This window comes from Chroicocephalus ridibundus, chromosome Z (assembly GCF_963924245.1).
Source record: "Chroicocephalus ridibundus chromosome Z, bChrRid1.1, whole genome shotgun sequence".
Classification (NCBI taxonomy): Eukaryota; Metazoa; Chordata; class Aves; order Charadriiformes; family Laridae; genus Chroicocephalus; species Chroicocephalus ridibundus.
Window position 1 is genome coordinate 31,678,624 of NC_086316.1, and position 144,179 is coordinate 31,822,802.

At 41.6% G+C, this 144,179-nt stretch overlaps 2 protein-coding genes across 4 annotated transcripts in view; both read right to left on the reverse strand.

The window, feature by feature from the left end:
* Nucleotides 1-2,169, reverse strand: part of LOC134508687 (uncharacterized) — a 3,023-nt gene extending 854 nt beyond the window's left edge. The window contains exons 1-3 of the mRNA XM_063320605.1: nucleotides 2,018-2,169; nucleotides 1,591-1,612; nucleotides 1,146-1,248 (exon numbers count right to left, since the gene is read on the reverse strand). Of these exons, the coding sequence (XP_063176675.1) occupies nucleotides 1,146-1,248; nucleotides 1,591-1,612; nucleotides 2,018-2,169 (277 nt within the window). The remainder of the gene's footprint in view (nucleotides 1-1,145; nucleotides 1,249-1,590; nucleotides 1,613-2,017) is intronic.
* An 8,999-nt stretch (nucleotides 2,170-11,168) lies between these two features.
* SLC44A1 (solute carrier family 44 member 1) lies at nucleotides 11,169-79,733 on the reverse strand. 3 transcript variants are annotated; one of them, XM_063319938.1, is made up of 16 exons: nucleotides 79,498-79,733; nucleotides 59,200-59,289; nucleotides 56,588-56,730; nucleotides 48,872-49,008; nucleotides 37,228-37,321; nucleotides 32,752-32,921; nucleotides 30,779-30,868; nucleotides 28,666-28,793; nucleotides 27,583-27,769; nucleotides 25,241-25,406; nucleotides 22,063-22,219; nucleotides 21,727-21,810; nucleotides 20,539-20,676; nucleotides 19,001-19,237; nucleotides 17,389-17,469; nucleotides 11,169-12,221 (listed from the first exon to the last, which is right to left on the reverse strand). In XM_063319938.1, the coding sequence occupies exons 1-16, from the start codon at nucleotides 79,522-79,524 to the stop codon at nucleotides 12,174-12,176; spliced, it is 1,977 nt and encodes a 658-aa protein (XP_063176008.1). In that variant the 5' UTR covers nucleotides 79,525-79,733; the 3' UTR covers nucleotides 11,169-12,173. The 3 variants fall into 3 exon arrangements, with proteins under 3 accessions (XP_063176008.1, XP_063176009.1, XP_063176007.1); XM_063319939.1 differs by having other exon boundaries at nucleotides 11,169-15,132; XM_063319937.1 differs by lacking the exon at nucleotides 11,169-12,221 and having other exon boundaries at nucleotides 15,139-17,469.
* Between the last annotated feature and the right edge of the window lie 64,446 nt (nucleotides 79,734-144,179).

Sequence of the window (144,179 nt, forward strand, 5' to 3'; positions counted from 1 at the left end):
CAAGCGGCATTATCCCAGGGCTTGCACTGCATCTCCACAGGCACTCCCAGAGCTGGGTATCAGCAGCACCCATCGCTGCACTCCCTGTTCCCTCCTGCGTCCCAGGCTCCCCCAGTCTCCACAGCCCTCACCCACCAGGGGATGCCAGGGGTCTGTGCAGAAGAGGACACCATGAGACTGCTGCAGGGACACACCTGACATTAGAAGAGCTTGCATGTGTGTTGGTCTGTGTGCCTGGGACCATGGGGGTCTGCCAGCCACCAGCTGCGATCTCTTGGAGGAGAGGTGGGTTACAACACGTGGCACCACGCTCTGCTAATGTCACTAGCTGGAGGAAGTTTCAATTTAAAAATTAAAAATTTAAAAAATGCCAGGTTCTGAAAACACTAGTCACTTAAGGGCGCTCTCGGGTGTCAGTTGAAAAGTGCAGTGAAATCCTGCAGAAATCAATGAGAGTCTCTCCGCGTTACCTGAACTGGAGCCGGTGTGGAGTGCCTGACTTACTCCTGGCTTCTCAAAGGGAGCACTTGAAATAAATTACAGTATTTAGCTTATAACTGGACCTAAGGCAAAACACACTTTAAAACAAAGCTTTAGGGTTGTTTAGATCTGAGTCCAGGCTCTATTTCTGATAAAATGTAAACAGATTACCGCTTGCATTTATGGTTGTGTTGCCATGTGCCGAGTGCTGTGCTAATGAGGGACCCTGCACCTAGCACTTTCCCTTAAATGCTACTTGAAGAATGAAGTTGAAAACCACCACGCGTAAGGCCTTTGGGTCCTTGTTCAAACCATTTCAGGGCGAGATGTTTAAAAGCACTTGAACGTGCATTTCTGTTCTCCACTCTGCTTGTACTGCAATTAAGAGGAGGCAGAGTCAAGTGCAGTTGAAATTCTACCACTAATATTTTGTATTGGAGTGGGACCCCTGGTTTACCAAGCGCTACACAATGACCGACCTGCACAGAGACAGGAATTGTAGCATGGACGTCCAAGGATGTAGCGACACATCCCTGTTCTGTGTTGCCAGCATTTAGCTACAAAGCAAGGAGATTAAAGCTTAAAATAGTAGCAGAACTGCATGGTCATCAACTGATCTCGTAAAAGGCAGGGCAGAGATTTGAAGCTGTTGTCCGTCTGCCTACCTTCACTGAAGTTACCGGGGCAAGCCAGAGTTGCAGAATGGCGACAGCTTCCATTTTCTTTCCCTGAGGGATGCTGAAACTCTGAGACAGACAAATTTGATACCTAGCTTGCCAAACGACAGAGATAGCAAGGGAAAGACGAGAAACGTTGCAGGAGCAAGAGTGGGGGTGAGCAGCCATGGCAGTGGGACACCTCAGATGTGAGCTGGAAGAGCTGAGAGGTGTCGTGGAGGGAAGGTCTGTGTGGAGGAGTGGTGGGGATGACACATGGTGTTCAAGGCTGGGGCCAAGGGCTGGATCTGGGAAAAGCACAGAGGACAGCAGAGAACAAGACGGAGGCACGATGCCCGGGTGAGAGTGTGGGGGAAGCAAAGCAGCATAAGGCAGATGGGGAGAAAGAAAGTGGCTGAGCATACGGACAGCAGGAGCACAGACTGAGTTTTACCTGTGGCATGAAGATCTCCTGGCTGTCCAAAGAAAAGAAAAAAATAGGGCTGCAGCAATTGAGGTGAGGTAAAAGAGGTGATTCAGGGGGTGTGAACCTCAAGGACAAGAAGAGAATTATAAAAGGGTTGAAAGTTACATTTCTGCACCTCTGTGGAGGCAGTGTTGCATTTGTTTGTGCACCCCCTTAGCAGAGCAGCAATGAATGATGGATCTGACCCCTTAAGTTCCCATATCTTGCAGGGAAGTATGGCTGCACAGCAAAAGAAGATTGGCAGCAACAAAAAAAAACAAAACCCACAGTACGGTTGGGCATGATGAGCCATAACTCTCCTTAAGAACAAGAAACTGGCGAGCGTGAAACGGGTGTTCTGACGCTGTCCTACATTTACCGTAACTGCAGCACAAAGGGGGCGGATCACCTTCACCCTGAAGGGTAATTTCCTGCTGCCTCTTGGAGAGCAATAACCTCTGGCGCATCGCCTTGGGTGGCACTCTGATAAGCTAGCTGGAGGAGGCAAGGACGGGAGCCGGGGGTGGAGGTCAGGTACCGGGACAACGCCAGTGCCTTGTGCACCATCTCCTGACTCTGGGCTGGGCCAGTGGAGAGGCCAGCTTCTTATCTGTCCACGCGCCTCGCGCCGCTCATAGGCCGGCCGCCGCCGGCACGGAAGTCACGCCAGGCGCTTGGACCGCAGGCTGCGGGTCAACCCCGCCTCAGAGGAGGGGGAGGGAGGTGGGACACACACCGGTAACCGCCAGAAGGTCATCGAGCTGGCAACAGCCAAGAGGGTAGCAAACCCCACAGCAGCGCTGGCACAGCCCGGAGCCCACCCTGGGGGCAGGCTCAGGAGGCAGAGGGGGCACCGAGATAAGGGGTGGCAGGAAAGGGCCCTTTGAAGCCAGGCCAGACGGCTGCAGGACCTCAGCCCAGCTCACAACAGGGCGGTCCCCAAATGCGAGCTGCTCTGGGAGCTGCTCCAGGAGCTGCCTTTGAAGACTGGAGACTTCCTTGCTGCCGGATTATTTTTGTGGTGAAAGATTCCATGCCAGGGGCTCTCAGGAGGCGAGCTGCCCTTTGCTGGCTTGTTAGAGGCCAAGAATAGATACAGAAACGGAGCAGTTTGCTCTTACAGGAGAAAGTAGAGGAGAAATAAAGAATTGCGGTTTCCTTTTAGAGTGCTGCACTCCATCAGGACAGTGAAAGCACCGCTGCTGGGGGGCTTCCAAGCCCAGGGAGCACCGTGCATCCATGCGCGCTGTGGGAAGCGGTTGCATATTGCCAGGGCATTAAATCAGATTCCCTAATGAGCTCTGAGCTGCTAGCGAGATCCGGCAGCCCCAGCAACCTCCATTTTCTGGGAGCTCGCTGAAATGGCCTGCAGTGAAGCCAGCACGGCCGGTGTGGTTTCCTGACCCTCATGCCCGGGGGAAAAAGCAGGCCTGTGCCGCCCCGGAGGAGTAAAGAGGGCTCAGTGCCCACCGAGTTGAACCAGACGGGGTTATTTACGGAGGACATTGCCGAGCCGAGCGTGCGGCCGGGCGGCCGCGGCCCCTCGCTCCCAGCTGTGGCCCGTGAGGGGGAGCTGTGGGCAGCCAAACACCCGGGGCAGGGAGCGTGGTGTGCAATGACCACCCTCTCGTCCCGGGCTGTGCCCGGGGGAAGGGGAGGGCACAGAAAATTCGCTGGTCAGCACGGGCCCGGGCACAGCCTTTGGCAGGAAAAACCTCCTCCCGCATGAAAATCACTTGCTGGCTTCTCTGTAACGCCATTTAATTGAACACAGGAGGAGTTTCAGGGGATGTGCATTTCCTGCGATGCTATTTTGGTGTCAAAATTACTCTATCAGCAGCAAAATGGGGTTATGATGAAGCACCGATCTTATTAGCTAATTGTGCTTGCTCGTCTATGGTTGTTTATTTCATGGCCAAAATACAATGGTTGGCTGATGGGCTCTGGAGCCAGAATGCTTTTAATTCCCGCTGGATTTCATTATTGTGACTGCAAAGGAAGGAACAGAATAGCAGATGAAGCTGTTACTGTTTGGGCTCATGATCCTGCCTATGCCTTGTACTGAGCTGTGCCCTCAGGCTCGGCAAGTTGGCAGGACTCATCTGGAAGAGCAAAACCGCAACTTTTCTATTTGTCTCAGCTTTTTTAATACCAAAAAAAAAAAAAAAAAAATTAACCCCTTGGCTCAGGAGCAGCTGCTCTTTTTTTCTAAAGAGTAGCCTAGTTCAGTGTGAAGTGCTTATCACGTATAACAGTTTCTACTGGGTAAACTGCACTAGCACACCACAGGTGTATCTTCATATAGACATGCTCAGCACCACTTGCCTGCTGTGTTACTGCTACCACAGCGAGATGCTGTGTGTTCTGGCCTGCAGTGGTGCATTGTTTCTTACCAGACCTTCTTCACAGGCTTTTCTCCCACAAGGACAGCTTTGCCTCCATGCAAAAGTAAGACACTCAAGGGAGGGTTTCTCCAGAAGCCCTTCTGCTGCAAATCCAATGATCCTCAGACTACAGGGACTCATCTGTCTTCATAGAGTTTTCCCAGATGCCTCCATGCAAATACTTAATTCTAGCCAAAGATGACCTAATTCTTTTTAATTGCCAGCAGCAGCGGTTGTATTCACCCAGGGTAGCTGTAATTGATAGAGGGAGCACAAATACGCACCCTGCAGAGAAACGCACTGCTGCCATCTCCCCAGTAAGTGAGCCAGGGGTAATGCTCTTGGATCCCCTCTGAGCTTTCCTGCAGCCCACTCCTGAGGAGGGTCTCCGTACTTTGGCATCTTATTTACTGCTTACTGCCTTTTCCATATTTATTGTCCTTTTCCCTACTTACTGCCATTCTAACCTGATCCTTCCAGAAGTGAAACATCAGCAAGAGCTCAGCAGGGGAGGACGTAGCTACAAGGTGCAAATGCAAGGTGCTCTGCAGCCTGGACACTGTGCAAGGCTTTGCCACTGCTGGCACTTAACTATCCTTCTTGACTTCCCGCCTCTGGCTCGGCAGGTCACCAGTCTGCTCCCTCCTTCCCACTTTCTTCACCATGTCATGGGTGGGGCCCTTGTGGAGCCCAAGCAGTTTGTGACCACATACCAAATGTTCACCTTGCTTTGAACAACAGTTTCCTCACCCCCATGTCTCAGAAACTTGATGGGCAAATTTTACTTGTCTTGTTATGTGCTATTCTTAAAGGAAATCCAAATGATTACGGGAAGGTTGGGGGCCCTGGCCTAAGAATACAATGATGTGGACATAAATGTCAGGTTTGTGTATAGTTCTCCTACATCCTTTATTCAAGCTTTGCTTTCTTATTATTTCTTTCTGAAGCTTAAAAGCTTTTCAAGCTGTGCATCTTCTGGGAAATTCAGACCTGCACACTTGCGTGCTAGGTTTTTTGGGGAGCAAATTCTTTTTTGATAAAGCTCTCAAGCTTCCTCTTCATCATAGGCAGCATGAACCTCAGATGCTCTTCTGGCGGGCTGGTCTCCTGTGGGGATGCAACATATGCCCTTCTGAGGTTTCTTGTTCTCGTGTTATCTCACGATGAATGGATGCAGCACCAGAGATCTTTCAAAAGCAAGCTGTGGAGCTTCTCACCTGGAGGCAGCAGGACTTCTGTGCTTCAGGCTTTATGAAACAGGCAGCAAACTCATGCTTTGAAATCCCTTTACCTCCTCTAGCAATGTTCCAGTATTAGGTATTCAGGTCAAGTTTTGCTGTTGTCATTAGGGGTAGTGTAATTTGGGGAAGTTTGGAAGGGACCCAGCGGTGCCTTCCAACATGTGAATTTTCCTTCTTTCAGGCTCCTCCAGTGGTGTTCCTGGCCTGGGATTTGAGACATCTCGTTTCAGTCAGTTCTGTCACAGAGTGACTGGTGCGTGGTTCGCTTTCAGTTATCAGAGGCTTAAAAAACAAAGACCCTGGGTTCTCTCAAGATATTCTTCTGAGCCCTTCCCCTCCTCCCTCCCTGGGGTTGACATTGTTACTGTTCTTCCCGCTCCATCCTTCTGTTGAAGAGAAGTCAGGGCAATGAAGCCCAACACAGAAAAACAGGGGCTATTGAATAACAGCCTGTGCCAGGAAAGCTTTCACTGAAACCAGAAATGTCGGAAACAAATCAGAAGACGACCTGTACTGAAAGGAAGTCAGGATGACTTCATGCATCTAACAAGCTACCAAGGCCCACTAAAGGACTGGAAGGGGTTTGCTAGTGGAGGATTGAGATATTTAAGCATCAGAAGAGGGATGAGTCTCGGCTGTCCGTATCTGTATCATTTCCCTGATCTGTCACAACCTGCTGGTCACCCTCCTGCAGGCTGCAGATCCCCAGAATTCCCTCTTCAGGAGCATGCTCAAGCGTTGCATTTACTGAATTATTTTTTTTTGCCCACGGTTTGTATTTTTGTATTCCGCCGGGACTTAATATTTAAAGCTAGAATACAGCTAAGAGCTGTCAGAAAAGTAATTAAAATCAAGGGACATCTTATCAGTGTTTCTGGGACTGTGGCAGACTCTCACTCTTTTTTTTTTTGGTTGGGCAGGGCACAGGGTTCAGGCCTGTGATTTCTTCTTCAAAGCACTGCAGTGTGAAATACCTGCTCGCCCATTTATTTGTCCCCCACTCCATTACTGTCAGCTGAGGCGGCTAGATAAAACAACTCGGTAGCTTCTGTCATAGGCTTTATTCCCAGCTTTGACTGCTCTCGCGAGGGTCTCAGAAAATCTGCCCTGGCGCTGGATTTTCTTCCGCTTTATTTTTAGTGTATCCAAAGTAAACAAGGACTGAGCAGTAGCTGGAGAGTATGGCAGTAGCTGTCAGAAAAACAGCTTTTTTAGGTGCTCTGTGTGCGGGAATGCAAGCTCCATGCATTTCACACATTAATAATTTAAATAGTAATTAGAAATTCTAAATAATCTCTCCCTGGGCACTAGCTAATCTTCATTAAACATCTAAATACCAGCGACTGAAAGTGGGTCAGCTCCTCAGTGGCCCCGGGTGGGAGGAAGGAGCCGTGCCAGACTTCAGGAGGGCAGGATCTGGCCCTGCTGGCTCTGAGCGGGCTTGCTGCATGCTGAGGGCTGCGTGCCCAGGTCCCCATCCCCTGCGTGAGGCAGGAGGCAGGGACCGGTGCTTGTCCTGCAAGCAAGGAGACTGGTCCTTCAGCTGTGGTGGGGGAGCAGGGATCTGAAGCTAGCCTCCAGAGGCACTGCTCACTGCCTGCAGCATCGGGGCAGCGGGGACCACTGTGTGGCCGAAGGACAAATCCTGCTTTTTCAGCTCCAAGTCCTTCCTGTCTTTGCCTCTGTCTCCACTCCTCTCTCCTCTCCTTTGCAGCTCCAGGTCCCTGCTCTCCTGTCCGCTAATAGCTTCCTGGGTTTTCTTGCCCACTCCCCTCCAGTGCCCTCAGGTTCTCCCCTTCCACTTAAAGTCCCATGTCCTGTTCTGTTCTCCCTGCCTATCCTTCCCTCACCTAGCCCTTCCTGACTCACCTTCAGCCCCTTCCTTTTTTTAATATTTTCCCTGGAAGCCACAAAACCCTTAGAGCTGGGGGCATCATCGTTGCTCTCCCCAAGACAGTGCTTCAGCCCCTTATCGCTGGGGAGGCTCAGGAGAGCCAAAGAGCTCCTGTTCTGCAGTTCTGTCACAGGCAAAACCCAGTGGAAACCAGAGGGTGTTTTCATAAGCTGTATGCGACGTGCCTCCTGCCCCTTACACCTCTACTGATGAAGAGGGGCATCTCTGGAGTCTCTTTTGCTCCATGCTACTAAAGCTACCTAGGCAAGCAGCTTCACCCTTAATAAACCATGAAAAAGACATTTGGAGCCATGGGGATGCGCTTTCAGAGGAACTGCAGAACACCGAGACAGGCAGCAAAACACTTGGGACGCCAGCACGGGACCCTGCCTGTGGGCAGAGGTTCTGTCTGATGGGCTGGCTGGTCCTTTTCATCCTGACTATATATAGTGATTTGACACACTGGCTTCAGTCTCGGGTTCAGAAGGGGCAGTGGTTCCCAGATAAAGTAAACCATCTTATACAAATGCAGTGCTGAAGCAAGCAAAAAAGACATTGTTCAGCTTGGCTTATTAGTACCTTAAAAAATTGTCAGTAAAGAAAGCAGGGAGAGGAAAAGGGAAGGAATCTTTGAGATTGAACTTGCCTCTGCTAGTACAATTATACAGATGCTGTTATCAATTGCTTCTATTCACCATCCATCTTCAGCTATCCAGGCTTTTTAGAACATGTCTGCCAAACAGGGATCCTGCTTTGGGGACGAGGAGCACGAACAGGACCTTGCAGAGCAAGGAGGTGGCCGCACAGGAGGTGCTGCATTGGGATGTGCAGGTTGCATAGCTCTCATAATACATAACGAGATTTCCTTCATCCCTCCCTACTCTGCATTTCCCCTAAGCTGTCTGTATAAGGGACCACCTTTGTTCTAAAAGCCCCATTCACCCCAACCAGCTCAACAAAGCACTCACATCACACCACTCCTCTTGGCACCAGGACAGCAAGAGAGCCAAGAACGCATGCCCTGCACTGCTGCAGCTACTCTGCTGAAGGGCAGTCACAGAGTGAAGCAAAGCTTGAGCAAGGATCTGGATGGACTCTGCATGCTTTCAGGGCTGTGAGACAGTATTCCTAAGAGAAAAAGCAGGGCTTAGCACCCCACAGGGAAGACACAGAAACATCCTTCTTACTTAAAAAGAAAAACTTTATTTCGATACATTAAAAAATCTATACATTTCTTAGACTAAAATACAGTTTTGCATCAGTATTCTGGCACAATGTCAGTTTACACAGAAAATCTAAGATTAGATCAGCACTGTTAATGTCCCTTCTCTTCCTGCATTCACAGCTTGCAGTATAAAACATTTCAAGTTCTCAAGACAACAATAAACAGTGTCACATTTACTTTTCCCATTCCCAAAGGAGGTGGCATTCCACTGGAAAAAGGAGCACTTTTTAGTTGATCTTGATTCAATGTAGATCACTAAACCAGTTCAGGGGTTTGACTGCCCCGTTAGAAGTATGAGTGAAAGAGGATGAAAAATTTGTTACCAGATGAAGCTCTGATGGACTATGACAATGCAAGTACTGTCAAGCCTTTAAAATCCGTTCAGAAGATTTTCCTTTTTCCTTAGGGTAGTTGCTATAATCAGCAACACAATCCACCATATAGAAATGAATAATTCCTTTCTATAGGTATACAGGATTCCACCTTCTTTCTTGCTCTGAAGAGCTCCAGAGCAAAATAAAAGCAGGGCACAGGGGATGTTGCTGTGAGATGTCTGTGAATGGGAATGTTAAATTTGTTTAACGACTGTAAAGATCCTGCAGAATATTTTCTACCTGTGAAACCCTGCTCTCCATGGCTCCACCTAACCTCTGGCAGCTGCTTTCTGGCCCACATTAGAAACAAAACCACCTTTCTGTTTTCTCCTGCCTCACTCCCCCAGGAGACACTACCCCACTGACAGTAGCACTGTTTTTCTAACGAGAGATATTCTCCCTTTCCAGTTTGAGCAGAGAGCAAGACCCAACCAATACTAACGCTGGAGCAGATGCAGTATTTATTTGAGAGTTAAAAGTCATGAGTTTCGTGGGAACTCCAAGTCAGCGCCCAACTTCTGATGGGTTTCAGGAGTAACCAGCTTCCTAATCTCACAAAACCTTTCCGATATACTCCCTAGCTGCCCCTATTTCACTCAAGCCGGAGGGGAGCGGTGGTGCACTTGAGGAACTGGTAGCCAGCTATGCTGCCAGCATCTTCCATCACATATTTAGAGACACCAGAGCTGTCTTTAAAGTTACTGAAAAATTTGGCTAGTTCTGCTAAAGTCAGCTGGTACTTTTGCTCTGAAGTCTTGCAACTTTGGTTCTAAGGAGAGTGCCATGTTTCTATAGATGTTTCTACGTTTCTACAAATGCTTAAAACACCAAATTCTGCTCATCATATTCACACATCACTTGACCACTTCAGTGAGCAGGGGAGTCGATTCTGATGGTGTTTGCTGGTTTTCTGCTAGTTCTGTTTTAACTGATCTCTGTCACATGAATGCCAGGTAGTTTAGCCTCCAAATGGGTATTTTTAGATGAATTCATGCTACCTATTTTCCCTAGAAATATTTTCATAATCCTAATGTCTCTGAAGAGCTTTGGCTTGATTGCATCAGCTTGCAAAACACTGCAAGACACATCACAGCTCCATCCCAGACCAGAAATTCTGCCTTTTATACATGACCCACATCACAAGAGACAAGTTTCATCTCTTCTCTCATCTCTCTAAATATAAAAGAAAAAAAATACCTTGAGAACAGTATTTGCTACAGAACACAAGAAATACGAATTTACTAGTCTCCATAGTCTCTTGTTATGTGATGAAATAACAGCAGAGATGAAATAGGTGAAAGAGTATTTAAAAATGAAGTATAATTTAGAGTAAACTTCCATCATCCCAACAAACAAGCTGAGTGCAAGGAATGCTTCGAGTAAGTCTGTTGGGTTTTGTTTTGGGAAACACGAAGGTTTTTTTCCACAAAGATGAAATAGGATTTCTGTGGTGATGTGACACACAAACTGTTCAAGAAACAACGGACTTGTGATGTTTAGATTTAGTAAACAGTATCTGCACAGGCAAAGCCATGATTTAAAAAACAGGAATGCTCTTAGGTATCTACTTTTAAATCTCAAGAGCGTTTCTTAAAATGACAGTGCCATGTTCAATACAGCATGTAATATGCACTCATAACCAAATGTTCACTGGATGGTGCTGATGACTATATGTCTGCTACATGCATATAATTCTGACTCTATAACATACATTCATAGAATACATCATAACCACTCAGAGCAAACCACTAAAGTGCATGCCCTGAGGGCACATTAAGTATGTTGTCTCCAACACTGGCTGCTCAATTGCCAGAACACTGATACAGAAAGGGCTCATTTCTGCTTTATATCCCCATTTTGTGCTGAAAGAGTAAGAGCTAGCATCCCCTGCTCCCTCCATGAAAGGGAGCACTGTGGAGCAGGCTAATGGCCCGCTGCTGAAAAAGCCCTTTCAGAAAGAAGTAACCACCCTGAGAAGGTGCTGTACAGAAACGCAGGGAGCGAGTCTTGGATTAACTCTTGGGTAGGCGGACCTGTGTCCTGGGTTAGGCTGGGATGGAGTTAATTTTCTTCACAGCAGCCCGTATGGTGCCGTTTTTTAGATCTGTGACCGAAACAGTGTTGATAACACAACAGCGTTTTACCTGTTGCTGAGCAGTGCTTGTACAGGGTCAAGGCCTTCTCTGCTTCTCACTCTGCCACCCCAGCAGCGTAGGCGGGGGTTGGGCAAGAGGGTGGGAGGGCACACAGCCAGGACAGCTGACCTGAACAGACTGAAGAAATATTTCATACCATATAACATCATGCTTCGCAATAAAATTGGAAGGCGGGGGGGAGGAAGGAAGTTGAAGTTTTCCAAAGCAGCCACTGTGCAGAGACTGGCTGGGCATTGGCCTGCTGGTGGGAGGTGGTGAGTGATTGCCTTTGCATCACTTGGGTTTCTTTTCCTTTTTTTTTTTTTTTTCCCCCCTTTACTTAACGAACTAATGCGTCTTCATCTTGACACATGAGTTTTCTTGCCTTTGCCTTTCAAATGCTTTCTCCCATCCCGCTGCTGGGGAAAGTGAGCAAGCAACAGAGTAGGGGCTTACCTGCTAGCCAGGGTCAATCCTGACCACAACTTCAAACTGGGTCTTGCACTTAAGTTCTCCCTTCCAGGACATGCTTTCCTAATGCAGAAAGTCCTTGGGTTACCGTGCCAAGCTAAGGCCACAGGTAAAACCCAGTCCTGGTTTTGGCGGCTGGCAGTGTGAACACAAGCTACTGGAAGGCTGAAGATGCAATTCTAAACTTGCCATACCACATATTTACTCTAGCTGTGGAGCAGCACTGAAACTGTAGAAATGATGGGCTACACTCCTAACCACAGCAAGCACAGTGATGGAGTGGTATCACACGAAAAAACCCACCTCAGAACTTCAGCTCAGCACCTACTCACCCTCCCATTCAGTCCAGGTGATATCCTGAATCATTGCCTCGGGAAAGTGAGAAGGCGTGTGCTAAGATCGGTGGGACAAAGGGGAGCTAACACTCTGCCACTTGGCACTCCTTTGCTGAAAGAGCAATACAAAAATGAGAGCTAAAAGAACCAAAAAAATTCCCTAGGGCTGGAAGAAGCCAAAAAGACAACGCACTGCTGCTCAGCTTCCAAACAGAACAGAGAGTAAAATGATGTGGAAAAAATTTAAACAATCTGAAGTATAGCATGCTTTTTTTTCCTTTGAAACCTAGCTGATCAAAGGCTATGATGCAGACCGTCTGCAGAAACCAAATGCTGGGAACCAGTAATCCCACTGGCTTGGTTTTTAAACCCCATGTGTCCAACCTGAATCTCCACTCCTCAGGAGCACTGCTTGGTTCAGTGGACTTTCCATGAGGATGATTTCTCTATCCCAGCTGTCTCACCTGCTCCTCCTGCAGTGTTATTCCCAGTGCAGCATCACTCTAGTTAGTCTAGACTGCTTCCCACAAAGCAGTCCATATACTAGCTTTAATAACCATCTGGCAAAAAATAAAAAAAAAATTAATCCATCACAACTGGCAGACCCCAGCACCCCTACTACCAACTGGGGATTTACATGTCAAGTGTTCTCTTACTCTACTATCCCCACTAGGGAAGAAAAGCAGAGCCTAAATTTGTCCTGAAAAGTTCGTCTCTTCAGATGTTAGTCTTCTGCTTATCTCCTTGCACAAGACAGGGCTGGAAGAGGGCAGCTTGTAGTCTGATTGCAAATGAACTTCAAAGGACATTCAAAATGGCCACTGGAAAGCCTGCAGGTGGATGGAATGCCTCTTTGGCATGACTGAAAAAGCTTTGCATGCCAGATATACACTCAAGAATGGTGCACACAATTTTATTAAGAACTTTATAATGATATAGATTTGTCACTTAAACATTACAGCTACCCATAGAAAAGTGTTGCCTGTATCTTTTAAACACCATGTAAATAAAACAAATTTCTTTTTAAAACAGGATAAACTGCTATAAAAATGGTGCACAGTCAAGTCATACAAAAATACAAAATTTGTTTCCAACTGCAGTCCTAGTTGCAATTGCAGAGAAAAGCCCCCACCCAGGACTTCCAGTGAGCAGAGAACACAAACTTGTGGAACTGGTCATGGCAGAAATTTGTTGTCAAAGTGTGGAGAATCCACGTCTTCAATCAAAGCACCTTCAGTAATTTCCAGACAAGATGGAAATTAATTTCTCTGGAAGCAACTGTGTACGTGGTAAGTCTCTCAGCCTTGGAACCCAGTTTCTAGCATTCATCTGAGCCAGTTTTTACATTTCTGTTGCTAAACCCCACTGATCTACACAAATATTGGTGTTCAGCGCTACTGCTGTCTTAGCCACTGGTACATCAGGAATGCCTCCTCTCCACAAACGCAAGGCTGCCCCAGTAGTTCTTCTAGATAGTCTAACTTGCACTAGGAGGCCTCGCCAGCGCTCCAGTTGGGATCCCTAGGTTGAAGCTCTAGTGCAGTTAGCACTTACACCAATGTGTAACTTACAGCTTCCATAGAGAGCCCCCCTGATGTCAGTGGAGCTACTGATATGGTTCCCTTAAATGAGCGTCTAAGTGCTTGCAGGATTGGGTAGTCCTGTCTCCCTGCCTCCCCAGCAGCTATAATTTCTAAATGTATTTTTACTTTCACACGTTTCATACAGTTTGGGTTCTGTGGTATGAAAAGAGTAAATCCTTTTAATTTGCTTTCGAAAGAAAACTAAACAAATTCAAGTTATCAAATTACTTCTAGAAGCAAAAGTGAAGTATTTCACTATTGCCAAAAGGTAAGGGCACTGGTTAGCTACATGATACTACTTTATTTATTTATTTATTTATAAGACTTTTGTCAGCAATTTAAAAGCCCGATCCTCTGAAAGGAAGCACAGAGAACTGCTTACTTATTAAACCTTGATAACACGAGTTGTGCATGTCTTTACCTAGACATACCTCTCCGCTCGATCGCAAAGCTTCTATAGAAGGACTTTTCTCTTTCAAAAGATTTTCTTGAATGGAGTGATCGAACAATTGAGGCATTACTTATTTGTACAGAGCTTGTATTTAGTGCAATAAGTTTAAAAATTCTGCTCTGAAATATTAACTTTACATTAACAAAAATAGTTTTCTTAAAAAAATTGTAACAAAAGGAGTTTATAGCATAGACATATCATGAATTCTTAGCAAATACACTTTTAAGCATTTACGATTACAATATACTGAAGAATTGAGTATTAGTATTCATATCTGGTGAACCTCCAGACTGAAAAGAAATGTAAATATCTAACAATAAAAACGCACGTTTCTTGTTGTTATTTGATAACTTTAGATAACTATCCTGGCAGTTACACTTCCAAAGAAATGTTTCTCTGCCCTTTCCTGTTTTAGCCACCCGCTACAGTACATACAAATATGGATGAAACAACAAGCAAGGAATGGTCCCTTCCACCTCCCAAAGCTCTCCAGCATTAAATAAAATTAAGCATACAGTACTTTTTTTTGTACGCCAGTACAGTTCATTTCTCTTCCCACCCTCAGCATCGTTACATCTAGTCATGAATTAATCATGAGTATGGCTAAGACTGAGCTTTAACAATCTGTTATTTCAATTGTTCACATGGAGCCTTCAAAGAAGCACTGCTGAAGTGTGAAGGAGGCTGCTGAACTCAAGGGGAGGATTGTGGGCAATGGGTAAGAGGGGTAAAACAGGAAGTTAATTGCATATAAAAATTATTTGTCCCCATTTTCTAGTTTCTGTTTAATAGGAGATGCAAGGGCTCCCACACACCTGAATACCTGAGGAGTTGGTTATTGTGATATCTGATACTGATAAACAAAACGGTGCCCCACCAGGGCTGTAAAGTAAAATGGCTGCTTATAAACCCATTCAAACTGAATGAACTCTCACTGAAACCACCTTTTGAAAAACTAAATTTGAAAAACTAAATTTGAAACTTTTCTTGATTTGAAGGTTTTCCTCACATGTAACTGTCCTGAATTTAATGCAAATTTAAACACACTAAGCAAGTAAAACTCTCAGCAGACTAGCAGTGTCATGGGAAATCTGTCTCTAAACCCAGTCATCATTTCAGATTATCTTTACAATGATACCTCCTCCAGATTTAAAATATCAAGCAGATAAGAATCAACTTTTCCATGACCACAATGAATAATTTAAAAAATGGAACAATGATAAAGCTGCTTGTAAAAGCCACCCGTATGAAAAGAGTACATGTTTCACAAAAATAATTGTTAAAAAAAGTATTAAATCCCTGTTCCTTTTCTCTGATTTTGGCTGTTTATTTATATATATATATATATGTATGTATATATGTATATATATACTGTTTTGGAATGTCAATGGGTTCCAATATGGCTGGCTAGTTTCAAGATGAACTTGCTCCAGAGGCCTAGAAAACAAAGTCATACAGCACAGTCTTAGACAAATGCCAAAAGACAAGGAGAAACTGAGTCAAAGGGGTCGCTGGAAACCATAAAGAAAGAAGTGTGAAAAGGTGTTGGGCTTTCTTCTTGTGCTTTGATACAAGAACAGGTGGTCCTAAATGTTTCCTCATCTCTGCTATTAATACCTATTTAAATTACAACGGCACTTAGGGCATTTCACTTTTAGAACCAATTGTCATGTCTAAGAAATATCCACATTTCAAGGCAACTGAAACAAAACAGTAAAGTCTCTATTTTTTAAAAAAGAAGGAAAAAATAAAGCAAAATTAATTTAATTTTCAAATACCCAATTTTGGGACTACAGGTGCCACTAGTACAGAATAGACTTATGAATGATCCTATTCCAGATGTAACTGAAGCCTTTATGAACGTTTTGGGGGAAGATACCAGAAATTTCACAGAAGGAACTGCTGTGTCCTGTCCTTGTCAAGAAGTGAGACCCTAATATTTCAGAACCTATTCAACTGGAGCTGAACGCCCCAAAACAAAAGACCACTTGAGAAAACAAGGCCCAGTCAGTTCCAAACAAGACTATCACATGAGCAGCAGAACTGGGAGTAATTCAGCAGGTGACACTCAGGCTGAGCCCCAGGTGCTCAGCATCTTCTGCAGCAGTCCTAGGAGGACTTTCAGACAGTTCTAGGCTCAAGTGCCTAGAGTCCAGTTGCTAAAAGAACAAGACCACCCTTGACTTGCAAGTACTTGGTTTGCCCTTTTACGAGGGGGAATGAATAAAGGTTTTAACATCCAAGCTGCAGGCAGTCAAGTACAAAAGCCTGAGTAGCGGTCTGTGCTAGCACTGATGAGAGCATAAGTGGAAAACCACTTAACGTAAAACAGTTGTTCGAATTAGAAAGTAACATAATGCATTTTTGGACTGAGATTTCTTGTGCGTGTGACTATAGGGTTTGCAAACCCAATTCTCAATCATTTTAAGCACAGCTTTACATTTACAGTGTTTAGACCACTCTGAAAACCCCAACAGTAGTGTCTATTTGAACAGCTAGAATTACTCCCAGAAGAAAACAGTAAATGAGCATAGAATTAGTTTTTTAGATGTGTAAACATAGAAGCATTTAGGCATAAGCAAATCTAGAAACCAGTATGCTATAATGAAATAGCAAAACACTCAAGCTACACATCTATCCATTCTACAGCACGAACCCATTCCAGCTAGGTCAAAAAGTGCTCATGCAACATGGCTTCACATACATCATTAAATAAAAAAAAAATTCTACTGTTAGCATACACTCATTTAGGTTCCATTAGGTTAAAAAATTGTCCTCATGGTAAGGAACTGCGTCAGGCCCCAGATACTCTTAAGAACTTTCAAAAATGCAAAAATATGTATTTCACAAAGTCATATTGCACGATGACAAGTCATACCTTGCCCAGCCTGGGTCTCCATCATACGCTCTCAGTTCTCCACCTTCCAAACTCATCCTCCTATCTGTTATCTGTACCATGTATAGCTGTTCCTTATTCCAGGCTACTCAGACATGCAATGCCTTCCTAACTGGCACACCATAAGTAAAACAGGCTGCAGAAGCATAAATGATGCATTGTTCACTGTCTGTATATCTGACAGTGTGAGATGGAAAGAGCACACAAGAGACAAGCAACATAAGTAGTTGGCAATAAAAACAAACAACTGGGAGAAATGTCATTTGAGCAGGTTGAAAGGAATCACTGTATTCAATTCTTTGGCACTATATAAAATAATTTGTTGAGAGCTTTAAATGCCTGGTCCTACTTTGCAACAATGGATGCGCTCAGTAGTGTTCTTCAGGCTTTTACCGTGAATGTAAGATGAACAAAAATTGTCCAGTTCAGGACTGAAAAGAGAATTTAAGTCAGAATAGCCCAATGAATTCCAATGTCATCTTACTTTGGGAGTACTCAGCAGCTGGGGCTGTCTGTGTATATCACATGGCATGCATACTCATCCTAATGAAACGATACTGCATTTTTTTCATATGACACAGTTCCTTTCATCTTACTTTTACAGGAGATGGTCTCAGCTGTGACAAAAACTCTGCCATCCAGGTGATAGGCAAGCTCACAAACAGAAAAAGCAGAACATCTTGAGTGATACAGAGAACAAAAACTTCTCCTGAAGAAGTGCAGTCAGTAAAGACAAAGAGGGAGAAGAAGTAAAAGTGAAACTCTTGGAGGATCGCCACCTCCTCATCTGCACCTACCATTGGTTTTAGCTCTCTGCCCTCAGCTCCACCTCCCCGGCCAGCTTCTTTCATAGATTTCCTACTATTCTCGACAAATTCCTAAAAAACAGTAACAAAGTGAAAAGTGCTTTCTTAGAGTAGACCCCAAACAATGAATTTCAATACAAAGCTTTAAGATGTAACTGCTCAAAATGTCAACACAACTTGCTCCTCCCACTGGTCTGGGTCAGACTCATCCACAAAGCACCAAAAAAGCCTGCCAAATAGCCTCATTTGGATCTCCCTCATTTAATTCTGGAAGTCAGACAGGTATTTGCCTTGTGTGTTGTTACAACTTTCACATTTACCACACAATGCTCTCCTTTACAGGGAAGGAAGGTAGGAGGATGGCTGTCAAAAAAACCCCAGAGATCCTAGTTGTTAACTCCTATCCCGTGTACTGTGTGTAACGTTAGAACTCCATCCAACAGAGGCACTTGGAGATAATTACTTGCGAGGTCTTGTTGATTTCCCTAAATTCTCTCAATTCAAATTCTTAAATTTTCCACTGGATCAGAATCACCTACTCACAAAGATTAGCAAAGGTGCTAATTCAATTTTATGTAATTGTTTCTCTTGAAGGCAAACATCCTGTAGTAAATTTCAGTAAACTTTAGCTGCTAGTGTTTTCTGATATTGACTGTTCACTGAAGAAACCACAACGCTTTTATGATTCATCTCTGCTGTCTTCTGAGACAGCATGCTGCATTTTACTCTTATTCTGTCCTAAAAAGCAACTCATCAGCTACTGTTTTATTTATTATATACTCTAGATTCCGTAGTATTTTACGAAGAATTTAGCATTAAAATCTTGACATGTTTTTCCAACAAGTAATCAGGAAAAAAAATTATGCTAAGAAATTATGAGAGTCTTCCCCTAGCCAGCCGTGGGGGTACATTTTACAGGGACATCTCCTACACTTAAAAACATTATCAAGAAAATTACCTACTCAACAACAAACTGAATGGCTTGAGGAGCAGAATTTTTACATCTTGGTCTCTAGCTAGAGTGAACAGGGAATGAGATGGGACAAATAAGAACTGAACTATGTAAAGGGCCTTGATCTAGACTCCAGGACAGAACGTAATTTCTGTTGTTTCTGTGCATGACAGGCTGAGAAGCAAATTCTGGTTCCTGTCTATCTGAAGGAAGAGAGGGACCACACTGGAGTTTTTCTACGTGTGGGGTAAAATACTCCGATATTTTTTCTCTTCCATGGCCCAGGAGAGGTCCTTCTTAAGAAAGTACAAAAACCAAGCTTTTACCCCTTGTTTTGCTTCTTTCCACCCTGCAAGAGTATCATTTACAAGAAACGAAATCCAAAGGTATGATTCTGCAAGACAACTGGTCACCTCACAGCCAGCATACAGAAGCCAATACCAATTCCCTGCCTCAAGGGAGGGAAGAAGCATTACTTATCTGATGCTCATCAGATCACACTGTTTGCTGATCAAGCCACGAACAAGACAGTAAGGTAACGCAGGTAAAAAAAATTACAGTATTAAGCTCAGCTAGTGAGTTAACTCCACTCTCAAAATACCCATCTTATGAAACCATATCCTTAGCCTTAGAGACCAAGGGGAAACTTACCATGAGAACTTTATCCATGTAGAATTCCTTCCCAGGGCTCCCATCATTGTATTTTGTATCGATGGCAAAACATAAGAAAAGGACATCAACAACCATTTCATAAATGGAAAGGAAGCAGTGAGCAACCAGGAATGCAAAGAGGCAGACAATGATGAGTGGCAGCACCCAGATGGTGTAATCTCGTTGGTAATTCAGCAACATAATCCCGGCCAAACCTGTACTGCAGACAATCAGAACCTGAGGGAGAAAACAGAAGACAACTCTCAGGGCAGAAGCCTTTTAATTTTTTTGTTTTGTTTCATTTTTTAACCTATGTGCTCCTTGCTCTGCCAGGGCTAGAACTAGGAGCTACAGATGCTAGTGGTAATCACATCTTTAACTCCTGGATTCCCCACATCCCTGAGTGTAAATGACATAAGGAAAGGGAGGAGGGAAGGCAGGTCTTGAGGGGATGGTACGCTTTTCATTTTGCTGGCGGAAACAACTTCAAAGCTTGTCTTATCTCTGTCCCATCTCCATACAGGAAAAGTAGATGAGTATTCATGTAAGGCGTTTCCTGTAACACTGTCCACAGAACTACACTATGCGTGAGGCCCTAAAGATGTTTCACTGGGTACCAGTTTGGTCTTTGGGAATAACAAGCGGACTAAAATAATTTTTGTGGCCACTCAACATTTTAAACATTTCCGAATCTATTATTAGGAACTGTGGCTAAACATGAAATTGTAAAATAGGTCAGCTTTACACTATTATGAAAATACCAGGTTGCACTGATAGAGGAGACAGGATGGCAGCCCAGCAGTGTTTCAGCTGATAATATTTTTTTTATACGCTGCACTGTTCATTTCAACATTTCTGTCACCTGTGCATTTCTCTAATAATTTGAAAAACATCTTTTTAGGGAAATGTTTCCTAACACCTTTCAGACACCTCCATAAAGCCCATTATGTAATTTCATAGTCTCCCAAGCACCTATATCTTCATTATGTGTTTATTTCTTCTTACATCTTATTGACTTAATTTACTAGACTGAAAGTCCAGCCCGCTGTACTCTGACTTAATAAAAGTACAGGAATGTAATAAGCTGTCAGTTCCTCATAGCAGGCTCCTATACTACCTTCCAGTACAATTTTGTCATAAATGGTGAGCAATAATGTGCCAATTTTCAACAGAAACCTGGAGAGCCCTTATTAAAAATAATCTAGAGCAAATGCTTCCTTTCCCTAAAATTCTAGGTTTTAACCACAAAAACAATCAAAAAGCCAGAACTTCTAATAATCACTTTTCTCTTTACTCCCTAAAAATAAATTCATGCAATAGGTGTCCTTATCTTCAGCTACTCCTTTCTGATCATTTTTACTTAAGTGCGTCATCTGTTTGTCTTTGCTATCCTGGACAGTCCCTAGATGTAGCTAGATGTAATAAACTGCATTATAAGAAACAGGAATTCGAAGGCATTTTGTATCTGGGGTGCAAGCCATTGCTAGCAAAAGCTTGTTACTACATAGGTCAGTAACAACTGTATACAGCAGACATACCTTTCCTAGAAACAGCATAAAATCCCCAACTGTGTTTATGGCAGCCACTCGCAAAGCGTTTTCCACTAGAATAACAAAGGCATCCTTTGCTGAGGTGCAGAAGTTGGTGCTGTTGATAGCTGTGGCTGTATATGCGTTCTGGGAAAAGGAGGTTGAAAATTTACTCATGGAATGATTAGATATTCAGATGAAGGGGGGGAAGAACAGGGAGAAGATGCGGGTTCTGAATAAGTCACAGAAGTCATATGATGTTAAGGAACAAAGATTCCCTTGAGAGTTGTTGAATCAAGCAGTGTGCACCAGCTGACAAAAGACTATATGAGGTAGAGAATCACTATTCTTCTCCTCCCTTGCTCATCGTTTATGCACTAACAAGTTTATTCCAAAAAACTAATTAAACAGAATTTGCAATTTCTCTGCAGGAGGAGGTGAGCAGCGGCATAACTACAGCAATTAAGTAGTTAGATAAAATATTCTGGAAATACAACGGAGTTTGAGAGTCATACAAGTCCACCATGATAATTTCTAGATACATCACTAGACTGCATTTAAAGTGAGCCATGATAATTTTCAAGGATTATACTGGTGGGTTTTTTTAAATCCTGCCTTCTGCTTTTGTTTCTGTATTTTCACAAGCGAAAACATGAACAACAGTGAAAGGGATACTAGAGAGATACGTAGAGAGGTACTTAACAGAGATGGAACCATGGGCCAATAAAATCTCTTTTACAAACAGGTCTGACCAGCCAGTGTGTCGCAACTTACAACTCTTTTTCCACTTTGTAGATGATGATGACAATTTGATGTTATGTACAGTTTTTTCAATTGTGTGAACCTTAAATATTACACTTAGAAGAGCTTCATCTTTTTGCAACAAACATATTTTGAAACTCAGATGTAGTTTGATAGAGTGGACATACAGAGGAACACCTCCAACAACCACATTCTCATAAAGTTGAGATACCATGTTCAGAAAGATGAACACCAGCTATTTTTCACCTTTACAAGGTAAACAAAGACTAATGTAGTGATTTGTAGTGTAATTTCAGTAATGGAGAAAAGACCGAAGTACCTTCATTGAAGTTCAGTTCCAAAGTATGATACCTTATGCGTCAGCCTCAGAGTGCATTCTGGGAACCACATATATTATCAGCCCTTACATAAAACTTGAATATTGAAAAATCTTACCTGATTTAAGTAGGTCAGGCACTTTTCTAGACACCAAAGGCAGCAGATGCAGGCTTTGAGCATACAGCGAGCACAAGCATTTTCCTAGGAAAGCACAGAATGTAGGAAAACAAAGGTAAAGATTAAAACCAACGGATTTAAGAAAACAATATTCCTTTGTATTTCAGTAGCTGATACTTAGCTTGGTAACTTAAGCAGTCCCTCTCAGTCCCATGGTCCTTTAAAGACTAAATATTCCAAAACAAGGCTTCTAGCCCCCACACAGATTAAATTAAATTAGCTGTAAACACATCAGGCATTGGGTTTCGGTAAGAGAATGGAATCTATTTCTCTTACTTTTCCTTTGAGTTGTGTATGAATATACATAAGAATCATTCGTGGTATCTTCACTAGTGTGATAATGAAAGACCCCTTTGCCACTGTTCCTAGGTGGTAACAAACAAGGCGATTAACAGATGCCAGAATAGGAGTAAATGGCAGATTCCTTTTCTCCCTGTTGAAAAGAAAAAAATAATAAAGTAGAATGATCAATATGTATTTAGTATCATCTAGAAGTACTACAAATTCTTAATGAACTAATGTGCAAAAGGAACGTATTATCCTTATACTAGCTTTCAGGGTGTGTTTTTCACTCCACACTGACAGTCTGTGCAAGTCACAGTTTTGGCTCTAACGCTGTAACAGGAAAAGGATAAGGAATCAGTATGTCTTAAGGGCAGTCTCACCAGCAGTTGGCTGCATTACTGCTATCACCAACTGGAAGTTTCTACAAAACTAGATTTGATGGTGTGCAATTCAAAACCTTCCAAAAGACGCGACAAACAAAGCTAACATTTTTTCAGTTGGACTGTGATAAACTTGCTTTCCCATCTTTTGTGGAGGTCTTTGTGGACACTTTGGAGAGGATATCACTATCATTATTTATTCGGTAAATTCTTTTCTCAGATGTTTTGCATTTCTGATTTAGCTATTATATCCTCAAGGAACCCAATATTAAGCCTTAAAACAAGCTATTTTATTGCAACATAGCTAGAATATTTTTAAACTATGAGATGAATACTCAATTTCACAGTTTTGAAGCAATTCCCTCAAAGTTTTTATTTCCATTTCCTACCAATGAAGCCATTTCTATTTCTCTCTCAAGGAATAGCTTTATTCAACATTTAAAGAATGGCTCTTCTTCTTTATTAGAGTTATAATACTAAGCATATTAAAGGAACAAGTGCTAACATTCCAAACATAAAATATCTCCTCAGCTTGGGAGGAAGTTATTTTCATGTGACTTGCATTCAAAAGGATAAAAAAGTAGAGTCTTCATTCCATGAAACTAACATCTGTGTAACTTAATCCTGAGATGTCAATGATTAAGATAGGTTTACCCTGTATTTTCTTACGATTAACCTTTAGAGCTCAGGTGGGGGAAGCCAAATTCTATTCCATTTTGGGCACAACCACATAAAAGGCCTGAGCCTTACACCCAGGCAACCCAATAACTTCCTCCTTTTGAGGTAAATGCAACAGAGGGCAGAGGCTGTAATGCAGAACACCTTGAGGTCTGTTATCGCCCAAGTTGAAAGGAATCCAGCTGGCTAAGGTGAATGAAGAGTGAATATATATAAAACATTTCTCCATAGATAGTTTCACCTCATTTGCTTTGGAAAGCTGCTAATATGCAAAATAATGGGTAAGTCCAAATTAATTCACTTTCCTTTCTTACTAAGTCGCTTTTCAGACTAGAATTGTACCTTAAAATGCAGAAAAGAAGAACAGTAGGGAGACATAGATACTTACTAACTGGGGTACAGTTAAAAGAAAAATCATTCACCCTCAGGTGATAGAAAATACATCAAGTTACAGATGAAGCATACACATTGCTAAGTGATCTATTTACATGCAAAGATACCCTCTCTCCTCCGTGTTTTCCTAGTTCGTTACTCAACCTAGTTTAATTATTCACAAGATTACATCCCTGTAACATCTTGTAATAACTTCACAGATGTATTTCGCTGGTATATTGGAGGACTTCATCATTAATAAAGTAACAGAATTTCTGTCAGCATAGTAAATTAATTCCCTGCCTTTGATATTGCTTTAAAGACTAGGGCAGATAAGGAGTCCAATATAATTCAGATAACAGTCTCAATTAAAAAGACAAACCAATTAAACATTTGTGATCTGAATCATGCACTTGAAAAATTTCTGCATGCATTATTTAAAAACTGATTTTTAAAAAAAACAGACTCTTAAAAGCACATGGCAGGAACAGAGTGCGGCTTCTGGATATCATTCGAAATTTTTATATAGAATAGCCCTCACATGAAAGGCTAAAATCACATACTAAAACCCAATGGCTGAACTACATGTGTATTTAGGATACTTCTTGGGGATAGCATCACTCCAACATCTTGGTTTTCCTTTCCTAAGTAAACCAACATTGCTAAGTATCTTGTCGACGTCCTCTACTCATTCTGCTCTTTACCCAAAGGAGTTGTATTTATATTGTTTGGAATAGACTTTGAGAATATCTGAAGTAAAATTACTCATCTAGTTCTTGAACAATGATGTGGTGGGTTTGGGGTTTGTTGGTTTGGGGTTTTTTTTTGGGGGGGGGTATGGAGGGGTGGGGTGGGGTGTGTGAAAAAATTTATTATGAACTACTAGATCTAGGACGACATGTAGAGAAGCTTCATTAAACTATACTTTTATAAAACAGGTATTAGTGTACTTGCTTCTTCTCCTTATCAAAAATACTGCCATAGTTCCGTTCTACATACCAAAAATGTAATGCTTCAGACCACTGAAGTACCATTTATTCTCATGAAATACTAACAAAGCACCTGATACCATTTTTTTAATTAAAAACCTGGGTCCTAAATTCTTGTGCTTGAAGGTTGGTAAAACCATTGCTTAATAATTAGTATTGCCTTCTTGAATAGCTAGCAGATACACGCGGAACAGCCAGCATAAAGCATGCCACAACTTAGTACACAAATTAAATATGGAACCTTAACGCACACATATCACCTTGTATTTGAACATGATTTGTTCAGGATCTGTGTGCAAAGGATGACTCTAATAACATCTTAAGTAATCGTGTGTAAGAAAGATTAATGAAGCACTGTTAGTAAATTGAATGGGACTGATTTGTAGTTAAAATAATAATCAAATGCTTTCAATATTTTTTTATCTCTACCGAGCTTATCAGCATTAATTATTAGCATTATAGATGATCTTCCAGGTGCACTCTGCTTTATAAACAGTCATCCGCATCTGTACAATGCACACAGGTTACAAGGCAAACAAGACTTCAAGTCCAAAATATCAAGAATACCACCTACAATCAGCAAAACAGATTATTTTAGGACTTGACGTGATTTAAAGAGTCAATACAATTCAACTGCTCTCCAACTTTTAGGACGGAAGCAAGTATTCTCCTCAAAAGCTGTGTCCCTTATTACTTCTGTTAATTCCATTTCTAGGCTGCTCAAAGCAGAGCTGTTAAAGCTGTCCTTACCTTGTAAAATAGTATGTCACAACAGCCCCTGCTACCGTCATCTGCTGACAGGCTAGGATAAACTCGCTGATCCAGATCAGTCCCACTACGTGGTACCACCACATGTATTTCAAGGGGCCTGCCATCCGAAATTCAACAAATCCTTCTTCATTCGGGACAGGACTACCTAGAAATAAATGAAGGTAAAAAAGGAAATGGTGCTTAAATCAAGTCAGAAAGATGGAAGCACACAGTCTACAGCAGAACTCCTCTAGCTTCTACTAACACTACTGCATGTCCTGTTTAGGAAGATTGTTCATAAGGAAGATACAGCTTTTGAGACAATCAGTACAACGGCATTTGAAAAAAGCACTAAAGAAATATTCTGAGTGCACTCAAAATCCTGCAACACTTCTTTTATTTTATAGCCACATGCTGAAAATTTCCCAAACTAACCACCAGCAAGTAGCAAAAATTCTGATAATTAAACATAATTAGAAGCCTGACTCAGTCATTCTTAATTTCAGCCTGCTGCTCTGTTGGTATTATTCGTAGAATCAGCATCAATATTAAACTTCATAGCTCCTTACATCTGGATGTCAACATTAAAAACCACTTTTTTCTTCCTTATGGTAAGCCTTTGTACATGTACTTGTCAGTTTTTGTCGTTTTACAGTTATTTGTCGTTTTAAAGTTATTTACAGACATAAGGAAGAGCTTTAGAGTTTCTAACCATGATTTCATACATTCAGAAATCCATTGACTCTGTGTCTCATCTGAACAGCAGTATCACGGGTTGAGACTGACAGTACATGTCAGAACCCCCCTAGGATAACCTCTTTTCCAGTGTGTCAACCCACATGGAGATGGTTCATCTTATACAACAGTTAGGTGAACGTCTGATGAGATTCAGAAAAATACTGAAAATGACATCACGTGTATAAAATACTTACCTTGAAAACCACCCTTCAGACTTAGCATTGATAGCAGCTTCTCAGCTACACTTTTATGCTTACATAAAAAAAAAATCAGTATTTTCTTGTGAATAAATTGAACTATTGAAATAATTTTGGTTTTAGTGAACAAGCTCTTCATAAGCGTAGGCTTCTTCTCATACACAGATAACGTAGACTTTTATTGAAAAGATCTGCCCCTCTTTGCACAAAGATTTTGTTTATCCGATATCAGTTAAGATAGTGAGTGCATATAAAGTTAAAAGCATAAATTAGTCTTTGCAGAATCAAGGCCAATGAAAGAGTTCTGTCAGAAAAATAAAACATCAGTCTAAATTCTGATACAAATCCAGTCTCTGTGCAGTGGTCTTAACTCGCAGTGAAGCATGCGACTGAGACTTAACTCACTTTCAGAGGTGAACGCTTTCTGCACATAGCGCATCATGCCACACACACTAAAAATTCAACAGTGATGAGAACTAGAACAGGTGAATTCTATTACCTCCATCCCTTGCTAAGAATTCAGGCTATGAAATAAAAAATATTTATCTTGTATTATTGTGAAATAGCCCTGTGATCTGAAACACTGCTACTTTTCAATCAGTAGTAAAACAATAAATTTCAAAATTCTAAGGTTTTAATAATGAATGATTGTCTCTATTGTCTACAACTTACTGCAAAATAACACAGACATTTCCTATTTCAAAAAGCAGTTGCTAGGATTCTCCGCTGAGGTAACTAAGATTTGAACCTATAGGATCAACTAATTCTAGAAGCGCTTGTCAGACCCTGAACACAAAGCAAGCTCTCCTTCTACGCACTTCACAGCAGGCAGAAATCGAGAGCATGCTGGCTGCTCTCAGAATCTGATGTATAAACAGCAGAAAAATCCCCCTAATAATCCTGGAAAATGCTGAAGCAATATTGGACACCTAAGTTATGAACAACTGAACACTACTTTGAGTATATTTACATTTTGGGAGACGGTAGATGTGTGGAACAGCCCTTTCATTACTATGTCTGCATCTGTGCAAGTGCTGGCTGTACAACAGTTTGTGAGATTAGCTGTAAGATTGGCTGGTTTTGACCTGTTTATGTAAAATTAGAGGTAATTATTGGAAAATTTGCTATAGCAGCCTTACTAATGGAGTCTTGTAGTTTCCAACATGCCAACTTGCATCAAATCAAAAGGCCTGCCTAAGGCACAAAATAACATACTGGGAATGCAGACTCAAATGCACAACAACTTGCTTGAAACAAGTGTTTTGAAGTCACTGAAGCAGACAACAACAGAAGCATAGCACGTGGGGTTTTGCTGCAGAGGTTCCCACATGCTTTTTAACCAATGCTGCCTGAAATCATATAAAAATGAAGCGGAATTTATTTAAAATAAGCCTGATAGCTGCTTACCTGTAGTACCAAGGAAAAGCAGGACTGTGATCCAGTATGTCCAGAAGAGGATAAGCACAAAGAATGTCCAAAATGGCTGGAAGACTAGCAGCGGCAAGTGAATGAAGACCTTGCCGGCCACATGGAACAAGGCAATGGTGAGAGCTACTCGTTTGCGCATAATTAACATTATCAAGAACAAGATAACCTAGAGGAAGAAGTTTCCAAATGGCATTTTAGAGAATGGAAAAATAAGCAAGCTATCGTCTTGCACAGCTAGGATATTCAAACACAGCAAATTAACACATGCTCTATTTAGAAGATCACAAGATCAAAATGAAAAAACCTCTATTAGCTGCTTCTAGTAACAAATTATTTTACAAATTATACTTTTGTGGAATTCCAGTATCATAATTATGTATTTGGAATCATCACCAGCCTCAGGCTTATGAAATTAGACCAGATTCTATCCTCAATTATGTTTCACAAACCAGTGAAATCAGCCAGATTTAACAAAGAATACAATTTAACATCTACACTTGGGCATGGTGTCGTGAACTTGGCATTTAAGTTAGTCAAACATTGTCAATTTTTAGTAGTAAAGTCAGTAACTGAAACAAACAGCAAGGCCTGAAGAAGATAAATTGGTTCAGTAATAATTTTTAGTATTTTTTTTTCCACAATGATCCTTCTGTAGATGGAAAAATTTGGGGAACAACCAATTTTGGAAGCAGAAATAGTCTAAGGGCCTTCAAATAAACTGAAATTATGAAGTATCTCTGAAACAGGAACCTAAGAAAAATCTCGTAAGTGAAACTGGATTGGGAGTCCAATATTGTACCAATTCATGGAAGTCCCTGTGGACATTTTACAGTACAGGGAAGTAGCTGCAGGGTCAGGAACTCTCTTCTGACTGAAAAATAGGTATTACAGAACAACGCGTAGAAGTAAAAATAAAAAAAAAACCAAAACACTGCAACAGAACTTGCAGTAGAAACAAACTCTTCCAAAATGTGTGCAATATAGAACTTTCACCTGAATAAAAAAATTGAGACAACCAGGAAGATAGAACAAGAAAATAATACAATCATTAGCAAAACATACCGTGAAGACTGTAGCTGAAATAGCATAGATCAGAAGAGCCTGAAGATTGTCTTTGGCTATTTGAGTCTCAACAGCACTGGCAGATATTCGTTGTTTAGCATACAGCCACCACAGGACTCCTGTACCACCTACGTTTTAGAGAGAAAAAAAAAAAGGCTGAGAGATGCTCCTATGTGACGCAGCTGTACTACCTAGTACCAAAGAAACTAAAGAGTTTCTTCTTTTAAGTCTAGTCTGGTACAGAAGGCTCAAAGGCACTGATGGCTAAACCAACAGAAATTTCTGAGGACAGAGAAGCGTACTCTTCTCAAGTGGATTTTCACAGTCTCACCCCACTATGACAACTTAAGAGCTGTGCAGCTCTTCGACTTCGTGTTTTAGGGTGAAGTGCATGAGAGGACTAGTTCATGGGGAACCCTAACAACAAAGATCACAGCTCCCATTAGACAGGCAATACAGTAACAAAAAGAATAAAGAGTTATATGGTAGAATGGATAGATATGTGTGTATAATATGTTAGGGAGAAAGAATTTAGGAGGGGGAACAGACAGGGACCTTTGGATTACGATGCAAAATAACAAGAGGAACAAAAGAAGGAGCCTGCAATTTCTGGGAAGACTAACCAACATAAGAAGGAACAGCCCTGATACTGAAAACAGCACCTCAGGCTAATGACATACAGCTACCCCTGCATCAGAAAATGTCTTTTGGGCACTGGAAAAAACATCATTGAAAGGCTCAGGAGACCAATATACTCTGAAGTACTTTCTTCTAACGCCTGTTACAAAACCCTAGCCTTAAGGCCAGAATTTTGTTCTCATACTCTATCTACCTTTCCAAGGTAGAACTTCATTTAAATACAAGACTCCAGCCCCTCAGGGAGGGTTTTGAGTATCTCCTTTGAGTATACTTCTCTGTTCTGTTGTTATTTCTGAATCATCTGCACAAGTCACAAGTCTTGGCTGAAGGTACTTTCAGGTCTAAAATGGAGGATGCTCTTTTGGTGTACCCTGAACAACGAATTCTGAATAAGCAGTATGTCTCACAAACGACATGTTCATGTAATGGATAGGACTTTTTTAGAGCATTATAACAGATGGCAGTAAGTCATTCAACTCTCCCACTCAACATAGTTGCTCAGTTTCTTAAGGGAATATAAATGAAAAAAAAAAACCAAATTCCCTTTACTGTGGTCAGAGATCTTGTGAACAGTAAGCAGAAAAAACAAGTGATCCTGAAAAGACGTAGATGGACTGCTGATTTTTTTTTCCATCCCTTGCAGTCATGCATTGCAAGAACCTCATGCATTGCTAGTACCTCCTAATTTAATTATCTGTTCTTCTTCCTCCCCTACAGTCATCTGCCCATATATTTTGGTTTTGCTCCCGAGTATCAGTAATAGAAAACTTTACTTTTACAAACATAAAAGTTAATGTGATAAAGCAAGGCTATCTTTATGCAAGCGAAATAATTTTGCATGAGACAATCTTTGGCCATTCCCAAGATGGCATGGCTGGTTGCATTTCATACACGACCTAGGTCATGCAGGACTTTGAGTCATATGGAAATACAAGGATTTGATTAGAAATGCCAGAAAAGCACCTTGGCCTCGTCTCCTCAAGAACAGATCTTAGATAAACCTACAGAGCTACTCAGAGGACTGAAGGCATCAATGAACCTGTCAGGGTTGTATGGATGTATCTACACCCTAAGGGTCCCCTGAGGCTGCATAAACAATAGCTGCCCTTTGATTCCTGCATGCTTGTTCACATGTTTGGAAAGCAGGTTAAGAAAGCAGGAAACGTTTAGGGCTGTGCTACAAGTGCTGTGAGGAATATCCCATATTGCCTATGTGGGGTCTAGTGAGACAGGCTGAGAGGAAGCTGGCTAGCCAACCAGGGAGTGCATCAGATCTCTAAGGAGCAACGTAATCGCTGTGAGAGGACTGCAATTGCAAAGGTGGCATTTTTGACAATTGTCTTGCAAGAGACTCAAAGGAAAGCTGAAGGGAAATGCATGGTCCAAGATCTGTGCAGGATGTAGCTGACCTGAGGCCATGGAGCACAAATATTAGAACTGGACAGTCAGAAGCTGGGAGACAAGCAAGACTTACCGAGTGATCCCAGAATGACAAGAATTGTTAAAATCCAGACAAGTACTCTTGAAATGTACCTGATTATAACCATCAAAATCATGGACAACACTGCAAAAGAAGACAAATAAAATATGTAGAGCAATTATTTCAAGTAGAAATAGCCTTTCTAATTTTCCCACAGCACTTAAGCTAACTGCCTTCTAACAGAAATTTTAGACAGATTTATTTTCTGAGGCTTAGAAATTCACTGCACAGATAGTTAAGGTAATTAGGCGCCTCTACACCTTCTGCTTTGATACTGTTGATTAAAACAAAGACAGCATAAATACATTTACATGGTACATTAAATACAAGACATAATGCATACATACAGACAGAGATGCATTTAGACAATGACAAAACAGACAGCAAGACATGATAGTAGTCCTAGTCTGGTAACAAAAGCACACCTCCTGAACAGCAGAGCAGAATTTGCACTCAAATACACTTGTCAAACAAGTGCAGATAATGTGACACCTGTGTATTCCAAAATGTCATGCCAGTAAAAAGTAAAAAAAAATTTCTACTTTATTTTCAGTATTCAAAATTAGTTCTTTATGAAGCTTTGTTCATATGGTTCCACTGCCATTCAGGAACTGGGTGTTAAAAAACCCTCTACAATCTCAGCCAACTAAGATTTAGTGTGTGTAAGCGCATGCACGTATTTTTACATATACTTCTTTGTGTACAGCAAATTACAGGAAAACCACTGGAACTTGGCTTTCTGAATCACACAGTCTTACCCATTGTTTAAAAATAAATAAATTCTGTTTAACTTTGGAGGTATGAAAAATATTTTTAATTAACTTTATGTAAAACTCTGTACTAATTTCTGACTCTAACCCAAAAGTAGCACTGCTAATTAGCCACTAGCTTTCAGATTCAGAACAGTCTTTCTACCACTACAATGAAATACTGCAGCTGTCAATACTGAGGAACAAACAGCTTTCCAGTTATAGCTGAGAAGATACTCAATGGTCCTTCGTGTTTTGTGCTTTTTTTTTATGGTATCTAACATTCTCCTTTTCTTTTTTTTTAAATTACAAAGGCAGACTGAAGACAAAGGAATTCTTTATCTTGTATAACTGCACAGTGTTTCTTTCTAAACTACACACTGCTCATATACATGCATAGTACCTGGAGCTTCCCATTTTAGGATTTCAGATTTTATACTTGGAAAAAGTAAAATAAATTCATTATTAAAGTAATTTACGTGGGTGAGTAGCATTCTATCTTAATTCACAAGAATTCACTGAAAAAGCACTTCAGCCTAGTGTAATGTGTCACTCTATAGGCCACAGGAATCTCACAACTGTGGAAACAGTTCAGCACCTCTATGCTGCTGGCAATTTCCAGCTCTTCAGACAAGGCTAACTTTTTCAAAGGCCTGAAGTTTTTAACTTTAGGCTAAGGGGAAGAACAGGATAACACACAATACAACAAAAGGGCACCTAACTCTCTTGCTTTCCCTCTGAAATTTCTCATATCCCTGCACAAATATGTTAAATGAAGCAAACTAAACCCCCTACATTTTAGAGGAGTGTGCTATTGTGCACTTCTCACCCAGCCCTTTTTACTTGGAAAGGGTTTATTTGGAGTTGCGTTAGCAGAAGGTGAATATTAGAAAAGGGAAAGGTGAAGATTATAATAAATTTGAGGATAATGGGGACGCTCTGTTAACTACACCAAAACTCATGTGGGCTAATCAACTGCCACACATCCTCTGTATCTCATAATCTGTGGAAGAGGAGGAAAAAAAAACAGGAATACGTATGTATATTGCTTCTGAATAAGTTATTCAGCTGTCAAATAACATTTAAAAAAAGCATTCTGAACCATTTTCTAAGGGCTCATTGCTATCATACATTTTTTTGCTCATATTGTGGTTAGAGGGTGTTAACAATCTCCTAATGCAGTACTAAGAAATAGCTAGTAATGAGAAAAACAATTACCTAGTGATAACAAGCAAAGTCCCATTATAATCTCTTTGCTGGTCATAACTCCACTAATCAGCCTGTGTAAGACACTACTGTCACTGACAAAGGTGATCAGGGCCTCTGCAAACTTGGCATAGCAGGAAATGTTCACAGGAGCACAGCGATGGAAGAATGGAATAGGTGCACTGGTGACACAAGAAAAAAAAAATCAGAAAAAAAAATTACTCCTACTTAATATAAATGCCACATCAACACACAAATGAAAGGTGAATAGATGCAACCACTCCACCCTCATAACATCATAACCAGAAACCATGTGTTGAATGCACAAGTGCTGCTGGAATGAGGATGATCGTAATGGGAAGTGATGCAGTTCTTACAAGTAACTCTGTGAGGCTGGAATGCACAGTCCAATAGGAAATTATTACCTTCCCCCGCCCTCCCTTTAAACAGCAAGGCTCAGAAAATACACGTTCCTATTTCCACTGAAACGTCTCTTATTCAAGTGTCAGGTGGTGAACCAGCAGCTGAAACAATGCCTTTCACTCGTGTTAGAATGGAATACTGGCCCACATTTGCAGCAAATGACATCCCAGCATGACAATACTCTTCTTGCAAGCATACATGTTACGCTAAAAGACATCAGCACTTAAAACTGCTGCAACGCAAAACCAATGTATTTGCTCCTAGTCCTTCCCCCTACTAAGCTTGCTCTCATATTGAAGATTGCAATCACAGTGTTTACTTTCATTAACTTTCTTAAAATTATACGCTACATTCTTTGCAAAATATGCAATGATGTCTCTATTGTTTCATTATTCCCGAACTGTTTTGGAAGCATCCTCCCCCAAAATACTGATGCCATACATTAAACTTTTCCGAATGCTCAGCAGAACCTGTTATCAAGTCCATCAGAAGAAGATGCAAGAGAGCAGAAACTTCACTTTAAAGTGGGTAATTTTGTTTTCCAAACGTTTCCCATTCAGTACCTGCCTTTCTTGCTCATAAACTATGTCAGACCTCAAAGTGGCCTATTACATCTTTTGATCGGTCTTCCCAATTACATCTCAGACACACGTTCCATGAATTACATGTTCCTTCCTATAACTGATGCAATGAAAGAAATGTCTTTGTTATTAAGTCCGTCTTTTCTTCTAGCCTCTTCAATTTGTTTCACCCTCCCCGATCTTCCTTACTTAAAAAGATTTCAGTGGACTGTAGCAGCAATGCACATAATCTTTTGCAGTTTCCCCATTTCAGTAATGACCTACAAACCAGCAATTTTCTGTTCTCAATAACTATTTGTTAAGCCCAAGCATTTCCAAAATTCTGTCATTTTAAACACATAGGGAGTAAACCAGCTGCCTCAGGCATATCCTTTCTACGCATTGTTTTTTTGTGAAAAAAAGACGAGATGCTGAAAACCATTAGTGTGTAATTATTCTCTACAGAATTCAGGAGAAATTATGATCACCTGCCACATCTAGGTAATTAATAGATGCTAGGTTTTTGTTTGAAGTGACTGACCATTGTAAATTACATGGTTTTAAACTTACTGTGCTGAGTAGGTAAATGCATTTAGAGATGCTCATATTGATGGTCTACTTTTAGGTAGTGATGAAGACAACAGTTATGCATAGCAAAGTAATTGTGAATTAGTCACAGTTATTAAAAACCATACTAAAACCATAATGATGGCTGCCCTATTTAAAAGCCAGCCCATGTACCTCCCAGCCTCTTTCAACATAGCCTATTTTGGAATATGCAGCATACTGCGGTTCATTATGTGCAGTAATACTGGGAAATACTGAAATCTGAGAGGTTTACTTAATTGTTAACTGCCACAACTTTGCAGGAAGCCTAGAGCATTTAGAAGTTGTCAATATAAATAATAAAAAATGCAAAATCTGAGTTGGGAATAGGCAAAAGACTGTCATTCCTGCATCCAAATATGAAAAATACCCATTATGAGAAGGGAAGCTAATGGGATTAAAATACTCTTTCAAAATACATCCCAACAGAGGAAAAAATGCTTTTTGCATACCAGAGTTTATATTACCCATCTAACGTCCCTTAAGCTATAGCAATTTCACTACACATTTTAAGTTAGCTATTTTTGTGTGCAATAATTAATTTCTAACTTTGTGGTAATTAATTAAAAAAAAAAAAAAAGGTTAGTGGTTCTTACAAGCTTTCTTGAGTAAATAGGACTCCTGAGAATCTACCTGTTGAGATATGCCACTAATTCAGTGGTTCTGACTGAATGAGTGGGTGAGGTAAGGTATTTTGTCTAATAAAAAAAATAATACAGTAATAGATCTATTCTCAGTACCCTGTGCTATTTTATATGGCCTTTTGGTTATAACTTGGTATGTTACATACCAAAATGGAATTACACGTTTCTGAGAATACCATGATATTTAATCATGAACAAGAGCAGATGATGTTAGAAGTTGTGTTTTCAAAGCAATATTCAAATGAAGAGACCCATCTGATGAACATGTTCAAGTACTAGATTTCAGAGGAGAGCTTCTTCCTCTCACTACTACGCCGGGGCATATATAGCAGCCGGTGTGTGGGGAGCCTGGTTGGAGTGCCACTGCTTCCTGCTCCTTGTAACGTCTAGAGAGCAGCCCCTTGGCACAGGTCAGCACAACTGTTTGATAAACGCCGCAGGGAAAAGCTGGATAGGTTTTCCTCTAGGGCCCCCTGTTTCAAAACTACACAGCAAAGTCATGCTCTACTGAGGCTGAGATGTGCTATGCACAGTTTCTGGAAGACACACGTTTTGCTGGCTGCATTGCTAGATTGCTCTGCTGTGTCAAAGTTGGACATAGTGCCTTGAAGCTGGAGGATCAGAGTCCATTAAGAGGTAGAGCCGCAACTAAGGGCATGAAGAAGCCTAGTCCTCAAACAGAAAACATCAAGGGACAGTCCTCACAACATATGCTGTCTCCATCCCATGGACCTAATGGGAGTCAGATGATGGTTCATACCTCTGACAGATCAAATCTGAAAACAGAAGTGTTAGGTAAGCTCTCCCTGAATGCCTCAGCCTACACCGTGTTGGGTTTTCATTTGTTTGTCTCCACAGGATTCCATTTACCCTCCAAATTACACTAATTTACTCAAATAATTTAACTATAAAAGTCTGAAAAACATAGTGGTTTACAGATACAATATTGGCCTTTTTTGCTTTAGGACATTAAGTTCAGACTTTTCAATCTCAGAAAATATTCAATCATATTGAGCATTTTATTCATATCAAATAAAAAAGGGGAAATACTCCACCTACACAATAGCTTTTCAAAAATAACTTGAGGTAGTTTTTGTGAGGAATTTACATAGTGTCATTACAGCTCTGACACACTGTTCTTATCCTCCTGTTTTCTTATTAAGCTATATTCATTCAGACTGAATGACATGGGAACACACAGTGAGAAAAGTCAATATAATTCTGGCAAAAATTAAGACTGACAAGCCTTTTCAGTATGCAAGCTGGCACTGAAGTTTTCATTTGTTTTTGTATTACAGCTATAACAGCTGGTTAGCTGCATGGAATATTAATCTGCTGTGGGGAAAAGTAAAAAAAAAAGTTAATATTCCAGCTGCTACTTATTGTCACTACAACATAAAAAAAAATTATTCACTGGATAGGCTACCATGCTGACAAGAGAGACTTAAAATCCAGGTTTTCAGAACTGACACAATTGTAACTTTTAAAAAAACCATAACAGAAAACTATGCGTAGGGCAAGACTGCAGTTACAACCCACTACTGAATATGTTTGAGAAGCTAAATTTTGAGAAAACACAACATGATTCTTCTTGAGTGGAATTACTGGCAGAAGGGTGTGCACACAGTAATGCTGATCTCCACAGTTCCAGCCAGCATAGCTAGCAGAGTTTCTGGAGCTACAAACTTTCCTTTCCTACTTCATGAAAAGCAGTCTAGTAAAATATTTTAAACAATAAAATTCAAATTGATCTGTTTATAAAATATAGCCCTCCTTTTGGTACTTGACCATCCTCATATTGGTCGTTTGGGGACCGAAAGAATAAAAAATGAAGCAATTTACTAAATCTGACTGCCTGAGGTCAGGTGTAAGAAGTGAACACCGCAGAGAGCTGTGTGTGAATATATCCTTTTTCCTCCCAAAGATCAAAGTGCTCCATAATTGCCTCTGATCGGCACTGCTGACAGGCAACTGGCTATAGGGTGAAAGGCAGTAAAACAGGTAATACTCAGCACAGCATCAGTTACATGAGACAAGAGAACTTGAAGATACCAGTTCAGTATTGTCAGTAACACATGCGTGAATAGTTTGCGTTTTTCTTTTAAGAGTTGCTTTCAAAATGTCTTTTAAAAACAGTGGCAATAATACACTAAAAAAGACAGAATAAATTTGTGCTGCATATTTTCTAAAGAACTGTCATGAACAAAACAATCTCTGCTCCCTCCACCCCCAATCAAACAAGATGTTAATATTACCTCTCTGGAACAGGATATTTAGGACATAACTTGGCGGCCCTTGGGTCTGTAGTGTATTCTGATGGCTGTAGTTCATAGCTACACAGACTGGATCCTGTTGAGAGGAAAAGAAAAAGACTGATGGGGAAAAAATAAAAAACAAATATTCCTATTATTTCCAAATGGTACTAAAATTGATAAAGGTCCTGATTCTGCAGCTCCTCATGTTATTACTACAAAGTTATGCTACAGTTCCTCCTGTAATGGAACAGTGAATCAAGCCCAACGCAGGCTTCAGTGTAACAGAATGACACTCTTCATCTAACTTTGAGTCTTCCAACATTTGTGTATTTAATTCGAAAAGGCTAATTCACAATGCAGTGTAAAAGACAAGGACAAAAAGCACTTTGAAGTGACCCTCCCCTGCTACTCCACCATGCTTTTTCTTGATCATTTTTAGTGCATGAATATTGCATAAGACAACATTCATTATAGAAAGAAACCATTCAAGCGGGTTTTTCAGGGATTGTTTTGGTGTTTTCAAAATACAACACAAGCTCTGACCACATTAGATGTCCAAAGCTTTTAACAAAGCTGAACTCTCTCTATAAACAAATTGGTACAGCACAATAAAGATCAAGTTGCCTACAACCAAATTCAAATATAATTTAAGCTTTCCTTAGTACCTGACACTTGCCTAATGGAAGTACATTACCCAGACAGATCTCTTCCCATTTGTCTACAATCAAGATACTGAATATCTGAGCCAATGCTTCTAGGAATATAGCAACTGCCAAATCAGATTGGAGCAGTGGTCTCTCAGAAACTGGAAGAAGAGGTAAGGAAGCCTCCAACAGTATAAGCTGCCTACACAAAGACGAGTTCCTTCCCAAGTTTGTTTGCTAACAGATTGCTTACTCCCCAGTGCAAGGGCTCTGGATACCTAGCCTTTAGTGTTGTTTTTTTCTACATAATAAACTAAGGACATACTGATCATCCCTAAAATATTCAGTTCTTTCCATTATGAAAGTCTCCTCTTCAGAAATACTTTGTAGCAGAGAGTTCTACAAACTGGATCTGGACAATACATGCACACTTTTACCCGAATTAAACCAAGACTTCTGACAGACAGCCTTATCTTGCTCTGCATGACACCAAACAGAAGTATTATTTGTAGAAATTGTAGAATATTACTGGCAGACATCTTGTTTACCATTGCCACATTGCTACCTCTATGAAGGGACATCTTCTATTTACAGACTGGAAGAGAAGACAGAGAGCAGCTGAGCCGGCTATCCCATGCAGTCTCTGGAACACTACTTAAATACCACTTTACAAATTAGTTTTCTTGGGGCAGGTCAAAAATACTAAATACACCATTGAAGACAGTTAGATTTCCTGCAAAGAGAAGGTATCTGGTAAAATATCTGAACTCCATTTGCAATTATAATGTTTATATGAATCCCTATGCCTCTGCTTGCTGATGTGGTAAACGTGGCATCAGATAAACAGACAACAAACAAAACTACCTACCTTACATCACAGTTGTAAATATAATATCTAAAAATAATCATTATTCTTTTTGGACAAAAAGGCTCTATACTGCTGCAAATTTTTTTAATCTATTCTTGTAGATGTGAAAACTTTGCGATCAAGTGTGTTTATAAACAATTCCAGAATTTGATGGAGGGGCAGCAGTAGAGAGAGTCACATGTTTATCTTAAAAACAGAAGGAAAAAGAAGATTGCATTTACATTTATTTTATTTTGAATACAGGCCAAAAGCTAAGTTATAAAGATGTCTAGAAAAAGAAGTCTTATAGAAAGAAGTGAGGGGGCTGTGTAAGAACAACTGTATACAGATTCATGATACAGAATGTTCGGTGCCAGCTTGGTAATTTTGCCATTCAACACTAACAAGTGTTGAACAGTTTAAGTATCTTATGCAGAGGCCTCCATACCTAAAAAATTCTGAGGCACACAGCTGATCTGTGGATGCCCATGCCTGCCTCCTTGTGACTTGTAGCAGTTCATGCAGAAGTGAAAAAGGGCAGGATTTGCTATGGTCAGGGAAGGAGGATCTAGGTTCTTTGCACAAACATGCATGTGAAGACCTTCTGTTTGTACCACAAATGTAAGCCAAGCAAAATCGAATGCCGGGTCCTGATCTGCAACACAGGTCACAAGCCATTCAAGTAGGACTTGTAGATCAGGGTAGCCCAATAAACCCCTGGCTGTAAAGCAAACTGGAGGCACCTTGACAAAGGCATGTTTCCTCCTGTCATCCAATGGAGCAGTGGACAACTCTGGCTGCTACTATCACCTCTTGCCTATGAACCACTCTTTGGATCTCCTCCCTTCAGCTGTCCACCTCACGTAGCATGCTTCTTTAGACTCACAGCCAAGCAGAAAAATATTTTCGTGGAGCTTGTCAGACAAGGGACCTAAACAAACTACTAGTCCAATAGCTGAAATAATGCCCATGAGATTTATTTGTTCTTTTTTCCTGTATAATTAGGCAGAATAAATTTTTACTATTCCCATAAATATTTATTTCTTTGTATTTTGAAAACTTTCTGACTTCTCTAGTACCACATTGTTTGAGGAGTGTTCTACCTCAAACAAACTGATTTCTTAACAAGAGTCCCTGTGCATCAACAAATAAAAGTTTGAATTTTGTGTGAAAGTGGGAGGAATGGACTGCTTTGACAAACCTTCAACCCCATACTAGTTATTCTGGGTTAGTAGAGACTGTCTTAGCACATCCAGTCATATTGTTGCTGTTTGAGTTTGCAAGGCCTGCAAAAGCTTAAAGAAGAATGAGAATCATCTACTTTGCTGAGATAATTAGTTTACCAAAGACACTACTATTACTGCTAAATTATCATCACTCGTAAATGTTTCCAAAACATTATGGGTAAAATTCAGAGAACAAACTAAAAAATCATTAAAGCAATACATCCTTTTCTTCCTACAGCAGTGCACGTATTTCTTCTGGAGAAATCATTAGGCAAACAACATCAAACTGTCCTACAGGGACTGGATTTGAGATCCCAACATGTTGTAACCTTAAAGAAAAATGCTACTAAACTATGCACACCAACAGTTGCCAGGCTACTGGAAAGCACACAGAGTTTACTGGTCCCACAGAGCTGTATTTGGTGCTTTCACCTACAAAGTGATATTCTGGAGACACAACACAGGTCCTGTTCCATGGTTTCTTTTCCATGAATAGAGTTGCTCCAACCATTAGAATATTTTGGGGCCGTGACTGGAGCAAAGTATCGTAAAAGACAAACTTCCCTATGAACACTAACCAAGCCATAGAAGCGAAAGCCACCACTTCCTTTAAAAAGCCTTCTTTCTGTTTTGGCTAGTCTGAAATTAGTAGGGAGCTGAACAGCCATTACCTCTGGCATTCTTAGGAACAACGACAATTAGCGCAAATTATGCAAAGGTGCTGTAGAAAGCCAGGAAAGATGGGGGAACTAAACAGTTATTTCAAAGATTCTTCCCAACTGAGAAGACAAATTATTAAAGGTCTTGTGTGCTCAGAGGACACAGTATGGAACTTCCCACAGTAAAAGGGAAGTTCCATACTAAGCTGAGGTAGTCAGATAAAACTAGTTTTAGCGACCAGAGCTCCAGTACAGCTTTCCTTCCTGTATTTGCTGTGCCGTAAACAAACACGCAAAACCTCTAGCTACATCAGCATCACTATCTACATAAAAGTTTACAGCTTGAGAAATGGTACAACCTCTAAAGTTATCTCAGCTTCTGAAGCTATATCCTAAGAGTACCCGCCCACAGAAGAAACCGCTGACATTAATACTGCCTAAATGATAGTGATGGAAAGCACACCAGGGGCTCTGGATCCCATTCAGAGCTGCTCAGCAGTGCCTATCCATCTCTGAACAGTGTTAGCAGAAACTAAAACAAGGACTTCCAGATCTAAAAACACGGACTCATATTCAGAGTCAAGGATTTAAGCAGAAAAACACAGAACTATATAGAAATACTTGGGATAGGTTCAGCACCAGGAGCAGCACAGTCACCTTAGAAGTATTTTCTGCTGAAGTCAGACACAGCTCCAAGCAGCTCCACATTCCCCTTTTCACATGCACGTTGCAAAGCAAGTCTGAGACACTAGGAACCACATGTTTGGTAAGGTAATTTATATGGTCTTCCATGTATGGTCTCCTGTTCTGACTCTCACTGACATTATGCATGTATTGTGCACATATGTGACATAACTGACTTCTAAAAGATCACACGATGAAGCAGAGATTGTAGTTAAAAACCTCAACATCTTACTCCATTTTAAGCATTCTCGCTCTTTCTCAAGCAACTCTCTATTAGTCTATCAGTAACGCAAGCCTCTAACACAGGAATCAAACTCCAGGTGACCACAGATACAGAAATGTGCAAAAATGTTAGCAGGAGTGAGACTGTTTAAATCACAACTATTAGCCTCTGTACTTTCAGCCCAGTGCTAAGTCCTCTTGGGTTCCGCATGTTTTACGAGCAAGTGTCACCAATTAAAACATAGCTAATGTTGTGAACACATGACTCACAGATGATTATGCTTGACCAACCCACACAATACAAGCTATGAGGTATTGACAGGGGTGGAGTTGACAAGGCTCCCAGACTCTCACAAGCATGAAATTCTTAACGCTTCTCTACTTTCCTCACTCCAGAGCTTGACTCAAATCTACCTGTCAAACTCTATCAACTCTAAGCTGTTAATCTGAACAACACTGCCAGTCCAAAGCTTCACACAATAAGACAACTTGTTACAGCACCAATAATTGCCTATTATCTTACCGTATTATGGACTAGCAACATGGCATAGAAAAGTAGAAGCTTAAGACACTGGCTCATGTATCTGCAGGGAATTTTGCTGCAAGTTCCACAGCCAAAAGCCACAGAAGAGGTAGGATGCCAAGTGATACTTTTGCAGAAGGTAGGAAGTTCCTATCCATTGCTGACTTCTGCCAGTAAGAGAAGATAATGTTGCATGACCTCAGAAAAAGCTTGCCTACGGGAAGTAATAAGACCCTCTCTTCACTAACTCCTGCCAAATGGAAAAAGGCTCAGGCCATCATGAAAGAAAATACACCGATGCTGACCAGACTTTCTTCATTCTTTCTCTGCTAGGCCTGACAATGGTAGTTGCACCCTGCCTACAGCTACAAGAAATAATTCTGCTGAGAACACAAGCACTAAGAATACATAAAGTTTAGGCTTGCATAAGTTTCCTAGTTGCTTACAGGTTTTTAGAACAAAAATACTGCCTAAGCAGACAAGTTCACATTTGATGCTTCATTTAGGAATGAAGTAGCATTGATCTGTGCACAGATTAGCACTAGAGGTGGAAATGCACAAAAAACCCAAGAACTCTGCTTCTTGACCATTCTTTGAATATGGTCTGAAGTAGCACTTAATGTGGAAGCACCAGAAGACAGCACAGACACACCTAAACATTGCAGCTACCCCTTTTGCAAATGGTGCAGGAATAGAGGCAGAAGGTCAAACATGGATGGAACTGCGCCTTAACACCTAAACCTGATTTCTGGGACCTAGTGGAGTATAGAAAAATAGTCATGCCTTGAGATGACCAAGATGGCATAGGACAGACGAATTTGTAGTCAGGACTTTTCAGATTAATGTGACAGATTCGTTCTCAGCAAAGAAAGCAAGCTTCTTCTCTAGATCTACCCACTGATGCCTTCCAGAAGCACAGAGAGTGTTTTAGAGGAAGGAAAGCAAGGGTGGTCTATATCTAAACTTCAAGTTGTTGCAGAGAGTTGTTCTTCTTTACCAGAATGAGAATTAGAGGGCAGGAGAAATTACAACATGCTTTTACGAACAAATATAGGATTCAAGTGAAAATAAGTATCCTGCAGTGCATGAAAGAATGTTTTGAGAAAAATCCAACACAAGTAGCAAACCTGCTACTTAGATCTTCAAATGTCTCCAGAATTTAAGCTCATAAAGAGAACTACTAAGATAGCTAAGTGCAGTTACTGCTCTAACTATACATAAAAATAAAAAAAAATAAAATCTTAGAATCAGAACTCATTATAGATGCATTTTCAGTTGGAGTTAAAAAGCCCAGACTTTCCTCTTCTCTATCCCCCCAATTCTTATCAACAGTACAGAAAGCTGAAAACAATTATTAATTTACTCATTCTGCCATCCATATTTCTTCCAGTGCTAAATAAAATCAGCTATTCTGGAATGAAATTAAAAATCCATCTAGTCCAGTAGCAGATGTTTCCCCTACTGCATCTTTAGCTCTCCATCACTTATAGCTCAAGAATATCCTTGAGTACTAACCTATTAAATATTTACACACTATTATTCTAACAGTTTACCCTTTGGTATCTAAAATACCCTCATACCAATAAGTTTCATGAATTAACTGTAACTTGCGTGGAAAAAAATGTGTCCCTTTTTATGCCTAGTGATTTCTTTTCTGACCTCTAGTTTCATATTACTCAAGTTATGAGATCAAGGAATATAAAGTCTTTAACCTTCTCTAAGCTATTCCCGCTTATAAAGACCTTATTCTTCCTGATTGATAGTTTTCTGATTTCCAGGCAAAAGAGTCATTGGTCTTTTCTTCTGATCATCCTTGTTTGCCTTCTCACTATGTGTACACATAATATGAAAAACAGTTAAGAAAACACTTTGCCAAGGAAGGACCAGAACAGCCTTTATCACGCCAACACAGCTTGAGTTGACACAAAATACAGTGCTTATTTTTTTCTCTTCACAATTGATAAACATTACACTTTCACACAGTGCTGTGCCTTCACCTAATCTTCTCACTATCCTCAGCAGCTTCACAATCACTTTGCCAACTAGCAATAACTGTTTTAAAATAAAAAGCTAAATGCACAACAATAGGGTTTTTTCCCCCACCCCTTCATTCTGCAGGCATTCCTTTGCATTTGACATTTTGTTCCACTGTAACCAATATCAGATTTTTTTCATGTATTTCTAAATAATTCAGTAGCTGCAGCAAGATTTATTACCTCACCGTTCCTCCCCCTTTCCAAATGGTTTATTAATGTAATCAATAACACAATATTACTGGAGGACTCCACGTGCAGTCGCTTTCTGTTGTGAAAATGACTTCTTTCTGACTAAAGCGTTTGTTTCCAACACAAGACAACCCTGACAGGCAGTTCTGGTAACAAGGCAGACTAGCAGTGGATGGCTCTGTATCTCAGAAAGAGTCACACTGTAGTTTTATTCCAGCCATTCAAAAAAATGACACTCACAGAAGAAACATGTCCAGGTTCCCACAGACCTAGTGGTGCAGAATCTCTTTAACCATAATATGCCTATAACTAATACGGTACACCAGGGTTCAGGAAAACCACGAGCAAAGGATTAAGCTTTAACCAGCACGCTTCCACTGAAAACAAAGTCAAGGGGGGAGAGGAACACACAATACTGCAGCAGAAGAGAAACCTCAGAAGCTGGCAGCAACTGATATAACAAGTATGTGTTTCTAAGGCAAGCACCAACAGTATACTGCAAAGATGTACTTTGATTACTACATATGAAGATGCCATTTTCTTCAGACAAAGGAAAAATCCTTTTAGTTTCCCCTATGGTTCCTTCCCATAGCTCAGAGAGGTGACCTGCTCTGACTTAGCCAGCTTGATTGCCTTTATTGATTTCTTTCAGGTCAGTCTCCGTCGCAGACTTAATGTATCTTTACCTCCGGCTCTAAGTCCACCCAGGCCTCAACTAGCCTGGCCTAGCTACAGAATTCTGACAACCAAGATGCCTACCAACGTGTTGTAAAATAGAAATTTAATTTTTGGTTCCTAAATTTGCATGCACTCATTTAGACAACAGATATTTAGAATATTAGGAATACAGGAATATTACTTTCCACAATGACCAGTCAGCACAGCTATCACTGAACTAAACGTGAAAGAAATTGTGGCCACCTGTTTAGTCTTTCTTTTTAATAATGACATTTCATTATTTATTTGGCACAGTCATTTACGAATGATATTTTCAAGGATATTTCAAAATACTTTGGCAAGACCTTGAAAAGAGCACTGCACTATTTCCTGGACATTATGTTTTGAAGCAACCATCAGCTTTCTGAAAAAAAAACAAAAACAAACAAAAAAACCACCAGCTTTCAGTCACACTATTCAAAATACATCCTTTTTATCAGCCAAGACCAACAAAAACAATGAATCCCAAGTACTCCCTGTCTAAGGTGTTCTGCTGGGTGAGAAAATCCTGGGGACACTAGCAGCAGCCAGTTCACAATAGACAACATTCTCAGTTGTGTCCAACCCATAGCTCTACAAACACAAGTATCAGCATGGCTGTGTGAGAACAGCATTAGAAAATGTTCTCAGCCAGCACTGCATGTTTCTGCATCACCTCCAGGAGTTGCTCCAGAGCATTCCCATGCTTTACAACTTGCACCTTTGTACAGACTGAAGATCTGAGCAGTCAATTGCCCAGCTTTTTCCTTCCTTTTCTTCTCCTGTAGAAGGTGCCAACCAGTTCCCAGTGTTCTGGGTGTCAGTCATTCTGAACAGATTAAAGGCACGCACTTTCTTGTTTCCTAAAATCAGACAGGCTTTGCATGGGGCAGACCTCTCCTTGTCTTAGATGGAAAGATACTGCAAATGCAAGACCTGACTGGGGCAGGGGGGAGCATGTGGGGTGAGGCTGGGAGTGGAGTTACTGTCCTGAAATGGTGCAGCATTATTCACCAAATCAGCTCCTTTTCCCAAATTACAGCAGAATAGCAAGTGCGTCATTACTGATTCAGGAAGCCAAAAGGCTGCTTTGTTATGAAATGATCTTCAAGCCTCAAGCAAGCATTTTCCCTGCCCCAAATGTTTATTTATAATCTTGCTTACAGAAAAATACAAGCTGTACTGCACAATAAGTATGAGCTCTGCCATAATTGCTCTGAACCTTATGGGTTGGCAGTTCTGTCATTTTGTGTGCAGGTAATCAAGTGCTTGTCCCACTTTGGGGAAGATACCATAAATGCTAAGCTAGCTGGAAGACTATACCCGGTATTGATAAAATCATTAATAATATAAGGATGTTGTAGTTTGTTTTATTATGTTACATCTTTTGACAAAGACATTTAGATAAAAAAATACTTAATTTGAACTTACCATACCACCTCTTGAGAGGCTGAGGCACAACAGATGATTTCTTTGGGATGGGAGGGTGCTTAAACAGTAATTCATGAAAGAATCCCAAGGTGCATGGACAAGTAAGGTGATTTCAGGGATGGCATGCAAGACAGCTAGTAATGGCTAACTTTTTGAATGCACATGCAACAACCTACACAGAGCCTATCTCCAGCACAAATGCTATTATCAGATTGCAAGAAGGGTTAAAGCTTTCACAAAAGGTCAGCAGAGCAAAATTAAGTGTTGCCTGCATTCTCTACCCATATATTTGAAATATTAAGGTGGTTTTCTTGTTGAGCAAGCCTAGAAAATTCAGCATTGAAACTAAACACGTACATCTTGCCCTCCTTCTTCAGAACTTGACAGCTGAACTCTAAATTCTAACTAGGTATCATCACAAACATAGAAATTGCAATTAAGCTCTGAGCAGTCATGTTCAAAGTCCTCAGATTTCCTTATTATCCTTTTTACAGTGGCGTATAATCACTTGAAACAGACTGCCAAACATAATCCTAGTATTAATTAATTTAAACCCACTATCATAGTTACAAAGTGGCTCTCAGAAAAATTATTCTGTTTACTGAGGAGTATAGTTTTGGTATTAATTCACTGTTATTTGTCTATAGTAAGACTGAATCATGCTTTAATTTTTACTATACCTATGCAATATTTAAGGCGATCAATACTTAAGCTGTTCATTTGCTGCAAACCATCGCTTTTTGGAACCTGCACAGGTTTAGTGAACATTTAAACAGAAACATAACCATGATGATGACAATATTTCTCAGAACTGCGCGATTCCAGTCTTGCACAGTTTTCATCTACAAAAGGAAAGGTCAGTTTAGTACCTGTTTTTGACAAGCCCAATATCATATAATGAAAATTAGGACTTGAACTCATTAATGAGTCTGTTCTGCTGTAATACTAGGTTTCATACTTTTCACCAAGGTTCCTGTAAACTGAAATATTAATTTAAAAAAAACCCTGAAAGATGTATTTTAAAACCTAAAACAGTGAGGGAAATAAAAATAGAATGGAGAATCATGAGGACAAGGCATAGCTTGTTGTAGGAAGTGTGGGTTTTGGTGTACTTTAAAAGATGGGTTATGCTGAACATATTTCAGGCACAGATAATAACAGACTTGACTTATAAACATAGAAACAATATTTGTGGTAAAACAAGGCATGGCTGCATTGCATTATTTCAAGAGGTACTTAGGAAACTCCACTACTGATGACCTTGACTTCACAACAACAAATAACTGGCCTGTATTAGTTAAGAAAAACTCAGTATGCTTGGTTAAAGGGTTAACCCTAAAGAGTAAAACCGTATTATGAGACTGGCTCGCTTCATTGTGGGCTTGTAGTTGAGAGCAGAGCACAGATTGCAGGGGAAAGCTCCCATCCTCAGACCAGCCGCTGCACCGTGCTGGCACAGCTACTTGTGAAGCTCCATGCATGGTGTAACACCACAGGATAGTTCAGCTCCCTCCTTCAGACACCCAGACGTTGCAGGAATAGTGCAGTGGAAGAACTAAGGGTCCTAACAGCACCCTAGGGCCACATCAGTTCACTCTGCTGTCAGACAAGAAGTACTCACATAACCTGTACCAGACTAGAAATCAACATTTCATTTCCTTTGAGGAAAAGTAATCTGCTTTGAACTTGGTCACCCAGACTGACTCATCATTGGCCAAGTATCTTGCAAAGAAATCTTACTGCAGCATTTTAAACGATTAAGTGGGAAAGTTTAGGACAAAACGTTCCCACTTGAATAGCTGAAAAAACCTGAAATTTGGACAAATTGTTTTAACTTCACTTTCTTTGGGAAGGTCCAAATGTTCGTTACCTCTGGTGCATTTTATTCCATACAGTGTCAAAACATGGACTGAGCAAATAATACCAGTATTATTAGTACATTGAAAAAGTACTGCCCTTGGGGGGGTGGGGTACAACATTTCATTTGTTAATACAGTTAGTTTCCTGCATATTTTTTTTAAAAAGAAAAGTGTAAGAAAACAAAACCCCCAGGAATTGCACTGTTGCACTGAATGAAAGCAGCAATATTTTCACATCCACAGCCATACTCCACATTGCAAGCACAGTTCAATAGCAGCATTGCTCTCACTAGCCCCATATACATGAGGACATTCAACAGCATTACTGTTTAGCAGCAACGTCAGAACGTTTCCAGAGGAGCTAGGAACGTACTCTACAGTTAGACATTCCTTCAAATTCTCATTACTCTTTGTACTCCTGATTTAACAATGACCTTTCAAAACTGACCAAGACATGACAGAACAGAAGCATATTAATAAGATTTAGTAAAGTTTTAGCTTAATAAAAATATCACATTATTTCTATCGATATTTCTTAACACATATGCCATTTTTAGTTCAGCTAATGCACAAGTCTGCTATGAAAATATCTAGTACATGAACAGAAACAGACATGCTTTTTGCATACCATTAGTTTCTGCAAATTTCTGAATATCAGCCAGAGTTTTTAGTTCTTTCCTGGGGCAAGCTGATACACACAAAGCAAGGGACTTGATCCTCTGATGTACTAGATCAATGTTGCATGGATCCAAGAAGAACACATACCTAGGAAAGAAAAGAGGTAAATTACTTCTATTATAGTTTAAAATTACACTGAACAAAAAGTTGTGAGTTGGACTTGATGATCCTTATGGGTCCCTTCTGACTTGAGATATTCTATGACTTTCATTTCAAACTAAAGGATTCAGCCAAAATTAACCTTCAGTTTACCCAGAAACACAAGAAATTTGATATTATCATAATTGTGTGGGTCAAAAGAATTCAGGTACTCATATGCATGGTAAAATAAATGTTTTTTTATATATTTCTGGATCACACAGAAAGGATGTTTAACTCAACCAGATTCAAGTCCATTCAAATGGTACTGTTCATACAAATCGCAGAACTTCAACCTTGCCTATTCACAGATACAGGTCTAAACATTCACAATGAAAGCTGCACTCTGACCTTAAACTTCACTTCAAGATTTACAACTTTTTCCAAAAAGACCCAACAAATCCCATAAGGTTATACTTACGCTACAAGAAGGACAAAGTCCATGGCTATTTTAATGAATACACATAATACCAGTAATTAAGTGTTTTGGTTAAGATTGATCTTACCACAACAGGTCCATATGAATGAGCAGATTACTGTACTATTTATTTTGAAATAAAAAATTGTTCAGCTATTTCAAGTGCAAGTACCTAATGTTCAAGTGCAGTATTTTAAAGAGATTCTATATGCTAACTTTCCATGATGAGTCACTAGCATTTAAAAACCCAATTTGTGAAGTATGTATTATAGCTTTGCAGCCAACATCTTCTCCTGGCTATACACATTTCATCACAAACGTTAACCATATAATATTGTGCATTCATGCTATAACAGAGATGCAGAATGTTTTTCTATTCTGAAGTTAGACAAGTCTTTCAAATTCCTACAATTCTGGTGATATGATAAGCATTGAAATACTCTCTTCATATTATCTAACATCATCATAGAAAAACAACACCAAACTGCCTTATAACATGCCATTTCTATTTTTGTAAACCTCACGATAGGAATTCTTTTTGTTATCAAAATCCCTTCTGCTCCAGAAAGCATTTAGGTGCCACCTGAATGCTTTTAGTCTACACACCAATTGCTGACTAACTTTCCCCCGTACAAAGACAGTTTTACTATCCAGTCTCAGTATAGAAGAATTATTACTACTTTGTAGTTTTTTAGTCCTTCAAGGCCTCCTGTCCTACTTCCTGCAAGTCATAGAATCATAGAACCATAGGGTTGGAAGGGACCTCTGGAGATCATCTAGTCCAACCCCCCTGCCAGAGCAAGGTCACCTAGAGCAGGTTGCACAGGAACGCGCCCAGGCGGGTTTTGAATGTCTCCAGAGATGGAGACTCCACCACCTCTCTGGGCAGCCTGTTCCAGGGCTCTGCCTCCCTCAAAGTAAAGAAGTTCCTCCTCACGTTTAGGTGGAACTTCCTATGCTCAAGTTTGTGCCCATTACCTCTTGTCCTGTCGCTGGGCACCCCTGAAAAGAGCCTGGCCACATCCTCCCGACACCCACCCTTGAAGTATTTATAAGTGTTGATAAGATCCCCCCTCAGCCGTCTTTTTTCCAGACTGAAGAGACCCAAATCCCCCAGTCTTTCTTCATAAGAGAGGTGTTCCAGTCCCCTCATCATCTTGGTAGTTCTTTGCTGCACCCTCTCCAGCAGTTCCCTGTCCTTCTTGAACCGGGGAGCCCAGAACTGGACACAGTACTCCAGGTGCGGCCTGGAGTCCATGTCATCTGTATCAACTGTAATGTGGCAATAGACTCCTTGCATTCTTTAAACATTCCCCTTCTTTGTCCACACCTCTAAGAAAATCATCCAGCACTATTGCTGTTTTTTTTACTTAAGACATACTACACACCTCAGGACTCCACAGATCATGAAAGTCTAAGAAGCACATGCAAACATGAAAACTTCTGTCCCCCACACACAGTGGACATGTGCAGGGTGTGCACGTGTAACTCACCAGCATACTACAAGCTGTACCAGCTGGTGCGTGGGAGGCTCTGGGTCCAGGCAGTGGTGTCAAGTGGGTGGAAGGTCTGTGCTGGGAGGACCTGTGGGATGAGTATGTTCATGCTTGCCAGCAAGCACCAGCTGATGAGTAGAGGGGACCCATGGCAGGGCTAAGGGGGCCTGGGATTCGGGCAGGGGTGGTGGGTGGGCAGAGGCGCTGTGCTGGTACTTAGCACATCCTCAAACGTGCATGTGCCTGTGAACCTGTGAGTGTCATGTGCGTGCCTGCACAGCGACCTTCTGTCTCTGCCAGCCCATGAGGAGGTGGGGACATGGCTGTCTGGGCTTGTGTTTTATGTGTGTCCTGCATGTGGGCACTGTTGAAGGCCAGTCCATGTAACCCGCCATGTCAATGTCCTGTGTGTGTCTGTCCATCCACGTCCCTCGGCGTGGGCAGAGACCCTGGGTCCTGGCGTGGACCAGGCTCGAAGCCAATGGCCGGGCAAGAGGTTCCTCCAAACATCCCTTAACACATATAACTAGAGAAGCCCAAGGAAACCACATCAGGAACATCGGCATTAACAAGCTAGAATCCAGCCCACTCCTTTAGTCATTCTAAGTCAAGGACCAAGCTATAATTTTAATGGACAGAAGAAATTAGAGTATTTTGTAAAATAAATACAACAAGTTTTAACTCAAGCCTGGAAATTTAGAGACACAATGCAACTCTATTGCCATATGCAGTTTTGACAGAAGTGTGCTGTGTTGGCATACCCTTAAACAGACACATGTAACTCAAACACAGCATTGCACGGTTCAGAGACAGTTCTGACAGCAATGAGGCAGCTGCAAAGCAAACTCCAAGCTATCAAATCTGTGCCTTCAATCCATAGTCTAGGAAGACAGAAGTAAGATTATTTTTTGTTTAATTTCTAGGAGCTAAAACAAGAATCAAAATGGTAGGCAACAGTATTACAGGGGAAAAGGTATTTTGGTTTTTGTTTTCAAAGCTACGATTTATTGAAAGTAAGTTATTTTACTGCAGAAAATTCCATACTGTGTCACCACAACAGGTTTTGTTTCTCACTAAAAGAATGTACTTAGATGCTTTCTGCTGCAATTTCAGTTATTCAGAATCAACAATAGACTAATTTGTTCATAAGAGAGTAACTTAGATCAGCAATACAAAGACAAAGTAATCATAGTAAACAAAGTAATCATATTGTTAGAGATGCTTCAACGCTGCAGATGAAAATGTGTTTGCTACTGGAAATTCAGTATAACAGATTTACAACCTAGGAAACATCTTTAGTCATCTTTATAAAGTATCAGTCCTGCCAAGAAGGACTTCGGGTAGTGGTGGACGAAAAGCTTAACATGAGCTGACAATGTGCGCTTGCAGCCCGGAAGGCCAACAGCATCCTGGGCTGCATCAAAAGAAGTGTGGCCAGCAGGCCGAGGGAGGTGATTCTCCCCCTCTACCCTTCTCTGGTGAGACCCCACCTGGAGTACTGTGTCCAGCTCTGGAGCCCCCAGCACAAAAAGGCCATGGACCTGTTGTAGTGGGTCCAGAGGATGGCCACAAAGATGATCAGAGGGCTGGAGCACCTCTGCTGTGAAGACAGGCTGAGAGAGTTGGGGTTGTTCAGCCTGGAGAAGAGAAGGCTCCAGAGAGACCTTATAGCGGCCTTCCAGTACTGATAGGGGGCTTATAAAAAATATGTAGACATCCTTTCTACAAGGGCCTGTAGTGACAGGACAAGGGGTAATGGTTTTGAACTAAAAGGGCGTAGATTCAGACTAGATATAAGCAAGAAAGTCTTTCCTGTGAGGGTGGTGAGACACTGGAACAGGTTGCCCAGGGAGGCTGTGGATGCCCCATCCCTGGAAGTGTTCAAGGCCAGGCTGGATGGGGCTTTGAGCAGCCTGGTCTAGTGAAAGATGTTGGGGTTGGACTAGATCATCTTCAAGGGTGTCTTGAAACCCAAACCCATTCTATGCTTCTGAGATGCTTCTGTGACTCTTTGATCTTAACAGTCCACTTTTCTGAAAATATCAAAATTTGTTAAAAGAAACTCTGAAATATGGAATGATGAAAAAGTTCCTTCAGTAAAAATAACTGCATGTAATTTTTCATATGTCTACCTTCTGTGGCCATAATAAAAATTGGAAATTTTAAGCTCATTTTTAATTTTAAGCTTATTCCTATACATAAATCAACTCTTTTGTTAGTTTCCTTTAACTTTTCAAGAGCCACAGTGTCTGAAAATAAGGTCAGTAGCAAGTTGTCCATCCTGAGGCATGTAATTCAAAATGAACTTCATCTTTTCAAAATGCATCATAATTTTTTTTTTATGGATCTATAGGATAACCTTCCTTATGCTTATACCATTTTGAGCTTTTATTTCCATGTGTCTCTATTTTCACTTCTGAAAGAAAAATCCACATTTCTAGGCAAGTAATTCAAAATATAATTTCAAAATGACAGGAGGTTAAAAAAACGCATCAACAATTTTGGCATCTAACTGGTAGCTTACTAGAAAAATGTCCTATTACCTATATAGGCCCATGAGAAATACAGCAGTCTCCTCTTCCTTTGCAAAACCAGGAAGACCAAGCATCATTTCATATACTACACCTTGATTCTGGACGCGCGGTGGCAGACCATTTGAACAAGTATATCTTACCTTCAAGTATTTCGTACACTCTCACATTTGCCAGTGTCATTGATTTTCTGTCAGCCCTCAATGCATCTCTTTATAGGCAAATGTTCTGTTTCACAGAACAACCGTTTGCTGTGATCTACAAGCATCTTATCACAATAACGGAGATGTGAAGTAAGTGATGACATGCATTCTAAACAAATTATGGGTAGGGCATATACAGTTTCACTCAACCAAATTCTTCATATGCACGCCGCAAACTTTCCCTGGGTTTTCCCAAAACCTAAAACCCAAGCATCTTCCTGAGTCAAAGGTATTTATAAGGTGGAATGCCACCCTAACTCTTCCCTATAGCACCACATACATATCTTCTTATACTTGAGTAAACAGTACGAACTGAATTCGGTCCAAGCAGCAAAGTATTGGTGATTAAAAAAAAAAATCAGACTGAACTAGCATTTCAGGGACTTATATTTGGCTGCCATAGTCATCATTTATCTGCAATTAAAAGATCATTTTTTTAATCCACTTATAACTGCCAAAACTTGAAAAGGAAGGACCATATTTGATAGGTTTAATTAGAGTTCAGTGCCAAGACTAGACTATAATCTCATGTCTGACTTTACAGCCTATTAAAGCTATACTGTGTCTTATTTGTAAAAATAAAAAGGTGCCTGATTCACTCCTTGTTGACGAGACCAGGCTGTAAAATCTACCTTTCCAACACTACACCTCACTGGTTTCAGCATAACTGATGCACACAGACCAAATCATACCCTGTGAGGACTCTGCTCTTCACCTTTACCACTTAGATTTCCATATCCGCACAGACCACATCCATTTCACCTCCTCATTACAGTGTCTACGGGTTGCTGTCATTTACATGGAAGAAAATGTTATTTTTACAGATGATTTAGCTTTTCTGCCTTGGACTGGGAAATGAAGACAGAATTACCCTGTAAGCAGAATGAAATGAGAATAACTTCATGTTTCCAGAACCATATTTGTGGAGCTTAAAGCCCTTTCTTTCTCTACACAAACTGAAATGTACAGGCAGTATGAAGAGTTTATTTTTACAGTCTGTCTGAAATGTACTCCTATAAAATAGCATGAAGTACTCCTATGAACTGCACCTCAGACACTGCAGAAACTCCATCTGCTAGAGACAGATGCAAAGCAGATAGTTTCTTCTGAAAAACTGCCAAACAAATTTAAAAAGCCAGAGGGTGTGAGAGTGGGAAGGATCACTTCCTTATATAAGAACTGGCCTCTTCCAAAGCTGGGTACCCTGGACTGTACTTCACTGTGAACAGTTGTAGGATAATCTGCCTTCCTAGAAGGTTTTTGCTCCATCTCAACCAAATAGAGATCATGATATCCCATGTGACTTCATCCATTCATTTGTTTAGCTCATGGCTCAAGTCAGAATACCTGTATTAGAAAAAACATAATCCTATTGAACCTTATTAAAACTTTGACAAGCAACAGGCTCTGTCTATCAACTGTGTTAAAAATAGTCTCTATTTTTATTTGCTGTCTTTCAATCTTGCCTTTATGAAAGGAAATCACTTAGCAGTGGTAGATGTTTCTCCTAATGATGACACAATTTCTGTCACATGTAGAAGACCATTACACTATTAATTGTTACATTTTAATAAAGTGTCTTGAGTTTTTTTGCCTTCATACAAACTCAGATCCATTTCTTTCTAAAGGTGAGCAAGTATAAAATTATAATTTTAAATATTGTATTTTCTCTCACAACACTAAAAGACAATTTTGTATTTGAATACAAACAATTTTAGAAAGCGCTAAAATATTTATATAAAAAACTAGGAGAATTATGCTGCATAAGTTTTAAGCCCTTCAACTCTCCCGGGAGCTGTAATTAGATTAAAAAATTATTCTTTTGACAGAAGAAAAAGACAGGCTATTTTATTTAAGTCAAATTCTTCTGATAATGCACCAGTTACCTAGCCATGTTAAATCTTAAATCAGATATTTAGAAATCTTTACCATAGCAACTCAAAATAAGCAGATCTTAGGAAAGCATCCTTCCAAAATATTTCATGCAAATTATGGATTTCCTGTTTTAGTTTGAAAGTAAACTGTGAAGTAAAAAACTATCATGGTCAGAAATTACAGACTTTTTAGTTCTTTGAAGCAATCAACGGTGCAAGGATCATCTTTTCTATTAATTAATATCACTGTTCTAAGGTTAGACTAAGTACTTTACTTTCTAAACTCACCCAAGTTGTACAGATGCACTCTGAGCATTGACTGGCAGACAGACCTAAACAGATGTTCACAGGTTTTCAATCCTTCAGTCCAGAATTCTTGTTATTCGTTTCCAGTACCACTACTGCAATGTGATTTTTTTTCCTGCATGACAGGAAATACCTGTGCTGGTTCTGACCTGTGAGTATGTGTTTTCACATGACACTGCTTAGTGAGAGCAGCGTGATGCTTAAAGGTTTTGTGCATTTTCTCTGCAAGCCACTTCTATATATTCTGCTTACAGTTTAAATTTCAAAGTCTCATGTTAATATGTTGCATACATCATATCTCCCCCTAAACTCAGTAGCAGAAACTAAGCATATAACAACAAAAGCAAACCATTTCCACATAGATATCAAAAGCTGGCTCCCAAATCTGAGAATACTTGTCATACCTGAAATTCTAACAAGATTCTTCAATGGCCTGACAATCTCCTACGCGAAGTGGATGCTAAGAAAGGGAAATTCCTCAATGACTTAGCTGGTACTCATGTTGCACATCTGGTAACATATACTCTCCAAGTACTGTTGCTGGTTGTTACAAAAGGTTGTTGTTATACAGAAGAGTAAAGAACAAGTTAAGAGTGAGTTAGCAAATCCCTTTTCCCATTTTATTGAAAACCACTCTCAAAAGATGAAAGGTTTTGCCTTTCCTGGTTTACAGAATGAAGCATTTGAATCACATACTCACTTCTTGTGTGTGAGGTCCAGACCACTGTTGATTATTCCCTCCACCTTGACATTTTTCTGTCCACAAATATTGCCATAACTGTCATATCCTGAGAGCAGTCTTGCAGCTGCTCCTGTAGCTATTGAAAAGCCACAGATAAAACCCTGGAGGAGAAAAATACTCACAGTTTAGTAACACTCTGTTTGGCAGCTGGTAAAAGTCAGTTTAATTCATTTGTTTCTAAGCAGAGTTTTGTGGGGTTGTTTTAATTTTTTCAGACTGAGGAAGGAGAGACAAGGACCCTCCACAGAGAACCATTGTGCAATTATAAAATTAAGTGCAAGACAAAAAGAGGCTTCAGACATCCGACACTGCATATTACACAAGCAGTGTTAAGAATATTGTAGGTGGGGTTTTTGAGTGTCATACTGTCAGCAAGTTGTGGGTGAAGCCAAAGGGAGGCCAAAGACAGGCAGTAAAGGAGAGCTACAAGCAGAGCTGGAGTTGTCAGGGGTTAGTATGCATCTTAGAAGATTCCAGACAGCCCAGATTTTCTTGCTTTAAGATTTTATTTTCTTCCTTCAAATTATGTGCTTTCAAAGATAAGCTAGAATGAAGAGGCCTAGCTGACATTTTTAAGGAAATCCTCTGAAGCAAGTGACCAGGTCAAGATCGCTATGGCTCCAGATGCTGGTTCAAACGTGGGTAAGGAACAAATACAGAGCACAAGAATACAAAATGGCTCAGAGTAATGCAGAAAATATCCAACATCAGGCAGGTCTTGCTGTGAACTTTCAGAGATACTTCACTAGCAAAGCCAAGATCAAGGTGGTGATGGTATGAATAGGCGACTGGCCCAAAAGAATCATTAGCTCTCCAGCAACACCACTGACAGGGAGAAGCCACCCATCAGCTCACTCAGCTACCATCAATGAACTGCTCTTACAGATGAGGCAAGCTAAGATTTGAGAAGGGGAAGCAGAGTAAACAGCTGAGACAAATGCGTGGTGCAACAGATGGCAGTGACAGATGAGATGATAACAGGTAACGAATTCAGCATGAACAGCTAAAATGTGGGTGGTTTCAAAGGACCAAAGATACAGGAGATTGACCTTCTCTGACAGGCTATCACTGCAGAGAAATTCGAGACAGCAAGCTGGTCATTATCTTTCTCTGCACAATGCACTAATGCACTTACAGACTTAATACTTAAAGTGAAAAACAAGGACAAAGTGAGCAAAAGGCTATCACAAGCAATAATTAAAGCTAATTTCAGCACTCACTTTCCATTTCTCGTATCCCTTAATATTCTGTAAAGGACATGCTAGCATGCATTTTACATACAATAGTACTCAGGTTCTTGGCTGGTTCAATAATTTTTTCCCTACACATGGGTAAGGGAAATCATATAATTTCTCCCCCATCTAATCTAATTTAATTTACAACAGTGCAGGGATGCCCTCCTGACCCATCATGGTACTTCAAGTGAAGTCCCCTAGAACAGTAAGTAACAGAGTATTTGACCCAACAGGATAATTGCTCTGTATATTATACAGCTTAGATAGAAAAATCTGTGACACCAACCCCACAGCAGACTAACTTATAATTGGGGGAACAGGTAGGCATAGACTGAGTAACTAGGGAACATCAAAAAAGGCAGGAAAAAAATAACCACAAAAAAAGACCTGCTTGTTTCAGGAAGTACTGTGCTTTTTAAGATTTTAAGATATTCACATGTTACAGTAAGAATGTAATTTGTATGTTTTAGACAAAAAATTTTCGTCTTTGCATTTGAAGTGCAGCCAGTGACAAACACTTCAGGGAAAGAAAAAGAAATTTTTCAATGGAATAATTCCAAAGACCAGAGACCAAGGAACAGTAGAAAAGAAAGCTAACAGAACAGAACTCCCAAACTCCAAGTGCTACTGCTTGCAACACAGCAGTACAAGACAGTGACAGACATTCTCTGTTCAGGAAGAACATCATACATAAATCCACAAAACAACACAAGATGAAAAGATGCATATTGCTAGTTTTCACTCATCTGCAGGTCTTGGAAGTTTGTTTGTTTCTTAATATAAAGTGCACAGTGTTGTGAGGTTGTCTTGAGCAAGGTGATGCTTTCATCAAGCAGGACAAACCTGGTGTAACTTGAAGAGAAAGATCTTAACCATTAGTAATATGGTTGTTAATAGTTGGTGCTTCTACTAAGCATCCAAGAAGAAAACAGTCAACTGTTTCATATTGAGAATCTTTGTTTCTCAGCAAAATGTTGACTGTGATTCACAGAACTGTTTACTAGACTCAACGCTATAATTTCTGGGACTTCCACAGTCCAAGGAACATGAATCTAGCGATACCTCACCATGATGAAAATCACTCACAAATGAAACCAGAGTTTCAGGGAAAGAGGAGCTGGAGCAAGAACTGGCACAAACAAGGAATTATGGATCCCTACCAAAGGCCTTTGATGTGTACATACTAGCCATTTCTGTTCCACAGCTGAGAGATCACATACCAGTATACCCAGGATACCCAGTGATTAAGTGAATGAAGAGTTGTAAAACTTTTTTCTAATAAATGCGAACTCTTCAACAATATAACATTCACAGAATCCTTTGAGTTTTACTCACCATTCCTATGCAGAAGAGGATGAATAAGAGCAGCCATGGTACATCTGTGCAGCTGTGGTCCTCCAGAGGCTTCCACTCTCGCTTGGAGCTCTTGTGTGAGAAGAGAGAGATGAGGTTAAACAATACTTATTTAACTGTCTCCTCCTTATAATAGAAAAAGGCAGAAAACTATTCTCCAGGGCATTAACATACAGCAAGAATTATCTTTAAACTCTCATATAGCTAAAGGAACTTTGTCAAAAAACTTAAAGAGTAAGGTTCATGAAAGACACTTCAAAAGTGCTACCACTGGAAGCTAGATCAACAGTTTATCTAGGAATTTACACTTATTCATCCACGAAACAAGGTATTATTTTTCTGTTAACAGAAAAGAGAAGATAATGGCACAGAATCAACAGTATCTGCTATTGCCGTCTTCCACAGCTACCTTCCAGTAATCTGCTTTCCAAGAAGGATAAAAGGTTAAACTTTTCAAAAGCTCCTAAATTTTAAAACACCATTGGCAAGTTTAACAAATACAGTGGAGGTAGAAAGGAGGTGATAAATTGCTGTTACAGGAACAGTTCTCTACCTGCCAAGAGGCAGCTGAGGTTAACATTTCAGCAAAATAATTCCTAGTCAGTATCGCCCAGGTGCCAGAGAGGAAAACCTAGTACTTAGAGGCTGAAACACTCAATGATGGAGGCTCTACGGCAAAGTATAAAGAGGCAGTTGTAAGCAATTCAAATAGTTTGCTGCTCATAAGGTAAAATTTCTCAAGTGTGTATACACTGCTAAGATAATTGAAGTCTGTTAAAAACAGCCATTTTGCTTAAAAAGTATTTTGCTAGATGGCAAAGAATGATTTTAAGAAAAGAATGAACATTGGCTGTAAGCACAAAACTAACCACCCTACCAGAATTTGGTTATTATAACAAAAATATTGAATATAGCTATTTCTAAAAATACACAGTTGCACAGACAAGTTTTTTCAATTAGTTCCCAAGTAGTAACTGTTCACATATGCTTACTAAGACCCAAAAAATGCACACACTGTTTTCATACTTGAGAAAGAAAAGGAGACTGATACAGGGAGAGTACGGAACAGCTCTCTTCAAAGACAAAGCAGAAGGGGTAAACTATTCAAATTTTTAATTTCTTTTTCCTTTCAAGACTTTGAGGCATCTTCTGTTGACAAGGTAGCAAATATCAGTACTGAATTAAAACAGAATGGTTAGGAAAGTGTCAACAGCTTTTGTCTCCAGCATGTATTTCTGCAGACTTTTATCAAAAAAGCTACAGCATGTAACTCATGTGATACTAGAAAGGTAGTTTTTTGGTATTAGTGACATCGTTTTTTGCTAATTCACATGCAAAAAGGAACCTTTACAAATAATAGCATTAGAAAACTACAAAATGTACGTAATATAAATGAAATCCTGCATGTACCTTGCTTCAAAAAGCAGTCTTCTAAGTAGTCTATCTTTGCATTACGGAATCCTGTGCTATTTTTGCAATCTTGTATTAAGGAAGTTCCACTTGAAGATGTTACATTTATATTGTTAATTCAAACCGTGCAAATTCACTCTGAGTTCTGAAAAGTCAAACTTCTTTTTATTTTACTCAATAATCAGTAGTGAGTGGTGCTAAAAGGTCACATTATACACTCTACTACACTCATTCAACAAACCTGTTTGCTGATTCTGGCAGTTCACAGTTAAAACTAACATACTATTCAAACTTAACATTTACAACAAGATTGTAAGATTTATATTGTTATAATAAGCATAACTCATAAAATATGTAAAGCTTCACGCTTCCTATACCTAAATTCACTCCAAGAACTCTTGACTCTGTAGATATTTACTTTCATTTACAAATAGCAGAGATAAATTTCAGCTATAGCTGCACCTTAAGAGTAAGCTGCCCTTGACTAAAGAGGCGGCAGTAAGATACACCATGTGGTATGGTTTTTTTGTTTTGTTGGGATTTTTATCCTCTCTGTACCATCTGCAAATAAAATCTTTTAATAGGATTTTTAAAAGCCACTGGACAGCCTCTGTAAGAGCTCCAGCAAAGATTTAGGTTGTCTGACTAGTCACAGTTCCTGTAAGTAATCCATTTTATTTACTAAGTGGACTGCAATTTATATGTCAAAAAGAAACCTGAGATGCCATGGTGTAACGCATAGAGGAATTCATTCTGTGTCCACAGTCTTTACTTTGCTCCAAAACATAATAAAAAATTTAAAAATAAAAAATAAAAGAGGAGGGTATTTTAAACAAAAGGTACCCTTGGAGGCAATTCAAAAGGCACTAGGTACTTACCAAACCTCAATTTAACCACTCAGGATACTAACACGTTATGAAGTTATACATCTGTAGAACAACACCCTTCTCTAGAAGGCCGTCCAATCTTTCTTCTCTCCAGATCTTGGTACAACCCAAGATAGCTGCCAGTTATCTATCTGCTATTTTCTTCTCAGTTGCTCCCTTGCACTCACAACTCCCAGTGTATCTTCTTCCATAGCTTCACAGCCCTTCATCCTCATCTTTGATATTGGTGTTCATACATCTCTAGTGACCACTCCCCACCCAACCCTTAGATGTTTACTGAGACCTTGATACTCACGCTTGGGCAACACAAATTGCTAATCTATGGTCAACATAAGGTGTAACAAATGTTGTTTGTTCTGCAGTCTGGAAACTATACTTTGTTTCCATTGTAACTAAAATACCCTAAAATTTTAGCACACGTGCTTTGCCTGCAGTCCTAGATCAGCACTTCTACTGATTTCAGCTTTTCCTCCAGACAGATTAAGAGCCTTCAATATTTGCTGATGAAAGAAAGCTAGATAAGCTAGAGGAAAAATAAAAATTTTGGAAACAACTTGATTTATTTTAAGTTTTTTCGTAAAACAGGGCTTTTATGCTATGCCACCTATGGATATTCTTGCCATTAACAAAGCATAGGATTACCTGTGAAGCATTATGAGAGCATAGAGAATTAGGACCTCTATCAGTTAGAGTGGAAAGCAGGCAAAAAACCCCTGCATCTCCAAGAAAAACGTGCAGGTTGGGAACACATCTCCTGCCTGTTACAGCTATTCTGTGCTGATCATAAGAGTTAAGAGTTCTGGCTCCTGCGCTTGGGTCACAACAATCCCATGCAGAACTACAGGCTTGGGGAAGAGTGGCTGTAGAGCTGCCTGGCAGAAAAGGATCTGAGGGGCGTTGGTTGACTGCTGGCTGAGTATGAGCCAGCAGGGTGCCCAGGTGGCCAAGAAGGCCACCAGCATCCTGGCCTGTATCAGGAACAGTGTGGTGAGTAGGACTAGGGAAGTGATCATCCCCCTGTACTCGGCACTGGCGAGGCCCCACCTCGAGTACTGTGTCCAGTTTTGGGCTCCTCACTACAGGAAAGAGATTGCGATTCTGGAGCGAGTCCAGAGAAGGGCAACGAAGCTGGTGAAGGCTCTTGAGTACAGGCCTTAAGAGGAGCAGCTGAGGGAACTGGGGTTGTTTAGCCCAGAGAAAAGGAAGCTGAGGGGAGACCTTATCACCCTCTACAGCTACCTGAAAGGAGGCTGTAGAGAGGTGGAGGTCAGTTTCTCCTCCCAAGTAACAAGCAATAGGACAAGAAAAACTGGCCTCAAGTTGCACCAGGGGAGGTTTAGATTAGATATTAGGAAAAAATTTTTACACTGAAAGGGTTATCAAGCATTGGAACAGGCTGCCCAGGGAAGTGGTGAAATCACCATCCGTGGAAATACTTAAAAGATGCATAGACGTGGTGCTTAGCAACATGGTCTAATGATGTTTTTTGTCAGAGTTAGGTTGATGGTTGGACTTGATCTGAAAGGTCCCTTCTAACCTAGTCAATTCTATGATTCTAAGAATTATTTACTCAAGAACCCGAATGTGTGTGTTCAGAAGTCTACATCTGTCTATTTCCAAAAAACTTGTCAAACTCAATGCTTCTCAAAAAAAATCAGAACTGCTGAGTGCAGCACAAATTTACAATTGGGTCTTAATTCCACACCTACAGAGTTGGACGTCTAGAGTTAGGCTTTTTCTTGCAGAAGCAAAGTGTGAGGAATGCCAGCACATTAGCTGTTGGTTTTTGTAGTTGAATTCAGAGCTAGGTGGTCTCAAGAAATTAAGCACTTGTCTGCAAATACAAAATAAAAAGGGACTATTTTCTTGGTATTCATTGCATCCAGTCACCTCAAAACAAACACAGAACCCCACCGTCCAGATTTCTTTCTCCCTGCCACTTCCAAAATGTACCTTTGCAGCACCACGTAGCAGGTCTGAATTTACATGTCTCCTGCATACTGTAATATACTTTACAGATATGTAAAGCCAATGGCTTACCACTTTCACTGCTAACTGTAACAGCTGTACTGGATGCTACCATACTTGCCGTCCCCAGCCAGAGTGCAACAAACACATAAGCAGACAAAAAAGTAAAAATATGGCCCGTCAGCAGAAAACTACAGATGCAAGGAATTACAGAGAATTTTTTTAAATACAGAATGTCTTAGGCAATGTACAATTCGGGAGTGATGTGACAAGAAGCCAAGTAAAGGACATCTGCAGTATTATATATATGGATAATCAAGTTGTGGGTAAGTAGTAAAGATGTGAACAAGATCAGGATAAAGATGGAATTTGCCATCAACAGAGGATGTTGCAGCACCATGAAAAAGGCACCAGAAAGAAATCCTAAAGTCTTGTGGTGATCAGATCATGTACTTCAGGAAGACAAAAATGAAGCTGCTGCTGAGACAGATGGGCTGAATTAAGGACAACCCAGTGAATAACTGGCCTGAGTAACATCCACTGGATGAAAAGGAGATGCAGTGAGAGGTTATACTCCAAGCTTTACTTTGGCTAGTGAGTTTAAACTAGCAGCTGAAGAGTATAGGACCATCCCGATTTGCATATGAACACACGGGTTGTAAGAATACAGACATAAACAGAACAACAAATACAGCCCTCACATTTCTCAGCCCAAAACAAGTCTTAAAAGAGACCCAGCATTGGAGGATGTCCCATCAAAACGCCATAGGAAGATTTACTAGTCATGAGGAAGAGCATCTTCCAGACTACTAATCTAACTCCAGGACTACCACACACAGTGTTAACAAAGCCAAGAGGAGTCAAACTTTTAAGGCAAGGTCCACAGCCAGCAAAGCCAAACTGAGTTAAAACTTCATGAGATACCAGTTACATGAACTACGCTGTTCTGTCTCAAGAGAAGGCTTCCAAGTGCAGCTGCTCCAAACTCCTGGAAGGTCCACAGGCAGGACAAATTGTTCATTACCCCTACTTGTAAGTAACACTAGATGAAACCTTACATGCAGATGAAACACAGTAATCCAATATTCTTCTACTTCAGCATTTGGTTTAAATCAGTTACACTTCAACTCAAAAATAAGAGAAAATCAGACAGAAAAGTTGAAATAGTTTTTATACAGAGATCCACACAAAAAATTTTGACATTTCCTCTTAAAAAGCAATCAATTCTTTTGTTTTAGTTTCCTTTTTTTTTCAACCTGGTTCTAACACAAGATGCTGCTGCAGAACATCCAGTTTCCCATTTGCAGGCATGAAGAATAAGCTTTCATAATTTCCATGCTTAGAACTGCCCACTTTTTTTTCTGTTGAATACTGAATACAAGACACAGCATTTTGATTTATCAATCTAAACAATCAGGCGTAGTTTTACAAAGTTTTTTCAGATCCTAGCATCCTCAGGCACTTTAACATTTGGCCCACTCCCCCCTTAACGGCTCATACCATACTTTAAGGATGTGACTTTTCAGACAACTTACACTTTCTGACACTTCTGTCGCTTCAGCTGGTGGGCTACTGTACTGCCACACATGGACCTAGTGCATGGGAACTTCCCCACTGCCTTCAGCATTTACATTCATTAATTATTTAACCTTTCCTTAAAGATTGGATAAGTTCACAAAATAAATCCATCCACTGCTTTCCCCTCATGGACATACACTGAAATTTTTTACCTCTTCTAACCCTTAGTCTCCCTTCTATATTATATCCACCTTCCAAGTTTTTAATATCTCAATCACCACAGCAACTGCATGCCCCTTATGAAGATTTCCTCCCTATGAGCAGTTACAAAATTTAAGAAAATTTAAGATGCATCTTCCTTCCACAAAACTGTTGCATTAGGCTGCCAATTATGAACACTGGTCTGCATGAATATCTGAACTCCAGCTTGTTCCTCTAAATGGTGTCTATAACCATTCTTTTCAGTGGGACATATGTTTAATTTGTTTTTTAAGCACAAAACCCAGCTAAAAAAAAAAATCAATAGTTCTAGAAGCCATGGAACTAGTTAAGATTGATTTCCTTTGGACTTTCTGCACAGTACAATCAGATCCTCTGATACTTAACAAAGGGAAAGTTCTGGTCACAGTTCTTTGTCCAATGGAAACAATTCCTTATCTTTTCTTTTTTTTTTTTTCCCCCCCTTCTCATTTAGGTTCTCTGACATTTGAGAATAAGTCAGCTTTTGTTATGGCCCCTTTCTCTGCAGAAACAGTTTGGCTCAGTCTTTCATTAAACTCATAGGAAGGCAATAGCTTTGCATCAACTATCACTGCTGAATTAGCTATCACTGCCAAGTTAGCTCAAGTCAGATCAATGATATTTGGGGGAGAATGAGTAGTTTCCTGAAGGAATAAGATGTGTGTAACCTGCATAAAAGATTTATTTTTTTTAAAACATAAGTTACCAGTAGTTTAAATTAGTACAAAAAGATTGCATAAATGAATTTTTCAAATAGCTTTTTTTTTTTTTTGCTCTGCTAAGAGTCACTATAGAAAAACTTGGAATATCCATTGTAATCATTTGTAATCAGTTTCAATAATGAAGGTATGGAGAAATTTGGTATACAAGTATTTCAGGGTGTTGCTTTTTTAAATGAAATGATAGATTTACTGTACTTTTAAAATTCATCAGGGATATTATTACTGATGTGGCAGTTTAAGATCATTTGTTATAAAACCTCATCCTAAGAACCACATTCATCTAACTACAACTCCTTTACATTCTCTGCTCTTTTATCACCTCGATGTAACACCTGGATCCAGAGTATATGCAACTGTAGCTCATTGCAGGAGAGTAAATAGAAATGACTGCTGTTCGTATGAGTAAATCAAGGAGCTAAATTACTCTGTAGCTATCTATCTACATAGGAGATAAAAGAGCCACAGTGTATGCATAGCATTAATGAACAGCGTTCAGAGGCAAAAAAGGGTACTCATCCTGACCGGGTTCTTTAGGGGGAAGCTGCCATTGCGTCCTGCAGACTATAGCTTTCTGAGAAGGAAGGCTGGTTCTGATAACGTACCAGAGATTCAACTGACTGTATGATTAGCATTTAGTTCATTCCAATGGCACCATGAGTACACAATACATTTTACACCTGCAATGCAAGTTCAGTGCTTCAGAATTGGTGGGTTGATTGCAACACTGTGCACACCACAAAATGATATGTAAGGCATGGTCTGCTCCTGAGTTCTCTTTGGGAAACAGGCAATCCAGGTTAAAGAGGTTGCTACCGAGAAGTCACCCAGGCCAGAAGCTGTTCTGTTGAACTCAAAACTCCAGCTTCACATGCTACTGATACCTCCCTACACTGCCAAAAAGCCAGTTCTTGAACCATTTGTCAGTATTTCCTAACGATCGTTTAAGGAGCTGATTCTTTACTTGCTTCATGTATTTTTACAAGCTAAAGAACAGCCCCAATCACATGCTGGCCTTCACTATGAAGCATGGCACCTTTACTAGTTTACCAAAATGCTTCTACTACAAGAATGTAATTCTCCAGTTTACCAAAGAGAATGGCATTTTTCTGTCCAAGACATGGCACACCTTTTTACACTATTCAGCTGTTTAAAAGAAGAACTAGCAGCAACTGTATGTTGTCCTAATGAAAATTCTTCCACCTCTGAACAGGTCCTAATTCAAGCGCATAAAGAGGAATAGGAGATGAGTCCTGACCCTGAGCATTAATAGTTTAGGATATTTCCAGATCACTCTAACCTGAAGCCTAAAATCAAGAATCAACTTCCCCATTCCATACGCAGCTGCAGCCATTTTGACATAAAATGAATTAACCAGCCACTTCTCTCCTTTCATTATGAATGTTAAACTGCAGTGAGTAAGATGACTAGCACAGTGCATTAGCACTACATTTTGCCCACAAAGTGGTTAAAACATACATGATACCAATTACAGGTATAGACTGCGTGTGTCTCACTATAAACATGAGTCAGTAATTATTTCATGAAAAACAGAGCATTTGTCTGCATACACAACCAACTTAGTAGATAATTACTGATCTGAGTGTAAAACATGAGAACATTAAAAAAAAAAAGTAACAACTCGGGTATACTAGCTCTCTATATAAAATCTTCGAGTGAAGAATGCACTCTGTTGAAGTGCCCAAAGTCTTTAAGTGTTAAAACTATCTTCAATTCATGACTTCATCAACTACCTAACAATTTCTTTAAAGAAAACCCTTAGTTTATTGCACCTTGAAGCCTAGGAACACTGTGAGAAGCTGCCCTAGTTAAAATGCTCACAAGTATCTACAGACTTCCTGAGCATGACCTATAGATGTTCACATAGAACACCAAGCAGTAGCTTGCTGCAGTTTACCACAAATTCAGGTGATTCTCTCAAGTTCACAATAAACCTCATCTATTATACAGCAAGTTATTGGTATGCCTCCATTACTAGAGGAGGAACATGCACCAACAAACTCATACTTTTACTGTATACCAGTTCCCTGAAAGAATGAACCATGCTGTATCAATATCTCCATAAACATACCAAAAAAATTCTTAGTGTAGACCTCTGGGGAAGAACGGTATTGCTCCTACTGTGAAGAGCCTGCTGAATATAGCACTCTCCTGGGAGGCAGAGGCTTGAATTCCCCAAGACTTACAAAACTGAAGCTAGATCTCCCACTTATAGGGGCAAGTGAGCTGTCACCATAATACTATTACAGCTACTAGTGGCAGTTGTCTCTAAAAACAATGGAAAACCATACACGGTATTTCCCATAAGTGCCCTCCAGGATGACACCATCCTCTGGATAACAAGACAGATGCCTCTGGGCCATTCCAAAAGGGATTGCATTACAGAACATGCAAATCACGGCGGTGTTAAATGTCCGTTTTTGTGGAATTTCTGCTTCAATTTAATTCCAAAATGTTTTATTTTTCAATTTTCTGTAAAGCAGACGTTAGTCATGCTTTTGGATGTTACTCAGAGCCACATGCCAGTACTTCACATATAAGCACCCATGTCCTCATTTGCCTAATTACTTCACATCACCAATTGTTCTCTAAGGCCTTGTCCACTGAAAAGATGCATCTGCTCTTTATTAGTATGAAACTTAGGGTTCCTGTTAGGAGGTGTTTTCTGGAGGTGTAATACTGCTTTAAAGTCATCCATCAAAAGGTAATGAATTTATACTTTGCTTCCCTTCAGAGACTAAGCATACCACCAATTCAATGAGTCCACACCTCCTACTTCACTAGTGTTCTAATACTCCCCAAACAGTATTTATGAGTTTTCAACATAATGTAAACAAAATTGAGAGCATGTAAGACAGGACTTACAACATTATTGATGGTGTAATATAAAGATACTTACCCTGAAAACTCATACTGGAAGACTTCACTTATGAATCTGACATATGCTGTGTTGTATATCATCTTCCACTCATCTTTTCAGTCAACTCATATTAAACATTGCTTCTAAAACTCCTTTATTACATGGTTCCACCTCAGTCTACAACTTAAATATTTATCTTGAAACATAACACAGCTGATTAAATAAAGAGCTAACATGATCAGCACACCCGCTGAGATTTTAAAGTTTAGGAAGAAGGCCATCTGCAGACAAAAGCCCACTTTTTAAACACCTAAATTATTTAGTTCTTGTTTCTTTTCTTCATCACATGTTGTTCAGTACTCATTTAAAAGCAGCAATAAGTAAGGACACTTTACAAATATCACAGTAATATTTTTCAGGGGATTAGAGCATCCATTTCAAAGCTTGTTTGGTACTGCGATGGTTTTTAATCATTAATAAAAAGCAGTCATGCAAAAAAAAACCAACCCAAAATCAAAAAAAACCCAAACAGTTCACCTTTGAAGATATTTTGCACCTACCAAGTTACTTCATCACATTGAATTTTCTACTTGTACATCAACCTGTTTAACTTGTACATTAACCTGATTCTCAGATTTTCTTACTATGAGACTGCAAGTCCCAAAATACAAAATATTTTCAAACTTTGGACTAGTAAAACATTGTCCAACTACTACACACAGTTTTCTTCCAAACGTGTTAGCTTTATCACAACATGACATTAGTAGAAGAAAAAAACAACACAGCAGAACTCCCCTGTTAACGGTCAACACAGAAGATGAAGGACATTCCACAGAAAACACTGCCCCTGTTCTCTGCACCGTCTTTGTCTGTGATGAGCAATTTCCCCTAAAAGAATTTTTTCACCCTTCTAAAGTGTCTAAAGCCAGAATTCAAGACAAAAACATCACCACTGTTTAAAAGCTCGTGACCTGTACAAGTACTGCTGTGAAAAATGACGATGTTGCCACTTACTAGACATTCACAGCAGTTTGCTAAGTATGCTTTAAAATTGCATACTACATTCAAACGGGTGTGTCAATTGAAAATCATAAAATCATTTACAGTCCTTGCAGAAGAGCTTCCTACCTTTCAAAGCTGAAGGCCTACTTGGAGGAGGATTCTGTGAGGTTAGAGGCTTGTATTTGCATATGTCAACACATCCAAGGTCCTTGTGGCACTACACTGAACACTATCAGCTAACTGTTGCATACGTTGGCCATGTGCATCCTTCCATATCACTGCATATGAAACCCAAATTCCCCAAATCTTCCAAAGCGTTGGAAATTGAGAAGCCAATAGCCATATTCAGTTACATTTAAAGGATGACATCAGCACAATAAAAGCTCCTCAGAGCCCTTTTTTCCCTCATTTCCTCCAATGACGATCAGAAAAACTTTAAGCTTACTTTTTTTTTTTTGGAGGGGGGGGCGGGGGAGGAAGCTTACATAGCTTCTTAAATACAAAATTCTGATTTACAGGTCCAAAATTCTGGAATAACAAGAAAGAAACCTACTCAGGATTACAGTAAGAGGGCAGTGCTTGAGGACATTGAAGGCGTATTAGGTTAATAGGAACCAACACTAAGAAGGCTCTATCTGATTTAAAGAAAGGGTGGGAGGAGAATGGAAAGGGAAATAATGTGTCAAGTCCTTAGCTTATTACATAAGCATACTTCCTTATAAGTAGGCAATTATTCTGCACTTTTTCATAGCAAACTAGGGAGAGTCTGACAACGCATTCCCGGGACGTGGCTATCATGACCTTGAACAACATACTTTAATGGGTTTCCTGTTTTGTTTCTATGAATCTGAATACAGCATTCAGAGGTCTCTTCCTCAGTCAAATAATGTACCTGGAGAGCAGCAAGAATGGTTTCAATTTAAAAACAAACACACAAAACAACAAAAGATGATGGAACAGCTTATTCTGGGTGTCATCTCAAGGCATGTGGAGGAAAAGAAAGCTATCAGAAGTACTCAACATGGATTCACCAAGGGGAAATCATGTCTGACTAATCTGATAGCCTTCTATGATGGCATGACTGGATGGACAGATGAGGGGAGGGTGGTAGCTGTGGTCTACCTTGACTTCAGCAAGGTGTTCGACATGGTCTCCCACAGCATCCTCATAGGGAAGCTTAGGAAGTGTGGGTTAGATGAATGGACAGTAAGGTGGATAGATAACTGGTTGAAAGACAGAGCTCAGAGGGTACTGATTAGGGGCACAGAGCCTACTTGGAGGTCAGTGATGAGTGGTGTTCCCCAGGGCTCAGTACTGGGTCCAGTCCTCTTCAGTGTATTCATCAACGACCTGGACGAGGGGATAGAGTGCACCCTCAGCAAGTTTGCTGATGACACAAAGCTGGTTGGGATGCCTGACACACCGGAAGGTTGTGCCGCCATACAGAGAGACCTGGACAGGTTGGAGATTTGGGCAGAGAGGAACCTTATGAAATTCAACAAGGGCAAGTGTAGGGTGCTGCACCTGGGGAGGAATAACCCCATGCACCAGTACAGGTTGGGAGCTGACCTGCTGGAGAGCAGCTCTGTGGAAAGAGACCTGGGAGTCCCGGTGGACAACAGGATGACCATGAGGCAGCAATGTGCCCTTGTGGCCAAGAAGGCCAACGGCATCCTGGGGTGCATCAAGAAGAGTGTGGCCAGCAGGTCGAGGGAGGTCATCCTCCCCCTCTACTCTGCCCTGGTGAGGCCACATCTGGAGTACCGTGTCCAGTTCTGGGCTCCCCGGTTCAAGAAGGACAGGGAACTGCTGGAGAGGGGGCAGCAAAGGGCTACCAAGATGATGAGGGGACTGGAACACCTCTCTTATGAGGAAAGGCTGAGGGACTTGGGTCTCTTCAGTCTGGAAAAAAGACAGCTGAGGGGGGACCTTATCAACACTTATAAATACTTCAAGGGTGGGTGTCAGGAGGATGGGGCCAGGCTCTTTTCAGCGGTGCCCAGCGACAGGACAAGAGGTAATGGGCACAAACTTGAGCATAGGAAGTTCCACCTAAACATGAGGAGGAACTTCTTTACTTTGAGGGAGGCAGAGCCCTGGAACAGGCTGCCCAGAGAGGTGGTGGAGTCTCCAACTCTGGAGACATTCAAAACCCGCCTGGACGTGTTCCTGTGCAACCTGTTTTAGGTGACCCTGCTCTGGCAGGGGGGTTGGACTAGATGATCTCCAGAGGTCCCTTCCAACCCTATGATTCTATGATTCTAGGAAATGAAACAGGTCAGAGTTCATTTCTGCTGTAAACAGCTCCTTAACTACATTATATTTATTAAGAAAGGGTATCAGACACAAGTCACCGTGTTCTGCTTGCCGTGACTCTCCACCATACTTTAGCACTACTAGTGGTTAAAATAGCGACAGCTAGAAACTGGCATGTAAAATGCAGTATGGAATCTCAACTTTCCTATGCATTGCACACTGGCTGTTGAAATCATATTAAAGCAGAGAAAATTAACTTTAGGACTGTAAAGCTGAACTTCAAAATGAAGTTGGCTCTTCTCTCTTCTTAAATATGCATACAGATTTTCTCGAGGCTGTTGTCATACAATTGTACACTTTTATTACACATTAGATATTTGCTTACCTAGAAGATTAAAAAAAAAAGAGGGGGCCTAGAGACAGGAGGACAACCAATAAAATTGAATTTATTTACTTCATAAATCTGTGAAACTTTAAAGTGTCCGCAAGACCTAAAAGAACCCTATTATATATTCACCAACATAGACTTGGTTTCTAAAATTTATACACAAAAAAGCTCTCAGTACAGTTTCACCAAATAAAAGTAAAAATTAGCAATCAGTTTTGTCAGCAGGCAGAAATCACCTGCTAACACTCTGCATGACTGTCTTTTAGAAGCAAAGCATAAGACTTACACAATTTTCCAACAGCTCCTTCAAGCAAGAAAGATTCAAATGCCAAATGACAAAGACACAGTTTCTGTTAGGTTAGTTTGCAAGTTTTGATTTTCATAAAATAAACCACCAAGGTAAGTTCAAAGGAACAAAAATTACAGTCAGCACAACAGAGAAAAAGGCATGCACAGTTAGTGCCTTTAGAGTAAATAGCATAAAGACAGTTGACATCTTCACTATGTAACAAAAAAGTGGTCAGTTGAATAATACTGACTATACCCTTACAATTACTAACCTAAAAGTCTGATGGCTGACAGCATTCTAGATGCCAATTAGGTTACAGTATTTAGCATTCACTATTAACAATGAAAGTTAATCAATCTTTTCCAAAACTGTTCTCACTTTACAGAAAATTTGTCTTGTAAGGGTATGTCCCATGCTTGTTCTTAATCCAAACTATAATTTCTTGAAGTGCTACAAAAATAAATAAATAAATAGATAAATAAATAAATAAATCTTTGAGTTATCTTACAAAGTAAAGAAAATAATGTGTGCCATTTGAAACTTTTAAGATGCGACAAAACTGAAAGACAGTCTGAACTTCAGAGGAAGCTAGTCCTCACTGGAAAAAACTCAATGAATTTGAGAAAGTACTTACAAGTAGCTACATAATTGAAATACTTTCTAGGCTAAGATCAAAAGGAATTATTTGTACAGGTTGTGCAGTTGCTTGTGACAGCATTTGTAAACAGAGACCTGTGAGGCTTCACATGAACTGAATAGAGCTCACAGACCAGAAACACAGAAAAGTAGTCAACACTTCTTGAGAAATCTCACTCGTTAGCACTGTTCTTGGATCCTGCTTACACCCTTCATACTGTATCTACTCGACAGAGATGAGAACAGAAGCTTCAGCTACTGTCAGTGTGTTGAAAAGGAAATCTAGCTTTCTAGTGCCTGAAAGTAGAATTCACAAGGCATTCTATTTCTGCCGCCCATCAGTGCTATTATTCGGCTGGTATTCTTCCGTGATACTACCCATGCCCACAATCAAATGGATTTGGTTTGATGTCCACTATATTCACATATTTGACTGCAAGAATCTCTGACAACTGAAGATATGGCTGAAATACAATTAATGATATGTATTGTCCACACTAGCTCAGAAGAGACATTTCATCAAACTATGACATTTTTTTAAAAGTTAGGAACTCCAGGTTTATTCTGTGTTGTTTTGACAACAGGTGCTTATCGGAAAGTTAATGGATAATCTGTCTTCATCTCGTCTTATAATGGGAGCTTCTTTTAATCTTGTAAAAACCAAGGCCACCACTAAAACCACCAAGAATAACACATGCTTTGTTTATCCCAGTCATGCCTCCAATTTCCAGCAAGATTTCGATGTCCTCTCACACATATCTTTGATTAAGCCAGTAGCACACAAAGCTGTGCCACTGCCATTCTGCCAATGACAGAATAAACAAACACACACAGTATTTCCCAGACCCAACACAAACACTAAGACCTCAATACCTTGTCTTGTTTCCTGTAACATCATGCTAAAGTAAATGCCTTTTAACTACAATCAGCCACTTCAACTGCAGAAGAGCAGGAAGGGAGAATGGATTCTCTATCACAACTACCCCAATTGAAAGCAGTTTAAGATCCACTTCTACCCACAGATTGTTCCCTTTCATGAACTATGAACTTCTGTCCCCCCAGATATAACAATGCAAACTTTGTGGAGCTGTGCTATAAACCAGATTGGTGGAGCAATCTGAGCTACCCTATGAAGTAAGTTTGCTTGCTCAAAAAAACCCACACCAAAAAACCCAAAAACCTCTATGGATTACTTAAATCAAACAGACTCTACAGCACAGCCTAATAGTTATGGTGACATGGGAGCTATGAACTCCAACAGTATCTCCTGGAAATCCAGTTTTACAATGGACTAATAACTGTGAGACAGCAGAATATACCACTGATGAAGGAGAAGAATGAAAAGAAAGGGAAGAGAGTATTGCTGCTCAACTGCAAAATCCATTTTTCTTCTTTAATGAAACTAAAGATCTGGAAGAAATTTGATTATTGTATCAACTCGGAGCTTCAGCACCATTTGTTCGAAAGATCTCAACATTTCGGAAGAGAAGATCACTTCCAAAACAGCACAAGAAAATTATCTGTATCAAAAAAGAGCAAAAACTTCAAGCTGTGTTGCACAGCAGATCCATGATGAAAGAGATGCAACCAGACAGAAGCGCCCATCTTGAGAAGCTCATGATAAAACTATGGCAAGGGAAGACAGTGGGCTGAAACCACGTGAAGGTACTGACAACCAGCAGCACTGCAAGACAGTAGATAAGCAGGGTTGGTTTGGGTTTTTTCCCTCATATCCTTTATGAGGTTTTCACCTTGCCTGATGAGATGTCACCACACTTTGGCCAAATATCTGCAGTTCAAAGAAGTGTTAGGCGGATCTGGTTATGATAATTAATGAAGAGGACATTGACTGCTCTAAGACAACTGTAAAATCTAGCTTACGTTTTACAAGGCTTGCCCAACAAGTTCAAGATGGTGACAGTCAAGAGACAGCAAGCACAAAAAAAAAAATACCGCAAAGTCCACCTAAGTAAGTACAGAACAGCATATTCACCTAAACAAACAAAGAGGATGACTTGGTTATAACACTGAAAAGGAACAACAGGTAAACAAGAACTCTGGTTGTTACAATAAAGAACAAGCGCAGATCACAGAAGATACCACACCAGGGGAAGTGAAAGAACTTCATGTGAGCATAGAATAAGACTGAATTAAAAAAAAAAAAAAACAATAAACAAAGCTGGAAAGAAGTATTCCAGATTAAAGCACCTCAACAGGCAAAACAGCAGTGGAACAACAGGAAAGAATGAGCACACCTGGAAGAAAGCCTGGTATGGCTGTATTAAATTTACCTTAACATTACTCACAGCAGTTCAAGTTGAAAAATTTAGTAGAACGGGAGGTAAGTTAATAAAAGGGGGGAAAAAATGTGGAACTACAAGCACAGACAGCAGTAGAGAAGAAGAAATAATAATCGGAGAGTAGAAGGCAGTGAAGAATAACAAGAGGACAGTATTACAGAAGCCCAGAGAGAATAAGACATCAAGCTGTAGAGGATTACAGTCAGTATTGAAAGCAGCAGAGGTCAAGGAGGGTAAGAAAGGAGGGGAATCCTTGCAACTTGGCCAGAAGGAGCCTGTAGAGATCTTAATGAAGGCAATTTCAGCAGAGCACAGAAACTGGACTGGAAGGAATTTAGTACAAAGAAATAGGAGAGAATGTACGACAACAAGTGTAAATTTTTCTGTTCCAGGAATTTGGAAGAGAAGGTAAGCAGACTAGAGTTGACTGTCAGTCTTAAGTATGGAGAACAGTAACTCAGAAAAAAATCAGGAAGGGCTTAAGATGGCAGCAAGAGGTAAAAAACAGAAATATGGAGTTGAAGCAGAAAAATTGAATGAATGGGGCTTTGGGGTCAGGCTAAGCAGTTAAAGGCAGAAAAAACAGAGAGCAAACACAAGACTCCATCACTGTAAGCAGCAGGCAGGAGTGCTGAGGAAAGGTAAACATGCCAATTCTAATCAGTTTTTCTCTGGAAACCTTTAGATTCTGCAGCGTAAGAGATACAGGAAAAAGCCTAAGGCAGAGCTCTATACAGCCTGCAAAGCAAAAGGATCTGGGAAATGCATTGGGGGGTGGGGTGGGGGGAGCGAGGTAATTGAGTATGAAATAATAGTTAGGAAGAAAACGTCAAAGAAATCTGCCTGGTTCAACAACCAGTCAGAGGTAGGTGCATTATCATAAATGAGATGAGGAGGTGGCAGTCATGAGAAAGGGACTTGGAGATGCAGTAATCAGATAAGATGGCTGGCAAAATCAAAACAGAAGTAATCACTTCTCCCAGAAACAGAAATGACGATTAGCAGATGAAGATCAAATAGGCTAGAGAGCTGAAGAATAAACTTGATGAGAAATCAACTTGAAAAACAAAGTCATATGGAATGAGGGTGAGGAGTCATGATAAGAGGACAGACTGTATGTCAAATACTAAGATGAAGCTACACACAGGGAGAAACAAGAAATGAGGCAACATGAAGGAATGTCTGAGGGACTCCTGCTCAGGAAAGCTTAAGAGGAAATAACAGAGGGGGGAGTATAAAGACAATGGTAGATGAGGAATACAAATTTATTGTTAATGATAAAAGAGAGGATAAGACAGACATGAGGCATTAATGTAATGCTGTATTGTTGGCAGCAAGGTTTCTGCAATCGATATACCAGACAAAACTGTTGCTGATAAAATATTCAGCAAGTACCCTTTGATTTGGATTTCCTGAGAAGACGCACAATTGCTCATGGCTAAGGAATTAAGTAAACAACCATTTTTTATACTTCAGTTACATGTATGGGATACAAAGCTCAATTATTGTACCACATCTTGGTACACATAAGGAAAGCAAATGAAATGTTCAGTAGCGTACTATTAGCATCACACGCCCTGACAGTGGGACACAAAATTTCACTGAAAATCAAAATCAGTTAGTTGAAACATATGAACAAGCCAGATATTTAAACCATCTGATACTCTATTTCTTCTGCTTTTGGTCTCATGTTACCCACAAATAAGCCTGCATTTTCATTTAAGAAAAGAACGTAACAGCAAAGAAAAGAACGTTAACAGCGAACAGCGATTCAAATTCATAAAGAAGAGCTAGAAAGGGCCTATTAAACACTTAAGCAATTTGGATAGGAAGCACGGAAAATAAGGTTGGAAAAGACTTCAAAACACCAACTTCATTCTCAGTGCTCCAAGTCTCTATCAGCTTTCCCTAAGTCACTCCTGACAGATGTTTATCTAACATGTTTTTTAGCAAACCTCAAACAATACAGGCTCCACAACCTCCTCTGGCAGTCTACTGCAGTGACCGAACAATTTAAAAATCTTCCACTAACATTTGGCATATATTTCCCTCTCTGAAATTCAAACCATTTCTTCATGCACCATAAAGCTGATTGGCTTCCTCTTTGCAGCAAAATTTGCTGTACGGAAAGGATGTTCCCTATTGCAACTGGACAGCTCTCTGCAGTGTTTTGCATTGGAAGGACAGAGCCCTTATTAAAAAAAAAAAAAAAATTCTGCCTGAACGGATAAGCTACAAAAACTCATCTCTGTGATGAGTCATCTGGGACAGCAGAGACGGACTTTCCCACATAAGCAGTCTGCTGGAAGCTGGATTCAGCCACCGCAAGTGACACAGCCAAAGGAAACTAACATTTACAAGCAGGCAAGGCACAGCCATAGCATTAGTCATGATCACTCGTCCTACAGCCGTCAGAAAGGAGCCAAGCGAAATACAGCATAACTGTGGTCGTGTTGTTCAAAGGGAAAGTTAAAATGGGAAGCAGAGCCGCAAACTGGAGCGCTGGGTGGAGCTCCCGATTGTGCCTTGCTTGGCAGCACCACTCTGGGGGAAAAAAAAGGAGTCAGTAAGGGCAAAGCAGGGCGGGGGGGGGAGGGGCAAGGAAGAAAAACCGAGCTACGAATAAGAGATGTGCATGGGGCCCGTCACACACAGGAAACAGGATGCAGGGAGGCACCTGAACCCTGGGCCATGGAATAGGGAAGGGGCTGGGATCAGGACCGTGTCTCTTTCCAGAGGCAGTGGACCTGGGGGAGGCCTTAGACAAGTTTCCTCACACGAGATGGCTCCTCTCCCCGGGGTGGGGCACCACGGACCCCACGGAAAAGTGGCAGGGAAGGGGAGGCAGTGCAGAGCTATTTGGGGGGGGGCGCATCGAGGCACTGAAGAGGGTAGGAGGGAGTGCAGAGCCATAGGACAGGGGTGCAAGGTAGTATGAGGATGGCAGGGCAGAGCTGGAGGCATGCAGCATGACCCCCCACGGGTCCCCATGCAGCCGTGGCAGGGGACTGGAGCAGGGTAAGGCAAAGATTGCAAAGTGATAGCGGGGTTGGAGGAATAAGGGGCAAGATGATGCTCATCCACACAGAACAGTGTGCAGAGCAGTGCAGAGGTAGAATTCCATAGAAGGGTGGGAGCAGGGCTATGGGGGTGAAGAAGAGGGTGCACAGCCGTAAGGGGGAAGAACAGAGCTATAGCAGGGAGCAAAACAACGCAGTTATGTGCATCAAGGCTAGAGGCGTGCTTGGGGGGTGGGAGGGGGGTGAAAAGGGGTTCATAGCCATGAAGAAACAGGACTATGGGAGGGGAGAGCAACGCGCTGACAGCCATGGGAGTGCAGAGCTGCTGGTGGGGCGACAGGGAGGGAGGGAAAGCAAGGTGTTCACAGTCATGGGAAATTCTGTTGATGGGGGATGCCAGTGCGTGTTCAGCCACGGGAGAGTGGGGCTACAGGTGTAGCGAGGGGAGGCACAGCCATAGGGGAGTGAGGCTACGGTGGCGGGAGGGAGCAAAGTGGTGCGCAGCCATGGGAGAGCTGGGCTATGAGGCGCTAAAGGGGACGCACAGCCACCGGAGAGCGCGGCTTGGGGCGGGGGGGGTGGTAACCGGGTGCAGAGCCATGCGACAGCCTGGGGGGCAGAGCTGGGGAGGGGTCCCACAGCCACGGGGGCCAGTGGGCCCGCAGGCGGAGGGACGGGGCCCGGCAGGGGAGGCAGGAGGGCCAGGGGGGAGCCGAGGAGGGAGAAGAGGGACAGCAGGGCCCGGCGGCGGGCGCGGGCCGCTCACCTGCGCGGCGGAGCTGCAGCAGCCCATGGCGTCCGCGGGTCCCTGCCCTGACGCTGCCCGCTAGGCGCCAGGCAGGCGCTGGGCATCCACCCGCCGCGACGGCCCGCCCCGGGGCGGCGGCGAGGCGGAGCGGAGGACCGCCGGGGAACCGCCGGGCCCGATCAGGCGAGCGCGGCTGCAGCACCAGCCCCACCGCGGCGCCCCCTCATCCTCCCCCCGCGGCGGCGGCGGCCGCGGCTGAGGGGAAGGGGCGGGGCCTGCGGCGGGCGGGGCCGGCGGGGCGGGGCCAGGGTGCTGCAGCGAGGGGGGTACCTGCCTGCGCGGGTGGCTCCGCCCCCGCTTCCGCCCGGCGCGCCGCTTCCACTGGCGTCAATGGCTTTTGCCCGGTCGCCAAGGCGACGGCAGGGCTGGTGGCGGGCGGCAGGCTCGGCCCTCGGGCCCTGGCTGTCGCCGTTCCGGGGCTGGGCATGGTCAGACGATCCTCCCTCTTTTTTCCCCCTCGACCCCCGGGAAGAGGGAGCGCTGCCCCGTGCGGGGGCAGCATGGGGGGGCAGCTGCGTTGGGAATCCGTGCTCTGGGCAGGGTGGCTTCCAAGTGGCGGGTGCTCCCTGAGAGGGAGAAGGGACCTGCTTGCGTAGGCCTGTAGTACGTGTTCTTGCAGGCACGAGAGGGGCTTGAGTTGCCTCTGCTTGATGGGGTGAGATGCTTGAGAAATCCAGTCTGGCAGGCCTGTGTCTTGTACTCCCTTCAGCGTGGCTTATCCCACTCTCCAGACCAGCTCTTACCGTTGGCACAACGTGGGGAGCACCCAGTCATCTGAAATGGTAGCCTTGAGTGATTGCAAAAGATGTGAGTGTATCCCCTGGAGTCACAGTTGATTGCCATGTTTTCGCAGCTGATGTTGGCAAGCTTTGTAGCCTTCCCAGAGGTGCAGATGCAGGTGTTATTCTTTTGAGGTGTATGCCTCGGTAACTGAAAAGAGATGATTTTGTGAACTACATCAGGATGACATTTGCTGCATAGTTAGCTGATCAGAAGTTCAGTCTCTGAACAGTACGCTGGACCATGTTCCTAAGCCATGCAGGCAGCAACAGATGCCTCACAGCTTCTGAACCAGTGAAGTAAATACATGGCTGCATCTTGTAGTTGTTAATGGTAGCAAAGGCGCCAGCTTTTCTCAGAGTGAAAGAAACTCACAGTCCCTCTTAGCATAAACTTACCGTCCCAGCAGTTTTATTTGGACATGGCCTAAACATATTAAGTGATACTCTAAGTGAAATTATTTTTTGCTGAATCTAAAGCAAGTTTAATTCAATCAATGTGATAGAATATCCATGATTGGAAATAACACTGCAGTGACTTCAGTTTAAAATGATCCTTTGACAGGCAGAATGAGGCAAAGGAGGCCTTGTGACTAGGGAAGGAGTCTTGTTAGGCTTCCAAAATAGAACAAAAACTGGCATGTGGGTGAATTGTGAATCATACTTTCTTTTTTTTTTTTAGCTCTTCTCAGTTTATCAGCAAGTAAAATCACTTCTCAAAATTTCCATATTTTCTAATATCTGGTTAAAATACCTTTTTACCACTTATATGTACATTGCCCTTTTTACTCATTGTTCCACCCCATTCTGTCTTATTCAAAGGTGTGACCATCAAAGAACTGTTTTGCAGGAACACTCTCCAGGAGGTATGTTTCTTTTGTGATAGACACAAGAATGGATAACAAGAAATCGGTAGTCAATTCTTGTGTAACTTTCGACATGCCCCTTCAGTTCCTCTGTCCCTGTTTTGCCATTTATAAAATTGCCTTTTGTCCCCGTGTTTGTCTTTTTCATTTGCTTGGGTAACAAGAGCATGATGTCTTTACCGGAGATGTTATTTAGTCAGTCTGTTAAATAGACCAAATTAATTTTTTTTCAATAGTTCTTATGTTTCATTTAGGACCTCAAAGTGTTGTCATGGTAATTAAATACTGTCTCCTACTTTTTGCATGTAGACTAAACACGTTCAGCACTGTTATCAGCAGATAGCGATGGATTAAAGCACAGTCTCTGCCCCCCGCCCCCCCAGATTTGTGGACTCTTCAAAATAAAAAAAGGGCATTCTAGCCAATATTCAAAAGCTTTGTGCAGCTGCGTAGGGGGAATGGTAGCTTTACAGTGATTCAAAAATGCCAGTCCTTCATTGTCTGGGAGAGCCTTAATGGAAAAGCTTGTAAAGACATACCGGCTGTAGCATAGGTAACAGGTTTATTGTAAGTATGTGACAACTATTGAAAGAAATTGGACAAATCTGAGTGTTAGAAATAGTCACCAGAGTAATTGTCCTTATCTCTGCTCCTGGCCCAAGGAAATTAGTTGCATTTTTGACAGGGATGCGGTAATAGCAGCAGGGGTAGATGTCTGACTTTCATTAATTTAACAGTGCTTTGTTTGGCCAGTCACACAAAGGAGAGGAAAAGTTAAAAGGTTCTTGCTTATTCGTGATTTCACTTGCTTTTATATTTATTCAGATTAGGTGTTGGGGAAGAAACTGGAAGGGATTGAAATGGGAATTGCTGAATCTTAATTCAGTAATACAGAAGTTGAACTTTAAGCATACGCCTAAGTGCATTTTTTGAACTGTGCTTTATGGATTTCTTTCTGAAGCTGATTGTAATCTGCTATAAGGCATGGTTACATCACAAGCTGCTAAAGTGCAAATCAGACTGCCCAGATTTAATGTTAATAAGAATCTACGTTTTTTTTCTGTAACAGATTTGTGTCTGCCCTTCTCCTCTCAGCCAAGAAAGATGAGCTTTATCTATATTTTCATTTCATTGCTAGACTCCGAATGACAAGTTAGAGTTTCTGAAGTATCATCTGATACTGAGAAAGGGAGACAGCAACAGAGAGAAGGCCCTAAAATGACAAAAATGCCTTTAGTACTTGGGTTGAGTAAATTGTAGGTTGTATCCAGAATGCTTCCCCTCTGGGAATTATGGGGAGGAGAAAATGAAGATAAGGAAACATTCCAGAAAAAATTGTGTGGTACTATTTATATTTCTTAGTAGGTCTAGGATCCTAACCTTAGGCACACGTATTTAAACACCTAAGGATTTTCCAAGGTACAAAACAATCTATAGCTTCCATGCCATATTAAAGAGAGAAATACCTTTAAAATAGCAGCAGATAAAATTCAGACCATTTGGATATGTTCTGAAGTATGGATTTTGGGATGGAGTTTTCAAACAAGCTCAGTACTGGGCTAACTGCTCAATCAAGAGGTAGTCCAAACCTGGCCTTGCTGTTAATGAAAGGGAAAAGTTGCATCATGCAGACTAAAAATTGGGTATTGTGCTAGCAACACATTGTTACAGTCTGTGTGTTCACCTCCCTCTTCTAATACACAAACTCCGATTATTATCATTCTGCTGACTTCTTCCACCTACCAATAAATCCGCACCTATGAATGCTTGGCAACCACTCGGCATTTTAAAAAAATCCTATGCTGTGTGTTTAGCCTCAGTATTCCCGTTTTGTTGGTTTGTTTGGTTGGTTGGGTTTTTTAAATCTATTTAAATACAGAATCACACCTATTGCCTCCATAATGTGCCCAGTGACCAAAAGAATTGTTAGCTTTCATATTTGTGAAAAGGTTCACATGAGGTTCACACAGGCCCACCTCTCAAGCTTGCCATCCAGAGGGACCTGGACAGGCTTGAGAGGTGAGCCTGTGCAAACCACATGGAGTTCAACCAGACTAAGTGCAAGGTCCTGCACCTGGCTCATGGCAGTCCCAGGCACAAATACAGATTGGGTGGAGTATGGCTTCAGAGCAGCCCTGAGGAGAAGGACCAGGGTGCTGGTAGACAAGAAGCTCAACATGAGCTGGCAATGCATACTTGCAGCCCAGAAAGCCAACAGCGTCCTGGGCTGCATCAAAAGAAGCGTGGCCAGCAGGTCGAGGGAGGTGATTCTCCCTCTCTGCACTGGTGAGACCCCACCTGGAGTACTGCGTCCAGCGTCTGGAGTCCTCAACACAAGAAGGACATGGACTTGTTGGAACGGGTCCAGAGGAGGGCCACGAAGATGATCAGAGGGCTGGAGCACCTATGCTATGAGGACAGGCTGAGACACTTGGGGTTGTTCAGCTTGGAAAAGAGAAGGCTCCAGGGAGACCTTATAGCAGCCTTCCAGTACCTAAAGGGGGCCTACAGGAGAAATGCGGAGGGACTTTTTATCAGGGAGTGTAATGATAGGACACGGGGTAATGGCTTCAAACTGAAAGAGGGGAGATTCAGGTTGGCTATTAGAAAGAAATTCTTTCCTGTGAGGGTGGTGAGACACTGGAACAAGTTGCCCAGGGAGGTTGTGGATGCCCCATCCCTGGAAGTCTTCAAGGCCAGGCTGGATGGGGCTTTGAGCAGCCTGGTCTAGTGGGAGGTGTCCCGGCCCATGGCTGGGGGGGTTGGAACTAGATGATCTTTAGGTCCGAACTGAACCATTCTGTGATTCTGTGATTCTGGGATTTCAGCAGAATACTAACAAAAGTACAATGCCAGAAGGCATTCCAGCAAACACATGGTGAATAGTTTGTCAGCCTGTCTCTATAAGCAATGTGGAGATAAAGCCCACTGACACACTCAGAGCCCCATGGCCTCACTATCTTGCATATCTCAGAATCCACCTGAAACTGGTCATCTTCCTGAAAAGTTCAACCATGCCATTGCACTTGTTTATTGCTGAGGAACTATAGCATGGGTGCTTGTGTCAAGTCACACAGGACACCAATTACAAAGCAGAGAACAGAACTGTATCTTCAAACTCCAGCTTGTACCCCAAACATCCTGTCAGTAATGAATTTTACTCAGTCATGGCAAAAGCATTCACAAAATCCTCCTTTGCAATTAGAATGGCAGGATTCTTACAGACTTTTTCATCTCTGACTAAGAAAAGTTGCATATTGCTCAGTAAGTCTGAGCTCTCACAAGTTAAAGCTAAGATTTTCTTCTTGCTGTCTGTCTGACCACAGAGGAGCAAGTCAATTCAGTGAACTTACTGGGAAAGTCAGAAAACCTGCTGTGATTCTACTTTGTGCTGCAGCCCCATAAATTGGTCACGATGGTTCGGTTTCAATTTGAGAACTGGAGACTCCAAGGAAAGAGAAAGCAGTAGAGAGCTTTCTGAATGAATCAGGAAGGTGAAATTTTCTTTCCCCACTTCTGAATCAAGATTTTAGTCCATTGTACTCAGAGATGTAAGTTTTTGGTGAGAGGACAGAGCTATATGGTGGAGATCTGGTCCATTGGTGGCTATCAATAATGTTCAAGACCCATTAGAAGAATGATATTTAAGTGTGTTGGCAAAATGGCTTTCTAAACATGTGCTTTCTCCCTACAGTAGTCCATTCACACCACAATGAAAATAAAATAGATATCCTTTCTATATTAAAACATGTTGCTTTGCACTATCTCAAACCTGCTGGACTTCGTTCTGATGTTGGACACCTGTGCATGAAGAACTGTTTGAGTAGATCATTTCAGACAAGTGAAACATCTGTCACACATTTACATTGTTATCAGCCTGAGTCAGAATCATGGTAGCAATTTGCATCTGTAATGTTCCATATCCAGTATCGGACCCCCTGAGAAATCCACTCTTCAGAAAACATCCTTAAAAATAGCTGGGACAGTGCCGTTGCGTGTGGGGGGTGGGGTACCCAACTGATGTCACGTTAACAACCAGGAAAATGTAATTTGTTCCAGCTTTGTAAGAAAGTTTTGTGTTGCTCAAAGGAGGCACAGAAAGCCAAGTGCAGTCCTTCCTGTAGAGACAGTATCATCATAATACATGATTAGCCATTATGATCTCCTGTCATTTCACTCAAGAAGAATTACGGCTCTCACATGGAGGATATAAGACTACAGATGGAGCACTGCCTGCTACAAATCTCTTGTAAGGCTGCTGCAGTAAATCTCTTGGAGAAAAGTCATTGCCTGAAAAAAACTATGCTAAAGAGACCTGCCATTTGTTTTCTTAGGGAAGAGGGGCTGTGGAGGGATGCATTGTTCATTCTTTGCTCCTTAATGTCATACAAGGAAGCATTCCTCAAGATTCAGCTTTTTTCTCAGCATAAGACTAGAAAGGAGACATGGCAATATTCAATGTGTTGTGTGGCTCTGGCTTTCTGTATAGTGTTTTGTATGAGAGAGAAGGAGTAGAGACATCACTCTGCAGAGGCTGACTCAGATTGTGATGAATTTTATAGCTTAGTTATAGTAATGGCCAAGTAGAGGTTGCTGGATTGGCACAGGTCTGGACTACTGGTTGTGGAGAACATCTACAACGGGCTCAGAATTGCTATTCAACTCAGGTGCAGGCTTAAGACCAAACAGTGCTTTATCATTGACACAAACCATCGTTCATATACTGAATGTAGCTGAATAGACGCTGATGAAGCTCAAAATACTGACAAGTATCCTGTGCGTGAGTCTTTGAAAGTACTCTTGAAACTTTGAGGCTGAGTTATATCAGCAAGGTGGGTAGAGAGATGGGACTGTCATAGGTCTCAGCATAATTCAGCTCCATACTGCAACTGTCAGTATACATACAGCCACAAGAGCTAACATAACGTAAAGCTAACAGGAAAAGATACAAGGGGCTTCATACTGAGTTTCACTGGGCATTTTCCTTCTAGGGTGGGTTTTAAGGGTCCCAGTCTGTCCTGGTTTCAACCAGGAAAGAGTTAATTTTCTTTCTAGTGATTGCTGTGAAAGCAATGTAAAAAATGCATATTGTTTAAGTCGTTGCTAAGTGATGTTTATACTCTTCAAGGACTCTTTTCAGCTTCCCATAGAATCTGAGAAGGAGCCTAGACAGAACAATGGAACGGCCAATGGAATATTCTGTACCGTCATGCTCAGTATATAAATGGGGTATGGCTGGGAGGTGGGAATCTGTGATCACTGCTTGGGAAGGTACCAGTTCACCAGGTGGTGAGAGTGACTTGTGTCATCATCATTATTATTATCCTTTTCTGTTATTGTTTCTATTAAACTGTCTTTATCTCAACCCGCAAGGTTTTTTTCTTTCCCTTTCCCCTCCTTTTCTCACTTTTCTCCCTGCCCTTCTGTGGGGAAACAGCAGAACTGTGCGAGTGGCTGTGTAGTCCTAGCTGCTGGCTGGGGTTAAACCATGACTCAGCCTCGCTCCTTGGTTTTCTTTGCATCACTCATGTTCACCTTTAAAATGAGGATATTAAAAAATTGAAAAGCAATTTCTTTTTATACAATGCCCACTACTCCAATTACAAAAATAAGTACCTATATATATATAAACAGGCATCAAGATATATTTGAAATTGAGGATCTCAATTTGCATGTTTCCTACGTATGTACACATGCTTAACTTTAAACTCATAATTAAGTGCTTTGCTTAGTGAAAGCCTGTAAGTAATCATAAGAATGTTTGAAAATCTAATGTTAAGTTAATTTTTCTGGCTTGCAGAGAAGATGGAGACTTTTTGTGCATCCATCAGCTCCTGTTAATCTTGACTTTCTTTTTGAAAAACTCACATTGCTAATTTAAGAAAATAATTTAAACTTTGCAAGTGGTATACCTTGTGTGACCTAGCTGGTCTAGTTGGACGATTTCCATCCTTCCTGGTGCTGGACAGCTGGATGGTACTGTGAACAATATACGTGCTCCAGTAGATACAGGTTGCCTCTGCTTAGCAGTATCAGATACCAGGCTGCCTGTGTCCCTTGGCTTGTGATGGCTGATGCCGCCTCTTACTAACAGCTGTGGGGTTTAAGGCCACAAAAAACTCGGGTGCAGAAAAAAAATCATAGAACCATAGGGTTGGAAGGGACCTCTGGAGATCATCTAGTCCAACCCCCCTGCCAGAGCAGGGTCACCTAAAACAGGTTGCACAGGAACACGTCCAGGCGGGTTTTGAATGTCTCCAGAGTTGGAGACTCCACCACGTCTCTGGGCAGCCTGTTCCAGGGCTCTGCCTCCCTCAAAGTAAAGAAGTTCCTCCTCATGTTTAGGTGGAACTTCCTATGCTCAAGTTTGTGCCCATTACCTCTTGTCCCGTTGCTGGGCACCCCTGAAAAGAGCCTGGCCCCATCCTCCTGACACCCACCCTTGAAGTATTTATAAGTGTTGATAAGGTCCCCTCTCAGCCGTCTTTTTTCCAGACTGAAGAGACCCAAATCCCTCAGCCTTTCCTCATAAGAGAGGTGTTCCAGTCCCCTCATCATCTTGGTAGCCCTTTGCTGCCCCCTCTCCAGCAGTTCCCTGTCCTTCTTGAACCGGGGAGCCCAGAACTGGACACGGTACTCCAGATGTGGCCTCACCAGGGCAGAGTAGAGGGGGAGGATGACCTCCCTCGACCTGCTGGCCACACTCTTCTTGATGCACCCCAGAATGCCTGTGGTATAAACGCCAAAAAGAAAATATTTGTTGACGTTATTCTCGAGAACAGCAAGTCCTATTAACTTCTACAAGCATTTTTTCTTGTCAGCACTTTGTCTTCGATTGCCAGGTCTTTGATTACCTGGAAGCTATGTCTCGCCTGCAGAATTTGCAGGGATACAGTTGCATCTGATTTTTCATTCAAACTCAGAAGTATTTTATAGGAACGCAATCAGTCAATGGTTTTTTTAGGTTTGTTTTGTTTTGTTCTGGCTACATCTGTTTCATTTGGGAAAGTATTCCCCTAAATACTGGAATAATATCCACCAAGTAAATTGTTTTATAATCTGTAGAAAGCCAGGATTTGTCTGCGGGAATTTTTTAACTGCCTTTCCCATAACTATTAACTTAGCAGTACCCCAGAATGTTCTGGTTGCTCTTTGCTTCTTCCTGACACCATTCAAACTCCAGCCTCTAGTCACCTGCACCAGTTTTTCCTGCTATTAATGCTCCTGTTGACAATTGTTTTAAGTTCTTAGGTAGGAGAATACTTCCAAACTAAAAGCATAAACAGTTTGCCTGTAGATAATAGGCTGACATGCCAAACATGTTGTTGCTTCACATCACTGTTGAGCAGATGATGCTGGGAAATAGCTCTTTTGCTGTGACATCATCACCCTTGTGGCAGAGAAGCAGAAGTGTTTAACTTCTGTTGCAGGATTAATGAGAAAGTGATTAATGAGACAGAACTGAGATACTGGGATAAGGGGACCCCAGCAGCAGACTAAGAACATGGGAGAAGGTGGGATGAGTGCTAGTAGTTAACCGAAGAGGGTTTCTTTATTCCTCCTGTCACCGCCTCTGTTACCTCGCTGCTTAGATTCCAGAAACCTGACCAAGGCAGCTAGATAGGTATTGACCATAGAGACTCTGACAGACCCTGGGTACCAACAGTGCAGCTTTATCAGTTTTCATGGCACACTGGAAAAACGCCAGGTCAGGATGCAGTGGATGCTCTTGCATCTGTTTCTGGTAGGAGTTGGGGGAGAGTGAAAAGTGTGTCACTTTGAAATTCCAAAGATTTGGTGAGGCACTTTTCAAGATAGAAGACGGAAAACATTCAAATGTGGAAGAAATGGATTTTCTTAACAGTCCTGTGGGAATGTTGTGTACTTTAGAGAGGTGGAGTCTATCCACCAAGTCCGTCCAAGGTGGATCTTGTAACAGCTCATTACTGCCAGAAAGCTTCTTGCAACCTTTAGAAGTACGTGAGGGAACCTCTCCCTTCTTGCTTCAGATCTTCGTTATGTAGGGCCCAGAGAACACCCACCTCCTAGGATTTTAGTTGGCTGAGTTAAGTTTAGCTGTCTGAGCCCAAGGTCACCTCCTTCACTAGTAAGAACTGTTGTGGAGAAGGCCAGAGGCGAGGGCCTGCCCCTCCTCTCCCCTGGGAGCTGCTCTTACGCTCAGGTTCTGCTGCTGTTCCGTATCACAGCCGTGGAAGCAGATGTGTCAGGCCCAGTCCTCACCTTGACCCAGACCCACTGGCTGGGCTGCCTGGCTTGACATCAGACTGCCTTGTTTCTGGTCTCTCTGACCCCCGTCGCTCTCTCTGGCCCTGATCCTGACCTGGATTTGCTCTGCATCCTGGCTCCTTGTGGGTGAGCTCCCAGTTACAAGCTTACCTCCCTTGTGGAGCAGCTGCCCCTGTCACTGCTTCCTGATGCACTGTGCATTTGAGACAGGTTGAGGGTATGGCAAGTCTCTGTTTGCAAAGTAGGAGCAATGAATGAATGAAAACAGCGAAAGGCAGGAATATTTGTGAATAGAGGGAGAAAACACAGGTTCTCTGACCCTCAGACAGCTTATGTTAGACGTTGGACTTTACACAATAAAACCTCCTTATCAGTGGTAAAAAAGTGACTATTCCTCAAAACCAGACTTCAGTTGCTATTTGTTCTGCAATATGAAAAAAAAAAGGAATTGACTCCACATTTTTCTGTTAAAAAATAAAAGAGCTACTTTTTTATTTGATCAGCTAATTGCTAAGTTATTGCAGATGCTGTTGGAACTATTGTGCTGCTGTTCACTCATTTTCCGAGTGAAGGCCTCACTACTTGAACAGTTGGTTATGTTTGGGTTAATGACCAAGGGCAGACTCTAGTATAGATCATACATTGTTCTTCAGGTATCAAAATTCTTTTCTGACAGATTTAGGGCAAGATTTGTGCAGTACCACAAGAAGTTTCCGTTTCAAAGAACTTGAGGTTTTCAATGAGAAACTGCCTAGTCAAAATATTTCTTAAAACAGTAAGAGAACTCAATTGGAATAAAAATGATGGTAAGGTAAAAGTCTCAAGGACCTGGCCTCCTTTTCAGCTTTTATTCCATCACGTTTGCTAAACAGCTAAACCTCAGGGGCTCTCCTAGAATAAATGTCATCCTACTGCAGAGCTTTTCTCTGATCAGAGCCACCAATTCTACAATATCTCCAAAGCATGCGTTCTGCAGCTTACCACCCAGCTTGGTGGCTGGGTGCAGGAAGAGGAGACTTCTTCCATCCCTCTAATGGATGGATCTGCCTTCTTCAATGGGGGAGACTAACCTATGAGAGAATTAGGATAGCTGACCTGGCCGCATTTGGTCCTTCTTCAGAACAATTCTTCTGTGGTAGTGGATTTCCCATGGAGTATTTTCCTGTGACATTTCTACATCTTCTCAGGCTCAGAGGAATAGATAACCTCTGCCTCAGATACTGAGGTTGTAGGAAGGATCGCATTTGTTTTATAGTGCAGATTCATTCTGTTGTGAGGAGGTTTTGTTCTGTGAGTCATCATGGAAGTCATTAAGCAGGTGTCAAACAGTGTGCCTGATACTCTGCTTAAGGAGAGGCAGATGAGCTACCCTCACTCTAAGTAGAGGCGATATTGGCTCCCCCTGTTCTTGTGTTCTCTTTTACCTGGGTCTGGCTGAATACCTCTTGCAGCAGCTGTTCCTCCCTGTGAGTTTCTAGGTGGGCATGAAGTATCAGTTGTTAGCACTTGTTTGTTAGGGTAATAGTTTTTTTGTATTGTCGCCTTTTCAGTGATACTTTATGCAGAGCTATGGCATCTACAAAGGAGTGTTTTGTCCCGTTTCTATCAGACATAAAAAGGAATTCTGGGAGGAAAGAATTTGTTAGCTCCATGCCTGTGTCCATCTGTTCTAGTGTGCCTCACTGCTCTGGAGTAGGAAAGTTGTACCCAGTCCCCAGTTGTTGCCTAGTGGCTCTTCTGACATGTGAGGAACTACAAATACTTTAGCTGTGGTACTGATGCACAGTGAATGCCAAGCTGATTGTCTGTATACAAGACTGCATGCTTTCTGGATGCATCTGCTTTGGGTCACTGTTATTTAAAATTAACAGCGACCACCACCACCACTATACACACACATGCAAGACCTAGTATTAGCTCTGAAAATCAGAGGTTAACAGCACCTCAGGGTGAAGAATCAAAATCATGAGTCATCTGCAGTATAGATCCAGGAATATCCATTCAGGCTAACTGTGGAATTTTTGATCCTTCAATTGGACATGTAGGACAGTATGGTTCAAAAAACCAAAGCTGTGTATTCATATCAGGAAACAGGAGAGACATATAGTAGGACATCTTACCTAAGTTGAACCTTTGAGATGGACTACTTCAGAGATCTCTACACCCTGCTCCACTGTGCCCCTAAGAAATAGCTGCTGTCTTCAGTACTGTGTGCACCATTCAGTTCCTTAGAAGATAAATTCAAAGTATTTTCTGGATCTCCTCTGGTGTCCATGTTAACTTTCCACTTTTCCCCCACCATTGTTTTCTGAATCCAGTTTGTTACTAAAACAAACACTGCCTTAATGATTCTACTTTCAAAGAGTAGCCTAGAATTTCCTATTCCCCAAACAGAACAGGACAGGCTGAGAAACCAGATGGAGCTGGAGGATAAAATATGTATACTGTGGAACAAGAGTCTGGCATCCTTCTCTCTCCTACTAGAATCTTGCTATGTTTAGTTGTGCTAATGACATGGTTTAACCACCAAGAATGTCGCATTTCTATTTTGTGTGACAGTGTGGAGAAGAGAAAGAAAGAAGAAAAGGTGGTTTTCTGTTGATTTACATATATTTTACACTATTGCTGTGGTAATCCTGGGTGCGTTGGATTCCAAGTGGTAAATATATGCTGTACAAAAGGTGGGAACAGCTTCCAAAGGTTTTCCAAATAGTTGCATGATAGAAACTCTGTCACTCATCAGAGAGACTGAATACTTTTTGGTTTATTTCCTTTTTTTTCCAGGTCACAGTTGAAAAAACTCTGCTTAAATGCTATCACTTCAACCAGGAAAATGGCTAAAGCTAAGTGTATACTGACGTACAATAGAAATGCCTTCCTGAATAACTACCTTTGTTTTCCTAGGACAACACTAAATAGCTGTATCAGATACGGGGTTCTGAAGACACTGTATCAGACTATCCGCTCACCTTATTTAGTTCCACAGATTCTGATAAAATTTTCTGTGTTACAGACGTACAAGAAAGAAGAAACCAGCTGATTGAAACCAAAGCCCCATAGCCAGCTTTACCTCCAGTAGCTTTTTTAATAGCAGTCTTACTAAGGATGTGAACTAGATGCACAGCTACCTAGGGACAAAGGATTTTCAAGTCGTTAGAGCAAGGAAGATGGGGATGGATTCTATTTGCAGTTCCAGCCCTGCCAAGTTTTTAATGATTAATTGCAGACTTTATTAATTAGTAATACAGGCCTGTAAGCAGCTCAGATTTTTTCATCTTTAGCCGTTCAACTGTAGTTTTCTATCTATGTGCATCCCTTTTACAAAATCTTGGAGAGTGTTTTGCTGTAGGTCGGCACTGAGAAATACAGCAGGTAGCAGTGAGTTTACATGTGTCTAGCCTAGGAATGCTTCCAAGGCAGATGTGTAGAAGCTATTTGGTTTAACTCACATGATTTTGCTTTAAAAACACATTTCTAAACACCATGCTACTTGCCAGGCACTGCAGCCTTTCCACCCTAAATGCTTTATCTCCTCCTAGAACCTGTGCACATGGTACAGGACAATGAAAATAAGGTCACAAGATCCTGGGCAGAGAAGAACACACACATTTCTACTGGATGCAGATGATGTCCTTTTCTTGTACGGCTCAGCTGAGAGGGTTCCATCTGACACTTCGGAAATTGCATGGTATCACTTTATGGCCAGGATGCTTCTGAGACGGAGAGTGCTGATTGATTGCTGGCAGTTCATCTGGAGAACAGAGCTGCGAAGCTTCACTCTGAGCGGGTGCTTTAAGAGTTCCCTTTGTGAATTATGAAGGAAGGCCCTACTGCACTACCACCCACATGCTGGAGATTTGGTGCCCAAGTCAGTTGTAGCTGCTTGAGCCAGTCCTCCCTCGGCCCGTTCATACACCGTAGGTTAGTTTCCCTTGGTCACTAGGTGGCAGAATTGGCGTTATTAAACCATGCAGGATTTTTTTTTTCAATGCTTACAAACTACTTCAGCTCTGTCCTTGTAAACGAATTGCCAAGTCCTGATAGAGGGAGCTATGTGAAAGGAACAAACAGGACTCCCTCTCAAGGATATGATCTGTCCTGCAGCTGATGGATCAGTTCTATTACGCTGGGTTAAAGACATGGGCAAATTTGACAGGTTCTCCTGTTAATGCCTTCTTTTGGGCTTTGGGTTGCTGGTCTTTTGTCAACAGAGGCTCAGCCCTGATTCCAGGGAACTTTTTTATTTGTTGACCAATATTTGCACTTTTCATCAAGAGGAATCTGTCTCTGAGACACATCCTGTAGTGCTTTTGGCTAACACTCTAGAAATCTAAGCTCACACTACATCACAAGGGATCATAGGGGATATATTTTTTGAGCTAAACTGAAGCACTTGGAAAATTCAGGTTTGAAGAGCTTTTTTAATTTAACCTCTTTCTGCCAAAGTGTTTTAGGTTGGTTTGAATCTTCAGGCCACACAATATAGGGAGAACATTTAAATAATGTTTTTATTCCAAGCACCTTTCTGATAAATGACGGACATCCAGGAAACATGTATAACAGGAACGTGATTTTACAGAGATATTTTAAACTTACAAAATCTAGATACAGTGCAGAAAAGGTAAACATGATACATGAAGCAGCTCCAGATCAAATCAGCTTCTAGTTTGATTAACTAATTTTGAAGTTGCCATATCTTCTGTGCTTGGCCGTAGCAAGGATTGGTCAAAAGGAGCAGCAAATGGGGAGAACAAGATCTCCCAGTCTGGAATAAGACTGCTGTTTCCTTTCCTGGTACATCTGGAAATAAGATGGCTGAAGGACAGGGTAAAGAACTGATCTGCACTAGGGCTGTCATGCAGCATAAAGAAAAAAACACTCTTGCCACCTTCCTTAATCTGTAATTGGCATATTTTGCTGTCCTGTACACTTTGGAGAGAAAGACTCTTCCATAATTCTTGCAATAGAACAAGGTAGGGGTGTGTGCGGAGGGGAAGGAGTACAGCTTGCCCATTCATTTAAGTTTCTGGCTGTCCACAAGGAAGCATAGTTTTTCGGTATATAGATCAATGAAGAATGCCTGTCTCCCCTTGTATTTCATTCCAAATAAGCAGCCATCAAGCTAGTAGCTGCATTTGAGGAGAGCTTGCTAATACAAGAATTCCTTTCAAGTGCTCACAGAGACTGAGTGAAATGTCAAGATTCTGAAGCAAAATCTTGGACCCTGAGAGGAATTCAACTGCAATAAAAAGTTACAGTATTAACTAGCTCCAGTTTTGCATTTCACAGGCTTCATAATCTTCTGAACCATGTTGCCAGATCTCAGTGTCTTCAGACTTGAAATACGATTCCAACTCTGTGCCTTGACCCCACTGAGAATTATTCTGCATGCACAATTCAATGCTTTTAACCTTCATCATCTGTATTCCCCCTGGCTAAGGGTATTGAAGGCTCTGAAGGAAATTGTTTTGCTGTGGTGATTCAAGTAATTTTATATTTTTTTCCTGCTTCCCTTGGGTCTTTGTACTCAAATGTGTCATTACCATTCTTCTCTAGTGAGTTTTTTTCTCATTTTTCTTACCAAAAAGAAAGGGGGTTTATTATATGTGAAAGTGGAATCTTTGACATATACTGAGAAAAGTCAGAAGAAAAGCTCAACATTGTTTCTCCTTCAAATTCAAAACATGCATAGCAAAAGATGAAATCCAAACTGTAATCACATCAGACATCAGTTCTGCTTGCCTTCCACAGCCAGGAACTTGGGACTTGCATTGTGTCCCAACAGTCAGATTTCTACATGTTCTGATCAAAGACCCAAAAGCAAAGCTCCTGTTTTAGTATTCCTGGCCATCACTGCTGGTTATTGGTGGTAGGGAGCGAGGGAGTCGTACAGAAAGAAAACCTGAGACTAAGGAAAACCTCACAGCCTCATAATAAGTTTGCATTTCTCTCCATCGAGACAGGCAAGAATCTTTGTGCTTCAAGTCATACAGTGATTGTGCCGGTAGTTAGGAATCAGGAATAGCATTTGAAACCCTATACATTTGAAATGGAAGCAAGGTTTATTTTTGACTCTGACATATATGGAAGACAAGTTGATCTATGCTGAAGACAAGCTGCTTGGCTGAAATACTGGAGGATCCAATTTTTCCGTTTCTGCTGTCTGTGGGAATAAGTGCCTTTTGTAAGTATTGTTGCTTAACATGAGAAAATATTTTAAGTCCCATTTTACTATTCAAATGCTATTATACTTTATTTTCAAGAGGATGGAAGGGTCTCTTACAACACTGCGGTCAATGTATTTGCACAATTTGCAAAAAGATTACTTACCCTTATTCAGAATTTGCAGTGAGATGGCCATCTTGCCATTTGTACATTCAAAGACCTGATTTGCCACACAGCTGCAGTAGCTGCGTATCTAATTTAGGGTAAAAGAGTAAGCTCACAGCCCTGGGATTCTTCCTTTTTTTCAGTGTCCAGCCTTAGAAGTCAGACCTGTTTGGTGTTGAAAGAAGACAGCAGCCATTTCTTTATGCATACCACAATTCTGCACTACAATGAAGACAAAAGGTATTTTTAGCATCCAGCATTTTGGATGTCAGCAGAAATGTTGTAAACTGCTATATTAAAAATAGTTTTCCAATGACAAAGTTTTATATCCCAATATTTTGTCTGTTCTTGCAAGGCAGGAGGTTTTCCAGTGTAGGATATAGTGATACAAGACTTGGTTTGTTTGATTGCTGGGTTTTTGAAGACAATAGGATGCTTCAGAACTTTTGATGACTTTTCAGAGATTATTATTGCCAAAACTCAGTGCCCACAGGTTTCTGGGTTTTGTTTGTTTGTTTGTTTTGTTTTGTTTTTCTCTCCACAGGTGGTGATTTAACTAATATATAATTAAACAACTTTAGGAGAAAGGCTTCCCACTATACCTTCTTGCAGGCCTGTCTGGCATCTTAGTAGGAGAACTCAATCTCCTACTTGGTGGATGTAAAGATCCGGCCTAGCAAAGCACTTTACCCAGGTAGCTGACTTCAACCGTGTTCTCAAATGGTTGGCTGAATGATGATGAACTTTAAGCACATGCTGGTGCTACGAGGACCAGCTGTGAGGCCTCAGCTCTCAGCTGAGGCTTCTGGGCCCAGTGGATGTTTTTGAGTTGGAACATGCCATCAAACAGAAAATTTCAGAATGCATAAGTAGAGTTGATACCACTCGGGACAAATGGAATTAGCATTGCAATATCAGTGAAAGAGACAACTCAAGGCTGCCTTCCCTAAGGAGGGAATTTTTCTCTGGAAGGACACTATTGCAGATAGTGTCTTTGTCAGCCCTCCTGCTTCCTGCTAGTTGACATTATTTTATCTGAAAATAACACTGCTTAACATGACAGGACTGGAAGATGCGCAGTTCAGTAAGAGCAGATTTACTGCATTGTGAGCATCCAGTTGCCAGGCATATTAGTGTAGCTCTCACAGACATAACTGATGTCCAGTCAGCAAAATAACATTGCCTTTCCCCTCCTTCCTGTATTTTGCAATGCTTTTGCAAGTCAGCACATAGAAACCATTTGCATGTGTTCAGTTAAGTGGAGCAGTGCTGGATGGGCAAGGAGCTGGCATGCAGTTCGTGATAAAGAGAATCTTCTCCTCCCCTCCAAGCAGTCTCTTTATCTGCAGTGGTGGCATTGCTGAGTTACTGACCAAAGCATGTAAATAGATGACAGTGTGCTAAAGAAAGGAGACATGTCTACAAGCCATTCTGGCACAATGAAGCAGCACTCCGTACCCCTGTACTGAATACACCAATATATGCAATTGGGTGTTTTAAACCAGTGACTGGCCTGCCCTTTCACAAAGAGGGACCACAGCATGTTTCTCCTCCTTGCCCTATTCTACAAGACCATGACAAGAGACGTACTTGCTCAGACCCTAGGTCTCTTTCTCCAATGTAAAACACAGTGTTTAGGGCGAAGTTTAAGAACAGAGAAAGGATGCAGTAACATCTTTAAATACTCCTCCCAATTCTACTGAGAGGACTTGATGCAGCCACTGGGATTTTTCTCATACAGATTCTTTAACCATTCGGTGATTCTTGAGTTATTTCTGCATGCTGGGTAGAGCCAGCTTGCAGGTTTTGCCTCACACAAGCAGAGAGGAGCAAATGCAGAGGTTAGGTCAACAGTGTTTCAAGGAAAGCAAGGGGGCTGTTGCTCTTGTGACTCAAAACCTCCCTGAATTGGGATGTGGTCCCTCTGGGTACTGAGAAAGGACGTTCTGGAGTGAATACCTGTGCTTTGAATGCAAAAGTGCTTCTGGGCCTAATGGGAGAAAAGGAAAACACCTAAAAACTTAAAATCACAAGTCAGATGAATTAGAACCAACATTTTAAAAGTGTCATGATACTTGAGTAGAGTTCATTTTTGAATATTTGGAATTGGAAATACTCAATATTTGTGAAGGCTTCCCATTATGTGATAAATACCGTAAAAACACCTACATAGAATATAATGGAGAAACAGTAACCTCTTTGCCTTTAACGTTGCAACCCACTTCCATTTGTAAGCTCTACCTTTTTGTCTTGAAGTATAACTTGGTGTTGAAGTTTTTATATATGAAGGCAAATGTGAATATGTTCAAGAAGCCTGAAGAATATTCAAACAGTAAAAGCTGGGCAGATGTAAAAGAAAGGTCATATTCAAAAGGCAAATCAACCTTTCAGGGATAAGTTCGGTGAATTTTACCATTTATACGTCCATATGCTTGAATTATTTTAGGATACCAGATTACATACGATACATAAAAAATGTGCCAAGTTGTTCAATAACACACTATGGCAGAGAAATGGGTTCTCAGTACACAACAGACTCTCCTTGTCTTTACTTTTGAAGGGGGAGAGAGTCACTCTGGAAGTGAGCTAGCTCCGCTGATGTCAGTAGGTAAGCATGTAGAGAGCTTGCAGACTATTTCTAGGCCAAATTCTTGTGTTTCACAGTATATGTAGCATTTACATCTTCAAGAAATGGCCGGAGGTATTGAGGGCAGACTGAGTGAAGAAGGGGAGCACCAAAGACACCTCGTCTTTACATTATTTCCTTCTGCAGGGGCTGCTGTGGGCACAGTGTGCTCTTCTGAGAGTGTCTCTGCTGCTGTGCAGAGCAGGAGTGTGGGCTTGTGGTACTCCCGTAGGCTATGACCACACGTCACTGAGACGGAGGCTTGGGGGAAACTCCTTTCCTCCCTCCTTTCACTTGCCAGCCAATTGTGCACGTCTTTCTGTATTCAGCTAATACAGCTTCTGTGTCAGTGACAGCATTTGTGACAGCTCCCAGCTCCAAAGTAATTTTGGGAAGATTCCAAGAGATGGAAAGTGTTCCCCATCTTTTTGGTTACCCGCTGGCTGCAAGCCTAAGAGTCTTGCAACTTCTCAGAACGCTACTTACAATCTATCAGCACATGACTGGCCTTTCTCTGCATCAAGGAACGCAGCTAGCACAACACTGCATTTAGTTTCTGATTTGGGGAGTTTGTTTTGTGGATCAGGATGTAGGGATCATTTGCACAGAATGATCAAACTGAAATTGCCTAAGCTGACCCAATTATAATAGATTCCATTGTGTTTTCACTCAGTTTATTAGATGCAATTATTTCTGTCAGGCTGCGTCAGAGATTATTTCATCAGTGAAAGCTGAGGACTGGGTATATGATTCTTTTTTCAGGCGACACACTGGCTTTTCATGTAATGGTATTCGGACTGGAGATGGTCTGTTACCGGATTTTCTGTCTTGTGATAAATCTGATTTTAACCACTCAACAATCCGTGAAGAAGACAATACTGCATAGTGGCTGTGAGGAAGAGTGGGAATTCAGAAATGTGCTGCTCCTCTCTCCATTCCCAGGCATTTCTTCTCCTTGATTTTGACTGTTCACTCTCCAGTAAAGGAAATGTTTTTACGTAATGCTTGGCACTGAGGGGCTCAAACAAGGTCTCCAGATGCAGCTGCAGCAGAAGGATACAAATTTCAGCAGATCTGACTTTGAGATTTTTTGCATACTTTAATCTCTTGTTTCCATGGTTTAAAGTTGACAGCTAACGTTAAACGCAGTGGGTCAGGTTTGACTTTGTTATTATTACACCGATTTCAAAAAGTCATCAATCGATTTGACTTATTGAAGAGGTGACGCCATGGAGTTAGGAGAAATCTTCACATTTAACTGTTTTCTTACCAGTGACATATGTGGTATTTCAGTTCATGGTAAATGTCTTCTCTTTCTCTGAACAACTCTCCTTGAGAGCTTTGCACAATATTTTGTACTGTTTGTTTAAGATGAAAAAGCATTGTTTCCCGGAGTTATTATTTATTATTAAATAATCTGGTCGTATTTCCCTTGGTTTTGTAGCCTCTTCTGTCCTCGTGCACCCAAAATCGTTTGTCCAGTGAGGACAAAGACCTTATCGGCTCACCTCCCTGTCACTGAAATGCTACTTGCACAATATTCACCTGAGATTAAATCTGTGTCATTTTAGAATGATTTGCTCAGTACCAAATAATGCCTTCAGCTGTATAATTGTATCTCTAATCAAATGAAGGACTTCCCTAACAGATGGCTCGATATACAGTCTTTGTTGTTTGGTGGTAAACCAAGAAGCCAAAAAAAATACTAAGAAGCAGAAGCTATTTTGCAATAGTCGATGGAGAGCTCCAGTGAGAGCAAAATAGCAATGTCTCAGTTAGATTGTTGTGATGAGTGTTCTGTGACCCACTCTTTACTTTTTTGGAAGATGGTATTTTTATAGCGAGGCTATTCTAGCTAGCTGTCAGCATATTGTAATAATGCAAAAGTGATCTGTTGCCCATAACAGTTGACTGATGAGGATTCAGTGGGCTCGTATACAATGAATACCTTGAAGTATTATGAGAAAGCCCTTTAAACTGTGGATGACTTCCACACTCATTAACATGTTTTCAATATGTTTACTGACCTTTTGCAAAGTGTTTTGCAGTCCCTGGATGAACAAGATCCCCAAAGTGCCAATAGCGCTTTTTTTATTAGCGTGAGCATGAAAACAAATGAAGTAGAACCTTGAGTGCCAGATGACAGTGCCACCCAGGACCTCGATAGACCAGTATGTGAGCTCCACCCCTGTTGGCAGGCTTTTGTAATCTGAACAGCACGAGTAACTACTCCTCCTGCTTTGAAGCAGTGTGAAACTTCAAAGAACATCAAAGCTCTAGGGAGACCAATGCCAAGTATCATAATATTTATTTTCCCCCATCTTGAATGAGTTCAGGCATCAGTACCATGACAATAATGCTAGACACGTCCCCTGCCCTGCTTAAGATTCATGATTCAAAGTTCTTGATGAAGAAAAGAATGTAACAAAGATCTGAACGTGACAGCCTACTTTTAACTTTATTGTCTCTGAGTGTTCTGGCTTATTGTTCTTTTCCTAGTCCGCTTTGCTGGCATTTAGGCCAAGACTGAGTGTTCACTTTATTGAAACAGAAGCATACCCTGCTCGCTGTGCAGTGTCAAAAACAATGAGACGAGAAGTCTAGTAAAGCATTTATAACCTTGTACTGAAAAGTCTGACATGCAATTGGCAGTGGAGAGCTGAAGGAGGAAACGAGTAGGAAGATGTAAAGAGCTAGTTGTAACACTGCAAAGAGCAAAGTGTAAACCATTCCCAGGGAGATAGTAGAGAGACCTTGGCCTTGGCTTTGGATTGTGATGCTAAAACTAAAATCAGGCTTACTTTTGAGTGTGTAATTCTGGCTTTTCATCTGCAACAGACAGGTAGAAAATTAGTTACTTAGGTCCCATGATATCAAGGGATGGAGTATGAGCAACAGCTAAATTTGACTGGCCAACATCAGATGAGCAGACTAAAGAAAACAGGAGTTGCTTCAGAGCTGTTGATCAGCTCTGTGGATTCAGACAGCAGGAAGAGAAGTAGTACCACAAAAAGAAATGAAGTTGGTTTTGGTTTGGTTTTTTTTTTTTTGCCTTGAGTCATGCATGGCTACTTTACTATTCTTGGTCATAAACCTCTGCATAGATTAATTTGGCATAACACAGCTTAAGGCTTCCTGAGCCCTGCCCAGTGCCTTCATGAAAGTGAAGAAATAAGGCATATGACTCTTCTGTAGAGTTTGCACTAGACAACGGGAATCTGGGAACAGAATGCAGCACTAAGATTTGTACAAGAGATGGATTAGAGCATCCATCTAGGCATTTCATTTACTAAAAGCATCCACCTTCAGTTGCTTTCCCGGTCTTTTACAAAGTGATGTATGCCTGTTATTGACCAATCACTCTATGGAGATACTTACTGGTTGGATATTTAGTAGGAGAGCAGCATTTCTTTCAGATGGCCAAAGGGGCCCTGTCCATGTATGGGATGGCTGTTTCCACATTTCCTTTTTTTACCTATTTCTACTATTCTACCATAGTCTTTGGCTGCTCTAAGTATTGTCATTATGAATTCAGTAGGAATGTATACAAGGTGTATCCTTAATAACGGTGAATCTCATTGAACCTTATGCAGCTCAAACATTTGTATGTAACAGCACCATACTGTAATCTCTTCTACAGCCTGAAAATGCCAGTTATTACATCTTATCATTTATGCCCAGTCTTGGTGGTAGGCATAAAATTCTACTTCAGAACTAACTTTGACAAGCAGTTGTAAGCTTCTGCTAGTGCCAAATATGCCCACTTGCCCACTGAGTCAACATGCTCTTGCAATATATAACTTCTTTTGCAGTCTTCTGAGGTGCAATCCAGACTTTGAAGTTGGCTTCTCTGAATCCCACTTTCTCTTCACCGCTTAATGGTAGCAGAGTTCAGAAAGAAGGCTTTGGCTTTCCAGCTATAGACTCAAATGGAAAACAGGCAAAGCAGAAGGTCACTTTCAAATGAACCAAGCAACATACATTTTATTAGCAGCACTTGTCGGTTTATCATGCAAATACATGCCTGCCACTGAAGGCCTCGCAATTTGTCCAGTATTGTTTGGCAGTCCCAGTTCAGGCAGTGTGAGTGCTCAGCTGAGCTCTGCATCCTCCCTCCCATGTGCACGTCTGTGGGATTTTGCCAGGCCGACTTGTCAGTAGTCAGTCCCATGCTACTGTGTGCATAGTATGTGTCAGTGCTTTTCTCTTATCTCAACACATCAGAGATGAATGTGAATGTGAACTTGTTTTCTTCATGTCCAACAATTTGAGATGTCATTAAATATTCAGCTGGAGCAAATAATTGAGTACATGAACTACTCTGAAGTTTTGGAATAAAGTCTTTGAGAAGCACCCTCCCAGAGTAGGAATTAGTAGGAATGGGGCAAATCCAGACAAGCTATGTGGCAAAAGAGTAAGCAGCTTTGGGCTTCAGTCTCTGTGTTTTGATTTTTAGCTGTAATTTTGATTTTGCTGTCTTTGCCTGTTTCACATTCCAGTCATTCTTCCAGGGAAGTTTAGATGCAGAATAAAGTGACACCAATAAGAATGCTATGCGTGATAAGTGCAGAATGAGTGATGAGATCTTTTTTGGCCATTAGAGAGGGAGATTACTTACTAGTCTATGACGCTGTGTCCGAGCTGTGTGATCTTCTGCTCTGATACTGTGAGCATGGCTTGAGAGTGGAGCGACTTATACCAGCTTCCCAGAAACATACAAGGAAATGAGACAGGATCAGCGAAGGCATGAAAGTGCTGTGAATTATTTTAATGCTTATAAATGTCTGTGTTCCAAGAAAATTCTCAATTTCCAGAACCCATTCTTACCTTCCAAGGAGTGGCATGGACACACATGTTGAAGTATGAGAAATGCTAACATGCTGAGGTAACAAAAAGAAGCAGATGGCATCTAGGCTACTAGATTGAAGATTTTGTCAGCCATTTCTCAAGGAAATTCTGGTCTTGGCTGAGCGAAAGCCATTGGGAAGTGCCATTTTATGCTTTTGCAGGTGGGGTCCTCTAGCCTCTAGAATAAAGTTCACAGGCAGAACGGTGTTCTCTGTGTGCTCTGCAGAGCCATTTCTACTGATTACAATCACCTGCAGCATTGCTTCAGCTTTGAATCGAGGCTTTTTGGTTTGCTACAGCTGAGGTCAGAAGCCGACAGTGTCTGGGGAAATTAAAATTCATCGAGAGTAAGCTGAGAGACACTTGTGAAGATGTGCAGAACGTGGAGGGTGCTGAGAATAAACAATCCAGACCCTAAATTCACGTGAATGGAACAAGAGAAGACATCCTCTTGTAAAGTACTGGCAAACTCTCAGTCTGCAGCTCATAACCCTGCTTTATGCTGAGGTTTCGGAAAGCAAAGAGAGTAAATACCAAGCTTACTCTACTCTATGGATGCATTTTTGAAGCATAAGATGAAGTTACTAATTTCTGTTAAGGTATGTTGCTTTACCCGTTTAAGTGAAATGACAATTGAATACACTGAAGTCACTATTATAGGAAATGGGGTTTATGTGAAGATGTGTAATGATCTCAGAGCTGCTTGCCATTTATAAGAAGAATTGGGAGCACGGTTCTTTGCTGTCCCTCCGGTATCCCTTCAAATTCCCATTCATGCAGTTTTATGCCAGTTCATCTAGAGCTCCAGGGAACTCTTTAAGACATAAGCCTAAGTCAGACACGAGGTTTTTAAGAGAGGATCATTTTTTCCTGCCCCTACTTTAATTTTTGGTCTTTATAGGATCTCAGTAGGCCTCATACATTACTAGGAGGAACTTCAGCAAAGTGTACACATTCGGCTTTTTCTGTAACTGTCTCACAGCAGCAATGAGGTTATTTTTTAATTAGAATCCTAAAGATTTAGCATTTATGTCACAGGTTTTTTTCTTTCTTTCTTTCCTCTGAACAGCTTATCTTGCATATATCCATTTTCTGTTTTCTATGTCACTGTCAGTTTCTATCTTAAAATTCACACGTTGCTGGGTGCTTCCAGGAACACTATGCATGCGTCTCAGTGGCGAATCTTTCACCTGTAGAAATTGTCTTGGTTCCTTTGATCCCTATTCAGCAAGGCATTTATGCATATGCTTCACTTTAGGCACATAAGTAATCTTTTCACTTGAGCTGGATTATCCACGTACTTGAAACCAGACTTCAAATTTGCTCAAACTCTAGTTTTCTGAATAGGAACCTCAGAATGTCAAGCAGTGCAACACAGTCGGTTATTCACATCCCAGATGAGGCATAAGGGATGTATGAGACTCTAGAGCCTTAAGACCTAGATTTAGGACTAGTCTGCTGTTGTTCAAACCCTATTTTTTTCATTAATTCCACAGCTTGCTTCTTTTTTTTTAATCTCTTTCTCTTTGTAGACACTACTATGGTATTTGAGAGTTTCACAATTTTGTAAAGCGTGATCTGAAAAAGATTTCTTTCTCATTATGCCTGAGGACATGAGGGTCCCCAGAAGCTGTGTTTAGAGGAGTCGTGTGCTGTGTAGACATCTTGGTCTTTCAGAGAATGTCCCAGGTAGCGGGAGCAGACCCCTGGAGTGTTCTGCAGCTGCTCTGCCTGTTCCCCATGCTGGCTGTGGCACTGTCCTATGTGTTGCAGAAGCCTTCCTCAGTCAGAGAGAGGTCATCTCTCTGACAATATGAAGATCAAAACTCTCATCTTATTTTGACCCGGAGCCAGGGAAAAGAGCAAAGCCCAGAGCTGCTCTGTTCTTAGCTATCTGTGTCGCATGAGCAGATGGGCTGCCGCATAGTAAACCAGCTGTGACTGTTTTAAGGGGCAGCTGTTCTGTACTTAGGCATAACGGCTGACGCTATTTAGCGGTCCAAAGTGCTGTGTGAATGTAGCTCGGCCTGGCTCTGACTGGATGGGTGTTGCTTCTTTCCCGTCATCAGGAAATGGCCATTTCAGTGAGGAAATAAGAAAAACGGTACATCTGTCAGCCTTTCAACAAAAGGGGGGAGCACCTCATAGGAGCACCTTGCAATAGTTAGGAAGGGGTAGGATTCAGCTACGTCAGTACCAGCTTTACTGCGTGACTTTGGCAAATCACTCGCTTCTTGATATTTGATAGATAAATTGAGCACAGTCTCGGGCCACTGCTTCAGTGGGACAACCAGACTGCACAGTGCTTGGATAATACAAAGCATATAGCCCCTTAGGAAGTAGATAGTGGATGGTGAATTTATACAAAGTGCTTCCTCATGCAGGCTGCCTTAGCCTTCCCCAACATGAGCCATCTGCTCTTTCAGGTCAGTTGAACTTTGAGAGATCCAAGTGGTAGATTTATTTGCACAGGATGCAACACTGATGGGAGGAGGCTTTTGTCGGCATATTAACTTAACCAGCGCTTTCATAATCTGCCACCGTAACTTCATATACTGTGTGTCATCAACAGGATGAGGGGAGTTTGAGGAATTAGATCCTCAATGTGGGAATTGCCCTCATTCTTCACAAAATATCTACTGTGGTATTCTGGACTGCTTGTTTGTTAGCTAATTTATTTTTTTTATATAGCTGTCTTAAAAGGATTCAGTGTTTCTAGCGGCCACTGTTGGTGAGAATTTGCTGAGTGAGTTACGTGCTTCTGAAAGAAAGACAGCTGCAAGAATACGTAGATAGCTGCTGGTTAACCTTTGATGATGTGATGGCTGCTGTGAGGGATTAAGTGAGGAATTTCCTCTAGGTCTTTACAGCCTGCACTACACAGACAGTCTCCACACTACAGGGTTGTGAAGGACTCACGTCCTCCCCTGGTCCTTGGCTTATACTAGGGAAATTTGCTACTTTACCGTAGCTGAGTAGCAGCTAAATTGATTTACACAGCTATCCTCAGCAGAACTACTAGCCTGGTAGATCAACAGTCCCAGTCTTGTCTGTTTCAGTTTCCACTGTGTAGGTTTGGCTCCATGCAAAGACCTGTTAACAGCAGAGCGTAGGATGCACTATAAACTCACTCCCTAGCATGCATTAGGTCTTCTGTTTGTGCCTAAAGTTTTCCGAACTTGAAAACCTCACTGGAAATTCAGGTGAAGCCATCGTATGACTGTGTGCTTTGGACGTCTGCTTTCTCACCCCGATGAGGTCCATCTCTGTGTAGTCCAGAAAAAGTAATAGTAACTACTTGAAATGAGGCATGACACAAAACAATATTACTGGCTATTCCTAATTATTCCCAGTGTTTGTAATGTGGTCGTTCCTGCAGATCTAGATAAGTGTTTTGTTGTGATTGGTATTGTAGAGACTAATAATAGAAAAAGATTGCCATCTCAAAGATCCTAGAGTGGACAGGCAAGAATTATTACTTCCCATTGCAAAGGCAGAGAGAGATTTGGTGACTTCCCAAGATAACAGAGGAAACTGGTGGCAGAGTACGGGACTCAAGGCTTTCAGCCTGTGGGAACACCCAAATCCTAGTCAGACCTTGAACTTAAAAAAGCCCTGAGCCTCTGAGGCTCAGCTTCTGATACTTACAGCAAGGACTGCAATAAGCAGGGCAGCTGGGATAGCGTTTGTCTCTCCCAATCCCGTGCTGTGACCTGACATTGTTGTGTTCTCGTAGAGCCATAGACATTAAAATTCATCACCTCCAGAAAACAGGAAATTAACGTGAAAAAAAAGAGGTTGCTTAATTTGTGTGTGTATTCATTACAGTCTATTGCAGAAACAGATACTGCAAGACAAGGTGGAAATATGTAGGTCATTCAAAATGTGTTCTTCCCTGGTATGGAGGAGGTTGGTTTTTGTTTTTCCTGCAGTTAGAAGATAGGGTAAAGACTGACACTGAGAGAGACTGGAAGCGACAGGTGATGAAAGAAAAAGAGAATGAAAGTGACTATTGTAACAAAGCCTTTGAATTAACAGCAGATGAAAAGAAACCTGAACTAATTCAAAGCTAAAATATATGGGTGATGTTTGTCTGTGGTAAGGCAAAAGATACAGTGCTAAGCAATTAAAGCTGAGCATCAATTCTGCAGGCTGGAACTACTCATTCATTTTGGAAAACAGTGTGCTAATGACAGACACACAGAAAGTATCCCAGATCAAGGCCGCTGCATAAGCAGTTTGACTTCTGTAATATTGCAAGCTTCATCTGTGACAAAATTAATTCACTTCTTTCCACGAGTCCAGTCCACACTACTTGACAATGCTTCTTGGAGAACTAGGCCCAGATTTGCCCTCGGCAATCAAAGGCTAACAAGTATTAGTACTAGTTAGGAAGCGAGCCAGAAAGAATCAGAGCAATGTAACTTCCTACACCTGTCTTAACAACATAATTGCAACCTATCTAGATATAATAAAAACATGGAACTTTTATTAAATCAGACTTGCCAACAGAGGGTCAAAACCCCAAACCTGAGCATGTTTCTACTTTTCTGCCACTGTGACGTTTCAGTTTTCAGCAGACTAATAGCTGCTCCAGTGGAGACACGTTGCAGCTGTGTACTGCCTCCTGGTCCCGGGCTTGCCGGGTCTTCTGCTTATACCTTGTCCTGTCCTTCATACCTGGGCGAACAGGGCATAAAATGCTTCCATTCCAGTTTCAGAGCATACCAAACATATTTGCCACCTCTTGAACTGTTTGAGAATAATCAGGAAAAGTAGGAGGCAATGCAGAATAAAAATTTTCGAGCAGAATTTTTAATGGCAATTTTTTCTCAGTTCAGCAAAGTTGGAAACATTTAACCGATGTTACTGGGAGGAAGATATGATTTTTGGGGGGGGGGTATGGATGATTTAAGAACCTTTCATTTAATTTTTTGACATTTCAAATATTGTTTAACATGTCATGCTGCAGTGTGTAATGCGTCAGACGACAGAGATTAAACAAAGCACTTCAACCTAGTCAGATTTAGGTAATTCCAGAAAGGATTTTTTTCAGATTTTTTTAATACAGAATATTTTGATATAGTCTATCAATACTGTTGCTATTTGGGAAGGTAAGAATTCTGAAATATCAGAATTTTCTGTGCATGGCACTGCATTTCTGCATTTTGACTCTTTTTATGGTGTAGAATTTGGTATGCTGAGTCTTAGGTGAGGATACCACAAACACTACTAGACTAGTGCTAAAAAAAACCAAAACCTGTTCCATGAGCAGTTTGACTTGTGGGATATTGAAGCTGCCCTCCCCTTCCCAGTCCCCACTTCTGGTATTTTCCCTCCTATCTCTGCTTTCTGTTTCCTGCCTGACCCTCTCTTGTGCTGGCATAAATGTCTTAAATAGCTCAGAGATCTGCGTTGAGTAAAAGTTAAGGGAGAAAAGGTATGAAAGTCATATATACATACACACACATATTTCAAGAGATCATTAACTGAATTATAAAGACCATGTGAAAGATGGCCTGTCTTATTTTGCCTCTTTTTCTAAATGAACTCAGATTTCTAGAGAGCATAAGACTTGATTTGAGGCCATCTAAGCTACAGCAATCATCTTGTGTAACGCAGAAGGAAAACTAATATGAAGTAAAAGCTAATAACTGTATCAATATAGCATTTTGTGGCTGAAGTAATAATAGCTTTGCTATTACTCCTTGCTGCGTAGGACACTGTGTAGGTCTTACAGGGCAAAGAAAGTGGTAAAACTATAATTTTGTATTTTTCATTTCTAATTTACCCTTTCCACGTTTTGGTGTTATGTAGTGTTTTGTGAGAACTGTTAAGTTACTACTGGTACTAGTTGCCCTAGCATCTTAGGGCCACATGTGGCCGAAGTACCACTGTGGTCAGAGTCATACAGACAGAGGACAAAGCAAAAGTTACTGCCCTGAAGACCTCTATGGGTGTCTGCCAAAACTGAGATTACGTCTCCTTTATATAAACTCGAACCAGTCCTTTGAAGTTATTGACGCTGTGCAGATTTATACCACTTGAGGATTTGCCTCCTATTTTTGTAGATACAGCAGGATGTTGTAGCCTCCAGAAACGTCTGAAGACAGCCTGTTCTCTTGCTAAGCTGCAGCTCCTCTGTAGCTTCAGCTGTCATCTGCAAGCTTGCTAGGCAACTCCTTTGCTGGGTGCTGCATCTTCCCAACGTGCTGCTCTTCACACGCTGAGATGAAGGAGTGAGATTGTCGTTTTCACTCCCAAAGACAGAAAAGTTTAACTTTTTCTTCTTATCACCCTGCAGGTACATCAGCATTGCACTGGTACAGTTTTCCAGCTGCTGCTCCTTGGGTTGTTGTTGCTCTCTCTTGGGCAAGTGGCATTGTTTGGCTATCGAAAGGTAAGTGGGCTGCCTGAATGGGTGTGGGTGGGAGGGTGGGAACTGCTAGTGCCTGGGATGCGCTGGTTCTGTTTCCTGCCTGCCAGGATAGACCCTTTTCAGACAGACACACTTGTATTTCAAGCTTTAATACCTGAATACTGCCACCTTTATGCCCTTAGATGGTCAAGTCATCCATGTGCGACAGCGAGTCCTGCGATGATGCCAAGCCTCCCCCACCGGCCTTGTTGTAGGTCCTGTCCATATTGTACCTGTGGGCTGAACTTTAGGTTGCCTTCAAGCTCACACTTAGTGATTGTCCTCAGCTTGATTTCCAGTGGCTGCTTAGCCCTTCTGCAGGCTTTGGAGTCCAGCAAAGGAAGTCTCCCGTGTGCTGCCCCAGCTTCCAGCTCTTCAATCACCTGTCCTCTCTTGTGCTCATATAAAGCCCAGCCCCGTAGAGGAGCTGGTCTCCAGCAAGCTCTGCTCAAGAAGCCCAACACAGAAAGTTGCATGGTGACAGTTGGGTGGGGAGAAATGGACAGATAGATCACACGGCTTGGGCAAGGGAAAGGAAATCTGTAGTGTAGTTCTGTGTCAAAGGGGTGATTTGAAAGGCTGATGACCTTTTCTTCTTGGTGCCATTTTGAAACAAATCATCCCGTCAGAGTGGAGGAAGAATACCAGCCCTGAGTTAGGCCTGGGGAGCTTTTAACTTTTGCGTAATTGTGAAGGAAAATACAAAAGCAGTTTGTGGCTTTAGGTCAGTAGGTATTGTGACAAGTTTTGCTAGTCCCCCAAAACTCAATTTTAAAAAGTAAAATATTTTAAGAATACCACAAGCTTTGAATTAAGAGCCATGCAGAAAATGCCTCCTCAAAGAAGGTTTTAATTATGTTTTAATCTACTTTTAGAGAAAGTATTTTTTTGCAGATGGCAGATCTTGTGTCATTGCATCAGTAGGTGGACTACCATGCCGGAGGATGACGTACTTTTCAGTTTAACTTTGCTAGTTTAGTAAGTTACTTAGCAAAAGCAGTTTAGAGAGACAATATTTGGCGATGACAGAGATTATTCCCTAATGGGAAGAGGACTGTACTGTGTCAGCCTGCAAGCTCCATTCACCTAATTGCCTTGTAGGCAGTGGGGTGGGCATCCCTGAAGCAGGTCAGATGGGGAATAGCTTATATAAACACAAAACCAGTGAAGAGAAGTAAAGTAGAATTTAGTAAAGAATAACCAACACTGCTCTATTATACTCTGTCAGTAACATCTGAAGGTAAAAAATTCTCTACTTTGGTTACCAGATGCCAGGAAAATAATATGAAAGGCATGAATTATTGATAAGTCTTGATAAACCAGTTGGCAACAGGAGGAGTAAAATAAGCATCTTTTGGCGCCTGAAACATTGTTATTTTTCAAATAATAAATTGTATGGGATCCTTGCTAGGCCTGAAAGCTGGTCAGGGGCACACTAGCATCACAAGCAAGAGATGGACAAGCTGAACAGAGGTATGCCAAGGCCGCATGGCTGTAGATTCGGAGTTATCAGACACACACGGGTACATCCGCTAGAACAAAGTTCCCTTCTATGCAGATACTGCTATGCCATATCAGGCCCCTTCACAGAGCAATCTATAGCTGTTTTAAATTGATAAAAGCCTTAGTACTTTCTTTTAAGTCAGAGTTTGTACAGACAGAAGGCTGAACTGTGCTGCTCTGCGTTCTGTCCTATAGCTATAAACTGCTTCTGCCTGACCTGAATCTGCAAAGTAGACTGTGTGTTTATTCCGTGACAATTCCTACACCAGGTGTGGAAGGGAGGGGGAAATTGGGATATTTGGTTTCACCTTTGTTGGAGATAAGGGACATGCCCTTTTCTTATTTTGTGTTTAAGTGTGTGTGTTTATGCTTTCATAAAAATAACTATTCCATACAATTTAGCTTTCTATTTGCTGAAATGGAAATTCTATGTTCATGTGGGCTGAGGGAAGGGAGATGAGGACCATGTTAACAGCAGGGCCATTAAGGAGGACAACAGCTAAAATGGTGTCACTTCTTTAAGGTGACACAGGAGTCTTTGCTGCCTCGCTTGCGCAACTTCTCTTGTTAATGGTCAGTGACGAAAATGCATATGGAGGTCCATACACGCAAGAGTCAACAGGATGTTACCTCCTTTTTCAGAGCGTAATGCCTGACGGTTGTAGCTTTTAGTTTGAAATATTTGCAACTCTGTGCCAGTTTGTCAATGTACGGTCTTTTGGGAGATTTTGTTAAGCCCTTGTTATCATGTTTCATGAATGTAAGCACCAACCATCAGCTGTACTAAAAATGCATTTTTATCTGTTCCTGCCTTTGTACAGTCAGTGGTGACTCCTGTTATGACAACTGAGAAAAGAGCAGTGTGTTTAAAGCGTATATATCTGTCATGACTTCAGGTAGCTTTAGCATGAACTTTGCTTTTGCCTTTTTATTCTTGATATAAACAGATGTATTTTTTCCTTCTCTCACTAGGCAAGTTTCCCATGTATCTCAAGGCTCTATAACTGTTTTATATTTTTTTAGTGTTGGAGAGACCGAGTTTATAGGAGATGGCACAGTTTTGTCACTTATAGCAACATTTAAAGTGACATTTTTTCCAAGTAAGCATTTTCTCTAAGCATTTTTATTTCCTTTCAATTCTGGCTTCCTCAAAAACCCCCAACATTTCACATCCTAAATCTAATCACAGTGGAAGAGGAATACTTGAGATAAAGCCAGTACTGTAAACATGGAATTAATTTATGATTTACTTTTATTGATTGTACAATAACTAAGCATTTGTTTGATTAGTTGTAAAATAATGGGAAAACAGTTGATAACACTTTATCAAATGGTTTCAAATGATATCAAATGCTCCTAAAGTGCTTTAAGATTTACACTATTATAAACGGTTAAAGCTCAAGCCTAAAGTGAGTTAGAATTAAAGCTAATTGGTTTGATCTAAAGATCTTTTTTAAAAAACAAATGATGGCTGCTTCTTTTTTTTTATACACAGATGAGGTTTTCTGAACCTGGACTCTGCTTGAAAGAGAATTATTTTAGGAGTTTGAGCAGAAACAGTTTGGTGCATGAGTAGACTAAAGTGTCTCAACAGGAGACACTGGAAACCTGAAATCTGGCATGGAGATAATCCATTGTCCTAAGGGAAAAAATCCATCTTTGTTTAGCCAGGTTTGAATTGCGTGCCTTGACAATTGCTTGACTATGTGTGTATTAACTGAGACATCATTAGGAAATCTGTATCTCCAGCAGATGGATTGGATATTAAACTGATGAATGAGGAAGGGCTACACCAGGAGCACTAGGGTAACAGTAAACGTAGTTCATCTTCATCATTTGCTATGCAGAGAATTTGTGCATAGGTACTATAGGATTGAAGACTGTTGCAATTGCACAGCGCTGGCATGAGGCAGAAGAGCTAAGAGTTGGTATGCACCTTGGGACAACTGCAGTTTTAAGCTCCTCCCTTTGGCATCCTACTGTTCCACTAGTAAATCTGAGCAATTCCATATCAGCATTGTTTAGTCAACTTTGATGGTGCTATGCTGATTTACATCTGTGAAAGATCTACCTAACAGCCTCATTAAAAATCAATATGATGTGAATCATGTTGTGTCGTGCTTCTATTTAACTCTTGTGCCTTATCTGTCCTGGCATAGGATATTGAATCATAGAATATCTCAAGTGGGAGGGGACCCATAAGGATTGTTGAGTCCAACTCCCTCCTCCTCGCAGGACTACCTAAAACTAAACCATATGACTAAGAGTGTCGTCCAGACACTCTTTGAAATTTGACGGGCTTGTTGACCACTTCCCTGGGGAGCCTGTGCCAGTGACTGACCACCCTCTCAGTAAGAACCTTTTCCTAATGTCCAATCTGAACTTCCCCTGACTCAGCTTCTTTCCATTTCCTGTTTGCACCTAGTTTGAGGGGCCAACATAAATCCTTTTAATCTGTGACAGTCTTTACTTAGTTTGACTTAGAAATTAATAAAACTCAGCCATGATTATGCAAGACAGTCAAGCATGTGTCTTAACTTGGAAGCATGTGAGTGATCCTGTTGAAGTGAGAGTTTAGAATGTAAGTAAGTACCTGCCTAGACAGGGGACGTAATTAAAGATCTAGAGCGATATCATGGAATGACTTTTGGCTTGGTGACTGATACCAGAATTGCATCAGATTGCAAGTTCAGCATGACATAGAATGTAAATACGGACTACCATATCCCTGGGATAGCTCTTATTTTAAACCTGAGCATGATCCTTCCACTCTCTCCTTCCATTCCGCAGACAAGTAAGAGCTGTTTAATGTCTCATTCAATCTCACTAAACAGTGGCAGAAGTAGATTGCCTGCGCTCCTTCTAGCATCGTACAAACTTTTTGTCAGAACTGTTTCTCCTTGTAATGACTTTTCCACCTTTGGCTTGTGCCGAAGAAGGAAAAATTAATAATGATTATTTGATCAAACAGCAGGAATGTGGCAAAATGAATTTGAGCTGTGTTATGAGGACAATGGATTTGCCACCTGATCTAAATGAATGCTGAATGTAAATAAAACTTAATATTCAGAGTTCACCCTATTTTAGAGCAGCAGAGGCACATCATTAAAAAAATTTCTGACATGTCAGTGAGCAATGAATTACCATGCAATGCAGCACTGTAAAGACATAACAAGCAACTCCCTGCTGGTGTATAATGTGCCAGCACATGGAAGATGATACATAGAATGAGACAAGGAATAGCTCCTTAGGGAATAAGACATTTCAGGCCTAATCCTGAGGTAGTGTAAGAGGCATATATCTCCACTGAATGAACCGGAGCTCAACTGATTTACAGCAGTCTGGGTGCCAGCTTTTTCTCATTAGTGAACAGAGGTGATGTTCTCTCTCTTACAACTTTTTCCTCTCCAGCTTAATCAAATTACTTCAGCCGCTAATGTTAAGGTTTCTCCATTGCTAGCCATCTGCTGCCGAGTCTCATCTTTCCACTTAGACTGGTGGTCTACCCTTTTGCTCCCCAGTCTTCTGTGCTGAAACTTGACAGGCCATTCTTTCCTTTAATTGGGAATGTATCTTGACAGTGCTTTCCAGCTGGTGGTCCTCAACAACTTGTCAGGGGACTACAGGAAATCACTACCTGTTCAGAAGGCTTAAATTTGCCATACAAGGATCTGTACTTCCACTGGAAAAACAGGGAGTCTGCAAACTGATAAAGGTTTAATGTCAGAGTCGTAGCTGTTGACTTTCGCAACTTGAATAAGATGAGAGGAATGCATGGCAGGAAGGCAGGAAACAAGCATAATTTGAAACAGGAGATGTCCAGATTGGTATAAGGAGAAACTCTACCACCATGAGGACAGCCAGGCAGCAGAGCAGGTTGCTCAGAAAGGCTGTGCCTTTCTCCTGAAAAAACCTCCTTGGAGGTTTTCAGACTGTGACTGGACAAATTACTGAGCAACCTGGTCTGATCTCAGGGCTGACCCACCTTTGAGCAGGACCGGAGACCTCCCATGGTCCCTTCCAACTTAGATTATCCCATGATTCTTGCGTGGATTGCACATGGGAACTTTCTGGGCTATTCAGAACTGTCTATTGCGAATCCTGAGACCTTAATGGATCTTTTTAGGTTACAGGAATATTTAGTCAAGATCCAGGAACAAAACTATACCATATCAAAAAATAAAGTGAACATTTTACGGCTTGTGACGGTCATAATAACTGACCAGGCCATGCATGAAGCCAATGAAAAAAACATAGTTAAGGAATTCCTTTTAGGCCTTTAACATTTTGGTGACATTTCTGCATGCAAAAGCACAGTTAAATATGCAGCTGTATACTTAGATCTACATATATCTGCATACACATTATATTAATATTTTTTTTTTACAAGAATCACACTAGTACAAGCTTTTCAGCTGCTTGCTGTATTGGCTGCTCTAACTTCAACAGTAGATCTAGCTGAACCATTTCTTACTGTAATTGTATTTTTGGTATATTGTCTAACTGCTAGCAGCACTGGACTTGAATCTGAATTACTCTGTTAGTGCTTGCTGCCCCTTATTGTGCCCAGATTTCATATTTGACCAAAGAAGATACAGAGGGTATTTCATGTAGATTGAATAATGGCAATTAACACAAATAGAAATCACTGATTTAACATGGCCCAACATGCCCTGGAAGTTACGGTAATTAGCTGCAAGTAAGAGCTAAGTTAATAGGTACAATTTTCAGTAGATGTGCTTTATTTAACAGGACCCCCTCATTGCCTGTGCTTGCATGTACAGTTATCGCTTAGCTGCTGTGTTTACTACCAATGCATGTTTGCAAAATCATAATTAAATGCAGAACATATGCTATTGTTGTGTATGTGGCCTCCCTGGGAAGGCGTTTATCAATGGGTGTTTTTGTCCCGTGTTCCTGGGGTTATTCTAGTGCAATGGAAGACACCCAGATCAACAACTGTTTGCAAAATTGTGGCTCTGAGCAGTGCCAGCCCCCAAGGGAATTTCTGAACCTGCCTGTTCAGTCCATGACAAGTGAGTAGCGGCAGGCAGAAGGGTTACTAGAGTTCACCAAAGGCCCGCAGAAAGTATGGATTACTCAACTCTCACAGAGCGTTTGCTGCCAAATGAAGAGGAGAACATTGTAGGATAAATAGCTGTTATCTGCATTTAGAATATGCCTTCCAAGTGAGATGGAAGGTGTTCTGCCTTACGGAATTATCTGGCTGTTCATCCAGTCACGTGAAACAGCCATCCTCTGGTTGTTATAAAACATGGGCTGTCAACATAGGGGCCACAGGATGGTTTCATAAGGGCACAGGCACCATTTCTATGGCTCTACAGAAGAACGCAGAGGTCTTACTCAAAACCTTTTTTTATTTAGATTCACACATTATTTAGGTTCACTGATACAAAGGTTGTTCTAAAGAAATTAAAGGCTTCTGATTGCAACCAAATTCAGTTTGCAAGGCTGTACACAGAATTTCTGTTGCTCTCTACTCTGAAACTTTCTTTTTCATTTGTGGTAAGAATAATCACAGAGACTGAGATTCTGACATGGTTTCTCTGCTTTTCTTGAGCCTATCCTAATACAAGCAATGTATGATGGGTGTTCCTGGGGATAAACAATGCTAAATCCAATGTGATGCAAAGTAACAGTTTACCAAAGTTGATGTCAAATATTTGACTTTTGGCTCAGATGTTCAGTTAGTGTACACTTGGATAGCTTCTTCGGTCCTTCATGGTTTCATTACTAATTTTTGTGGGGGTGGATCTGGAAGAGAAGATAATGATGAAACTATGGCATCCACAAGAGCATCACCATGACTCGCCCACCAGTCTTTATCGGCAGTTATTACATATTTGTTGCTTTACAACATACCTTCCTTGGCATTTACTTTCATTCTCCGTGTCACCCTGTGCTATACCTGCTTTGCTAATTTTTTGTAAGTCTTTCTTTGGGAAGAGCTCAGGAGAAAGTAAGAATTTAGAAGTTGTCTGAATTTAACTTCTCAGTTGGATGGAAAATACAAATCCCACAGGCGAGGTTTTGGGATAATTCATCGCAGCATTACTTTCTTCAGTGAACTTTTCTTAGTCTGAGGCAGGAATGGCACAAAACTTCTTTGCCCCTTTTCTGGAATTTACCACCTCAGTAACCAAAGCTCAGCAGATTTCACTGCTTCCTGTTTTACCCGGCCACCACATGTCCTCTCACAGGCCACACCATGCAACCCAGCAAACTCTGTTGCTTTCCGTCAAGCAGAGAATACTTCCTTATCCTTCTACTTCCCCTTCCTAATGCCTTCCACATGTAACCCCCTGCCACAGCACTGGTACAATTCTTGCTTCCTACGTGGTACTGTTGCAGCTAAAGAAAGCCCTATTTACTCCCTATTACTCCAGCATAATGTTTGTACTGCTCTGTTGACCTTTAAAGGCAGATTAACTCAAGAGTGATCTGGGACAGTTTCCCCAGCCGTTGTTATATATTCTGATTTGCTTTCTGGGTTGACCCTACTTTGAGGAGAAGGTTGGACTCAAGAGCTCCTAAGGTCCCTTCCAACCTGAATTATTCTGTTATTCTGTGATTAAGTGACGCTCACTGAAAGATGTCATCCAACTTCAACAGATAATCTTCCTTTTGTGCTCATTCTATAGTGGAATACAATCACTAATATAAGTAAAAGAAGAGAGAGATGGCAGGCATGGAATTCAGTTTGGATGTTGTGATGTGGGGTTTTTTGATGTGGAGTATTCGGTGTTTTCGATGCTATTATGTCTACTGAGGAAAAACATTTCTTGGCAAAGTATTTAGTGCTTCCTGACAGTTCCAATTCTGGTAGCACTTGAGATTAGCAGGTTGACAGGCTCTTATTGCCTTTGAAGCTTCGCATTTGCCTAGGGAGAATATGTCTTTTTTCCCCACCCTTTGCTGATGGTGTAATCACAGGGAGCTGAAGTGTATTTTATCTCATGACACAGCTAGTTGTTATTTTTAGCCACTAAATCATTTATTTGGAGTTATATTCCCCCTTAATTATAGGCATTAATGACACAGTTAGCATTTTTTAAAAGACAGAGTAAGATCTGGAGGCTAATTAAGGGTGCTGGTGAGGCTTTTACATGAATTCACTGATGTCCTCTACACGTGCCTATAATGCCTTGACTCACGTTGCTTACATTAGACATGGAAACTTAGGACCAATTTTACGCAAATGATGATTAACTATAAAATCAAGAAAAAGTTTCTTCAAAGCTATACTTCTTCTGATTATACTTATTTAAGATTAAAGTAACACAATGACCAAATCAAACTCACACCAGCAGGTTAACACCAGCGCTGGCTTGGAATAAAAATTCTCTCCACCGTTAAGCTATGCTGTGAATACAGCATATCAATCTGTATAAATCCCAGGAAGGAATTCAAGGAAGAGTCCAGTGACTCTAAAATCTTGACTGCAGTATTTTACCAAAGGCAGTTAATTCAGAGGGTCAAATAAGGAAACCAAAATAAAATTTGTGTCTGAACTGAGACAATAGAGTGGGTGCAAAGCCTCCTTGTAAGCTATCTGGTCTCATACACACTAGTTCTCTCTGTAATTCAGGCAATCACTGATGCTCTGGCAAAATGAAGTTTGGCAGCTCTTGGCTGGCAGTTTATAGCTGAATGTTTTTTACTTTTTTAGGTTGCTCAAACAGAGAATAGAGAAGATGCTTTATTGAGTACCTGCATGAGGCTGTTTAGGACTGTAGAGCTTCTTTTGTAGAGCTTCTTCTCCTTGCGGACTTTTTATACTGCTTAGATGTGCATAGGACAAGCTATATTTTTATACTTATTCTACCTCCATTGAGAAGTAAAAAACCTAAAGAGGTTGTGGAGGAGATCATGTTCAATATCCTCCATGGCAGCACTTTGGCCCAGATATCACGAGGCGTTTTCAGTTTGGCAGTGTCAGCTTCACCACGCGGAATAAAGCCTCCACTCCCTGCTTGGTCTGAATCTAAAAAGTATAAAAGTCAGCATTCTGAGGAAGCTCTCTCCTTCTCCTCCAGCTTCCTCGTGACTGCATCTTGCCTGACATGTTACTGCCTTGTGGAAAGCTCATCCACAAACTGGCAAAAGTGAGCAACTAGAAAGATCCAGCTGCTTGGCACTCAACTTTCGAAATGCAAAAGCAGTGTAAAATCTTATGGGCAGATAGCACAATTCTCTTAAAGAAGCAGCTCTGCACTTGAGGGAATCAGGAGCATTGCTCAGTATTAGTTCTTGTTGCAAGCTCCCTTTTGGCTTTCCTCAGCTGTTACAAGAGGCAAGCAAATTTGTTTGCTGATGCTGCAGATTCCTGTTTCTGAGGTAGTAAGTCTGAGGGTCTGGAAATGCCAGCCACTCAAGCCCTTACCCTTGATCTTCACTGCCTCTGCTTTGCATACCTGTTCCATAACCTTTAGTGATGCTCCAGACCTCCGGCGCAGCAGGCTGGCCCATCACAAGCTATTTTCAACTGTGCAGAGTCAGCATTTGCACACCAAATGAATGCACGCCCTCCTCTCCTTTGTCACTGTGGATTTGTAAGTACTAAGTAAGTCTGCTTTTTGAGAGAGCAGTGTGAACATCCTATGGGCAGATGGCACTATTCTCCTTGCCAACAAGACTATTCTATAAACTTTATATTTAGGGACTGAGACCACAAGTCAATCAGCCCATGTTTAGAGTTTCATCCCAGTAGAAAGAAGCAGATGGATAGTCAGTGCTTTAGTATTAGCTGGGATTTCTTAGAAAATCAGACTTAAAATATGGAAAATTTATTTAAGGCCTGCATTATCCTGCACATTTTTTTTCTCTCATACCATGCTGCAGAGCTGTAGGATGGCAAAAACACCACAGAAATAGAAGGATTAAAATATTCAGCATGTGTTGACTCACAAATCACAACTACTTTTTCTCATTAATTTTCTCATAATAATCAGAAAAACAGGTTGTACCGTTTATCCCCAGCACTTTAGACAGGGATTGAGGTCAGCGGGAAACACTTGCCTCAAAGGGATAATATCCTCCAGAAAGAGTATGAGCTGGTGGTACAGTCGCTTTACTGGCATTGGGTCACATCTATGGACCATTGTAAAGATGCAGACAAGTAGGGTTCCTCTTTTCTGGCTGCCTCAGATGATCTGCACAGAGACAAGGGATGCAATGACGGGGAAAGGCCCATCCAAAGGATCCTCTTGCAGACTGTGCAGAGAAATACAACCATCTTGGACAATTCTGCTGTGGTAGTCTATGGGGCTTGGGTTTCCTTTCAGACACAGAAAGTTTGAAAAATATTTGCTTAACTTGTTTTTATCTGTATTTATATATTTTCAATATTGCGTTGGGAAGAGATTTGTTTTAAAAATCTAACTTACTAACCATTGGCTCATCAGGCTGAGAATTCAGAGGTGGTATTTCTGTATTCCTCTCCAGTTTGTGATTCAAATAGGGAAAAGCAGATCAAAACTAGAACAGACACCTCCTGAGTACCGTTGCTAAATGTAAAATGAAATTCAGATCATAACAACATGGAGAGTGAAAGATATTGTCAGGTTTTGCATTTGTAAGGTATTAAAGTGCTGACAAATCAGAAAATCTCTAGCAAAGACTGCATGTTGACTACCTGGATGGAGAAACTACCCTCTAGATCAGGTCAGATCTAGATCTTTTCAAAAACTTCTGGAAGTAATTGACAGCCAGTACAGCTCTGGCAGGAACCTAAAAGTCAGTGGTACCCTGAGAAATTCTGTTAGATGGGGATGGGAATGGGAATGAGAGTGGGAATAGCAAGGCTGGACTTCAGTGTCTGTTAACTATCTCCTGAAATGTTCGTCAGAGATTCTGGAGTCATGTTAATGTTGTCCGGATAACATTTTATCGTAGCCCTTTCATTTCCCAGACTCCATGCAAGGGGCACAGCACAGCCCTTGTTATGTTCATGTAAATCTCAAACACTTGAAAAATGCTCAGGAAACAAAAGATTGAAAAGTGCTGAAATCCAAGGCATTCCAGTGACTTTTGCTCCTGAGATGTTTAGGTCTTTTTATTCTTGTGAGTAGAAACGTGCACAAGGATGGGTTAACTGCTTGTGCCTGGATACATTGAATTGAGGTGTTTTTTTGAATAGACATAAAAATGTGAACATATGATGCTGCCCCCTTTGGATCCTATATCTTGAATCATGAGAACTAGTTTCAGAAGTAGCAGAATTCATAAACCCTGGTGCGTTTGGACGTGTGACTTATAGCCTTATAGTTGCTTGATTTTTTAACAGTTGTGTGAAAGCTACTTTGTCAACACGCTCCTTATTAGACACCAGTAAACTGACTGCAGAGTGAGTTTTTCTGGTCAGTTAAGTTTGGCTCTGGCTAGAGCTTTCCAGTGGTTGGGGAACAGGCAGCATCTCTGTCCCATGTGCAGCCTTTGCTGTTTATCAGTGTTTAGTGCAGCCTTTCCCTTAGTGAGCATGCTGATAAGAGTCACTCTGACACCCATCCACGTATTTTCCTAAAATGTGAAGGAATGCTGTATCTTTGTGATTGCTGTCTCTGTCAAATTTGACTGTAATTGGACTATGGGTTCAGAAGTTATTAATAAAAACACACACATCTGTAACACATGACTGGTAAAACTCGTTTTCCCACAGGACGTGACCAGGATACGTGGACTACCAGATGAGCAAACAGGGTTTTCTACTCTGAAGTGGCATGCTTTCCATTTGGGCACGCTTCCAACTTCAGCCCAGGACTTCATTGTCTTCCCAGGGCTCCACATCCATGCCTTGATCTGCCCCGGTAAACTGCCCAAAAACCCTGCACCTGAGTTGCTGTTAAAACTCACTCGTCCTTTCCCCACCACTTTGCTTACCTGCTTGTCCACACTCTTGTTGGTCACAACTTTGCTGCTGCTTCTAGAAGGAAAATTCTTGGGAGTCCTTGGTGTCTGTGGGTATATAAGAGATCTCCAAAGAGAACAGGCACACCACTCAGTCTGCAGGCAGCCTCCTCACCCAAGCTGACATTATACCCACGCAGCAGATATGCTGTCAAAGGTATCGGGCAAGAAGGTACAGAAAGGGAAGGGCATTTTGAACGCATTTGGTTGTAATAGACTCCAGGTAAATTTTAAGGGGAAATTATCTCTTTAGCCCACATATGAATGAATATTTCCACCCTCAAAATGTGGTTATATCCTTCGTTCATTTCCTCGTTCAGGTGGAATAGGTGATGCAGCTGGGAGAGGGCATATGTTGAGAGAAGATCTAGTGGCCTCTTTTACAGGTAGATGCCAGGAACTTCTCATGAATGTTTATACAACTCACCATTCCTGTCTCCTGCTCCTCATAAACATGGATAATAATAGGTGTAGCACATATCTCATTTGGATTCCTATGGAGAGCAATTAAAATGTTGAAGATGTAAATGTTTAACATTGTTTATAGTCCAGCTGGAAACAGGAGATGCCAGAAATTACATAAACTCTCTAGGTATGAATAAGCTCCATGTAAGCATCTGCTTCTCTTCTTGGTTAATTGTTTGGCAGTACCTTGCATAATAAGGCTCTGATTCTGAATGGGAATCAATGGGGGCTGCCTGATTATAAATGACTTTAAAAGATAGTCTGAACTGTTGGCATTTGTAATGTACCCACAGGCAGGGCTGTAGTTCACCCTCTCCTTGGCACTGTCCTCATAGTATGGAAACAGGGAGAAGGATTCTTTCCCTGGACATTACATTTATTATTTCCCTATAGTATCCTCTCAGGAAAAATAAATATAATCCAGACAAAGTACACATTTTCTGTCAAGGGAGAACATCAAAAGGCAGCAGCAAAATGAGCATTTTGCTGCAGTCCTCACAACAAGGGAAAAGATAAGCTGATTTTTGTCTGCTGATGGAGCATTGTCATAGGTAGAGGCATTATAAAGAAATGGGATACAAAAACTGCAGGAACTGGTGAGTGTTTGCCAGGACTGGATGACATTTGCCTGGGAGTTCCTAAGGAACCAAGGAATAAAACAGCTGTGCTGGTGGCAAAAATTATGCTCTTTATCGTTCAGAACAGCTGCTTGGCTGTAGAGTCACTCCCGTCATGCTACTCTAAGAAAAACTGTTAGAAGGAAATATTCTGAAGCAAATCTTTAGAGGTGGAATTACATAGCATTGTGATGTGAACAGTATAGTAGGGGTTGAAATAGTCTTGTCTTTATAAATCGCACTTCTGAAGTAAATTTCTTAGGAAGACTAGTGGAGCAGATTCTTGGCTGCTAGGTTCCCAACCAATATAGAACAGCAGAGCCCCCTGACTTCAGTGGTGTAAAGCCAAGCTCCATAGGCTGAAGGGGGAATGAAACAAACCTTTCATGATAAAGAACTGGAGTTTTCTAAACAGCTTTTTTGAAGTACCTTGTTAGAAGCTATTAAGAAAGGCTGAAATCCACAGGCTGAGAAAGCTTTGAGAAGGATTAAAAATTGGTTACTGGTTAGAAAATAAAAATCCCTTTCTCATTAAAGCAGCAAAACCTGCTGAGAACACAGAATTACTTTAGATAACCAAGACTAGGGGAGAGCAGGAGAGCTCTAGAAAGGCTAGGTAACAATATTGTATAATATTACTTCCCTTTCCCATCTTTCCCCTTCCTACTGCTGACTGCACGCTCCTGCAGTTTCCCCTTGTGCCAGCACAGGCAGACACATTAGCTTTTATGAACTGACTTGGCTCATTACAAAAAGAGAAAACAAGTCCAGCAGCTAAACCCCAAATATAAATGGAGTGGACAAGCTCTGACTAAAGCTAGAAGGAAAGTGACCACAAGCAGCAGTAAAGGGAACCTATACATTACCTCTGGCTGCAAGCAGAAAGGATGGTTCTCAAAAGAAATCGGAGGACATCTTACGTTCGTGCAAGGTGAGACCAGAGTTATATGGAGCATTTTCTTCAAGACTCATATCTGCAGATATAAATTATTCCACAAGCCATCTCCACGTGGCTGAGATCTGCCAACTTGTAACACGTAGGTTAAACTGTGGATGAACACCAAGGGTGGAATCCTGTCTTCACTGCCAATGGGCCTCCTCTCCTTTGCTTTGAAAGAGCCGGGATTTCCCTGGTTTGTATGTTCGAACTGCTTCAGAACTGCAGTGTCTTAGGTGCTTGTGGCTTGCAGTACTAGCAATAATCAGAATACACCCGCAGCTATCAGCCCCAGCCAGGCGGTAGCCCTATGTCACCATGGTAAGCAGGAACCATCACAGGTACGCAGCTCTAACCACACGACTCCCAGATCTCATGCCCAGCTGGGGTAAATCATACCTTTATTTTAAACAAAGCTTTTATAACATACACCTCCTGCAAGTTTGCACAGGGCCGTCAACACTGATTTTTTAATACAAATTATTGAACGGCAGATGGATGTTTACGTTCAGAGCAATGCTGGCCCAGACCTGCTCGTTAATCAGCAGGCCGGCAAGAAACAAATATTGCTGCTGGTGGTTTTATTTGCCGGAAGGGAATTTTGCAAGCACTGACACAGTAACAGACAGTGCGAAGTCATCCTCCACAGACAACACTGATAAAACCAGCAAGTGGCACAGGATGAAAGCTCCAGCCATTCCTAGGCACTGAAAGATTAGCCCAGTAGACAACAGGGAAGTAGAACATCTTCCTCTGTATTGCCAGCTTTTATTGTGGCTCATGCCCTGAGTCATCCTGTTTAGAACAAAATAACTGACAGACAAAAGAGATGCCTTCTTGCTGGTGTTGTTCCACCCTTTCAGTATCCCAAGCCCTTTCATTATAATGAGCTTGTTGTTTAAAATCTCAGTTCTCTTACTTTAATTAAGTACTTTCTGACAGTAAGTACAAAAGCAAACTCATTGGGGTATATTTCACCACACACAGAATTTTTTGTATTTTCCTGGAAAATTAGGAGTTGACAACGTTACTAAAGCTGATCAAAAGAAAATGGACTTAATGACTGACTAGAAATTATTTGAGTTAAAAAAACCCCACAGTGATAGCTTGTTTCTTTTCTCTTTCTTAGCTTTACGATTCCGTGTTCCTCATGCATAGAGAATAATAAGCAAAACTCTAGTGTCCAGGACCTGAAGCTGAAAAAATTAACAGAAGTAGTCTGATTTCCAGATGCTAAATATGTACATTTTCCAAGGAAGCCAGTGGCAGCTACATGTGATCAGCAAGCTATGGAAACCTGTCCTACATTCAGAGTTTTAAAGGACTTCATATTCATATTGTATTTATGTCCTTAAACACACAAATCAAATCTGTTCATGCAACCTTCAGTGTCTTTGAACACAGTATCTGGGTCAGTAGCATCTAAATGTAATGGTGCATCTGGCTGAAGCCCTTCCCCCTTCCTGCTCCTCCCCTCCAATAAAACATTGTCCAAACTGCTGAGCTAGGAACATGAGCAATTTGCGTGAAAATGTTTGCTGTTTGAAATGTCTTACACTTAAAAATTAGGACAATAATAAAAAAAGAAGCAGGCACCTAAAGCCTTTTAAAGGTTTTAAAAATTTGATCAGTCATCTCATGTAATAGGTTATGTACAAGAAAGAGAGAGAAGGCATGGCAGCTGGATTTGCTCACCCTTTGTTTCCAGCATTATGTAAATTCAGTGTGAACGGTATCAGCCACATCCTGGATTAAACACGAGTCTTGCGTACAGCAGATTGGACTAATCTTTTTTTCCAACGTTTGCATAGCCCAAGGACAGGTGAGTATCCCTGCAATTGTAGGAAGTGTTTCCCATCAAAAGACAGATTGTTGAAGGTATGAAAGTGAATTACTGAGCTTTTAAGTATTTCTTCCCTGCTTTGATTGTTTTAGCTTTTGGGGGCTTTTTTAAAAGAGTTTAGCCCTTACAGAGTATCGCCTATAGAGGCTTCATTGTAAATGCATGGATTCAACACCAGGGATGACTAAGGCAGCACCCACTTCAAAGTGCAGTCATAATTTGAGTCTCCCCAATTTAGCTGAAGAGATGACAGCCATCTTCTGTCGGGACAGGGCAGGGGGAGAGGAAGCGTTCATAGCAAAAGGCTGTAGGTGAAGGTCCGTAGCTGCCAACACTCCTTATGACAACACTCTCTCAATAATCTTCATGCGTTACTCATAACATAGGTCATGAAGGCAGATCATTGTGTTGGTGAGTTGTTTTGAAAACAAGAACAACCAGCTTTAGTCCAGTTTTGGAACATTTTCAGCAAAATCGGTGATGACTTTATTTGTAAACGTGTGTCTAGCACCAGGTCCACATTTGCCTGGGATTATCATAGTGTTAGCCATTCTCCGTATGAATATTTGTGTGTTCTTACGTCACACGTGATGGTCATGCTGCATCACCACTGAGTACCGATGTCAATTTGTTTAGATTTCATTAGATGAATTAATGGAAGTCCATCATGGGCTAATAAACACAAAGGTGAGGATACAGTTTCTCCCTAAACCTCAAACCACTGAAAGATGACAGTATATCAGCGAAAGTATATGACTGAAAGTATACGACTCTCCTATTCTTGTATTTTTTTTTCCCAAATGCTTGTCTTTGGCTACTGTCTGAGACAAGATACGGGATCAATGGACGTTTGGTCTGATATATGTCATGTTTTAGCTGTACCCAGAAGTTAGTATATGACAGAGTCAGAGAGTTGTTGACATCTCACATATCTTGTAGTGGTGCAGTTTTCATTATAGCTTCTTTAGACAACATCTTTGAATGCATTATGCTCTTTTGGCACCTTTCTTGTTCTTCTGCCCTTTACAAAAAAGTTGCAGAGATGGAAGAGCTAGACCACTTCCTTGTTGTAGCTCAGTAACTATTCTAGGCAAAAGAAAATAATGCTCTGTTTATCACGTTATTTGTCAGCTTGTTTTAATACCTAGCATTTTTTTACTGATTGTCCTTTGAAAGAGACAGAAGTTCAGGCTTCTCTTTCAGCATCTATCTCATGGTGTTACACTTACACTGTGCTAGGGATATTTGTGGCCAAGTAACACTCTGAACTGAAGCTCTCATATATTACTGGCAAAAGTAATTACAATCACCAAGTAGAAAATGGGAAACAATTCCAAATCTCAGTCGAGTTCAAGGATATGTTTTGGTTAGAAAAACAACGGGAAATGTTGTAACTTGTACTTTGCATTTCAGCATTATTTTGATAACTTATCAACATGTCTTTGGATTTGCATTGAACCACAATGATTGTTTCCCCAGCTTTTGGTGTGATCGTCAAATAAAAAGTTCACTATTTGTTTTCCCTGACTTAGGCGAGACACATTCAATTCCTATCTCTGCCAGTACTTTTCAGTGTGACCTCAAACACTTCCTTCCATATTCAAGCCTCTTTTTATAAAATGAAGACAACGTTTACAGTCTCTTTCGTAAAATGCTTTGAGATACATGGATGAAGAACACTGTAGCGGATCTAGATTATATGTTGTCATCAAAGGGAAAATAGGATTCATGTGACTGGTAATCACAGTTTTCACTCTTTTTTTCTGTAGGTATTTCCAACTGTTCTGATGGAGAAGGCCTTAGAGCCTATGAATCAAATATAAGTGAAAATCTCAGAAACCAAAAATACTGCTAAAGTGCATACTAATAGCTACAGTGTTGCTGGGTGTATCTCTGCTGGTATTGTTAATCAGTACTTAATTAATAATCCTTTAAAAAAGTAAAAATAGATCACAGAGAGATTGCAATTACATTTTTTTCTTGGTGCTTTGATGCAAATTGGTTTGATCTAGAGAAAATAATATGTTCTTCTTTTCCAGGGAACCACACCCCATCCTCCCACCTTGCTTGATAAGGAACCTGTATACAGCCCGGGCCTTTAGTTCAAACTAGACCTGACACCCTCTTTCACCTTCATGTAAATATGTTTTTTTTGGACGCTGTTTATAATGACTAAACTCCACTCCAAGGCCAACTTATTCTCCTTAATGCTACCGCTGTAGTCCACAAATCCCCAAAGAAGACCCAGTTCCTCCTGTAGGACCTGAAGTAGATTGGTAGGAATTATTCATGTGGTGTATGCTGTCAGTAATACAGACCTGGGCAGGTTTCAAACTCTTCCACGATGCCAATGAGGATTTTCTGGTTCTTTTTTTTTTTTTCCTGTTTTATAATTATTATTTTTTTAAACTTAAAGAGACTCTGCCATCCCTGAGCTTCAGGTCACTGGAGACAGAGAGGTTATGCCAGGGAAATAACGCTATATGCTTGCACTCTATTTATATTCTTCCTTAGATGTCTGCTGCTGCCGTCTGGACACTGAGGGAGACAGAGCTCTGATCTGACCAGTGCGACCATCCTTATGTTCTTCTGTTAACACACAGACTTGGAGACCTTCAGAGTTCTGATCTGAAAATTATGGCACAATGGCAAATCACCAGGTACATTTTACTTACTTGTCGCTGGAATAAACCATCTTCTGACCAGACCAATACACTAGGTCATTCCACACTGAGCTACAGCTAACAGGACTAGGAGAATATATACATAAAAACCTTCACAGTAGCAGCTGTGGTCTGCGTCTCAGTATTTACCCCCCTGATAAGCATGGAAATACCACACCAAGAGAAAAGTTACTAACAAGAAATGCCCTTCAGTCTTGCTGCTTTCATTTTGTTGGAGCAAACAGGCCTCAGTGTGAAACTAGAGACCATGTTCCCTTTCTCTTTCCCTGCATAGCATTGTGGTGAGAACTAATATTGTCTTATCCAGGACACAGTTCAAGTGCTCTGAGACTTTCACTTCCTCCTCAGGCAGATGCTAGAGCACAATACATGGCTTGGTCTTCCACTGACTTTATTAGAAAAGCATTTGAGGTCACTGCTCAAGTTCAGTTCTAAGATAAGCTTGATGAACTGTCAAGTCAGTTGATAATGGGAAGAGTTCTTAGCTGTATACCCTGACTAACTGCATCCCACTCCTGGCCTTCAGCTCAAGTGATGTAGAGTTATGTCTGCAGTTGCTGGGGTCTCTAGACCAAGGTGGTCACATATACACTGCATAAACACTTGGGGTAGGGGATGCCTTATGGCAGTGGGGCAGATACTGTTTGCTGCAGTGGTCAGCATTTTTCCAGCCTTGCAGCATAATATTTTTAGCATGGAACTGAAATGGTATGTTGCACGCCCTAGGCTGCAGTATGAGAGCATGCAGAGGTGTTTTGAGAGTGCAAAATCCTCTGGGATATTACTAAAAGATTATATATGGCAGACCTGATGCTGTCTTATCTAGGCTGCCTTTTGACCAGAGTGAGCTATCTCTAAAATTATACTTAGGTCTTATATAATTAGTCTGCTATCTTAGGGGTTAAAAAAAAAACGAAAACAAAAAAACCCACAGTCAAGTCAGAGCCAAACAAATAACCCCACCAAAACAAAACAAAACCCCAGAGGATTACATAAACTAACATTTATTTAATCGAGACGTCAGGAAACCAGGACAAGAAGTGGACCCAGGAGCTGAGTAATTCAGTGTAGATGTGTACCATCAGAGAGTTATTCCAGATATTTTCATGGAAAGAGGAAGGAAGGGGACAGTTATTGGATAAACAGACTTTCCCGGGGGATGATTTATAGATAGAAAACCATTGCAATCACTCACATTAATTAAGGTTGAAAGCAAGGTAACCCAGCCTCCTGGCAACTGGAGACGCATAATAGTCTTCACATGGCTGAGAACCAGAAGCAACACACCACACACCTTGGACGATCAAAGGTTTTCCCAGGGTTGTTCCCAGGCAGGAGGTAACACTGATGGATCACAAGCATCCGATTATGCCATTGTAAGTGGAGTTAGGATGGGTTAGTTTATGGGCCTCAAGGCAATCCAAGACACACTGAGAAACGTCTTAGCTCATTTCATATTGGGGGGGGGTGTGTTGGATTACCCAGCACCCCCCGCCTGTACAAAATATTACTATCTGTGGCACAACAGCTACACCTAGAATGCACAATTTGTTCAAGGACGTAGGTTGGTCACCCCTTGCTTAAAGCCTTTGTGAGTTGAGGAGACCAAAGACCCCCTTTTTATCACATAATCAAAGTAAAATTAACTCAACTTTTAAAATGGCATGTATAGAAATGATTAAACTTACAGGTTTTACCAAAATGACCCTCTCAAGAGAGGGTCATCCCTGTGAAGAGTTTGAGGCAGAATGAAAACTTGAATTTAACTGTAAGACAGTAAGAAGATGTATAGTATGTCTTGGGAGAGGGTGTTAGTGTTTCGTTTAGTAAACACCGTTATCTCATGGATCTCTTGTATAATCCTTTATCTTTGACAGGTAGACACAAACTGAATATTAAGTTGATCTTACTGATCCCAGTAAAATGAACAAATCAGGGGATTAAAGATAATTGTGTGTTTCTATCATTATGCGATTGTCTCTTAACAGAGCTGGTCAAATAATTAGTGGCAAACTGCAGTGACAAAAAATAATTATCAAACTCAAAAATTCCTGTCAGAATGTATCATCTCCAGTACTGTATTTAGTTATTAAAAATCTATGATTATTTGTGGATAAATTATTTATTATCTCCAGCCAATATTACTGTTATAAAGCTGTGAGTTTACTACTTGCTATAGGTGTATTCATTACCAGTTTTTAATTTAGAGATATTAAGGCGGTTTGAATATGCAGTACTTCTAAAACTGAAAAAGTGGAATAGTTCATACGCAGAATTAAATGCAAAAAATGAGGCAGTGTTTGTATTGATCTATGTCAAACAGAAGACAGCTGCTAGACTTTGGCATACGTTCGGGCTATATGTTTGCTTTTTAGAGACAGACCAAAATCTCCTTAGATAATAAATTAAAGATTGAAACTCATTATGGGAATATTAATGACTAACAGCCAAAAAGCAAAGCTTAAAAGATTGTTCCTAACTAAGCTTTGTTTCTATTTGTAACATGTTTTCCTCATATGCATCCATTTTGTAGATCAAAAGAACTACCTCAGAACTTCACATAATACTACAAATAGTGATTCATCTAGAAACATTAATACTAAACCACATATGTGGAAGACGCTGAATTTTGTGACAATTGTAATTTTTTTTGTTTGCTCTTTTTCCTAGAGAAACTGTAAAAATCTCATGAACTCAGACTGTTGCTTCAAACATTCTCCAGCGCAGTATGCCAAAGTGCCCACGTGTTGAGTGTGTACAGATTTAAGGTTTGGTGTTGAGTATGTGCCAATCCTTTTTCAGCTGTAAGCATTGAATCCTGCACCAAAATTGCTGTGGACCCCTCCTGGTGTTTATGGTGTCAGTATGGATTTCTAGCCATTTTATCTAAAAATATTCAATCACTCAGTAGTTATCCCTCATTATCACTTGAGGCTTTCTATGCCTGGGCAACCAACACGAAATCTCTAGCAAGTCCCTGGTTTTCAGAGGCTGGAGCAGCTGTCACACCTCTCTGCAGAATTCTGCGTGGCTTCAGAGCTCTGGGTGTTAGTCTAATACACGTCCGACACACGGCACTTCTGCAGATGACCTGGGTCCGGGGCTTGGGACTTACCGCAAGTGTCCTCTTTGCTTTGGGGATAGGGCCGGAATGAGTCTTGCAGAGAGGTCTTCAAACTCTTCCTTTCATGGGGGCTGTACCTTCTTTAAAATGTTATCAGTGCTGGCAGATAACTTTCCCATGTTAAAAACTTGCTTTTATTTTCCAGAGGTGACTGGGAATGCTTCTCCCAGCGCATTCGGAACGGACAGAGTGGTCTCGTCAGTAAGCCTCACCTCACAGCTGAGGTAGCCTCGTAATGCAGTAGTGCCATTGCTGGTAACACGCTGCAGGTTTTGCATGGAGTTTGCAAGGCCTCGGGACTGGAGCTTGTCAGGCTTGCTTTGCTGGAAATTTTCTTGACCTGACTGGAGTTCTATTTGTACTTTACTTAGCTGTAACGGCAATTTTCTAATGACCATGTGGCTATGTCTGTTGGTTTTGGTTTTTTTTAGTTTTGCTTGTTATTTTATGGTACAGCCATAGTTTCAGTATCAGTAGCAGTAACAAACAGTTCTGTGCAAAGCAAGATATAACCTTCACATAGTGATGTAGCACAGAGGAATAACAGGCCTGGTATGATAGCAGAGGCCTTGAGAAGGGAGGACACAAGCTGCATGTGGTGGGGTACAGGCACGGAATAAGAGCTGGGACACAGGCTGGTTCTGAAGGTTGCTGGTGAGCTGGGACCGGGAGCTGGGCAAAGCTCTTTGCAGGAGTAGAAAAGCGAAAAAAGTGCAAGTATTCCACATACATAAAACAAGTAATCAGTAAACTCAGATGTAATACGGAGCTGCAGACCAGTGAAGAAGGAGCAAGGTGTGAAAGCATAGTAGAAAACACGTATGTGAAAAAAAAAAAGGACAGTAGGAAGGAGAAATCACCATCACGTACTTTCCGGCAAAGGAATTTTGATGCTGATGATTTACTCTACTCTTTCCCCTCCAACTAAGCAGAAACCATCAACAGTAGGACCCAGAGGAGCAGTAGAGAGTGAGTGTAACACCAGGAAAAAGGATAGAAAATAAACCCGGTGTGTTTAACATTTTAAACTACATTATTATGGAGGCTTTTCTCTTTACAGCAACATTCTTCTTTTTTTTTTTTTTTTTTTAACAATGAGATCTGGACTGCTAATAATTTTATGATTAGACTATTAAGATTTCATTTATACTGTTCATAAATCCTTATCTTTACATATAAAGTGTATTTACTTTTTTCATGTAAGATTTTGGGCATAGCATGGTTTAAGCATGGCTGCTTAACAGAATTTACCGCATCCTGGCTGGAGTTACCTGTTGGTGACCTCAACTATGTGGCAAGGATAAACCATGTAGTCTGCCTGTACACAGAACTCCAGAACAAACTTCTTAATTACAGGAACAAGGTCTTTAGTCTGTTGACGGCTGACAAATACAGCTTTGAATTGCTTGGTGTGACAACAGAGGAGGTAGTTTTACATTGGTTCAAAATGATAGCAATGTATCCCCTCATGTGACTCCGCCTGATTTCCACTATAGCTTTTTTCCTATAAAGCATTAAGCGGGAAGACTTTCTGTGATGCATGAAGTACAAATCAGAGCGTAAATACGTATCTGTATGCTTGTCTTGGACACTGGCTCTACTTACCTGAGTTTTGTCCGTTCTCCATTTAGACGGCAGTAAATTCAGAATTCTGTTTTCCGGGTCCTACATATTTGCGCATGAGTTTTTGAAGCATCACACAGGGAATCAGTGCTTTGATTTCCATTAAAATTAATGGTTGTTTTGTGGCTAAAGCACTGCATGAGAAATTAAAAAAAAAAAAATTAAGTAAGTCTGTCATCCTAAACATCCCGTTGTTGTTTTTTTTCATGAAATGTATTTATACACAGCTAGAAGAGACTGAGGATCACTGCTTCTTTAATGGGTTACCAGTAATAGAGAGAGGCTTTTAATACTTGTGGTCTACCTTAATGGCATCTGTTTCTATGGAACATCTAAAAGAGCTGATACTTCTGCTATTTCCAGTCTGGCTGATCAAAAACAATAATAAAACCATTTCTACAGAACGCGGGAAATAACTGTCTGTACAATTATATATATTCCTGTAGGACCTAGAGGCCCATCAGATCAAGCCCTCACTGTGCTCACTGCTGTACAGAGCAGTAAGATAGCCCAGGTCCTGCCTAGAGGGCATGAGTTGGACTGCAAAGATATGTGTGAGGAAAGATAAGGCACTAAAGTGATATCCATGGAGCCTTCAGGTTCTCAAGACATGCAGTTCTGTGCTCTATGTATTCACTTACCTTAAAGAGCCCCCACATTCCTAAATCTTTTATCCTAAAATACCAGAGCTGAATGAATAGCCAAGGCAAAGGAGAATTCCAGGAATATATCTTCGAAGTCTAAGGAAAACCCATTTTCAACACATTCACAGGCTTTTCTTCAACACTTCCCAGAAGTGTTCTCACAGCTGGCTTTTCATAGCATCAGTACTTGCAAAATCTATGATTCACTTACTTCCCACAATGAAAAATTAAAAGCTTGATCATACAAGTAGTCCCAACTGTTCTCACAGAATATTAGTGGGCCTGCTTACTCCCGGCAGACACTGATGAACTTACTTCGATGCTCTCTATGTGTGCATGATCAGGACTCTGTTATAATACCATAAACACAAATCTGTGCTAGCCAAAATCATGTTTTGGACTCAGATATAAAATATGAGACACATGTTCTTGTTGCTTAGTTACAGAATTTCTCCAATAGAGAACAAAGCATGTGACTCCAGCAAACAAGAAACTATAAATTGAGTATTTGTCAAATTAATCCTCGGCACTAATGCCACCCGTACCCCAAGTATTTAGGAGATTGTGAATAAAAACGTGAAATGTGAAAATGACTTCTGAGGGTTAATGTCAGAAAATGTGCAGAAGCTGACTTCATGAGCCTGTTATTTATTGCAGAAGCAACGCTGACAGACTGCAAAAAAGTATCATGAGTTGTTCTGTAGTGCTCTCTCTGGTTGATACCAAAAACTGTGGCTTCAGGGGAAACACATAAATGGAAGAGGGAGAATGACTGAAACTTAAATGAAGTGAAGAGCAAAATGATAATAAAGATAAAACTTCATTAAAAGCCTATGGTGCTACTTTCCCTTGGAAATAAAAGCTTCTTAGATGATCCCAATGGGACGTAACATTCAAACCTATTGAAGCAGAATCTGTTCCAAGACTAAACTTGACCGCACCCACACATGTCCTCGGTGTATGATTAATGAGCCATGATAGACATACATCGGGTCAGTGATGCTGATGGAGATTTTCTTAACAGAACTCCCTGAATAATGGTATGCCTGTGGTAAGTGCTGCAGAAAGGATTACATTTAGCTGAATGCAGCTGGTCATGAAGAGTGACAGGAATTTGCTTTAGGGGATTGACTCATTTATTCAGGAGAAGGAAATGATCATAATCTATTTTTTTTATTTAGTATCCACAGACATTCCAGGACCTACCTGTGTGTAGGGCAAACCTATTTATATGCTTGAGACTTGTGAAATAAGCCAAGCACATGATGGGGCAGAAGGGAAGAAAAACACTAATTCATGGGAACTTGTTGCTCATGGGAACTCTGGAGTTTATTGTTAAGTGGCTCTTTTTCTGCCCACCTTCATATGCACCCAGAGGCCCTGGCCCTGTTTTGGCATGCTCCTGTGGTGGCAGCTGTGAAGGATTATGTTGGAGAAAGGAAAGTTATGGTGTACGCAGAATGGATATATGTGAAATAACAGAAAAGTATTAAGGGGCCACAGCAGGGACCAAATCTTCTCCATTATATTTTCTAGCATTTTTTTTTTGCGTTTTTGTTTGGAATTGAGACCAATTACTCGTCTCAGCGTTAGGGCAGCATAAGAGGTGTTTGTACCATTTGGCCTTTTCTAGCCTCCCGATTCCCCACCACTGATTCATTTGCTCATTTAATTTTAAAAACCAGCAGCAATGGCCAGATGCATCAATGCAATTCCAGTAACAAGACAAAGGACACAGGGGAATCCATTGTAGCTGTGTTGCAACAACGTGCCATCACTGCACACACCCTTCATTGACAGGCAAAGCTTTAAGGCTCTTCACCTTCCACCTTTCACCCACTTTGTGAAGGCACTGGGGGAAGCATGCAGCTGTTTGGACAGCTGGATGTTGTCTTTGCAGCTTGATGAAGTTTGATGGCACCATTCAAAGCAAGGAGGTTTGGAACCCTGAAGGAGAGTGGCTGAGGTGAAGGCAAGGATATAGGCTAAGTGACTGTGGGATGCCACGTATGAGTCTAGGAAGTATAACCAGTCTCATCCTCTTCTGGAGACAGTGTGCCTTGGCCGTATGGATTCAGCTCCTCTTTCCACTGAGTTCAGAGTCTTTGAACTAAAGTTTAGCCTCAACCTCAACACATTTAAGGGATGATGCCTGTGACTGTGGCATTCCTGAACTTCTTGGAGAAAACAGCTTTTAGTTTCTAAAGGAGGATCGGGCAGCTGACTGCAGGGGGGTGCCCTCAGTCTTTGGAGTCACTCTGCCCAGCAAAGCCAGGGAGCCTTCTCCAAACAAGTCTTTCCACAAATCCTGTTTAGATTTCAAAAGGCTGTCATCTTTGTTCGTTTGGAAAATCGCACGGTAAGAAAAACCTCCAGTGGAAACAGCTGTTACCTGACTGCATTGGGGTTGCTATTAGAAAATGTCATCAGTAAATTTAGGGCTCAAATCTTGCCTGAGGTGAGATCAGGTGAACAGTGAGATTTAAAAGCCGCTCTGTTTCCACACTGCCTGGTGTGTTGCTACTGCAAAGGAGCCACTTCAAAAGCCCCAGGCTACTAAACTAGTTTTGGATGTCACTGTAGAGGAGAACCTTTAAGACTCTGACAACCTTTAGAGACAGATGAAAATCTATGAGAGGCTGTGTCAGAAAGGTCCCGTTGGTACGCCCACTGCCCAAATCCTTGAATGGTCCCAGCACAATTTGCTGAAAGCACTCTCAAGATGGACACTGTGAGATGATCCTGCCAACACTCTAGAGAGAACTACAGGAACGCACTCTCCAGAGTACCTCCACAGCCAGTCTGGAGAACCATGTGTGCCTCTGGGTCAAAGCGCAGAGTGCTCAGGAGGCTGAAGAGGACGATAAGCTCTTAGTGAGAGTTTCCATAACACTGCAATAGCTTTTAAAATTTGGCCTTTCCATCCCTGGAAAATTCCTTATATTTGCACCTAACAACTAGGTCTTAGTTCCAAAATAATGCCAGCGTGTTCCAGAACCCAGCTGCCCCTTGCCCCCACTAGCATATATTACCTTGCAAACCAGACGCCTTTTTTGGTCGTCTAATGCTGAAAACATAATTTTGCATTTCCCTATTTCTGTGACTCAAGGCACGAAGACCTGGTTCTGCCGTGTGGCCTCTTCCAGCGCTTGTAATAATGAGAGAGTTCTCTGTCGGGGTTACTTCAGTTCAGAGTCATTACCCAAACGCAGCGTGCTGCTTTATCACCCAGCAAAATGCAGCCATTTCTAGGTTGAAATGAAGGAAGTGTTTTAACAGCAGAGCACAGAGGATACCCGAGAATAAAAAATACCTGAATTTAAAACGAGAAACAGCCTGAGTGTGTGAGGGTAGTGCGTGCCTGGCGCAACAGTCTGCCAGCAGTGGCTACAGACAGAACCAATAGTAGCTCAACAGTAATTTATGTAAAAGCAGCTAGCATTTGGGGGTTTTGCTAAGGAAGGATCAGGAAAGGCTAAGCCGGTTCAATGAGAACAAGCACTCTTGGTGCAAGTGAGAGCTCCCAGTCTTCTGGGAAGACTTGGAAAGATCAGAGATGTAAAACGTGAGGAGCAGCTCCAGCGGAGCAGAGACTTGCATGTTAGATAGATGAGGAGAAGCGTGAAAGTACAGCTGCTTCTAACACAGCAGGCACATGAAGGTCAGGGAACTGGTGAATTCTCAGTGTGCGGTGATCCTTAATACAGCACATTTTGTGACTACCTGACAGGATCTTCTGGTGAGAGCTGAAGATAATCTAACAGAGCAGCTGTAATTATGGTACAAATACTTCAGGGAAAAGGTAGAGACTTGCTTCCTTGTTTCCTGCGTAATGCTAAAGTGAGCAGACATCTGGGAAAAGCAAATTCAGGGCAACAGAGACATTTTTCTTGCCATGTCCACTGCCATCCACTTTAGTTTGGTCACTTGCATTCCAGTCTCCTCCCTATCAAGTACCATCATAGCAGGTGGGTGTCCATGCAGATATAGGACTGGGAACATTGTACATTTGAAAAAATAAAGCAGATGCCTCCAAGAGATATGTAGTCAATGGGTATCATAAGCCCTTTCTACACTGAACTCGCTTGTGACAGGATGATTGTCTCAGCAAATATGGACCGTGGGCAGGCTGAAGAAAATGAAGTGCAGGTACTTACCAGACTCCGCCTATTTATATCAGTCAGACTCCATCTACTCCTAACAAAACAAGAAGGCGGCAGTTTTGCAGCTCTCCAGAATGGAACTCTCTCTCTGTCTTCTTTTGTCAGCCGTTCACTCGGGCTGTGTGTTAAATCTGAAAACTAATGATGGTGAGTCCACTCTGCTGAGCTGACTGGGGTGTGGTTTTGGAATCTGGTTCACATTTTTTGAAACCACAAAAGACAAGGAATCTATGTAAGCTCTGGGATATGGCAGATGACCACAAAGGAAAGGTGTTGCCCTGCTGAGCCACTGCAAACTTGTCATGAGTTTGGAGATACAGCTCCCTAAATAAAAGGGAAACTGGGTGAGAAAGCAGCAGTAGAGGGAGGCAGTTAATAGCTTCCCTGAGGTAAGAGCGATGCTCAATTTCATCTGGTAGGTTAAGGGGAGAAATGTTTGAAGGTGGACGCTACTATAGCAGTATTGTTATATATACAAGCGTGGTGTGACATTATAGCCCCTTCCTTATGTTTGCTATATGTGCAAGAGATACTGATCTGCAAGAACTTAACTGAAGCACATGTAGCAGATGCATGACTCACCCCATTTTTGCTACAGAATTAGTTCTGTGCCTGTCTTGTGTCAGCCTGTTCTGTGAAACCACTTCCTTAATTTACTTTGTCTGGATGTCACGGCTTAATCACTTGGTGTTGAAACCAATCTGGGGTTACAGTAAGTCATTCACCTTATGTTTGAAAGCAGGCTGTGTGCAGCGAGTAAATTAGAGGCAAATTTTCAGCCTAGCATCCATATGACTTCATCAAGAATAATGTGCTGTGTTGCGGAATACATTTACATTATGTAGGACAGATTTGTTTAACAGCTCAGCACTAAAAATCTCCAGAGAAATGAAACCGCCAGCCTTCCCATGCAGCTCAATCCTCACCAAGCAGTAGGCAGCTGCACAGTTGGAGGTGTATGAAAAGAGCGGCACCCTCTCTCCTCCTCTTCCCCTCTCTTCTCACCACGCCCTGAGCAGAGCTCAGCAGGTGATGAGGATCTAGGCCTTCAGCCTCGCACTTTTAAGCTGCCAGGTAAGAACTGAGGCCTGAATTTCACATACATTAGGTATTCTCTTGCACACTTCACTTAACCTTGCTTTCTCATGCTATTCCAAATATTCTCCCGTGACCGCCTAGTTGAGTTGTCAAGGTAAAGGACAGGCATGGGGGTGTAGATCATTCTTCTATTCCAGGGGCCTCCCAAGTGCCAAAACTTGGAAAGAGGCCTTCGTGCAAATAAAATCCTGCGGTGTGACAGACTTGCACGCAGCATGAAAGAGCAGGTTGGGAGAGGAAGAAAAGCTCTTGGGGGTACTCCGGCAGCCTGTGACCCTCTGTGCCTGGGAGGCCTCATTAGCTGGATGCCACAAAAGGCCGCTTGCTGCTGGCAGAAGTTGGCTGTTGGGAGGGAAGAGGCAAGAAGGGCTGTTTCCTGAGCAGTGAGAGAGCAGTGGAAGATTTCTTGGGTTCTGAGGCTCCAATGCACATCTTTGGACTGAAGGCATTGGGAGCCTGTAAAGAATCACAGAATCACAGAATGGTTTAGGTTGGAAGGGACCATAAACATCACCTAGTTCCAACGCTCTGCCATGGCCAGGGACACCTCCCACTAGACCAGGCTGCTCAAAGCCCCATCCAGCCTGGCCTCGAACACTTCCAGGGATGGGGCATCCACAACCTCCCTGGGCAACCTGTTCCAGTGCCTCACCACCCTCATAGGAAAGAATTTCTTCCTAATAACCAACCTAAACCCACCCTCTTTCAGTCTGAAACCGTCACCCCTTGACTTATCATTACACTCCCTGATAAAGAGTCCCTCCCCATCTCTCCTGTAGGCCCCCTTTAGGTACTGGAAGGCCGCTATAAGGTCTCCCTGGAGCCTCCTCTTCTCCAGGCTGAACAACCCCAACTCTCTCAACCTGTCCTCATAGCACAGGTGCTCCAGCCCTCTGATCATCAAGCATGAGGCAAGGCTAGGACCTGCTGAAGGCAACTGAACTACAGATTAGATGTGTCAAATGGAGCATATGATCTTTGCCTGTATGGCCAGAAAGCAGGAAGAACTAGTGGCCTCTGAGGCATATGGTCTTGCAACAACTGTGGGCAGCCCAGGACACGACTTTTAAGCACATAAAATAACGCTCAGTGAATCCAGTGTTTTCAACTGTTTATCTTCAGATACCAAAGTGATCAGGCTTCAAGTCTGACTTTCCAATCAAGACTCCTCTCCTAAAGGAGGGAGCCACTGAAGCTCCAAACCACTGCAAATTATCCCGTGGCTCTCAACTTTGGTCCTGTTTGAAAAGGCCTCACATTAGCTGACCTGTCTGAAAACAAGGGCATTTAGGTTCTTTAAGGTGGATCTGAGACTGGGTGGGCTAGCTAAGGGTGTGTGCAGAACACTGGACACAGACATACCAGCTTCTCTTCCTAGGACGCACTCCCATGCTCACCGTTCTCTTCCCTGAGCCTGTGGGGTTTCTCCAGCCTGACACAGGGACTAGCCAGCATGGATTGTTTTCCTCTGTTTTCCCAGAAATGTGCTAAGGGGGAGTTGAGGGTAAGAATGAGCTTGGAGAGGAACGAAACAAACGCCCATTCTCCGGTTTCTGCCTCAGCTTTTGGCCCGCGTGAAGCAAAGCCAAACATAATTTCAACCACTTAATTCTCACCAGTGTTTTCTCACCAGGAGAGCACTGAGTAGGTCTGCCCTCTGCCACTACAAAGAATACGCAACAGGACAGCTAGTTTTTGAAGGAGTTGGGTGGCTGAGGGCAGATATTGCCCTCTTGTCCTGTTGCAGACACAAAGAGCAGGCAGAAAGAAGGGCAATGTGTAACCCTTGAAACAGAGGTTGTTTCTCCAAGTATCTTGCTTGCATATCACAGCCTCTCATGGCAGCGAAGAAGATGCGTGCCAACTGCGTTTGGTCCCTGTCTGAATACTTGTGGAAAGCTCTAACAGCACAAGAAGTCATAGCAGGAAGAAATGTGTCAGAAGGCAAAAGCAGCAGCACAACGCTTGGGTAGCTGCAGTGAGGCATGATCCATCTTGAACTGATGGAAACAAAGCTCTGCTTACACTAAATTTACTTGATGGAGGGTGCGATTGTAACGGGAGAGGCCATGCCAGGCTTTTGCTATGTAACAGGGATAACAGGTCCTAAATGGTAAAGCTGAGGCGCTATTTTACTGGTATTCAACTGGTAAACTTCAGTTCCTAATACCTGAGATTTTCAGCAGTGACTTGGATCAGATCAACCTCTCTTTTACTGACTTTGGTGAAAGTTTAACCATGGATTCAGGAAGCAAAGCATGGTGAACATTCGGAGAAGTGGCCGCCCAACTTCTGTCCAAACCCAACACCAAACCAGGGCCCTGAAACAAAATGCTAAAATGCCTGTCATGTACCACTTTGGACTGAATTTAGCATCAGCTGCTCCAGTGTCAAGAAAATAGACTATAAACACTTTATTTTCGAATTGTCCTGCGAGGCATCCAGCATTTCTGAGACTGTTGTAAAACAGAAATGGTATGCTTTTAGGAATCCTATTGTCCAACCGCCTGGACAAACATGAAGGGTTTTGAAATAATGCATTTTTCCCTGCACACTTTGAAGGTTCATACCAAACTTATCTTTCCTTCTCCGTGGAAATATACTTGCAGTCTCTCTACTGTCCTCTGGGGCAACTGTGTTCTGTTTCAGCATGTTCAAGTTGTGGGAAAGCAGTGTGTTCCGTGAGGTTAAATACGTTTATCTTCCTTAGGACTGGGCCACGCAGCCCACCTGAAGCTGGAACAATTGTTTCTGGGGGAAGGCATCTGCAGAGGCGACCAGGAGGTCTGAGGAAAAGAAAAGCCAAGTGTGCAGCGAGTTTTCATTAAAGAAGAAACACGGTGATGTCAGCCTCAGGGAAATGAATGTAGACAGTCTCTCTACACCTAAAACAGGAAATGGAAGAAATTCACACAGATGTAATTGAAACGTAGATTTATAAGTCTACTGTGTTGAGCAGTGGCACCACGTTTTCTCCATGTTGTTACTGCCATCACACCTACTGCAGTGTGAGACAGACAGATAAAAACTGGTGGTGTCCTCAGATTCAGTCAAATGTGTGTTTTGAGACGAAATCTGCCTGGCGATCTCTTACACCTTCACTTTACAGAAGGCGGAAGTGGTGACATAGGACAAACCCACTGAGGTTTTCACTCACACAGCTTCAGGCACAGCTGTACAGCACCTGAAAAGCTCCTGGCACCGCAATTTTGTTTGTTTGTAATAATTGCTATCCCCTATCTCTGCATGTACGGAAAGCTTGAAAAATACTAAACACCAGTGCTCTTTGTGCTCTCTAAACTGTAGTACAGTTTGACGCTTGCAAAGCTGCAATAAATTATTCACAGTTTATAGGAATTAAATTCCAGAGGAGGGAGAGGAGATGAACACAGATTGTGAGATACTGCAAGCCTCCCCCGATAAAAGCATCAGCGCCGAGCCACTCTTGACATCAACCACCCTCCTCCTCCTCCTCCTGTTTTACGAAACAAAGGCCCCCCTACAACGCTGCGGGAAGGCAAGAACCAAAAAAAAAAAAAAAAAAAAAGGCTGGAGATTTCTCGTCTTCCCCGTGGGATTCCAAGTTTCCTGGAGCAGCTGTTTACAGAACAGGCAGCTTTAGTCCCTCCTCTGCTGCGGTGGCACGACAGCCACCCTGGCCACCGTGCTCCCTGGGCCTGGGGAGGTCTTCTGTCCCGTGACCACTGTCTGCCGGGAAGCTGCTTAGGGCTGCGACCTCCAGCACCCAAGATGCTGGTTATAGAGATATATTTTTTTATGATTTATATATATATATATATATAAAATATATATAAATTATGTATCTATAAAATCAACTACATGTATACGAGAGTCGATGACTCTTCCACAGGCTGCGAACAGGCCACGCGTCCATCAGACCCTGCCTGGGTCGCCGGCAGCGCCAGCGCCAACTACCCAAACCCCTTAAATGAGCTCATGAACAGATAAAAAGGCAAGTGAAGTCCGAAGTGAAGCCATTTGTCCTCTGTCACCCCGGGAAGACGAAGGACCTGTTGCAATGCCAATGTATCTGTTGGAAGTGACTAAATACCCTCTTGCCGCTAGGAATAAAAGGGCTACAAAAATTAAGTCACAAAGGAGGGGAGGAGGAGGAGGCGGCGGCGTGTGCCAGCCCCGGCGCCTGGCCACCGGCAAGGCTGGGTCCCGGGGTTTTTTTTATGTCGATGATGGCAGCGACACACGCAATTTCAGCGTGACCGATGCCTGGGAGGCGTGCGGCGACGCTTCCCGCTTCCCCAGCGCGCGTATCCACCGCGGTTTGTTGTTTTTAAGGGTAGAAAACCCGTAAAAAGTACAACAGACGTGTCAGGGGAAAGGCTTTCACGACCCTCCGATGCTGGGGGGGGGGGGGGGGGGCAGGACGGGCGAAGGGGGGGGAGGGGAAGCGCTTCCCGCGCACGCGCAGGGCGCCGCCGCGCTTCCCGAGGGCGCTGACACCGAGTTACCTTTCACCTACTTCGCTGCGCCGCGTCCCGGCCGGGTAACTCTCGGTCAAGCGGCGGCGCTCAGCGCGCCTGCGCGGTCCTGTCCGTCCCGTTCCACTCCCCCCCACCCCCCCCCCCGCGCCCGAGCCCCGCGCTCCGCCGGTCTTTGGAGCACAGACCACCCCCTCCCTTCCCCCCCCCGCTCCCCTCGAAGCTCGGCCCTTCCCCGGGGCGGGGGACCCCCGTGCGACGGGCAGGTGTCGGTGCCGCTTGCCGCGGCCCGCAGGCTGCCGGCCGGCAGCAGAAGGGGGGGGATTCGCGCGCTGTGTCTGTCGGTCCGTCTCCCCCTCCCCTCCCGCCACCCGTTATTTTGCAGCCGAAAGGTTAAGGCGCTGGCCGCCGACACCCCCGCGGTGGCTCATCCCCCCGGGAA

Coding starts and splice junctions, on each gene's coding strand:
- SLC44A1 (XM_063319937.1), bottom strand. CDS start 79,524: ATGGGCTGCTGCAGCTCCGCCGCGCAG. Junction 37,322..48,871: donor GAAATTTGCAGAAACTAATG/GTATGCAAAAAG, acceptor TCCTCTCAACAG/GATCCAGTCTGTGTAGCTAT. Junction 30,869..32,751: donor ACTTTGCTTGTTATCACTAG/GTAATTGTTTTT, acceptor CTTCTTTTGCAG/TGTTGTCCATGATTTTGATG.